The 114780-nt window shown below is 42.5% G+C and overlaps 2 protein-coding genes, 1 non-coding gene and 1 pseudogene across 3 annotated transcripts; all 4 read right to left on the reverse strand.

Moving 5' to 3' along the window:
- Window positions 1-6780: 6780 nt before the first annotated feature.
- LOC127216139 (uncharacterized) lies at window positions 6781-47989 on the reverse strand. Its single transcript, XM_051176684.1, has 10 exons — window positions 47863-47989; window positions 42176-43115; window positions 39320-39403; window positions 27009-27079; window positions 25349-25443; window positions 15869-15967; window positions 11415-11525; window positions 10081-10224; window positions 7621-7796; window positions 6781-6875 (listed from the first exon to the last, which is right to left on the reverse strand). The coding sequence occupies exons 1-9, from the start codon at window positions 47987-47989 to the stop codon at window positions 7644-7646; spliced, it is 1824 nt and encodes a 607-aa protein (XP_051032641.1). The 3' UTR covers window positions 6781-6875; window positions 7621-7643.
- A 1396-nt stretch (window positions 47990-49385) lies between these two features.
- LOC127216137 (protein FMC1 homolog) lies at window positions 49386-51846 on the reverse strand. Its single transcript, XM_051176683.1, has 2 exons — window positions 51703-51846; window positions 49386-49674 (listed from the first exon to the last, which is right to left on the reverse strand). The coding sequence occupies exons 1-2, from the start codon at window positions 51838-51840 to the stop codon at window positions 49471-49473; spliced, it is 342 nt and encodes a 113-aa protein (XP_051032640.1). The 5' UTR covers window positions 51841-51846; the 3' UTR covers window positions 49386-49470.
- Window positions 51847-52277: 431 nt separating this feature from the next.
- Window positions 52278-52350, reverse strand: Trnar-ccu (transfer RNA arginine (anticodon CCU)). Its single transcript has one exon. It is a non-coding gene; the product is annotated as a tRNA-Arg (tRNA).
- Window positions 52351-80335: 27985 nt separating this feature from the next.
- LOC127216138 (ubinuclein-2-like) lies at window positions 80336-114464 on the reverse strand (annotated as a pseudogene).
- Window positions 114465-114780: the final 316 nt, after the last annotated feature.

Raw genomic sequence — 114780 nt, forward strand, 5'->3', positions numbered from 1 at the left:
CAGTCTAAAAAACAAAACCAAACAAAACCCATACAATAACAACAAAATCTTCAGCTAGCTGGCCAACCCCGTCTTATTCCCAACAAATATATTAGGACATTGTTTTTCAAAATGGACCACGCCAAATTTTTTTCTTCTTTCAAACTGCCTTTAAAGAAAAAAACAAGAAAAAAAAATTTTTAAATTCCTGGGCTGGTTAAGACTCGGGTTTAATTCCTAGCACCCATATGGCAGGGTCATACTATCTGTAACTCCAAAAATCTGACACCCTCAAACAGACATACGTACAGGTAAAAACACCAATGCACATAAAAAATGAAAATTAAATAAAAAATATTCTTTCCTATTTAGTGAATTTCTAGAAGATTTTTAAAGAAATGGATCAAACCTGAACTAACAGTTAGTAATAATTTGTTTTTCGAGTACAGTTTTCTCTGTGTAGCTCTGGCTGTCCTGCAACTCACTCCTTAGATCAGGCTGGCCTCCAACTCACAGAGATCCACCTGCCTCTGCCTCCAAAGTGTTGGAATTAAATAAATTTTGTGTACCACCACTGCGAGGCTCAGCTGAACCAGTAATAATTTATTAATTCTCCATTGAAATCTAAAAAGATCACGTAATCTTAAAAAAAAAATTTTTTTTTTTTTTTTTTTTTTTTGAAAAATACAGCTTCACTATTTTAAGCATCTTCTATGTACCTACTTTTGGGATTCTTGCTATGTGAGCGGGACCCTAAAAAAAGAATATCTACTTTTAGAAAAGTGACTATATAAATGTAAACTGGCACAATGTTGCTAAATGACACTTCTTCCCGCCAGTTCTGACTTTCATCTTACTTCTACAAAACAAGTCATATACTTATGCGGTTAAGTCTCCCAAAAGGGAGTTTAAAAGTTCTATAGAATTCTCCACCTTTTCACAGAAGTTCCTTCAACTAGACAGCAGACTTAGAAAAGAATATACTTCTGAAGACCGAAATTGTGTGCTCATTACAAAAACAATCCTCCAGAAAACATTTCCCTAGACTAAAAACAACAACAGAAACAAACACCTATTTTGTTCTATGTTTCAAACTGTGCTTTGTCTCTTGGGAACAAAGAAAAATGTCTCAAGATCTAAAATGTCTATTTTTAACCTACATCCTCATACTTTAGTACCAGAAAAACTGAACTCAACTTTGTATCTTTGTCCATCTACAAGAATTATATTCTTTAAAGAAGGAAATTAGTGCGTGTATACGCGTACATGTGAACATGTGTGTGCACAACTCATTATAAGGCTTGAAGCATTGGATGCCCTGGAGCTGGAGTCACAGGAAATTGTAACCTGCCCAATGTGTATGCTGGCAACTGTACTCAGGTCATACGGAAGAGCAGTGCATGTTCTGAATCACTAAGGCAACTTTCTCCAATTATCTATAGTGGCATCCTGCCTTGCCAGTGAACTTGTGGTGGTGGCCACACCCTCTGATGCAGATGTGACCCATTAAAAGGTAGAGAAGATGCTACCCTTCAGATGTTCTACCAGAGAGCTCGAGCCAGTGCTCCCCTACATTATAATGGGCTACCTGAAACCATGCTCAAAGGGTGTGGCCACCACACAAGTTCACTGGTAAGGCAAGATGCCACTACAATTATCTTCCGTCAATTATTAAAGTGTGTATGTCTGAATATATGTATGTTAGCCATGTACATGTTTGAGGTTAAAATAGGCTAGATCCCATGTAGGTGCTGTTCTTAACCTGTGAGCCATCTCTCTAACCTCCAAGTAACACAACTCTACATTTCCCAGGACTCTAAACAAACAATTCCATGATTAGTACAACATTTATGTATATACTCACACAAATACATATATGCAAAAACATATACGTATATAATGGCAAGCATGTTTTACAGTATGCTTTGGGCTGCATTAATTATGGTTTTATCTATTTATCTGTGCAACCAGAGGAACGGTATATATCCTCCTTTAGTTTAATCTATCAATTTTAAGACAGGAATAGCAATATAAATGTCATTAGGTATGAAATGTCACAACAACTGGTATATCTAATCATCCAGAGCTAATTGGATCATAAGGGCTCTTGCCCAACCAATGGATAAATTAATCTACTTTAAAAAAAAAAAAAATGTGTGCATGTATACTCCATGCATGTGGATACCTGTGGAACCCTGGTGTTGGATCCCATGGAGTTGGGTGTTACAAGCAATTGTGAACCGCTCAATGTAGCTACTGGGTACTGAACTCAGTTTCCTGAAAGAGCAGCAAGCACCCTTAGCCATTCATTTCTCCAGCCCTAAAACCAGATCCTTAACTTGATGGTACTGTTGCTGGTTATAGAAATCAGACAGCGAGACCTACTTCAAAGAAGTAGGTTCTTTGAAGGAAGCATCTTATGACTAGACGTATCCTGTCAACTTACCACGCTTGCCAACCTTGCAGAAAGCAGCCTTTCTCTACCATGACCCTTTGCATCTTTCAGTCACCATGATGTTGTTCTGCCTCAACCACAGGCCCACAGTAATGGAACCAGGAAGCCAGGTGCTGAAACTTGCGACTCCATGAGTCAAAATAAACCTTTCTTCTTTTAAACTGCTTTCTCAAGTATTTTTCCCCCCTCAAGTATTTTCTAACACCAGAAAAACATAAACTAAGGCAAATTTCTTAACACAGAGCTTGACATAGAAATAACTTAGTTGATTATATCAGGAGCAATTAAAAACTACCTTGTATAATTTGATACCATTTTATGAACTTATCTTATGAACATATTTATAGTACTTCCTCAATTTCATAGCACTTAAAAGAAGAAACTGTTTCAACTTTTGAGGCAGTCTTACACAGCAGGCCAGGTTGGTTTTGAACTAGGTATTCATTCTACTGAGTGCTAAGGTTATAATAAATATGAACCTGGCATTGTTTTTGGGGGATGAAGATTCACTATGTAGGTTGGCTCCAAACTCTACACTAGCCTACGCTAGCCTCAAGGCTACAGGTCCTCTAGCTTCAGAATCCTATGTGCTGGGATTATAGGAATGCATCACCATGCCCACCTAATTTCTCCGAAAGAGTTACACTTGCAATCAAAAGGAGTAAGAGGTAATCGACTTTCTCACCATGTCAAATATTATAGTCCTATTTAAAAAAATGTGAGGTAGTAGGCGGTGGTGTCCCATGCCTGTAATCCCAGCACTTAGGAGGCAGAAGCAGGTGGATCTCTGTGGAGTTAGAAGCCAGCCTGTTCTACAGAGCAGGTGCAGGACAGCCAGGGCTACACAGAGAAACCCTGCCTGCCTCAAAACACAAATAAAAATAAAAAGAGAGGTCATTTGACTATCTCACTTAAATCTTAAATTGAGAATTCCAACACTATGTAAAAGGCTTATCTACACTATTTTAAATAATGCAATACTGAGTAATATCTCTGTTAAAACACACCCTAGGACTGAGCATAGTTACATGAAATCTCTGCACTCAGGCAGTTGGCCTAGTAAGCTACATACGGTGATACACATGATTCTAAGAGTTGGGGGTACAAGGTCGGTGCTGGCTGGAGAGATGGCTTAGAGGTTAAGAGCACTGGCTGCTTTTCCAGAGGACCTGAGTTTAATTCCCAGCAACCACATGGTAGCTCACAACCATCTATAATGAAATCTGGTGCCCTCTTCTGGTGTTCAATCAGGCATTCATGCATGCAGATTAAAAAAAAAAAGAAGAAGTGGATCTCTGTGAGCTCAAGGCCAGTCTGCTCAGGACAGCTAGCTATGCATACACAGAGACCTGATGATGACAACAGCGACGGCGACGACAATGATGGTGATGATGCAACAAGAGACCTTGCCTAATAAGGTGAAAGACAAGAACCAATTCCAGAAAACGTCCTTTGACTTACACAAAGATACTGACACCACCCCCAACACACACACAAAAAGAAAAAACTGGGGTGGGAGGGGACACACACTCTCAGCATACACTACAAAGAAGGTAAGTCCTGAAATAAAATTTATTCAATGAAAAAAAACAGGTTAAGAGAATTGGGGCCAAGAGAAAGAAAGCAGATCTCTCAAAACAGATGACTGCACTGTTTGTCCTTAAAATGAAAAAGACTGCCGCCAGTGAAAAGGCCTTGCCATGAAAGCCTGGTGGCCTCAGTTCAGTCCCATGGTCAGGGTCCTGGCCTCCACTTGAGCAGCGTGAGACACATGTGCCTGCCATGTGTGAACAAGTGCATTCTCTCACACCCTTGCATCTTACAGCACGTACATGTATGCACACGCATGCGCGCACACACACACACAGAGCTATGTAACACCAAATAAAGTTCACCTAAACTAAGAATAATATGCTCAGAGCTTTTGAGTTAGCACGACCAATAATTATCTTAGAGACTTACATTATCTCTAAAGAAGGTTTTTAAATCCCAAAGATATATTTGATGACTGTGATAACATAGAGGGTTGATGACAGACTGTAAGAATGCAGTCAGGGGCTTCCTCTACTTCGGGAAAACACCAAATAGCAGATGACGCCGGTGCAGCGGGCGGGCCCAGAGGACCCGGGGACCCCGGGGCCCAGGATTAGGAGGCCGCGGAGGCTTCGGCAGCGGTCTCAGGGGCCGCGGTCGTGGTCGAGGCCGTGGGGCTCATGGAAGTGAAGCCGAAGACAAGGAGTGGGTCCCTGTCACCAAGCTGGGCCGCCTGGTTAAGGACATGAAGATCAAGTCCCTGGAGGAGATCTACCTTTTCTCTCTGCCCATTAAGGAATCCAAGATTATTGACTTTTCTTGGGGGCATCTCTTAAGGATGAGGTTCTAAGGATCATGCCAGTACAGAAACAGACAAGGGCTGGCCAGCACACCAGGTTCAAGGCTTTTGTCGCTATTGGGGACTACAACGGTCATGTTGGTCTTGGTGTTAAATGCTCCAAGGAGGTAGCCACAGCTATCGGAGGGGCCATCATCTTGGCCAAGCTTTCCACTGTCCCTGTGAGGAGAAGCTCCTGGGGGATTGGCAAGCCCCACACTGTTCCATGCAAAGTGACAAGCCACTGTGGCTCTGTGTTGGTGCATCTCATCCCTGCCCCCAGAGGCACTGGCATCGTCTCTGCTCCTGTGCCCAAGAAGCTACTGATGATGGCCGGTATTGATGACTGCTACACATCAGCCAGGGGCTGCACTGCCACCCTGGGCAACTTTGTCAAGGCCACCTTTGATGCCATCTCTAAGACCTACAGCTACCTGACCCCTGACCTCTGGAAAGAGACTGTGTTCACCAAGTCTCCTTATCAGGAATTCACTGACCATCTTGTGAAAGCCCAAACCAGAGTCTCTGTTCAGAGGACCCAGGCTCCAGCTGTTGCCACCACAGAAGGGTTTTATACAAGAAAAATAAAGTGAATTAAGTCGGAAAAAAAAAAAAAAAATGCAGTCAGGGAAACACTATGAATCAAAAGAGATAAATTTCTTTGTGGCATGACTGACTGTCCATTGAAAGTGCTTAAACATGTTGCCAATGGGCAACAATGATTTATAAGGATGTTTAATCACTCTAAATATAAGAATACTAAATTTACCAATTAATAAGTTAATATAAGCAGATTTGCTTTGTCAAGTGAATGAATTTTTGTAATTTATGGCAAAACTGGGTGTGGGGGAACAGGGGAGGAAGAGGTCAGTCTGGGTCTACAAAGCAAATGGCAGGCCAGCCAGGACTACAATTGAGGAAATAATAATAGCGTAATATAAAAACAAAAACTCCCAAATAATTCCTCAAAAAGTATAAAAGGTGACATATTAGAGTGCTTGCCTAGCATTCACCAAGCCTGAGCTCAAGGCCCAAGACCACCAAAGAGAGAAAAGGTTACACACAGTTCTGTGCTAAGCTACAATGAAATACCCAATGAAAATACCAATGGGTAGCAAGAGGTTTTATTGTAATTCATTCAACATAAAGTCGTGAGACAGCCATTACCCACTTTCACACAATCTTTATACAGAAGTCACATCAGTTCAGTAGACTGCCTACAAGCTGTTAAAGGCTGAACACCCGTAACATGAAAATGTGAAATCTAGACACAATACTCAAAAACTATGACTTCTAAATCATTTTAGATTTTAGAAATATTGATAAGGATTATTTACTCATAGACTCCCCTATTCAGAAACTGCAATTTTTGAAACTTTTCTGATTTAAAGCTATTGAATCTGCATTATTACCATCAAAATGATCTTGCTTTTTTTTTGGGGGGGGGGAGGGGAGGGATGGAAGGTAGGGTCCAAGACAGGGTCTTTCTTTATAGCTCTGTAGCCCTGGCTGTCCTAAAACACACTGTGTGGGCCAGGGTGGCCTCAAATTCATAGAGATTTGCCTGCCTGTTTCCTGAATGCTTGGATTAAAGGCATGCATCAACACAGTCCAGCCCTACAACTCTTTTGATTAGCTTTCTCTGAAACTCTGACTGTCTCATTCTATCTTCATGCAACTTAATATCTAATTAGTATTTTTAATCACACACTCTCTCTCTCTCACACACACAGTATTACATTATATATGCATGATATGCTCTTAGAGATCAGAGAACAACTTTTGGGAACTGGTTTTTTATCTTCCACCTTGTGGGTCTCTGGGATTGAGTGCCAACATGCCCAGCTTGCATGGAAACATTTTTGAAATGAAAACATTTCAAAATCTCTATGCCCAGAACCAGTTTAATAGCATCTTGAAGACATGTCTCCCTGGGCTGAAGGCTGAGCTCGAGCGCGGGCGCCGCCCCTGTACGTACCTCCTCAGTTTCTCCCGCTCTTCTCTCTCCCTCTCCTCTCTTCGTTTCAGACGCTCCTGGTTTCTTTTCTCCTGCTTCTCAGCCACAACTCTCTTTAAAATGAAATAATTTAAAAAACCAGTTGAAAACTTACTTGGCAAATCCTTAATTATCTTTACCTTAAACTGTATTTGATTTCCCATATAGTAAAAATAATATAATTTAAATTTTTGTCAGGTACAATTATTAGATTTCAAGTTGGCTTTCCCGAATTGTGAAAAACATGTAAACTTCTTGTTTCACTATGATTTATTTTTTCCAAGCATGACAGGCAAGCATGTAGCTTCAGCCCTGCCCCCATCATTCCTTAATGACATTAAAAAACAAAAACCAAAAAATACAGGCTGGGGAAATAGCTCAGAGGTTAAGAGCATTAACTGTTCTTCTAGAGGCTCTGAGTTCAACACCCAACAACCACATGGTAGCTCACAAACATCTGTAATAAGATCTGATGCCTTCTGGCACGGAGGCAAACAATCAAACAGAACTTCTACTACATAATAAATAAAAGAATCATTAAAAAAAAAAAATCACATCCTGTTTCCTGACCTTTCCTGTTTCTCAACATTATCACACATTTTAAACGGTCTGATATTGCTGAATCGGAATGAACCACACTATTCAAAAAGCTAACTGTCATACTGTACTTACACTAGTAATAGGGGAGCTGAGACAAGAGAGCAGCCAGTAGCAGTTACATAGTGAGACCTTGCCAATAAAACCAGAGAAAAATGCTAACCGAGTAACAGAACCAGGTTAACGAGGATAAGGTGAGAAATACTAATTTACACAAGGTACCTTTAATTCTTCGAGTTTTTCTCTTATTTCAATAAATCCCAGGTGCAGTTTACCCCAAAATGGTCAGCAAGCCGCCTGTCATTATCGTGAAGACCTAGATATGCAGAGCAGACTTCACAGACTCGAAGTTTCTGCTGCTGGAAACTGGAGGCCGGCATAGAATTGCGATAAACTTCCTAAAGTGAGGGAAAAAATGATCTCACAAATGACCTTAAAAATTCTGTAAGAAAATAAACTATATATGCATAGAATATTTTTAATAAATTCTTTGAGAGAGTGGTCTGGTGAAGGCCAAAACTTCACCTATCCTTTACTCTCCCAGTCCTCAAGACAACTAAGGAAAGAAAGGTCAATCCGCATCGGGACTCTTGATGACTTCCCAAACATTTTCATCAAGGAACAATACACACTGGTAAACTTGCCAATACACTATCTTCTTTCCTGTACTAATTATGTTTTTTTGTTTAAGGCAGTTAAAAAAATTTTTTCCAACACTCTAGGTAGCTTTAGCTAGGATGACACTGATTTAAAAAAAAAAAAAAAAGCTGGATAGAATGTACAGAGAAGTTCTTCAAAAAAGACCTGAAACAGAAATCAAAGAAGGGGGGCTGAAGAACTCAATTCTAAGTGCTTATCCTACAAGCTTGAAGCTCTGAGCTTGATCCCCATAACCAAGTTAAAATCAACAACAAAACAGCCAAAGCTGGAAAGATGGATTAGTGGGTAAAGACACTGTTTGCCAAGCCTGATGACAGAAGTACAATTCATAAGACCCACATTATAAAAGGAAACCCAAGGTAGAAAAAACTCTTACAAGTTGTCTGCTGATCGACACACCAGTGCCATGGCATGTCCTCCCCTCAGAAGGCTGGCATGGTGATGGGTGGTTGTAATTTTAGCAACCAGGAGACTAAGGCCAAGTGGATGGATCTCAGGGACTGACTGGCTAATTAACAGTTGCCTAATTGACAAATTGGGTCATTGAGAGACTATGTCTCAAAATAAAAAGGCAGACAGACAGTTCCTAGGGCTATATTCTGTTTTCCACACACATGTATACGCATGAATGTGGACCCACATGGGAGAGCATATATTTATATAAACACACTAGTGTGGACAATGGAATGCACACACATTCAAATCAATGGACACTATAATCTATGAATTTAAAAACATAAAGGGGCTGCAGAGATGGCTTAGTGGTTAAGAGCACACTGTGTTTACTCTTCCAGAGGAATTGGACAAATGACAGCTTACAATTATTATAAATCCAAGCCCAAGTCTGCCTTCTTCCAGACTCTGGGCACAAGGTAAGTAAGTACAAAGTAGAGATATATACGTCTAGGCAAAACACCCATACATATAAAAAAGCCTGCCCCCCCCCCTTAAAGGAGAGGGGAAATTTCAAAAATATAATATAAATAAGGTACTAGTCAAAAAAGGAAAACACTTCAGTGGGAAACTGTTACTACCATCAGAAATTACAAAGCCACAGGACAAGGGGACCACAAGCTCAAGGCTAAGCTGAGCAGCCCCACGGCCCTATTTTTCTCAAAAGGGCCTTTTTAATTAATGGGGGTAAACCAGGCAGTGGTGGCACACACCTTTAATCCCAGCGCTTGGGAGGTACAAGCAGGCAAATCTCTGAGTTTGAGACCTGGTTGTTACAGAACAACCAGGGCTACACAGAAAAACCCTGTCTCAAAAAAAGAAAAGGAAGGGGGTAGGATAATAAGCTCAGTGATTGAGCTTTTTGCCTTGATTACTTGCATGAAACAGGTTGGCTACAAAGCTATGATCATTCTTACAATTCCAGCTCTCAAACTGCTGGAATTGTCGGTGTAAAGAAAGAAAAAAGGAATACTGCCCAGAGCTAAAAAGACAAGAGATCATCATGAAAACAATCCAGATGTCGTCAGTTGAGGCAAAAAGACACCACAGCAAAAGACTACATCATAATCTCTACCAAATATACTTGAGTTTCTACACATCAAGGGCTATACCAATCAAAACAGACTTTGTTCACATGTTGTTAGATTTTTGAATTGTGTCATAAACTGAAAATGAGAGAAGGCGTCCAAGGTCATAGCAGTTTGTACTGCTATGATAAGTAAAAATGCTGAGAAAAAAGGGTAGACAGGCACAGTGTAAATAGGTTGTGTTTGTTTTATGTGGGTAATTGGTTAAATTACATTTGTGAAGGTGTAAGTTTCAATATAGCTATGACTCCAATTTTCCAAAAACTACTTTAAAACAACCCAACATCGTAACATCTATTACTTATTTCTAAATTGAGTTAATTTCCTTTCATTACATTTTGAACAATTTCCAGTTAAATGTCTATTTTACAAAAAGTACAGACGCTAACATCTTACCACTATTAAGAACTTATCTCTTTCCAAGATTGTTGGTCTCACAGTAAGACCTTGCCCCCAAACAGAAGAAAGCCAGGAATTTTACCTCTGCTTCTCTTTTCTTTGCCCGTGCCTTTTCTACTTCATCCATGACTTTCTGAGACTCTTCCACGTTTCCTTCAGCTCCTAGTTGTTCCACTTTGGCCAACAATTTACCTATTTCTTCGTTTAACTCATGAACACGCTCTGCCTAGGAAAACAAAAACAAAAAACAAAAAAAAAAAAAAAAAAGAAGATCATGAATGAAAAATAGCATGAAGGGCTGAAAAGGTAACAGTTAAGATCACCTCCTATTATGGTGACCCCAATGATAAAATGATTTATGTTGCTATTTCAGCACCTAAACTGTGGCGGCAGCTACACAAGCTTATGTTTGTCAAAATCAAAAGAAAGCCAGGGACGGGAGAGATAGTTCAGTGGTTACGAGCAGTTGCTACACTTACAGAGGATCCAGTTTCAGTACTCAGCAACCCTATCAGGTGGTTCACAACCGTAACGCCAGTTTCAGGGATTCTGATTCACTCACTTAGCCTGCATGGATACCAAGTATGCACATGTGTACACATACACAGAAGCAAAATACTCATGCACATAAAAAATAAGTCTTAATTTAAAAAAAAAAAAAAAAAAAAAGGCAGGTGGTGGTGGCACACACCTTAAATCCCTGCACTCAGGAAACAGAGGCAGGGGTTTTTCTCTGTTGAGGTCAAGGCCTGCCTGGTGTACAGGGTTGAGCTAGTTCCAGGACAGCTGGGAATACACTGAGAAACCCTATCTCAAAAAAAAAAAAAAAAAAAAACAAAAAAAAAAAAAAAAAAAAAAAAACAAAGAACTATACATACTATATGTAGCCGATGCATACACCACTGGCAAGTTCTAAATAAAATATAATGTTACATGGTTGTATTAGTTAACATTTGGGTACACAATTCCACAGAATTCTCTACTTAGGTTAACAGTCTAATTATTGAAAAATCAAAACGCTGGAATGAGTCTGGCATGGTAGCTCATTAATCCTAACACTCAAGAGGCAGAGGCAAATGCACTTCTGTGAGTTCACGACCAGGCTGGCCTATATAGTTCCAAGCCAGCCAGGGGCTACACAGTTGAGACCATGTCTCAAAAACACCCCCCCCAAAAAAAAATTGGAGTGAATGAAATGCGTTAAAAATATACTTTACAATCCCAGCAATTGGGAGGAAGAGGTAGAAGCATGCAGGACTCTGTAAGTTGGAAGATAGTCTGGTCTATAGAGTGAGCTCCAGAACAGCCACAGCTATAAAGGCAGACCCTATCTCAAGCAGTAACAACAAAAACAAAACAAACTCAAAAACAAACAAAACCCCTATGCTTTGAACTAATAAAATGACTAATTGTTACCTTTGCTGCCACCTCAGCACTTATCTCTTCTTGAGTCTCTGCTAATCTTTTCTTAGACACTTCTGTCCTTCGATCACAATCTGCAATGAAGGACTGCAGATGATCCATGGCCTGGAAAAGGTTAACATAAAATGATTACTTACACAAAAGTATCTCTACTGAACACTGTGTTTTGGGTAAGGGGTGCAGCCCACATGCAGAAGTGCTTTCCTTCTACGTAGGGAAGCACTAGTTGAATCTTACTCTTCAATGGCCCACCCCTAAAACAAGAAAAGCACAAGGCTGAGAAATTGTTCGTGACAGAACATTTGCCTAGCATGTGTCAGGTTCTAGGTTTAAAGTAATTCTAAAAGTAAAAGAAAACACAGAAAAAGAACCTTTAAACCCCTCAAAACTGTAAGAAAAATAACTTTGTTCTTATAAATGTTATCATATTGCCAGGGGGTAGTGGCACATGCCTATAGTCCCAGCGCTAGGGAGGTGGAGGCAGACAGGTGGATCTCTGTGAGTTCAAGGCCAGATTAGTCTACAGTTGCAGGACAGCCAGGGCTACACTGAGAAAACCAAAAACCAAACAACAAGCACCCCGTAATGACATAGCAGTGCCCCGCTGTAATCTCTGCACTTGGAAGGCTCAAACCAGCTTGGGTGAGATAGCATGTGTTAAGTCAACCAAAGCAACACAGCCAAGACCATGTCTCAAAAATAAACCCAACCAAAGACAAGTAGTTTTGGGGTGTGAATAACTCAACTGCAACTAAGCCTCATGACCTGAGTTCCATCTCCAGGGTGCACATGATAGGAGAACCAATTCCTGAAAGCTAATCTTTGACCACAGATAGACACAAACACAGCCCACATATGGAAGACCATTATAATATCTACAGGAGTTGTTTCTGAATATTTAGATAATTGTTTGCATTCTGTGGTTTTCAAAGTTTTACAAAAAATGATGAAATAAGCCATTAACAAATTTAACAGAAAAAAAGTCTAACAAAGTTGTATTTTGAGGTATATGTAATGCTTATAACTAAATAATAATTCACTTAAAAAGTAAACTTTAAAGCTAAGCATGGTAGTGCACGCCCGTAACCCTCAGCACTTGGGAGACAAAGGCAGGTAGATCTCTGAGTTTACGTCCAGGTTGGTCTACAGAGTAAGTTCCAAGACAACCAGGGCTACACAGAGAAACTCGTTTCTCCAAAAATCAAAGGGGGGAAGGGGAAAGGACCAACTGCAGTGATCTGAATGAGACATTCCACACAGTCAAGCACTGAAGACTTTGTCCCCATGCCCCCAGTCTTTCACCCCATAGAGACAGGGTTAAGAAGTATGGCCTCAGCCTGGTGGTGGTGCTGCATGCCTTTAGTCCCAGCACTCGGGAGGTAGAGGCAGGCAGATCTCCGTGAGTTCAAGGTCAGCCTGGTCTACAGTGGTCTACAGGGTTCCAGGATAGCCAGGGATTTTTACACAGAGAAACCCTGCCTTGAAAACCAACCAACCGAACAAACAAACCCAAGCAAGCAAAAACAAACAACAAAAAGAAGTGTGCCTTTGGGACTGGAGATGGCTCATCGGTTAGAGCACTGGCTGCTCTTCCAGAGGACAGGGGTTCAATCCCCAGCACCCCATGGCAGCTCACAGCTGTCTGTAACTACAGTTCAAGGGGATCCCGCTACTCACACAGACATATGTAAACAAAACACCAATGTACATAAACTAAAAATAAATTTAAAAAGTGTGGCCTTGCTGCTAGGGTCAGGCTTTGAGGTATCAAAAGCCATTTCTAGTTCTCTTTGCTTCTTGCTTGCCTTTTAAGATGTAAGCTCACAGGCTGCACCAGCTGCCAGTCCACTCAGCACCTGCAACCCCACACCCACCCCACCATTATGATGATGGACTCTTACTCCTTTGGAACTTCACATTCAAATAAGTTACCTTGATCATGATGACTTTTATCACAGCAACAGAAAAGCTACTAGTATAACGTTTATCAGCTAAAAATAGAAATTCATCCTGCACACACTGACTGAACTTAACCGGCCAAATAAGCCAAGAATTCTCACAAAGTTAACACGGAGTGACTATTACCTTTTAAATCACAACACAAATCTGCTTTCATTTCCTTATGTGAAGTCAAAGATAATATCCTAAAGTAGCGAAAATAACAGTGAAATATCAAGAAATACAGTTGGTTCTATGGAGGAGGTATTTTGGCTACCTGTTTCTTACAGAATAAATCCAAGATGTATAAAGAATTTAACTGAACAAAATGAATAGATTGCTCATGGGTCTGGAGAGATAGATCAGCAATTAAAAACACTTGCTTTTCTTGTAGAAGACAAGACTTTGGTTCCCAGTATCCACATGTGGCTCACAACTATAACTCCAATCCCAGAAAATCTGATGATGTCTTCTGGTCTCCATGGATACCAGGTAACACCTGGTAAACACAGACACACATGTACATATGCACAACATTCATATACATAAAATGAATATAAAATTAAAAATATATAGAAGAAACCACAGGTGAGAACTATTTTCTGGTCAAAACAGAAAAGATCTTTCAAGCTGACAAAATAGGTATTAAAAGCACTAATTAGACAGTATAACTAAAAATACTATTTAAAGATAAAAGTCATCCAAAGAAAAATAAAATAGGATTTTTAGAGCATACATGAGTGAAAGGACCAATTTTCATAATCTGCATAAAGTTAATGAGTCACCAAGAAAACCAACAACACTCAAGTTTAGCCAACTCAGAAAACAGCTGCCAATACACATGACCTTAAATACAATCACAACATTCACTCGCAAAAAAAGCAAATTCACACTCTACTCACACTCATCATTTTATTTATCAACAGTAACTAAAACATCTTAACAACACTATGTAGCCCACAAGGGGAGAGCTCAAAGTATTAATTAAAAATATAAGCCAATACTTTTATGAAGAGCATTTAAGCATTAGCTATTGAATTCCTTTTGGCTCAGCTACTTTACACCACAGAGCAGAAAGACCAAAAATAACCTCAATCCCAACCACAATGTTCAATGGTAACATTCACTTTTATCTTATGCCCAACCAGTATCAAATGTACTTTTGTACATTTTAGACAATTTTATTTACATAAACAAAAGTTTTTAGACATTCAGAAGTCAGGAGCTATTTATTGCTATATTCAACTAAGTAAAATTTCCTAATTTCAATGATAAAAACCACCATAAGACTTTTATTGATTATTATGTCTTATGTATATTTCATAAAAGTGCAAAAGGTTTGACAGGTGGTATATTCTTTAAAACATTTTGTATACTTTCTTTATTTTTATTTTTTATTTATTTTGTTTTTCAAGACAGGATTTCTCTGTGTGGCTTTGTAGCCTGTCCTGAAACTCACTTGGTAGACCAGGCTGGCCTTGAACTCACACAGATCCACCAGCCTCTGCCTCCCTGAGTGCTGGGATTAAAGGCGTGCGCCACCACTGACCGGCCCTATTTATTTCACATGAACCTCTGCCTACATGTAACTGTGAGCACCATGTGTATGCATGGGGCCTGCAAGCATCATCAAGAGGGACCCAGATCTCTTAGAATTGGAATCATGTTTGTTGGGCCAAAATGTGAGTGATGGGAGTTGAACTGTGGTTCCCTGAAAAAACAAGTACCCTTAACCACTGAGCCATCTTTCTTCCGCCTCACGTGTCTCTATTTTCATACAAGAAATTCTTCTATATAAGGACAGTATTAAATCACATTTGTAACTCTGACACCTAAACAGTATCTTCTATTTCTTTTCTTTTATTATTTAAAAAACATGGTCCCAAGATATATGGTGTATTTCATCCCAGAACTGGAGAGGTCTGGCTAGTGATTACCAATACAGTAAAAGTATTAATGGGAAAATTCAGTGGATTGTGTCTTTAATAAAAGCTTTAAATGAAAGAAAAACTGGTGGTGTACATTTGTTGAAACGGCTACTTTCATTTTTACTTCTGGTGGGAAAAATAAGCTTGACTTTTTTTAAACAGAACCTTTTTTTAACCTAGGCATAGTGTTTATAATTCCAGCACTTGGGAGGCAGAGGCAGTTAGATCTAAATCTGAGACCAGTCTGGAGTTCCAGAACAGTCAGAGCTAAGGAACAGAGAGACCCTGTCTCAAAAAAAAAAAAAAAAAAAAAAAAAAAAAACCTTTTTTCAATTTAACAAAACAGCAAAAACAAATCTTTTATACATTTTCATAAATATCCAATCACTTATATAAAGAAAATTGGGAGTCAGGGCTAAGTTGGAGGCTGTCTATGCATAAGGTCTTGGCTTTCATAATACTTAGTACTACACACTGGGGGGGGGGGGGGGGGGGTGTATACTATCTTCCCCATGCATTAACCAATATACAAACTATTTTTACTGTAAGAGACAAATGTAAAATAAAAGGAAAGTCACATACATCAAGTTCAAAGAAAAAGTCCTGTTCTTTGGATGCAATTTCATAGTCTGCTCTTAAAGCCAGGTCATGGACTTTCAGGCATTCTCCAAGATCCATTCTCTAGGAAAGAAAGAAAGACATTATGCTGAAAACATTTATTATAAAACTCATCAAACTCACAGTTTTCTTCAGAGTGTATCTTAAGTCATAGAGATAAACCAGACAATTAGAGCTGGGAGTATTATCTGGTATGCTAAAAGTCCCAGGTTCAATCCCTTAGCTGGGAGGCAAGGAAATACGTATGAAAAACAGTTATGAGTCTTAACAAATTATTAATACTACCAATGTTCTACATGAAATGTTTTGTGGAATGAGGTGGCCAAAATAAAAACACTTGCCATGATGCACATGTAGAGGGTAGAGAATAACACATGGGAATTAGTCCCTCCTTCCACCAATCATGGGGACTGAAACCAGATTGACACTGAGCCATCTGTCAGTCAGCCCCCAGCCTCAAAAAGAGTTTCTCATGAGAATGCATTTAAACTGGACCTAAAGAGTGGAAAGCAAAGTATCTGTAATTCTAGAGATGACACAGGGGGGGTTAAGAACACTGGCTGCTCTTCCTCAGGACTTGGGTTCCATTCCCCAGGGTCTACATGGCAGCTAACAATCACCTGCAACTCCAATCCCAAGGGTTTTGATGCCCTCTTCTGGCTTCTTGGGCACAAACCATTGCAGACAAACACACACAAAATACATTAGACTTTCTCCTTGTGGGCTACACAGTGTTGTCAATTTTAAAAATTAAAGACTCGGGGGCTGGAGAGATGGCTCAGTGGTTCAGAGCACTGGCTGCTCTTCCAGAGGACCTGGGCTCAATTCCCAGCACCCACATGGCAACTCATAAATGTCTGTAATTTTAGTTCCAGGGGACCCAACACACATGGCAAAACACCAATATATATACAATAAAAATAAAAAGTAAAAGACTCAGGCTGGAGGATCTCGCCACCAACTGATTAGATGATAAATAATCGATAGGTGATAAATACATGATATACATAGATGATAGATGACAAGGTGACTATAGATGATAGATACATACATAGATGATAGATATATAGATGGTTGGTTGGTTGGTAGATAAGACAGACAGGAAAAATTGGGTGAGGGAGGAGGAAAGAGACAGGGAATGAGGTGACAGAATCGTAGTAGTATTACAATCTCAGAGTGGAACATTCCTGCAATTATAGCATTTCTTGAAATGCTGAGATAGATTCAAGTTTGAAGCCAGTGAATCAGTCAGTGTCTGATCCCCACCACCATATATATATATATATATATATATGGCATTATAGCAAATCTATGTGATCTACAACTAATTGTAAAACTGTAATTTTGGAGCCTGTCATGAACTCCCTCTGTAGACCAGGCTGACCTCTAACTCACAGAGACCCGCCTGCCTCTGCCTCCCAGTACTGAGATTAAAGGAGTGTGCCACCAATGCCAGGTGCTCTAGAATCTCTTAACAAATCTATTTTTGGTTTTTAATGAGTTCTTTATTTGACTGATAATTAACTTCTTGATTTTTCTTTTCTGCCTGCCTTCTCATGCTCTCAAAACTCATCTCTCAAAATGTGCTTACTTCTTAGGTCAGGATTTGCTCTAAAGTAAATTTTTAAAAATTTATTTCTTTGTGCTGGGTGGTGGTGGTGCACGCCTTTAATCCCAGCACTCAGGTGACAGAGTCAGGTGGATCTCTGTGAATTTGAGGCCACCCTGGTCTATAGAGAGTGTTCCAGGAATATGCTTATAAAGCTATATGGCAAGCATGTGTGTGGTAGGGGGTGTCACAGGATACCCATGGAGGTCAAAGAACAACCATGTGGAATGTTTCCTCCCTCCTGAGGGTGGAAGTCTGGCTACCAAGCTTGCATAGCAAGTACTTTTTTACTCATAGCCACCTTTGCCAGACCATGGTTTGTTTTTAATGTCTGCCTTCTGGAACTGGGAATTGAGCTCACTGATAGAGCACTTAACAGATGCACTGTCCTGAGTTTAGTTCTCAGTCTAAAACAAACAACAAAAACCCAAGGCAGCTAAACTAGTCTTAAGAGATTTCCACTTTATTTATGTTATTTTAAATTACGAGGTATACCTCCACCCCAGTATCTTCCTTCAGTGTCAACCTCATCTCTCCAGTGACTTAGCAACACAAAGGTTTTATAGTCTGAATTCTAGAAACCAGCCATCTGTTTTCTTTCTCCATCACCATGACTAAATACCTGCTTTAATATGGTATCAGGCATGGCATGAAAAAAAGCAAACAAGCCCAAAAAGAAATACCAACAACTACCTGCCATTGTAAACATCAATCCAAGGGAAATCAAAACATGGCTAACAATTTCCATGAACCTAGTCTCATAACTAGTAAGAAGAGGAAAAAGCACGGTAGAAACACAAGGAATATGAGTCAATTCTCCAGAGCTCCTGGTAAAACCCATCCTGACACCACACAGTAACAAAGCACCAACGCTTCCAACAAACAGCAAGTGATCCAACACTGAGTGCTGCTGGTGGTATTGCTCTTTATAAGTAATGAAAAAATAAATAAAGTGTTGGTTTGCTGATTTCAAAAGGCTATTATAAGGAAGAATTTCTTTTAAAAATTAACAAATTTACTTCTTCCTTAAATGTCCCTCGTATTTATTCCACATATTGTAATTAATAGACATTCAAGTTGTAAGTGGCAAGAATTGAACTCTACACTTTTTTATACTCCAAGAATAACTTTAATGACTAACAGCAACACAAAACACAGAGCTGGAGGGGTGTTTGTAACGAGTAGTTTTTCCGCCTGCCGCCGGCAGTATGCCGCCGGCTCCCTGGTAAGAGAAATACATAGATCAGCAGAAATGGGTTAATACTTAAGACAAAGCTAGCCAATAAGAAACTAGTACCTGGCCAACAGTATAATACCAAATACAAAGTCTCTGTGTATTATTTGGGGCTGGCGGCATGGCGGCGGGACAAGACTAGTGGCAGCGGGCAGAAAAACCGTACTCGTTACAGGTGGTGGTGGCACAAGCCTTTCATCCCAACCAGGTGGATCTCTGTGAACTGAGCGCTACATTTTCTCATTTCAAACTCACTTCTCCAAGAAGCCTGACCAAATCTCTGATCCTAATAACTCTTTTTAAAATTCTACAATATTATACAGTTTTTTTTCTGTTTAGCAAAATAGCTTCTGTTATTTTAATTTTTTAATTTCTGAGAATCAATGTTATAATTCCAAAGAGACTATAAGCTTCCTAAGAAAAATGATGCATTTCTATTTTACTCTCTAGAGACCATGTTTTGCACTACTCATATTGCCCAAACCATGACTACTTAATAAACTTGGTTTGAATAAGCAATTCCAAGAACTTAAGGAATAAAACATGCATAAAAAGTACATGTACGTAAGCTTTAATAGCATTTTCTGGCTTAGAAAATAGAAATTTTTATTTAGCTGGGCGGTGGTGGTGCACGCCTTTAGTCCCAGCACTCTGGAGGCAGAGGCACGTAGATGTCTGTGAGATGGAGACCAGCCTGGTCTCCAAGAGCTAGTTCCAGGACAGACTCTAAAACCACAGAGAAACCCTGTCTCGAAAGACCAAAGAAAAGAAAAGAAATGGTAGTATTCCTTTAATCCCAGCACTCGGGAGGCAGAGACAAACATGGCTCTCTGAATTCAAGACCAGCCTGGTTTACAGCATAAGTTCCAGGACAACCAGGTCTAAGCAAAGAAACCCTGCCTTGAAAAACAAAATTTTAAGTGTCTCTCTATAGAAGATCAACAGTCTGTATAAGCATTAAAAACCATAATCTGGGGCTTGAGAGGTAGCTCAGGGGTTAAGAGAACTGACAGTTCTTCTAGGACCCAGGTTCAATTCCCAGGACCCAAACAAAAGGTGGTTATCAGCAGTCTGCATGTAACTCCAGTTCCAGGGTATCCCAATGCCCTCTTCTAGGTTCCAAGAGCATTCATCATGCACGTATACATGAAAGTATGTAGGCAAAACACCCAAATACATAAAACTTAGAAATAGTAAATTAAAAAAGAAATCAAAGCCTAGTGATCCAAAGCCTGTAAAGTCAGTATTAAGGAGAATCAGACAGGAAGATAAAAGAGGTCAAGTCAACCCAGGCTACAAGTTGATACTATCTCTTACACTCTTGCTCGGTGTGGTGGCACACACATTTAATTGAAGCATTTGGAAGGCAGAGGCAAGTGGATCTCCTACTTCTAAGGCCAGCCTGGCTCTAGAGTTATTGGGGGCGGGTTGGGGGGGGGGAAGATCAAAACAAAATACTCCATTAACAAATGCTTCAGGAAAAGTACACACCCAACACAAATTTCACACATCCTTGACAAATGGGAAAAGAGAGGTTGCAAAAAGACATATTAATATAATATTTTCTTTATGAATATGATATAGACACATTACTCAACTCGTGATATAATGGCCCAGCCTGGCTGTACCACTTTAAGGCAGGCAATGGCTGAGTGAAGACTGGTCAGTAAAGAAGGGGTGGGGTGGGGTGTTAGGGACATCGTTATGAGATTATTTGAACTCTTTGGTGTGATTTTTCTTGTTTATTTTTTAGTTTTTTAGAGATAAGGATTCTCTGTGCAGCCCTGGCTGACCTCAAACTCAGAGTAGTGTAATGCTAATGAATATATATACCACTGCTACAAACAAGGCACAGAAACAATTATAACTACAGATATACTCAAACATGTAAGGATTTTACTGACATGCCAAATACCAAAAGTAAAAACAAATGAAACAATAAATGAGAAAGAGAGAGCCCACATAGAAACTCAGCTTACTGAGCATCAGGCATGTATGTCATGCAAAAAAATCCTCTCACACACAATAAAAAAAATCTAAATAACAACAAAATTAAGTTTAAAAAAGAAACAGCTAAATTATAGACGTGGCACCCAGAGTGCTAGAGAAAAGAGAAAGCACACGGGAGCACACACCTATATCTTAGTTGTGTTGTTGCTGCTTCTTTGTTTTTTTGGGGGTGGGTGTCGACAGGGTTTCTCTTTGTAGCCAGCACTGGCTATCCTGGAACTTGCTCTGTAGACCATGCTGGCCTCAAATTCACGGAGATCCTTCTATCTCGCTACCCAAGTGCTGGAATTAAAGCCATGGGCCACCACTGCCTAGATAATCTTTATAATGTTTATTAATTTAAAATAATTCTACTTGTGTTTATTTTTTATACTATTCTAAGTCTCAAAAGGAAGAATAAAAGACACTAAAATGTGAGTAATAATAGTTTAAGTAAAGTACGAACATAACAATCTAAAAGTAAGTAACAGTGGCAAGACAGTGTAAAGCGGACAAAACACAGAAAACATTCTGTAGGGTAAGCAAGCATAGCTCCACCCACCACTCTGTTACCCAACACTATTTCCTAAGGCAGGGACCACAAGCATCTTGCCCCTTGACTTTTGAACCTTCAGTCCCTTCCTTTGTTATATTTGGAAAAATGACTTGCCATCCAAATTCAATGCTTGCTTCAAAACTCAAACTTTAAGGGCTGGAGAGATGGCTCAGAGGTTAAGAGCACTGGCTGCTCTTCCAGAGGACCTGAGTTTCATTCCCAGCAACCAAGCCAGGCCAGAAGTGGTGCTGCACGCCTTTAATCCCAGCACTAGGGAGGCAGAGGCAGGCGGATCTCTGTGAGTTTGAGGCCAGCCTGCCTGGTCCACAGAGCATGTTCCAGGACAGGTTCCAAAGCCACACAGAAAAAAAGTCTCAAAAACCCAAGGGGTGGGGGGTGGGGGAGGAGAGAAAGCCTAATATGACATTCAATATCACTACTACTTAAAATATTTTCACCTTAATTCTCTGTGAGTTCAAGACCAACCTAGTCTACAGAGCCAGTTTGAGGACTGCCAAGGCAAGAAACCTTGTCTTGAAAAACCAAAACCTGTTTTGTAGGGCAATAAAACCTGGAGAGATAGCCAAGTGATTAAGAACACTGGTTGCTCTTCCAGAGTACCCAAGTTAGATTCCTAGCACCCACAATGGAAGGCAGCTCCTAACTGTAATAGATGTGGTAGAAGAAAAAACTGACTCCTGCAAATTGTTCTCTGATCTCTATACATCTGCAGTGACATAAACACATATATCAAGCAAACACACACAACGATGAATTTAAATTTTTTCAGGCTTAGGACATTCAAGAATGTTTAAAAGGGTGTGTGTGGCTGGATAGATGGTTCAGTGGTTAAGAGCACACCCACATTAGGTATGGTGGCCTACAACTACCTGAAACTCCAGTTCCTTTTCCTGACTTCCACTGGCACCAGACTCACACAAGGTGCACAAATGTACATGCATGCAGGCAAAGCACTCACACATAAAATATATCTAATATACATAAAAATTTAAAGGGAGGTGTGGTAGGATACAATCTGTAACCCCAGCACTTGGTGGGTGAAGGCAGGAAGATCTGAAGTTCAAGGTCATCCATGGCTATAGAACCAGTTCAAAGTAGGCAATGTTACATGATCTCCCATTTCAAAAAAGGAAGGAGGGAAGAAGTAACAATGAATCTGGTGCTCTTGTTTTGTATATTTATGAAGTCATAATTTATCCATTAAATAAAGCCATTTTGGTGACTGCAATTTCAGTTGGTAAAGTGCTTCTTTTATAAGCACAAGAACCTAAGCATGAGCCCCATTATCTAAGGGTTACTATTGCTGTGATGAAGAGCCATGGCCCAAAACAACTTGGAGGACAGGATTCACTTCAATCACATTCCCATTTAAGAGTTCACCCTCAACAACAACGAGGCAGGAACTCAAGGGCAGGATCCTGGACGCAGGAACTGTCACAGAGGTCATAGAGAAGTGCTATTTTACTGGCTTGCTCCTCATGACTTGCTCAGCCTGCTTTTACATAGAATCCAGGACCACCAGCCCAGGGATGGCACAATCCACAATCAATCAGTGCCCTACACTTGCCTAGAGTCCTATCTTGTTTATAGAGGCCTTTCCTCAAGTGAGACTTTCTCCTCTTCCAATGACCTCAAGCTGTGTCAAACTGACATAAAACTAGCCCAGCACCCATGTAAAATGAGAGACATGGTGTAATCTCAGTGCTGAGGACATGAAAGTACAAGGATTCTTGGAACTCACTAGCCAGTAAATTTAGCCTTATCAGTAAGCTCCAGGCCAGGGTTCTATCACAGAGAGGGTGAGGGGTGTTTCTGAGGAGGACACCCAATGTTCTCTTTGTCTTGCACACTCGAGCAGGCACGTGTACAAACACACCCCAAAACATATGCATGCACTCACAAAAATAAAATTACAAAACAAAAAATCTAATCATCTCATTTCCTACAACACTAAATGCGGGAAACCTCTGGTTGCTCTTCCATAGAACCAGGGTTTTGACTTCCAGAACCTACATGACCGTTCACAAACATTTAGAACTCCAATCCCAGAGTATCCAATACCCTCTTCTGGCTTCCCATGTACCAGGCACACACAGAGTTAACAGATACAATGCAGGCAAAACACTCCTACACATAAGTAGATGAGTGAAATGTGGAAAATAACAGTATTCTACAGAAGAGAGATTTATTATACATTACAAATGGATTAATCCAGGAGAAAATGTTTTAAGATATGCAGTAGTACATGCCTATAATCCCTGCAATCAGGATCATAAACAAAATAAAATTTAAAATGGAAGTATTTACAGAAACACTAAAGAACTAGTTTATTACCTATTAATAGTTGTCACATTCCTAATTCAAATGTTGGACTTGCCCACAAACTAAGTTTCTTACTATGTTTTATTATACATAGAAAAATTTTCAAGCTCTTTTATTTAAGACAAGGTCTCAATAAGTAGGTCAAGCTGGCTTCAAACTTCAGAGTCTGTCTTCAAGCAGATGTACTGGCAGTGTACGGAATTCCACATTTTGTCACCACACTAGGCTTATGCACTTAATATAGTTTCAACTGCATTTCTCACTAGGAAATGACAAAGATGTTTCCTATTCCATATGTCTTGATACTTTTGTTTGGGTATGTACGGCTAAAAGCACTCACTGCTTATAAAAAAGTAATCTGAAAACCCTTTTTCATCTAGATATTTCTGGCAAATGAGAGATAAAATGAAGTCAAGATTTAGCCCCTAAGAGTTCCCCCATCAACAAATGCATCTGTGAAGGGAAATTACTCATAGTTTCAATTAGATCAAATGTTCTGTGTCATTTAGAGGCCAGGGACTGAGAGGGCTTTCCAAGGACCAGTAACCACCTCACTGATGACCACCTCCCAGTGAGAGCATGCCTCTTGTAAAAGATTTCCTTCATCCCTCTTCAGGAGGAAATAAGAAAAGGCACCTGGTGAGAGCCCCAATTACTACTTAATGGGTGTGAATTACCCAGGATGCTGTGAAATCACCCTGGCCTTCAGGCATGCACAAACAACCGTTTTGTGTGTTTTGTGTGTTGGCTGCTGCGCTGTCCTCACTCCCAGCTTATAGGAAAATGTCCCTTTAAGAGGAAGTGGCAGTAAAAGCACCCTGAATCCCAAATCTGTGGGGTACTATCCCAATATACATCTTTTGGATAAAGAATAAAGGGGGAAGAAAAGAACAAAAACAAACAAACAGCACTCTTGGTCCAGCTTCCTGAATCGTATCCATGATCCCAGAACTTGGGAAGGTACAAGCCAAAAGGATCTTGAGTTCAGGGTTACCAAACTAGAACATCAAACACTTCCTCAAAAACAAAATCAGCCAAGCAGTGGTGCCACACCTTTAATCCCAGCCCCCAGGAGGGCAGCCTGGTCTACAGAGAGTTCTAGGACAGCCAGGAATATATGGAGAAACCCTGTCTCCCAAGCAAACAAACAAAAAAAAAAAACAAACTCAAAAATCAACTACCTCCACCACCACCCACATACACAAAGTAGAGATCCTGGGATCTGCCTCAGTGCTTAAGTATGTGCTTAGTATGTACAAGGTTCTATGTTCATCTCCAGGACTAGAAGAGAAAAAAGCAGCATAACAAAACCCACAGAAGAATGGTGAAAAAATATGAAAACAAGACAACTACTTCTGAAAGGAAATCCAGTATTGAAAATTTAAATCATCACTGGACGTTGGTGGCACACGCCTTTAATCCCAACACTTCGGAGGCAGAAGCAGGCAGATCTCTGTAAGTTCGAGACCAGTCTGGTCTACAGACTGAGTGCCTACAGACTGAGTGCCAGGACAGCCTCCAAAGCTTCACAAAGAAACCCTGTCTCAAAAACAAAACAAAACAAAAAACAAAAATTTTTTAAATTATCAGTGGGAATGAACAAGCAATGAAAGGGATACAAGTCTTTGCTAATGCTGTTAACAATAACAAGACTTTACCAAGAATTTCATTTTTGTAGCACACTAGTAATAAAACAACTTAATAACCACGTACAGTTCCAGAAAGGACATCATGGGGACAACAGTTGAGAAGGTGGCTCTTGCATACTCTGTCATCGCTGAATTTGATTCGTTGTCGAGTAGTATCTCCTGTAATATAGAAAAGTTAACAATATTCAAGGTTAGACAACTAGACAGTGTTTACATTTTGAAAGTCCTAGTTATCACTAGCTTCTGGTGTTTGACATCTTACAGACACTTATAAATCAACCCAGGAGGGATTAGTTTTTTATATATCATCCTATAGAAAAACTATTTTAGACAACATGCAGTTGCAGTTTATGTACTGCAAATGTAATTCAAATAAATAGTCAAAGTGGGAAAGCAAAGCATTCTGTTAAATAAATAAAAGTACTTCAGAAAAGCAAAGGATTTTAGAGCAGGAATGGACTTTATGGGTTATCAAGTCCAACTCCTTCACATTGCAGATGAGGAAAATGAGGCCCCCAAAGAGGTTAAGCAACTTGCAGCAGGACCCACCAAGTTTCTAATGGTGTACAATGGTCTCTTGACAGTAAGCACTAATTCATTTCATAATTATTTACATTAATTGAAAACATAAAAAAGTAATCTTGCAAACATTGCATACACACTGCGAGTCCCCACTGAACCCCAGACGCCATTTCTTCCACTATTTTGTTCCAGATGAAGTGTCTCCCTTTTGCTGCTGGGAGGAGTTTAGAGGGTAGAATAAGATGCTTAAGAGCGTACAAACCTGGAAGAAGGACTTACACACCAGTCAGACAAAGGCACATTGCCTAAATAAAATGTTAACTTTAATACCTCCAAAGATTCCATACTTCCAACTTTTATGTGTTCTGTGCTATGTTGCCAAACAAGGCAAAATAAAATACATTCTGTACTCGTATAAAAAACACAACTCCTAAACAGAAGCAACCAACCTGCTTATCAAATATAGCTATTTACTCAAAAGCTTAAAGAGTCTAAGGAAAGATAACTAGCTACAGTAACAAAATACAAATGTTAGTTGCAATTTTTTTTTGGGGGGGGGGGGCTTTGAATCTCTGAAGAAATAAAAGAAGAACTCACAGGGTTGTTTCCTCTATGCAGAATGATAAGCCCTAAAAAATGTGGCTTAACCTTAAAATGATTATCACCAATAAATGAAAATCTACTGGTGAATTACTGGAGCGAAAACTGTTGAAATAAACCAAAAGATTGTAAATACCTCTGCAGTTCACATGACACCTACAGCACTCCAAACATTTCAACTAGGAAGCAATTCTTAAATTAAATTCTGTATTTTCACATGTGAATAACAAACGAAGAAAAAAACCATTCAAACTTTACCCCTATTGAAGAGCTTAACTTAAAGTCAACTAAACACTATGGGGTAAGATTTTGTTCAAATTGTTTTAACTTGGTTAAGAAGATGTAAAGAACATTCTGATTTGCAACTAGGACACATACATTTTTAAGAAAGATAATTTGCTAAAAATCATAGCTTCAGAGCAGTTCAACAATAGGTTTTCTGAGGCTAATCTCTAGTAGGTTATTTGTGACATAATTTGGAATAATCCATTTAATGTTCAAGCCTGCTACTATGTTACTTTGATGGTCTTTTATTTCCTTTTAAACACGACTGCTTCTGTTCCACATTCATTAACACATCTGAAAAGTTAGTGATAACTCACGGCTCGGCGAATGCGGGGCCTTTCTGAAACTCCCTTGCAGATTGAAGTAGGCAGGCATAGATACATTGAACCTTTACAAATAAAACAAGGGGCCAGATTGTTCAGTTTGTATAGAATAGACTCTGCCAGCAATTTCAATACAGCACCTACAAGTACATGTTGACTGTAAAGATTCTTGTATATGAAAACAAAAGTGAACAAAATCAGAGTGTTCGTTTTTTTGTTTTGTTTTTACAATATGACTTAACAAGTATAAGCCCAGAGAAAAATATGGCTGAAGATAACTAAATCCCAAGACTGGAACTCTACAAATGGCCCTTGGGCTACGTGAGAAATGTTTCTTTAAAAGTATGTTTCAATGAAGACTAGTGCGTGCCTCAAACTCGTATGAGAACCAAGCTACCATAAGCCCACATCAGAAAGCTAAAGCCATAGAAGCTCTTTGATCTTAGAAAGACTTTGCTTAAAACTCTACTATAATTGTGTTAATGTAGAAAGTGATCAATTTCTAGGGGATGAGGGGTATTTACAAACCTAGCAATTAATTACCTGTTACAACTATCTAAACTTTCTGGTAATGAAACAGCAGTGTCAGTTCAGTCTATTGTAAAACATGGCTCACGGGTAGATGGGGTCTAAGTGAGATCTCAGAATAAAGTTAAAATAAACACGTTTTATTAATCAAACATCTCCTCTAATAGGATGCCCATTTTTTGCTTAAGAAATCACACTAAGTGTATTAACAAGGGATACATGCCCTGAAGACACTATCAGATAAAACATGAATAATTACAAATATAAACACAGTAACAGTAGCCCTGGTGAGCTTTAAAATAATGAAGCAATCAATTTCTATAAATGCCAAAAAAGGCATCTAAAATACTTCACTACAAATAGGCAAGTATTCCATAAACATTTGATAACTGCAGCAAAAATATCAAACATAGCTTTCAAATATTAGCCATTATAAAAATCCTTTTACTAAAATAATAAAAACTGGATCCAGATGAAACAATACTCTGAGAAGGATGTGTAAGTGAGGATATGTCTATCAATATTTTAAAAGTTCTACTTAGGGGAATTTTATGGCTCATATTTTAAAGTAATTTGGCTACAGTATTACAAAATCATGCAGCATTTGAGTAAATTTGGGCTTAAGACATAATAAGTATGACTTAACTTCATAATTTTAAAACAGAAATGCTTTAATTTTTCTCTCTGTCACATCTGGCCCAAACCATGTTTTTCAAAAGAAACCAGGTAAAATAGAACCCTATTAGGAGAAAAGATTATTAGGGGATAGATATGAACAAATATCCTTATAATAGAGGGTTTTATCAATTCGACATGCTTTATATATTTTTGTTACCCAGTAACTGAATCAGACACACACAAAAATCAGAGTTAATTCCCTTAATAAATTCTCACATGCGTTTAAAAACTAAATTATGAGGGAAACTGCCCTGTCACAGTGATACTAGATCCTAATCATAGAATCAAACCTATTAGTGATGCCTGCCTCTGTGCTACAAAATGGAGTTACAGAGCTCAAAACAAATGTTCTGCTCCCAAGGAGCCCATTTTCACTAGAGAAATAGGAAAAATAAAGAATAGTAACACAAAATAACATGACCCAAGTGTCAAAGGGATGTTTTTTAACATACTAGAACTATCACCAAAAGGTTGGGAAAGGCCTCATGGACTAAGTAGAAGCCAAAATCTGAACACTCCAGTCAAGACTTAGAAAAAGACAAACATTTCAGACCAGAATATTATCTTTGACAAAGTTTACAAAAGGTTTGAAGGTTTGGGGAACAGTAAGTGAACTTATAGTCAGCTTTGACAAATGGCTGAGTATGTCTGGGAATAGAGGATGGAGCCAAGGGTACAATTTTTGGATGGTGAAATTTAGTTAAGAGCTTTCTTCAACCCATATTTATATACGAACTTTTAGGAAATTTTTGAGATGGTCAGTGGTGGCACATGCCTTTAATCTAGCACTCAAGAGACCTCCAAAGGCAGGCGAATCTCTGCAAGGCCAACCTAGTATACAGAGCAAGTTCCAATATGGCCAGGGCTATACAGAGAAACCCTATCAACAAAAAAAGAAAAAAAAAAAAATCTTAAATGAGGCAATAGATTAGACCAAGTTTAGTCAACAACAAAAACAAATTATCCTACCTATAAAAACATGTTTCTCTGCCCTATGACAGAATTAATTAAACTTTATGTATAATCACAATGCAAGATTTTTAGAATAAGGAACTGGATTTTTTTTTTTTTTTTTAAAGGCTGGGTCTCATGTAGTTAAGAGTTGTCCTTAAACTCATTATACAGATAAAAATTACCACAATTCTGATGCTCCTGCCTCTCCCTCCCAAGTTCTGGGATTACATAGAGGCCCATACCACCAGGTCCAGTGAGGAAACTGATTTCCAATTTTGGGTGGCCACAAACCAGACACTTTTCATTTGAAGAGAAGCACAAAAAGTGTCTATTAATCATGTCCACCAAACAACTATCTTCAGAATGACAACTTCAATGCCTTCTTTTGTTCAATACTTTCTTGGGTGTCATCAGTTGTAACACTTAAGAACATTTGGGCCACAAGTATACAATAAAAACTGGAATGCATAATGTATCTCTCCAGTAAATGAACCTAAGGTGGTACTGAGGCATCCGTCTCACTGGGAGGATGAAAAGGTCTATTCTAAAACCAGGGTTCCCATCCAAATTGCACTCAACACTGCTCTCAAAAGTCCCTACAATCTGCTATTAAAAAAAAAAAAAAAAAAAAGAACCCCACTGTAATACCCAATACAAAATTACGATATAAGCTTTATTAGTAGCACATAAAAATTTGTGGTCTAAGTGGTATCTGACTTTGTACACAGTGCATGCTATTTTCCCAAAGCCCACCCCTCCCCCTCAGTTTCTCCCACCCACTCCCCCCCTTACAAATAATAAACCAAATCAACTTTCATAAATTTAGGTGCTATTTTAAAAACATCAAAATTTTACTTTACCCATTCTCTCCGATGCTCCCTGTATTTTTTTAAGCTGTGAGTGGATGACCATGCTATGTGATCAACAACTGTGAAGTTAGCAAAAGTGAACTGAGTTTAGTATGGTAATTTTGAAAAAAAAAAAAAAAAACCTTAAAGTTTGTAATAGTTGACATTTAATGGTATGCAGACATTTAATGGTATGCAGAATCCTATCTTACTTTATATCATCAGGCATTAATGGCAAGCAACTTATAAAAGCAGTCAATATTTCTTTGTACAAGAGCTCAGCTTAGGGAAAACAGAGTAGAGCAGTGGAAATATCCCATGTCTATTAATGAAGGCAGAGACAAGAAAGCTCTTTCACGTTTTCTAGAATGATAAGCAACGTGTCCACCACCATCTGTAGATGAGTTTAGGATCTTTTATCCCTCAGTTGACTTGGGACACACAGGTTCCTTCCCTCTGAAATAAGACCTACACCCCTTCAGTAATAGGAAAGGTAGAGCTAGGAAGAGGTATAGAAATGAAAACGAGTTGAATCCTCCAAAAAAGACAAGCTATTAATACCCTTCCTTCCAACATAAGCTGTACACCCACATAAACTGTAGGAACTACATAAAAACCTATGGCCAGTTTCTTGTCTATCCCAGGGCAAGGAGATAATTTAAGAAGTGTCTTCACATGAGCCAAGGTGACTCCTATACTGAGGGGCCAGCCAACCTGGTCATTCTTCTAACACAGCCCTCCCTGCACCTTACTTATCTGACCTACCGTTTTAAGTCCTGTAACATTCATCTATTAAAACCTTTTTGCAACTAGTTTTTGCTTGACAAAGGGAAGCTGGCTAGTGTCTCAAATGCTAGCTTGTGATCCTTCTGCCTCAGCCTCTCCAAGTGTTGGGGTTATAGGTGTACAGCACCACACCCAGCTTTTGCTTTTACTTTTATGTGTATGAGTTTTGCCTACATACTGTATCATATTTGTGCCTGGCGCTCTCAGAGCTGAGAAGAGGACACAGAATTCCCTGGAACTGAAGTAAGACAGTTGTGAGCTGTCATGTGAGTACTGGAAACGGATGCAAGAGCTGCTCCAAGTGCTAAGTGCTCAAGACCACTCAGTCACCCTTCCAGCCCCTAATTACTTTTTCGTGGGGGGGGGGGGGGAGGACAAGACAGCCTCTTATAGCCTAGGATGCCTAGAGCTCATTATGCAGCCCGATGACTGCACTTCTGCTCTTCCTGCTTTCACCTGGCAAGTGTTGGGGTTAGTGTGCATCAATCACCACACCCACTTTTGTAAAAATACTTATTACCCCCTTTTATTCTACCTTAATAAATGTATTAAGTTTGATCTATTGCATATTTAAGCAATTTACATTGTTTTATTAACAATATAATCAAATACTTTCATACAAAAGCAAATAGTTATGAGCCTTCCAGTGGAATGCCAAGATATCTGATTCTGAATCCATACATTCACACTTAGTAGCCAGGCAGTGGTGGTGCACACCTTTAATCCCAGCGCTTGGGAGGCAGAGGCAGGAGGATCTCAGTGAATTTGAGGCCTGCCTGATCTGCAAACTGAGATCTAGGACATCCAGTACTGTTTCACAGAAAAACACTGTCTCGAAAAACAAAATCAAAAACAAAAAAAATTCAAATACATGCTTGTTTTAGGAAGAAAAAAAATTCCAAAGTAAGTATTTGGGGAGAGCAGAGGAGGAATAGGGGTTGGAAACACAGTTTAACCATGCAGCCCTGGCTGGTCTCACTCAGCTCTTTCTGTCCCGGTCCTTCAACTTTTGGAATTACAAGCACACACCCCACCTAGCTAGTAACTTCAGTGCTGCTGTATATGATCAAAGACCATTGCTGTTTTACAAACTTTTAAACTCTAAATCACTTGCATATGAAAACCCATACAACAAAATTATTTTTAAAAAATGGAGCCAGAGAAAATGTTTACATCAACTTTAAGATGCTAATAGATAGTAATGATGAAAATACAAGAACAGAAATTCTGAAGAACTACATTCCAAGGCTACATGTCACCTACTGCCCCAACCTAGTCTTTCATCATACAAAGGGTCCTGACAAATAACAAAAATTAGTGCCACTATATTCGTGGGGACATCTACTTTAGGAGTTTGTCAGCATACTTCTCTCTGATTTAAGAGAGACGTTACCAAGAATTAAACTACCAAGTAGGTTAACACAAGGCCGGGCAAAGTGTGGCATGCCTGCAGCCTCAAAATGTGGGTTGCTGAGGCAGTAGGACTGCCATTAACTTGCACACAGTGATACTATATAGTAAGTTCTACAGTAGACTGAGTAGGTACAGAGCGAGACCTTGCCTCCCAAAAAAAAAAAAAAAAAAAAAAATTTTTTTTTTTTAGACAGGATTTCTCTGTGGCTTTGGAGCCTGTCCTTGAACTCGCTCTGTAGGCCAGGCTGGCCTCGAACTCACAGAGATGCACCTGCCTCTGCCTCCCCAGAGCTGGGATTAAAGGTGTGTGCCACCAACACCCAGCCTCAAAATATTTTTTAATATGGTTATACAGAATCCAGCACATGTCAAAAGTAGCAGCCTACTAAACTTTATTTTGACCAGAGTTGCGGTTCATCTCTGATACAGTTACACTTGTACTATGATTACTTGGTGCCTTGTAGCTTAGAATTTTCTACAAACAAAATTAGAAGCAATGGAAGCTATCTTCCCCACCCTAGCACGGGTTTTGTTTTGTAGACCAGGTTACCTAGAACTTTTGATTCTTCTGTCTCAGCTGCTTCCCAGCTGCTGGAATTACAGATGTGTAGTACCACATCCAGATAAAAGCTGCTTTAAATAGCTGAAAAGAACCGAAGATGATGTGATTGGCTGTTTTATCCACTAAAAAGATGCCCAAAGAGTTGGATATGGTGGGGCTCACCTCTAATCCCAGGGCTTCTGAGGCTGTTCCAGGCTATCAGGGCTACACTTTAGTCCCTGTTTCAAAAAACAATCAAGTCTCCAATTGTTTGAAACAGCTATAAAATATCAAGAAAAACATTCCCAAATCAAAAATCAACAAAGGAAAAAAAAAAAAGAGTACTAAAAAACAAGCGAACACCTAATGATGATTGAAAATGAAAAAACATAGTAGCATTAGGAAGGAGAGGTGAGCCTTGGAGTTACAAAACAGCACAGCAGAAAAACTGTTGAACATACATCACATGGGTTGCCTCTGGGGACTCTGCCATTCTTTTTAAAATATGACCAAAATATATAAAGTAGTACTTGTTTTTTTCAAAATTGAATAACCATAATCAGTATTAAAAGCATCACTTAAACATAGTGTTTGTAAATGTTTACATATTAGATTGTTGGTCTCTCTAGGATTACTAGTAGCTCATGTCTATATCCAAGCACTCAGGAGGTTGAGGCAGGAGGATTACCTAAATTCAAGGCAGTTTTTATGGGAGAGAAACAAACTAAGAAATGAAGCAAAATACACCCCAAATTTCTAAGAATAAGAATAGTCTTCTAATAGTCTAATAATAGTCTAAGAATAAGGCAAGTCTTCGTGAATTTGAGGAATTTCCAGAGCAGCCAAGACTTCATAAAGAGACCCTATCTCAAAACAAAACAAAGACTAAAGCAAACTGGGAGATCCAAAGGAAAGTGGTTGAGATTCTACTGCTATCAATGAATTATACGCTGAAGCTGGTCAGCCAACAATCAGTTAAAACACTTGGGTGGGGCTGGAAACTCCTGCAGAGGACCTAGGCTTCATTTCCCACATCCATATCAGGTCACAACTGCCTATGATTCCAGTTCCCAGGGACCCAATGACCTTTCCCGCCTTCCTCTGGCACTGTACACATGATACACATACAAGCAGGCATATATACGTAAATTTAAAAACGAACAAAAATCAAAAATCCACCAGTCGTAAATATTCCCTCTAATACTACAAATTAAATTGTGACAAAAATTTATCATACTATTAAGTTTCTGATGTCTGAGATAAATCATCTTTTTCCTAACAAGTATGCTCCCCTGTGTCCCCTTATATAAATCAGAATCATGCTATCCTCAGCATTTCTGTTGCTGTGTTCCCATTTCACATTGCCACTGTGTTAGGAACATATTGTAGAACTAGTAACTCTCATGAAACAAAACACCAAAGAAAAAAATTAGAAGCCAAGCTAAATGAAGCAATTTCATTCTGCAGGTCTAGATGACTTCCCTAGAGATGACTGAGAACATTCCATTTCACAAGTTTGCTATTTCTGGTCAGCCACTTCTACTCACGGGCCTGGATATATACTGGCAAATAACTTTACATCTTATCTAACCACCTACAACAGTCATTCAGTTTCATAATAAGATACTTACCACACAGTAACAAACATCAGCTCAAGTTTCTACTTGGCAATAGTCTATTTAATATACCTGACAAATTCTAACATTTAGCATATAAAATTCTAAGTGACAAGAGTCTAACAAAGCTCGGCATGGTGATCTATCTCCTTAACCCTAGAACTTGGGAGGCAGCAGTTGGCAGGTCTCTGTGTTGAAGACAGCCTGGTCTATACTGATAGTTCAGGCCAGCCAGGGCTACACAGAGAAAGCCTGCCACAAAAAAACCAAAAAGAAAAAAATATAATAATAAACAGTTTAAAAACAAAACAAAAACAGTAAGGTCAGAAAATTTATCTACAATAGGGTTTCTTAAATGTTTAGTTGAATCAAAACTGTAATCTCAGTACTCAGGACACAGGGAGAGCTGGATCTCTGTTCAAAATCAGCCTAGTTTACATAAGGAATTTCAAGGCCATACAGATTTAGTATAAAAAAAAAAAAAAAATAAAACTTATTAAGCATAACTGCTGGCCTCCACCTCAAGAACAAGAATTTGAGCTGGGCGTGGTGGTATTCATCTTCAATCCCAGAAGGCATTCCAGGACAGGAGAACCAGGGCTACCCAGAGAAGCCTGGGTGTGGGGGTTGTCTCTACAGAGAGGGCAGGAGTCCAACAGGGAAACACACTGTGAGAACAGTAGCCAACAAAGAGTTTGATTGGGGGTTTGGAACCTGAGACACTCTCATTCTGTAGCCCAGGCTGGCCTCAAACAACGAAATTCTCCTGTTCAGCCCCCACTGGGCAGGGTTACAGATATGAGTTACTATTTCTGGTCAAATGAGTATTTATTTGTAAAATGCTTGCCGAGAATGCATGAAGCCCTCAGTTTGATACCTAGCACCACATAAAACTGGATGCGATAGTCCATGTCTATAATTCCAGCATCCTCATGACATAGCAAAAGGTCATCCTAGGTTATAAGAACTCCTACTTCTAAAAATAAATGAGTTAATAAAAAGCAGGAAGCCATAGAACTAAACCTTTATTAAAACATCTTCAAGCACTAACTGTAAACGGCATAATACATAGAGAACAGGATAAAATACAACACAAAACGTGGTACAGTGTGCACCCTCCATAAATATCCACCCTCCCTACTGAAAAGCAAAGCTTTGGATAGTTTAAAATATGAAATTGAGGCCTACAGAAATCCGAGGTCTCAAGAAAATAAAAACAAGCAATTTACCATATTCTTGAGACAGGACAAAAGATTCAGCAAGAGCAGCTGGTTAAATTCTTTTCACGATGAGTCAAATAGGTCAAACATCAGTTGTACATGGTTCACAACTAAATTAGAACATATGGGTCAATAGAGTGTTTTCTATAAGAAAAGAAATTAAATTCTTTTCTGACCAATGTTAAGAAACAAAATTTGACATTTAATCAACTGTATGTTACTTTGTGATGCTTTTGACTGACTTGTTAAGTTATTCAGCTATATCAAAAGGATGATGTAAACTTTAATTTTTAAAAATATACTTTCCTCTATATCCTCAATAATCCTACAAAATGAATCTATTTTAGCCTTGCCTTCCCATTTCTACCCAAGCAGCTGCTAGTTGCTAGTAAATGATCATTTAAACCCAAAAGAACAAGAGCAGAGCCGGGCAGTGGTGGCACACACCTTTAGTCCCAGCACTCAGGAGGCACAGGCAGAGGCAGAGGCAGGTGGATCTCTGAGTTCGAGGCCAGCCTGGTCTACAAGAGCCAAGTGCCAGGACAGGTTCCAAAGCCACAGAGAAACCCTGTCTTGAAAAACCACAAAGCTCAAGAACAGGAGAAGAACAGTGGCACCTGCCTGTAGTCCCAGCTGTTTGGGGAGCTAAGGTTAGAGGACTGCCTGAGTATGTATAGGAGTTCCAAGACCAGTGTAAGACAAACAGCTACAGCAACAACTTCATTGCTTATCTTAAAAGGCCTGGAGTTTGATCCCTAGAAACCATGTAAAAACAAGTTATCCACAGTGGTACACACTTGTAAATAAATGGCTGGAGACACACACACACAGAGGCAGATCTCAGGTCAGTGTGACATCAGAAGCTGTTCTCTAACCTCTACACGCACACACCTGCACACACAATTGCATGCAGAGACACATGCCCATCCTCACCCAAAGAACAGATTTGTGGGGGATGGGACCTTGCTAAAGCCATAAGATTCCTGTCAGAAACTTACCCTGTTTCTTTCTCCCCCTCATTTTTTTTCTCCAACAAGATGTTGCAACTTCATTCATCTTCATAGTCTACAATTTCTTTGTAGACTGATTGGGGTGTGTAGAACTGTTTGTTTCCTCAAAAGCAGCAGCACAGACACGCTTCACTAGGCTCACCTCAAACTCACCATCTTCCTGCTTCAGCCTCCCAAGTGGTAAAGGGCTACAGATGTACTCCTTCAGGATAACAATTTCACCCTTTCTTCTGGAGGGGGGTGTTTGTGACAGGCTCTCACTCCGCAGCACAGCATGGATGGAATTCTAGGTACTCTCCCTTCAGCCTCTCAAGCGATGGGATGGAGGACAGCTATGTGTCACTCCGTCCAGCTGGCTCATCTACCTCATTTACCGAGTCCTGCCACACTTACTGACCTCCATTTAGGTTAAACCTTCTACATACATGTTAAGTCCCCCTAATTGTCTGAACCATCAACAACTTCAAGTTCCCAGTAAGAAGCACGTTACTGAACCTGAGCATGACCATAACACGTACTTGCATTCTTAATCCTTAGCTGACATCCTTCTTTACCAAGAAACACACCTGCCACTTAGGGTCTGCACATACACAAAACATTTTTTTTAACCTATATACTGTCTCAGAAACATAGGCTTACTTGAGGAGTGCTAAACAATTGCAGAGATTCCAAGACAACAGGGTTCTATGAGGTGAGATTTTTATTGTTTTCTGGGCTGCTCTGTAGATAGAAATATTTAAAGTTCAAAATGCAAAATGGAGGAGGAGGCCCTTTAACTGATTCACTTTCTTTCTAAGTGCTAACAGAGCTTAGAATGTTTTGGAGATTCCTGAACACTGACAAAATCAAATAGTTACAGACATAAGGAAACTGGCCTTAGGTTTGCTAAAATTTTCTTATTTAAAGAATGCACATGCTCTAGACTAAGAAATAGTTTATTTTTGCGTTTTTTCAAAATGTGTACTTATGCATAAAAAGCTATTCCTCTTTTACTTAAAGCGAAATGAACCAAGTATGATAAAAGGATGGCTTACAACTGACCAAGATAAGATCATTAAGATGAGGAAAAAATTAAGAGACTATATGTGTTGATGACAAGAGAAACACAGATTACAATAATGTTTTTACAGATAATCCATGAGAAAAAAAACACTACAAATCTCTGATACAATAATTTTGCAGAAAAGCTGTTATGTTCTACACAGATGTAGGTGTATTATTATTAAACTTGTGTTAGAACAGATAAATTAATTTCTGAACTGCATTTTCTAAGGTGTAGTACCTAGATAATTATCCTATCAGTTTTATGTTATCACACATTATATAATTAGCAGTTAAGATTAGCATCCTGTATTAACTAATGAAGTATTACCATACAGCTCAGTAAAATTACTACCCCAAGTAGCAAAACTTATCTAAAGATTGTTTTTGGTGTTTTGATTCAGCTTTTTAAGATGGTGTCTCAGGAAGCCTAGGGTGGCCTCAAACTAACTATGTAGCTGAGTCTGGGACACTCCGGATTTTCTTGCTTCCACCTTCCATATGCTAGGATGATGAGAGCCCCATGCGCAGCAATAATGGTCTACTAGTGCAGGGCGCTGACTGACAGCCCTCACAGGAAAGCAGAGCCCTGTGGAGATACTGAGCCAGGAGAGAGGAGCACAAGGAAGGCTGTGGCACTCAAGATTGAATCTATGGGTTGGTGTACATGCTAAGAAAGTGCTCTACCACGGAGATACATCCCCAGCTATGGGCAACTCTACTCTAACCAAAACAACCCATCATTACAGGTGATGCCACCATACAAGTTTATTTCTGTGACCTATTCTTTGGGTCTATAGTTTGGCTTCCAAAGCATTTCTGAAAATACACCATCACTCCTGGTTTATTTTAACCTTTCAGAAATGGTTTGTGCTCCCACTTAAAGCAATTTGAAAACATGGTACGTTCAGAACAACCTTCTGTAACTAACTTCACACTTCTCTATTTAGGATGTGATCCAGAGCTTCCCTAGCATATGCAAGACCCAGAGTTTGATCCCTACCACTGCATTGGGGATGATGTTACAGCCCACACCTATTTTGTTTAATTCACATTAGTTGTACCTTCCTAAGTCTTTCTGGACTCACGGCCAGAGACTTATAACCAAACTATGTGCTCACAAAGAGGCTGTATGCCAAGGACATTCTTACGATTAATCCACTCTAGTCAAAATGACCATGGTCTGTCTGAGGGCACAGTACTGCTTTCTCTTAACTGCCACAAAAACAATTCTCAAAATGCTTCTTTAAATTTTCTATGTGATCCTTCCTCTATCATCTGGGATATGTTCAGGAAAAACAAATTATCTCTCTTTTCTAATACAGAGATTTTTAAAATATAATTAATCTTTAAATATGAGATTAAAATACTAGTAATTTTTTAAAAAAAAAACTATATTCAACATTATTTAGTGTTAACATAGGAAATTATATGGCTTCCCATATAACAAATTATAGATTTAACTTGAAGCAAAAAGGTTATCCGACTTACCCAAGCTTCTAATTAAAAACCAGGTCTCCTGAGTCTCAGCCCAGTGTTCTTTTCCTTAATTTATGATGTTTTATTAGAAAATTCCAAATATAGACAGACCCCCCCTCAGTTACATGGGTTTGAGTTACACTGATTCACATATACAAACTTTATATAGTGTGACCAATGTTTCAACTCACGCGGTACCCTGCTTCCATTTATGCAGTATGCCAGGCATCGGCACGATTTTCAGTGGCACACAGGCGGTTGCCACCACCAGGGCCCTAGGCAAAATTGCAAAGAAGGCAAAGTTTGTCTTTGGCCCTCCCGTCTCCCTTAGTCATTTCTCTCCTCCCACCTCGTGGTCACCCCCTGCCCGACCTCCCAATGCCACCATGCTGCCCTTCTGACTATCCAGATCCCACCCCCCAAGCCAGGCACTATCCTTTCTTGGAGCCCAGTAAGCTGAGTTACCTATTTTCCTACCACCTTAACTCCTATTCCTAAGGATTCTAATGAGGTTTGAGTCACCTAAGTGATCAGCTGATTAAAGAACTGAAGATACAGTTAACCAAGAGTCTTAGATTTCCAAGCAATTTAAAGAGGAATTAAAAACTCGTTTAGATAAGGGAAGAGATCTTTTAGATAAGGGGAGCAACATTTTCCCAATTGCCACAGTATGCACCACTACCCAAAATTATCTACAGTCTATAGGGACAAACAAAAACCAAAACTTCTATAATACACATCCTCACCTACCTTCCCATCTCCCACTTTCTGGGTCCCCATTTCCAACTCTTAAAGCCAAACACACAACAGCGGTTTTGTGATAAGCTGTCCATGTGTGTAACACAAGGTTTTCCATTATATGGTTCAAATTACATGGTACTATTCAGGGATAGGCCTATGCTTCCCATCTTTAGATAACTTTAAACTTACTGTATGCCAAAAAAAAAAAAAAAAAAAAAAAACTGAAAATTCCGATTTTATTTCAAGGCCCTGAATTACAAATTCATTATACGTGACAAGACAATGTGTTACATTATCCTGAATATATGAAAGAATAAGGATGTCTAAAAAAAAGTTTTTCTCTTATGTTTTATTGAGCTAAGGTCTCACTGCACTACTACACCTGGGTTTCTTTCCACTTTTCCATACATGTAGTTACTCCTGTTTTGTTGCTGCTGAGGAAGGGTCTTGTCCTAATTCAGCCTAGGCTATCCTTGAAATCACTGAAATCCTCCTGCCTCAGCTTCCCACCAGGCCAGAACTGATGCTTCTTCTGAATCAATACAGCACTGAAAATTGAATCATTTCAACTAATTACTATGTTTACTCATAAGCATGAGTTCATCCTTAAATTCAATTGGTCTGGAGGGAAAAAAAAAAAACAATGAATTTTAAGAACCCAGCTTCCTGCTGGAACTAACAGAGAGAAATTTATACACATACATACATATTGTAACAGCTAAAAGGGCTGTTATCAGAGAATTGTTACCTTGATAGGTCAGTTACCCTGATCAACTACCCTCTGAAGTAATATAAGGGAATTCTATCTATGCAAAAGATACCAGGAAGGGCATCAATCCAAAAGAAAAAGGCTGCATAAAGTCAGCCTCAAAGTTTCTAAAATGTTATTCAAAGATGACCTGTTAAGGATCTGTATGAAACCCCTTCTAAATACCCTCACTTACGATGGAAAAGGAACATGTTAATATGTAAAGACATGGTGCAATAATAAACATTCATACCCAAATATGAAGTTAGATTATTCCAGTGACATTCTTAGTTAACATTAACTTTCAAGGGAGTGCTTACTACACGTGAATCAATCTTAATTTCTTTCCAATTTTCCCTCCTCTCTACAAAATAAGTCTGACCCACCCTAGCTATTAAAACTTAACCATTCATTGAAAGCTGTATAAGTACTGCTAAAAGCATTTGAAATAAGTTTTATCTTCTCCCGAATTTTTCGACAAAACACTCAAGCTAATCAACAGGATATGTTTATGTTTGCCCTTTCAAAAAAATTTTAATCGCTAAGAAACTTGCCTAAACGAGTTTTTACAAGTCAGGATTTGGGTTGGTTTTTAAGAAAGTGCTGAACCTTATATTGAAAGTACAATACTAATTATCACCCAAAAGCAACATTTCATCACTTTAGAAATTACCCAGAACAAAGGATAATCCAACACGCAGATAATTCTGTCTGAGGATTCTAACTGAATTTCTCTAAGGACAGGCTCCAAAGCTACAGAGAAACACTGTCTCCAAAAATCAACAAGAGAGCCCTTCTGTTTCCTTCAATTCTACTTCAGTGGACATCCAATTTCCAACACAGTTCTGTTTAGGGCACATACAAAACTTGTCATTATTTACTAAGAAAGCCTCTATTAAGTTATCCAGGAAAACGGAGGTCTCCCAGGAAAAGAAAAAAAAATTGGCCTGAACACTTTTCTACTTACAAAATGGGATCAAACATACCCACTTTAAGAAACCATGGTTTGGGTCAGATTTCCCATTTAAAAAAAAAAAAAAAAAAAAAAAAAGTTTGATTCTGTAGGGCTCGACGAAGCGTCCCTGGAACTGGGGGTTTCGAGGGCCTGGGAGGGGAAGGGGATTGCTTCTCTCAGCATTCTTAGAGGACGGCGGCGAGGGGCGAGGGTAAATACAGGAGCTAGCTGGGGGCTGGGAGCGGGGGGCTCAGCGCCCCGCGCGGGTCAAGGGTGCACACCGCCCGCCCCGCTCGGCAGGGCACCAGCCCGGGGCACGAACTCTCCTTTCTGCCTCCAGGCCCCGCCCCGCCGCGCACCATTGGCGGCCTTTCCCGCCAATCCGCACAGTCACCGCCCCCAAGCCCGCCCGCCAAGCGCTGATTGGACTGGCTGGGAGCCGGGCCCTCGTCGTCACCAATGTGGGGGCCCCTCGCTCTCACCCCGCCGCTCGCGCGCGCCCGCGCCCAGGCGCTGCCCCGAGGCCTCCCCGGCGCGGGCCGCGGCCCGTCCCCTCCCCCCGGCCCCGCCACCCCCACCCCCGGGGCTCTGGCAGCCACTTACCGTCCCGGGAGGTGCCCATCAGCTGGTCCAGCATCGCGCGCATCTGGGCCTGCGCCGACATGGCGGCGGCGGCGGCGGAGCGGGCGGGCGGGCGGGCGGGCGGGCGGGGGTGGGGCGCCGACTGGGCCCGGGCGGGGGGCGAGGGGAGGGGTGGGGGAGGAGCGGCGCTGTCGCGGTGGCCGCCGCGGCCGCGAGGCCTGCGAGCGGGGAGCGGGGGGCGGCGGCGGCGGGCGGGCCCGGGCCGCGGCGCTGCTCCCGGCGGCGTGGACGTGGAAGGCGGCGGCGGCCCCGCGCCCCCGTCGGCGAGGGCGAGCCCGCGTGTCCTCACTCTCCGCCGGCTTCCCGAGACAGACGCGGCACACGGGCCGGGCCGACGCTCGCCTCCTCTCGACGCCGACACCGACGCCCGCCAGGAGCCGCCAACCCCCCCAGCGAGCTCTGACGCCGCTCGCCACCGCCGCCACCGCGACGGCAGGGGAGCGCGCACGCCGCTCGCGCCGAGTCGTTTCCCGTCGCGCGTCGGCCAATCGGCGCCCGGCCGGCCTGGCCCCGCCCCGCCCCTCCCGCCGCAGGCCCCACCCTAACGGCCGCTGGGCGCGTGCCCGCGCGCTGGCCCCGCCCCTCCCGGCCGCAGGTCTCGCGAGAACGCCGGCCCCCCCCTCGGCCCACGCCGGGCGCCGGCGCGTGCGCTCTGGATGCCGGTCACCCCGGGCCGTCCCTGCCGGCGACCCCGGCCCGAGCTCCCGGGGCTGGCGCCGCACGAGCCGGGGACGGGAGGGCCGCGTGCGTCCCTGCGCCTGGGACAGCTGGGAGCCTGGCGGCGGCCCCGCCGCGATGCCGGGCCGCTCTAACCTCAGTGCTGGCGGGGTCACACAATGAGTCATCCGAGTGAGCCAGCTAGGAAATACCCAGGCCTCGGCCGCACGACCGCCTTCCCACACTGGCGAAAAGAAGGGAGAAAGACAAAAAATGGAGGTCCTCTTACGCCGACGGCTTTCTCCTCGGAAGGGAAACGGCTTTTTGTTTTCTCTTTACAACTGCACGCACACTGGAGCAGTGAAATTGCAGTCATGATATCTGAGTAATAGGCAAAAGGAATTCTATTTGCAGAGCTGTTTCTGAGGTGGGGTGTGAGGAAGATGGCCCTCGTTAAACAAGGGAGAAAGGGATGAGACATTATGTTATAGTTTTGCAGGAAGCTGGGTGTCACCCTGGCAGAACAGTTGATGTGCCAACTCGACATAAAACTTTTGTTTTCGGTTCTTGTTTAATTCCCTAGTTGAATGTCTCTCCACCCTTTAGTTTTCATTGGCTGAATTATTTAGGGATATGAAAGTGTTCCCAAATTCTAATATTGACCCCTCCCCAAATCCCTCACCCTTTTGTTTTCAAGACACAAAGCATCCAGTGAATGTTTTGGGGGCCCAAGATTCCCTCTTCTGATTTGTAAGCCCGTTCAGGTAGCGCAGTCTAACTTTTCAGCCCCAGGATCACCCGAGAAGGCCTAGACAGGGAGTTCAGGGGCCTGGTGGCCCGTGCTTACCCCTGGTTCAATAAAGCTCTAAGTGCGGCTGGCTCGTACTGACAGTGGGTCAAATGATTTAGCCCTTGCACTGATAGTCCAGTCAAGCTGCCCTGGAACTTGCCATCCAAGCTCAGCTATGTTTTGGAATGGACTTTCATTTATTGATACAATTTAAGGTCAATGTTGTGATAAGTATATTTCTCTTCTTGTTTATGGGCCACAATGTCTGATTCAAAACTAAGTTCTAAACAACTCCAAACACTTGCAGATCTCCCTTGAAATCTGTTGTATAGCCGGGCGGTGGTGGCCCACGCCGTTAGTTCCAGCTCTCGGGAACAGGCAGGCAGATCCTGTGAGTGGGAGCCTGGTCTACACGAGCTAGTTACAGGACAGCCTCCAAAGCCACAGAGAAACCCTGTCTGGAAAAAAGAAAGAAAAGAAAAAATGTTGTACAAGAAAGAGCCTTAGAGGTTAAAAGCACTGGCTGCAGAAGACCCAAGTTCTCAGCCCCCATCACCCACATGGCCCTCATAGCCCTCTATCTCCAATGCCGGAGGATCTGATGTTCTCTCTCTTACATTCATGTCCCAGGGCACCATGAGCACATTTGCACATATCATACTAACACTGAGGTAAAACACTCGTGTGTATGAAAACGTTTTTTCAAAAAGAAAATTGATGTACGATAGTAGAAAACTGTACAAATAGTATGTTCTAGAGAAATGCACTATCATAAAAACAGTATTGGCTGGGCAGTGGTGGCACACGCCTTTAATCCCAGCACTGTGGGGGAGCAGGAGGCAGAGGCAGGCAACTCTCCACAAGTTCAAGGCCACCCTGGTCTACTGAGTGAGTTCCAGGACAGCCAGAGCTATACAGAGAAACCCTGTCTCTCCCAAAAAAAAAAAAAAATACATTAAAATACCAAGTAAATGCCAAGTAACTGAGGGCCCTTTTTTTTTTTTTTTTTTTTTTTTTTTTTTTCCTTTTTGGTGGGTTTCTCGGTTTGAGGCGGCCTCACCATGGAACTGACTACTCTGGGACTGACTTAGACTAAGCGAGCCTATAACTCAAGAGATCCGCCTGCCTGCGCCTTGTTACCGGGTGTTTTGGTTTGTGTGCTGCAGTGTGAGTGTAGGAAATAGAGGACACCTTTCAGAGCTGCCCCTCTGCTACCCTGTGAGTCCCAGGGATCACAGGTAGGTTGTCAGGTTTGGTGGCAAGTGTCTTCACCTGCTTACTGCCCCGAATCGTATAATCAGTGTCCATATATTCACTTATTTTACTTTTCCTTCCTTCTGACACCTCTGCCTTCCCATTGGGGATCATTTGTTTTCTTTGAAGTTTTGTTTAGATTGGTATAAACTGCAGCCCAGAAACTGAATCCACACCACTCTGGTTTGGGGGGTGGGGGGTACTGCTCTTTTTTTTGCTTGTTTGGTTGGTTGGCTGGTTAGTTCAAAACAGGGTTTCACTGTGTAGCCCTGGCTGGCCTGGAACACACTATGTACAGCCGGCTTCCCTCAAACTCATAGAGAGCCACCTGCCTTCGCTTCCCTGGTGCTGGGATTAAAGGCGTTCAATACTACGCCCAACTGTTTTTTGACTTTTGTAAAATAGGGTCAAGGCTGGCCTTAATCTTGCTATATATCTGAAGATAACCTTGAAATGATCATCTTGCCTCCATCTTTCAAGTTCCAAGGTTACAGCTCGGCAGTGCTGTGTTTAATCAAGTTTCGCTGGAGTGTGTCCAGGCTCTCTCGTACCCCTGCTATCTACACTTGGTTGCTTTTCCCTTTAACCAAGAGTTGTAAGGTTATAAAACTATACTATATGACCTGCAAGAGTTATTCTTAATAGAAATTTAGCTCCCCTACTTCAGAGTTCGCCTTTTTTTTAGCCTGCTAGTAAATTCCATTTTCTGTTCGTCTGGCAAGAATTTTATTTTGTTGCAGTATTACATAATTTTTCATCCCACTACTCCCTAAGTCAGTGTTCAGTTTGTCCTCATTCCTTGATTTTAGTTACTTAAGCTTTGGGTTTTTGGTTTTGTTGTTGCTGATTTTGGTTTTTCAAGACAGGGTTTCTCTGTGTAAAAGCCCTGGCTGTCCTGAAACTCACTTTGTAGACCAAGCTGGCCTTGAACTCACAGAGATACACCTGCCTCTGCCTCCTGAGTACTGGGATTAAAGACATGTGCCACCAAAGTCCCACAATTTTGGGGGTTTTGAAGTATACATTTTTCTTCATTGTCCCAGGGGCTCAATGAAAATAGTTGAGAATCCATGAACAACAACAACAACAACAACAAAAAAGCAGCAAACAGCCAATCCTGGTGAAAATGTCTGCAACACTTGAGAAGAGGAAGCATGAAGATCAGAGGCTCAAAGCCAGCCTTGGCTTCATAGTGAGCCAACCCAGGCTATATGTGAACTTGCCTCAAAAAAAAAAAAAAAAAAAAAAAAAAAAATCTGTGTGATACCCTCCTGTAATCCAAGCTACCTGGGAGACTGGGGCATGATGAACAAAAATCCAAAGTGCTCTATTATCTCACCGAGTTAAAGGCCAGCCTGATTGACAGAAGCCTGTGTTGAGGTGGGTAAAGTGGGTTAGTGGGTAAAAGTGCTTGCCCTGCAAGCCTACCAGTCTGAGTTCAATTCCCCGAACCCACAGAGGGAGGAAAGAATCAACTCAGAAGTGGCCAATGACCCCACAGGTGCCCACACTCACATACACAAACATGAATACAATTAAAGCTGATGGTGGTGATGCATGCCTCTAGTCCCAGCACTCGGGAGGCGGAGGCAGGCGGATCTCTGTGAATTCAAGGTCAGCCCGGTCTACAGAGCGAGCGCCAGGACAGGTTCCAAAGCCACAGAGAAATCCTGTCTCAAAAAAAAAAAAAAAAAGACAGAAAGAAAGGAAAACGCTTTTTCAGTGGTTGTGCTGTTCTGACTATAACTCTACAGAGTAAAGTAGAGGAGCATGCAGTCAATGACACCAACTCAACTCAGTAGCGCTCTGTGTGTAGAAAGTGCTTTAAGGAATACGAAGATGGTGAGACATGGTCTGTGGTCTAACACTTTGTCTACTTTCTTGGCGTTGGGGAAGCACCCCTCCCAATAAAGGGAAGGCACAGCACAAAGGCCAGGGAGAGTCGGTGGTTTACCAAAAATAAATTTCTTTATAGAATTAAGGACGTTTGAAGTAAAAGGATCACTTAGGATAGTTTAAAAGTTCAACCAAATGATGATTGGTAGGGTTCGTTTCTGCAGCACTCACACTAAAATTCACTGAAATTGAACAACACAGAGGGTTAGCATGAAAAAAATCATAATTTTAGTGGTATGTATTCTACACTTTTGACTAAAGTAAAATATTTCTTTTCTTTTTGGGAGAGGTCCCTTTTTTTTTTTTTGAAGGTTTTCAATGATGTGGACAGTGTTCTGCCTGCATGTATGTCTGTAGGCCAGAAGAGGGCACCAGATCTCATTACAGATGGTTGTGAGCCACCATGTGATTGCTGGGAATTGAACTCGGACATCTGAAGAACATCCGGTGCTCTTAACCTCTGAGGCATCTCTAGAGCCCAAGTAAAAAAATATTTTTTGGCAGGGGGGAGGGGGGATTGTTCTCGAGACAACTTCATGTGGCATCTAAAAACTGGTAACACATAAGAACTTGTACCCAGTAACATTAAATTTGTATGTTCCTGTTACTGGCTGTTTACTGTTCTCTTTATTCTCCTGGTATATGGATCTCTGAAAATTCTATATTGTATATCTTCAGTATTGGAGTAAAGAATTGTTGGTAAATAATTTTTGTTTTGCTTTGTTTTAAGCCAGGGTTTCTCTGTAACAATCCTGGGTCCTGGCTGTCCTGGAACTCGATTTGTAGACCACACTGGCCTCAAACTGAGTGAGATCCGGCTGCCTCTGCCTCCCAAGTGCTGGGATTAAAGGCAAAGGCCACCAAGGCCTGGTGTAGAAGATTACCAGGGCTTGCGTTGGGACAGACAAGGTGAAGCTGGAGGAGTAGGAAGCAATTAGAAAATGCAGAAGCAGTTGTGGCAGATTAAATATGGAAAGCAAGGAGGCCACGCCACACAAAGGCCGAGTTTTATACTGGGTTAGCTAAATGCAGGGGAAGCATTCCTTCAAACGCAGTTGGAAAGGAAGAGCAAGCTGATAGTAGGGGGCAGATGTGAACATGCTCCTTCTGTCCCCTCTTCCGGGACACCCTCTGCGCTGGGGTTCGGCTGTGGCTGTCAGCCTTAGGCGCCATCGCATATCCGGCATAAGGATCTACTAGCTCCCACTGTTTTTAGCTTACTTGTTTCACATTACCCAATCCATCCTACACCTTCTTGTATCTCTTTAACTCTCCTTGTCCTTATTCATCTATTTCTGGACACATCACAGTTGTGTGTACCTTTTTTTTTTACAGACAGAAACACGGCACAATCTAGGAGGTAAAATCACTTGGAACACAGGACTAAGAACCTGAGTTCAAGTCCCTGGATCCCACTGTGGAAGGAGAGGACTCCCTGAAATTGACCTCTGACCTCTCTACCTGCACGGTGGCACGCAAACACCCACACTCATACATATACAATAAGAAAATAAAAACTTTAGGAAGATACACACCCATATGTTTAGTTCTGTGTTTGTGTAGGCATTGGAAATATATAGAAAGAGGCATAGTAAACTTAGTAATGCTTACCACAGATCACAGAAATGTGAGAAGAGACAAAGGACAAATATGGGTACCACATTTATGACGTTAGAATTCCTTAACACACTAGGCTTACATTACTTACTATTTTTATAATTTAAAATATTTACGTTCAGAGCTTGGCATGCTGGTACTTTAATTCCAGAACTCTGGAGGCAGAGACAGGCAGATATCTGAGTTCAAGGTCAGCCTGGCCTATAAAGCAAATTCCAGGCCTATATACGAAATGAGACCCTATCTTAAAAGTAAACAAAAGTGGGCTGGAGAGATGGCTCAGAGGTTAAGAGCACTGGCTGCTCTTCCAGAGGACCTGAGTTTAGTTCCCAGCAACCACATGGTGGCTCACAACCACCTGTAATGAGATCTGGTGCCCTCTGCTGGAGTGCAGGCATTCATGCAGGCAGAACACTATACATAATAAATGTCTTTAAAACGTAAGAGCAAACATAAGTTTATTTCTACTGGTGTGTAGACATGTGAGTGTGTGCACTCGAGTACCAATGTCTGTACTAAGCAGACTGCTAGGCCCCTTGACGCCACTAAGTCATCTCTCCATTTATTATTTAAAAAGAACAAAGAGAAAGAAGACCCTAGGTTATACGATTAGACCAGGCACACCAGGGCTCGCTGGTTAGTTTGCCCAGATCCCTAGCACCCTCATAAATAGTCCCGTCAGTGCATGCTTCTACCACCGCGCTGCAGAGCAGAGACAGATGATCCTGGGGATTTGCTGCTCAGCCACTAAGCCCAAAATTGTGAGCCCTAAGTTCAGTGAGAGACAGCGTCTCTCACTGGTGGAGAGGAACTTGAGGAAGGCACCCCTTTGTCAGCTTGCGGCCTCCACGTGAGCTTGCATGTAAAAGAACACTGACACACACGAGAACATCCATGAATCCAGCGTAAGAACCAGCAAAACAGCAGCAACAAAAAAAGAAAAAAAAAAAAAAACCCTACACTTTAAAAAAGATTTAATGATAAATACATATGAGTAGAAATGGTTAAACTCTTGAATGAAGGGCCATCCGAGGACTCTCCATCACGGCTCCCAGCCCTTCCCTCCAGGCTGACGGGGCAGCTGGAGGCCCACCAAACCAGCAGACTCCTCCACTGAACGCTCGCCCTTGCCATGAAATTCCTGGTGAAGGGCTACGTGCTGTCGGACACTCCGCAAGAGGCAGAGATAGGTAGCAGCTTGGAAGTGAAGCTCATGCTGGGCCCTGCACAACTCCTCACTGGTGACCTAAAAAGGGTAATTAACAGTCAGTCCGTGTTTTTAACCTATGTAGAGGTTTAAAAAAAAAAAAAAAAGAATACATGCATCCATGCATCGCCTCCTTTTAAACAAATTAAAGCTGCTTTGTGTTTCTGTGACCTGAACATAGCATATACCTTTTGTATAGGGATCCATTAAAGAATCTGCTAAAATGGCCACTCCAATATGTGGTTTTTGGCTTGGGTTTTTTTGTTGTTCTTTTGTTTTTGTTTTTTTTTTTTTCCCCCAAGACAGGGTTTCTCCATGGCCCCAATGGGCGTGGTCAGTGCAACAGGTGCGGGCAGGGTAGGTATGTCACTACACCTGGCTGTCTTGGAACTCACTCTGTAAACCAGGCCTGGCCTTGGCCTGACAGGCTTACCTCTGCAGGTGTGCACCATCAACAGTGGCTTTTCATAAGAGACAGAATATCCAGAGGCATCCGGAAGAGTCCAGAGCAGAGAGGAAGAGATGCAGTGGACTGAACGTGGCCAGGGCCGTGAAAGATCCGGAAATAGTGAATTTTAAGGACCACGATAGCCAAGGGCAAGGGACAGAGTGAGCTGGGACAGACCTGTGGGTTGGGGGCGGGGCAGGGCTGGGGGTGGTTAGCGGGGCCACGGTGCTAGTGTAGGGGCTTTTAAATGTACCAGTATTACGAGTAGGGATGGTGAGAGCCCAGAGGCTAGCATGGGCTTTGATGTTCAACAGTCCAATGGTGAGCCAAGTTCCTTCCGCTGGGAGCAAGAGAAACTCCTTCCGGTTCACTAAGGAGCTCTGGCTGTCCTGGAATTAAACTCCAGACCAGGCTGGCCTCAAACTCAGAAATCTGAGTGCTGGGGTGAAAGGCATTTGCCACCACCGCTGGGTGCACCTTATTCTTGATATTTGGCCCAATTTTGTAGTACAGTCCCTAACATTGTGCCTTTTAAAAGCCAAGTGAATTTTAGGTCTAAGGCTTTGCATCGCACAAATTCAGCGGTTAATATGATTGCTCAAAGACATCAGCTTTCCTTCTCCCAACTCCTAGTTCTGCTTATTGTTGCTTAGGTAGCTCCTCTTGAATTTGACCTTGTCCAAAACGTAGAGAATTAGTCACTACCCCATTGCCGTCTGATACTGAGGGTATGGAGTGTGGATTTCACAGTGGTACCTCCTAAGGATAGCATTCTGTGTGTTTGTTACATCAGTAAACCATGAAACCTGTGGCTGGATATGGCTCAGAGGTTAAGGCACTGGCTGTTCTAGAAGTCCTGAGCTCAATTCCCAGCACCCACATGGTGGCTCAGAACCCTCTATAATGAGACCCGAGGCCCTCTTCTGGCCTGCAGGGACACATGACGACAGAAACACTATACATAATAAATAAATCTTATTAAAAAATGTATCCTGTTATACACCAAGCTAATGATGTGGCTGGCAGTGCGATCATTTTATAGAATACAAGTCATTGCTTTTCTCAATGGTAAACAATATATTACACAATTAAAAAGCAGTACCTACACTTGAACTGTCCAATATTCCCCACCTCAGTATCTTAAAAACTGCTTTTGTCTGGCCTATGCCTTTAATCCTTGAGCTCAGCTGATATCTGAGTTCAAGGTCAATCTGGTCTACATGGCAAGTTCCAGGTCGTTCAGCCTAATAGAGAAATCCTGTGTCCTCCCTCGCCCACACACTGCTGCCGCACAAAAACATTGCTTCCTACAAAAACTTGAGTGCGGGAAGCGTGGGGGCGGGTGCCTGTGCCCTCCTTGTGCTCTAACTGTACCGACGCGGGGTCAGCTCCGTACAGAGCCCGCCCTTATCCCATTGCACACCGGGGGGGTGGCAGGCATGGAGTCCCCGTGGACAGTGGGCGGCAGCGGCCTTGGGGGCGCAGGCTAGGCCGGGGCTGGCGGGGGTTCGGGGTGAGAGTCGCGGCTGGAAGGCAGGTGCGAGAGCCCGCGAGCACCGCGCCGCCCGGCCCCGCCCCGTCCCTCCCGCCCCGGAGCCGTTTGCACGCGGCTTCCGTACCCGGTGCGCCTGGAAAGCCTTCACCAGGTACCGGTAGGCCGCCGTGTCGCGGTACGGTCGCCCGGTGGCCGCGCTCAGGTAGCGCAGCTCCCGCAGGAGGCCTCTGAGAGTGCGCGCCGGGCTCCCCAACGCCGCCATCGCTGCGTCCTCCCTCCCGGGCGCGGGGCTCGTTGGTCCGGCCCCGCCCCGTGCGCTGCACAGCGCCGCCTACCGACGGCCCCGAGAGGGCACCGCGGGGCAGCGCAGCTCTGAATCCCCAGCTGCAGTGCGGCTCCCCTGGCCACCGCGACGCGGGGCGCACCGCTGCGGGCACGGGCCATGCGCAAAGGATCTGCCCATTTCTGCCCGGGATGCCAGAATGTGATTCCCGCAGCGCAGGGGAAGGGGAAGCAGGGACTCGCTTCCCGGTGTGGCGGGCAGACCGCAGCCTCGACCCGCAAAGGCTCACGCCAGCTTTAAGTTTGTTCCAAGACGGCCAGAACCCGTCTCAAAAATAAACACGTACGACAACAACAAAATGAATAGTAGATCAAGCTCGGTGATCTACTTTGGAAAAGATCAAGAAAAGAAAGCTCCACCCCAGATGGGACTCGAACCCACAATCCCTGGCTTAGGAGGCCAATGCCTTATCCATTAGGCCACTGGGGCTCTGCGTGCTGAGACGCTCAAACATTATAATCAAGTCATTTCCTCTTTCTCACGTCATCACTTAACCTTTGTTTCATCCTATCCCGGGGACCCAGACCTAGAATCTGCCTGGAAGGGATGCCTGCTGGGAAATGTAGTTTAGAAACCGAGAGCCAACGATTTTTTTTTTTCCCCCTTCTTCCTGCAAACAGCTGGGGGCTTTGAAAGCCGGACGGGCTCCATCTTTTGCTGAGTTGCTCTGGCCCCTGAGCGTGGTAGATCTGCGCCCGAGCAAAGAGGGCCTGCGGGGACGCAGAGCCAAACCTGCTGGAGAAATTGCCGTGTCCTTCCTCGCTCTGACTCTATTCCCCGTCGCGTTTCTCCCTGCCTTTGCTCCAGCTGGCAGTGTTCCGTTTCTGCTCCCGGTTGCTGTGCCACTTCAGCAGTCACCGGTGTGTGAGAATGGTTGCCTCCATTTTCTAACAGAAGAGACAGTACAGCCCACTTAAGCTGCCAGACTAGACCGTACCTCGTTAGCATCTTACATCTTAACCTGTGCTAGCACCGGCCACTTCCTGTCACCCTCTGTCACCCCCAGCCCAGCAGCCTTCGGGTTCCCTCTTTCACATGCTGCAGTGTATTTTAGAGCAGCTCTAGGCCCTTACGCTTTACGTGTCAAGGTTCAAGTCGCTTTTGTTGCGACTTCAGAGATTGAGGCAGGAGGATCCCTTAGAGTTGAAAGCAATCCTGAGCAACATAGTTCCGGCGTGAGACTCTGTCCCAAATAACATAACATTTAAAAAATAAAAACTAAAAAGGTTATTCGCTTCTATTAGAACCCAGACCAAATTCTTAATCCATACTCATTTGCAACTGTCTGACTCTAACTCCTGGCGGCTGGTTCTGTGTACAGGACTCAACCTGTGTGTCAGGACTCCCTTCGGGGGGGTGTTGAATGACCCTTTCACAGGGGTCGTCTAAGACTATTGGGAAACACAAATGTTTACATTGTGTTTAATTGCTACAAAGTAGCAATTAAAACAGCTTCCTTGCTGGGGTATTAAAGGGTTGCAGCATTAGGAGGGTGGAGAACCGTTGTTCTAAGCTATGAGGCACACTGTGTGAGGGACGCGCATTAACTAAAGGGACTCCTCCCAGCTTTCCTGCACACTCAAGATCACACTTTCCTTCCGGGAAATGAATGCGAGTCTCCCTCCTCTCGACGACGTCAACCAAGAGTGAGCTGTGGAGCACTCAAGAGTTCTTGACATGGAACCTCACCACCGTCTTCCCTGAAACCTATAGAAAGGGATAAATAACCACTCTGACATTTGGGTGTCCCTTCTCATTTTTACTATGAAAGCAAGCAAAGCACGAGGCGGTGCTTACCGCTAGCTCAAGCACAATGTGGGACACACCTGGTGTTGCATCCTATCCTCTTTGGTCATGTGAAAGAGCCAAGAATATTCCAGCCAGGCCTTTGCCTTTCCCACAGAGATGACATGGACACTCCAGGGCATCAGTCCCTTCTTGTCCTTGCTTTCAAGTACATTCACTTATCATAGTTCATGAAATTTGGCTCGTTTTAATGTCATCAAGAATGTGCTCCCAGTATTACCGGAACTTCTGGTTTTCAAGGGGAAGCCGTGAATAAAAAAAATAATAATAAGGGGCTGGAGAGATGGCTCAGAGGTTAAGAGCACTCACTGACTGCTCTTCCAGAGGTCCTGAGTTCAGTCCCCAGCAACCACATGGTGGCTTGCAGGCAAATATACAGACAGAATATTGTGTATGTAATAAAAATAAGTAAATTAAATAATAATAATAATTTAAGTGCCCACTCTTCTTTCATTTCCCCGGGTGGTGGTGCACACGCCGTTAATCTCAGCACTCAGGAGGCAGAGACTGGCAGAGCTCTGAGCTTGAGGCCAGCCTGCTCTACAGAGCAAGTTTCAGGGCAGCCAAGCTTAGGCAGTGAAAGACAGAAAGTTTGTGAAGAGGTGATTGAACAGGGGCCCTGTTCCCGCTCCAGCAAGAGCAGAACTTGGCTTCTTTGACCATGTGGTCTAGCTTTAGAGTTAAGGATAGAAGGAGTGGAGTTATGGCATGAAGCTGCTGTGGCCAGGCATGTGCAGGTGTGTCCCTGAATGGAGGACTAATAGAGAGGCCATTCCATGAAGGCTGAAACCCAGATGGCCTTGGAAAACCGCTGAACAATGTTGGGGGAGGAAGAAGGCCCACCCTGGGTCCCCTGGGCCTGTGCAGGTAGATTCCAAACTCTAAGAGGTTAAGAAATGCCAGAGTCGTGGGACACCTGCTGAGGAAGGCGGATAACAGGGAGCAGAACCAGCCCGAGAGAAAGAAGTGTGCTGCTGACAGGAGTTGGGGTCTGAAGAGCTTTGACATCAGACCTGGAGTCGCAGAGTTTGGAGTCTGCCCAGCTGGTTTTCCATCTTGCTTTGGTCCAGCATTTCCTTACTACACTCCCTTCCCTATGCTTTGGAATGATGATGTATATATGTTGGAAGTATGTGATCTGCTTTTTGACTTTGATTTTTACAGAGGATTACAGGACTGAATCTCAGGAGACTTTGAACTTTGGACTTTTAAACATTGTTGAGACTGTTATAGACTATGGAGACTTCTGAAGTTGGGCTGGATGAATTTTGCATTATGATAAACTTATGGGGCTAGGGAATGGAATGTGGCAGTTTGAATGTAATTGACCCCAATAATCTCATAGGGAGTGGGACTATTAGGAGGTATGGCTTTTGTTGGAGGAAGTGTGTCACTCTTATACACAGGATACTGCCCAGTGTATCAGTCAACTTCCTGTTGCCTGCAAGATGTAGGACTCTCAGCTTCCTCTCCAACTCCACACCTGCCTGCTCCTCATGATGATAGTAGACTGAATCTCTGAAACTGTAAGTGAACCACCCCAATTAAATGTTTCCTTTGTAAGAGTTGCCGTGGTCATGGTGTGTTTTCATAGCAATAGAAATCCTAAGACACAAGGCTAGTCTCGAACTCATAGTGCCTGCCTCTGCCTCCTGAGCACTGGGATTAAAGGTGTGCACCACCATTGCCCAGCTTCCCTTCAGTCTTCAAAGTGCTGGGATTGCTTGTGCAAGGGACCACACCCAGCCAGAAATTTCTGATAATATTAGAGATCAAGCTTAGAAGCTACACACCCAACAATGTGATCTAATGCAGTGAAAACATTCTAGGTTTAGTCATGGTAGCTCACAGTGCTAGCAAAGGGCACTGGAGGGCACTGGTCACCTGCTGCCTTAGGGTTTCCATTGTGCTGATAAAACACCTGGGGAGGAGAGGGTTTATCTCATCTTGCAGGTTGTAGTCCATCACCCAGGGAAGTTGGGACAGGGACTGGAGGTAGGACCTGTAGCAGAAATACGGCTTGCTCAGCCTGCTTTCTTAAGTTATCTAGAGCCACCAGTCCAGGGTGAACTTGGGCCCTCCCCATCAATCATCAGTCAAGAAAATACACTCAGGCCAGTCTTACTGGGAGACGTTTTTCAATTGAGTCCCTTTCCCCAAATGACACAGGCTGCGTCGTTACATGAAACTAGCCCATGCACCCGTCAGATACTCAGGGACAATGGCTGAAATTGGCTTTCTCTCGGAGTGAAGTCCTTACCCTGAGGTCACATCCTGTGATGGCTGCTTTAGCTGCACTGACCTGAGTCACATGCCCACATCTTGGTCGTGGGGGGGGGGCGAGAAAGCAAATGTTGTCTCGTTTGATGGATCTTATTAAGCACCTGCGTGGGTCCCGTTCCTTTTTTCTAGGTGCTAGGGAAAGAGAAGAAAGCAAAGTACCCAGCGGCTGTATTCATAAGCTCCTGCTCTAGCCAAGCAAAGGGTAAAACCGACAGTGACCACATTTCTGTTGTGGAGATACAGCTGGGTTGTTGGGATCTGGGGCTTTGCCAGATGTTCAGGGTCTGTATTGACAATGTGATGTTGAGTAGAGAGACAAGCTTTCCTGTGTGACACACCCTACTAATGAGACCCTTTAGGGTCCAGCCCCCAAGACTCTCTCAGGGTTTAAGAAGGGATTCAACAGCAAGCCACCCTTATTCTGAGGGTGGACGATCTCTCTCACCCGAGCTTCTCCAAATCTGTCTCTATTGTTCCTCTGCCTCTGTTCTAATTCTCCTATCCTAACTCCTCCTTCTTTTCTAAAAGCTCCTCTCCTTACAAGCAGCCCTGAAGTGATTAAAAAAAAAAAAAAAATTACAAGAGTTACATCTCATTGGTCAAAAGCACATTCCTAGGGTAAGCGATAGGGAGCTGAGCCATTGCCATGGCAACACAAGGCTCCAAGGCCATAGAAGCAAGACTTGGAGACCAGCGACCAGACTGGGGTGGCCGGGGGTGCAGGTGCATAGTGCCCAGTGACAAACCCTGAGACACAGGTTCATTGTTAACAGACTTGGCAAGCCCTGAGCCGGCACACCCTTCCTAGGGTGCTCTGCGGCAGCCTGGCCAGGGCCTCTGCGACTCTGACCTTATGCCCAGCTGTAAAGTTTTAAACTAGTTACAAAAAGCTTTTAGTGTAGTTTGAACTTGCTATGACAAGGCCCTGTAGTCCTCGCTAGACAAGATTACCTCCTTCAGAGCCTGCTGGGTTGACACCTGAATTACCAGTTGCCATATGCTATGCTTCCCTGGCCCCTGACATGCTCCATGCTGTTTTCAGGTGTGTATGTGTGTCAAAGAAAATGTGTATAATTGAAGTTGCTTTTTAAAAAATTATATAATCACGCCATTTCCCCCTCCCCCTTCTTCCCTCCAATCCTCCCAAAAACCGCTTTCAAATTCATGGCCTCTGTTTTCATCATAGGCGTGCGTGCGTGCGTGCGTGCGTGCGTGCGTGTGTGTGTGTGTGTGTGTGTGTGTTGCAGGGGGCGGGAGGGGGAAAGGGGGCACTGGAAAACCAGAGAAGCAGAGAAGCAAAGCAGCGGTCCACTATCTCAGACCACATGGGCAACCCTGTCTCCACGAATCCTGACTGAATGCTCAGACTGCCCTGAGCTCCTGACACCTCCCAGCCCTATCCCTCTCTGTCTCAACCTCCTTAGTGCTGGGGTCACAGGCGTGTCCTCCATCTACAGCTAACTAGAGTGACTGCTGGGGTTAAAGGTGTGTGCCACCACTGCCTGGCCTCTACGGCTAACTAGTGTGGCTGACTTAGCACTCTGATCTTCAGGCAAGCCTTATCTGTTAGACATAAATAAAATATCACCACACACTCATGTTCTCCACCCAGCTCTGGATAATAGTGTTCTGGAATGTCAGCTTGGAACTAGGGAAATAGGTCACCATAGGTGCCATCTTTACGGTGTGCAACTGTGGCAGCCATTGGCTACCTGTCCATGGGGGGGGGGGGATCGTATACAAGAGTGTGAGACTAGAGAGACACAGCTCAGTTTCTGCTCTTCCAAAGACTCCGATTTGGTCCCCCGTGTTCACACTGAGTGGCTCACAGCTGCAGGCAAGTTCAGTTCCAGGGGACTTTGCCATCCTCTCTGGCCTCTGTGGACATGTCCATGTGTCACACACACACACACACACACACACACACACACAGGAAACATTTAAGAGTGTAAACTTAAGAGTAGACACACGTACACATATGCTTACAGGCAGCCTACAGGAGGGAGTTCTAGACTTTCTGGATTGTGTGTTCCAAGTCTCATATCTTCTTCTGTAGGGTACTGGCTGTATTTTTAAATCACAGACATGTAATAAGAACTGGACCAGCACAGTATGGATATTCTAAAGCATTCGCAAAGCAAAAAATGAGGGCTACTTTAAAAAGTAAACAATATTTAGAAAATACTTTTTATTTATTACTAACAGTAAAAAGTCCTAATTTCTCTCAGTAAAGATTATTTTATTGAAAACAATGTAATTCAATATGTTCAGTATTTTGAAAAATCATTCTTTAGCACATTATCTTGGACAACAAAAATCACATAGTGATGAACATTTCTAAACATCCACTGTCAAGTTCTCTTCATAGCATATTTCTTTTAAATGTCAGTTAATATCTCTTATACCTTTACAAAGAATCACCTTTAGGGCTGGAGAGTTGGCTCAGAAGTGCATTGGCTGCTCTTCCAGAGGTCCTGACTTCAATTCCCAGAAACCACCTGTAATGGGATCTGATGCCCTCTTCTGGCATAAAGGTGTACATGCACTCATAAACATAAAAATCACCTTTAACTTAGAGACCCATGAAATTCATCTCTTTGTGTGTACCAGCTAAGAGGCTGGATCAGGCAAGGTCCAACGAGAAAATAAGAAACCAATGCAGGGCTCTGAAGCAGGGGGGGCTGAGTGCAGGCCATCAGAGGGCTGCAGGGCTAGGGGCTAGGACTGTTTGCAGCCAGACAGCATCTCAGAGTATAGGAGCAGGGTTGTCCTGGGGCGGAAGCGTGCAGGGACCCCTGTGTGGCTGACCTCAGTGACTCGGGTGATGTGAAGTGGGATGGAAAGGCGGCCTGGAGGCTGGGAGAGAACGCCAGGTCTATCACAGCCCCATTCTCACTGAGTGCTGCTGGCCAGTGACATCAGCTTGCCCTCTTACCTGAGGCTTGGCTTGAGTGCACTGGCAGGAAGAAACCACACCCGCAACCTAGAGGGCAGCGTTTGGCGAGTTTCTGCAGTTTCTATGGGGATGGAGACTGATACCCAAACTACAGGACTGCACTGCAGCACCCAGTGAGGCTGGGCAGGGAGCAGTCTATGTCAAGACAGGTCACTTACACTCTTGCAAGCTCTCTGGAGGAGAGGCTCATTCTACTCCATCATACTGTGGTTTCTGCAATTACTTAAGGGCCTAAATTCTAATTAGTTTTTATTTTTTCCAGACACGCTGGCCTGGAACTCACTTTGTAGGCCAGGCTGGCCTCAGACTTCTGGGATTTTCCTGCCTCAGCCTCCGTGTTACAGGGGCGTGCCACCATGCCCAGGTAAGGTCTTATAACTTTTAATCAAATCCACTCTATTGATAGCAACCTGTAGCATGTAAAGTGCAGGACATTATAATCAGGAGGAAACATGACATGCTACGTTTACCAAGCAGGAGCAAGCCATTCTTTTCGCCAGTCACAGGGACCTCCAAGGTGATTCCTTCCTCTCCTGTACGAATGATCTGGAGGTGGTTCACACAGCTTTCCTGGAAACGCCAGACCATCTTTGGTTCTGAAAAAGTCCAGTCTGTACCACACCAATGCTAACTGGATGAAATGCTTCCCGCGGCCTGCTGAGATGCCCGGGGTTGCACTGTGGCCAGGAGCTCTGAACTCAGCCAAGCTGGTCTGCTGAGCTAGCTTCTCAGACAAGAGTCTCTGCTGAATAAGCCCATGGCCAGCAGGGGGCACTGTTCGTTCCTCACGAGTGCTCCCATAAATCTGCTGCCACGGTACGCTTTTTCTACACCTGGATCGAATTTATAGCTTTAACAGGCTATTCCGGGTAACAAACAGGTACCTAAGTTTTGTGATTTTTTTTCTTATTCTCATCATTATTTTGTCTCTTCCTCTAGGTATCAAGTCTCACCTACTCTACTGTCAAATGAAAACATCAAGTGTCGTGTCACTGAAAACTCTGCTGTGCCAGCTGGGAGGTGTGTGGCGGAAGCGCGTGGGTCCGCATCCTGTTCCTCACACTCCCCTCCTCCCCATTTGCTAGCTTCTGTGCCCAAGACTTAGGGGCTTGGTCCCCCTTGATTATTAGGGCCGGGCACTGTGTGAGCGTCATTTCGTGTGACAGATTGGGAGCGCTGCATCTTTTCCTGCAACCCTGTTTTCACGGGTTCCCCGTGGGGGTCCCCCTAGTTGCCCCAATCCTTCACTTGCCACCGTTGTCCTGTCCATTGGGCCACCCTACCCCTCCCAGGACTCCCTTCAGCTGGGTTCCTCCTGCACCCACACCCAGCAGTATGGGGACTGGGGCCAGGGCCTCATACGGATTTCTCCTTGAAAAGGGTCAAACTGGCCTCCCTTCCTCGGTGAGGCGTGAACGCGGAGACTGGCGATGCCAATGATTCCACGAGCTGCTCCGTCTTCCGGAGGCGCTGCCCACCAACCTGGAGACTTTCAGGACCGCGTCTGTTACCAATCTCCAAGACCCTCAAACTCTAGCAGGTGTGCGCATTGCCAAGGTCCTCTTGAAGGCCCCTCACCGGGTTTGAAGTGAGGTTGAGCCGCTGCCAGAGAAATGCTCTCCTGGTCCATGGTACAGCCCAGAGGTAGACAGATGCTCGTGGTCCTTCCCGGACGGAGCTAAGGGTTGCGTGGTCTCTGAGCGCCGGCCGCACGGGTAATCCAGCTCTTCCTCCTCGTAGAACTCGGAAGGAAACCTAGTCCTGTTCTCAGCCCCATTTTAGTAAGTGGTGTTACCATGGTTAATCTCTTCTTTATAAACGCCTGCTCTTGAAGCATGTTATCTGACGGACCAGGGTTGTCACACAACAGTTTGCCTTATAAACCGGGCTGTGTGGAGATAGTTGAACAGAGCTATTAACTATTTTTATATTGTATTCTCACCTGGTATATCAATAAAAAGTATAGAGGACATAGTGTCCATGTTATGTACAATTAGATGTGCAGAGATTTCTGTCAAAATAGAACATCTGAAAGTATTAATGAAAACTTAAAATAGAAAACACTTTTCTGGCCATTTGGTAGTGGTGCACACCTTTAATCCCAGCACTCAGGAGGCAGAGGCAGGTGGATCTCTGAGTTCGAGGCCAGCCTGGTCTACAGAGCGAGTTCCAGCACAGCTTAGGCTACCCAGAGGAACCCTGTCTCAAAAGAACCAAACCACTTTTCTGATGCCTGATCCAGCTGAAACAAGTGGGAAGGTCAGAACACTCAGGTCAGAGGGAGGGGGCAAAGACCCTGCCACGGCGTTTCCCCACCCTGCCACGGCGTTCCCCACCCTGCCACGGCGTTCCCCACCCCGCCACGGCGGTCCCCACCCCGCCACGGCGGTCCCCACCCTGCCACGGCGTTCCCCCCCCCCCACCCTGCCACGGCGTTTCCCCACGGCGGTCCCCACCCTGCCACGGCGGTCCCCCACAGCGTGCACAGACAGGAAAGGGAGGGCCAACTGCACTTCAACTCGCCTCTGTAAGTGAAAGGGAAGACAGCCTCAGCCAGGCACTGGAATGAAATAACAAAACAACCAAACCAGGCCCCCCTGAATGTGGGCGTCAGCTAGTACTGAGCAGTCTATGGGGCCTCTGGCCGTGGAACCGACTAACTTCTCAGCCTAGGCACACAGGGGAGGGCCTGGGCCCTGCCCCAAATGGCTTGACAGACTTCCTGGGGAGTGGATAGAGGGTGGGGTGGGGGGTTTGAGGGGGGCATGGGAGGGTGGGAGGGAGAGAGAACTAGGGTTAATATGAAAAATAAGATTGTTTATAATTTAAATAAAATTTATTATATAACCCCCCCCCAAAAAAAACCCTAGTCATCTGTGGTTTATTTGCTAGGATTTTACTGTCACTTGAAACTCTCGATGAATGACAATGATTAAAATTCATTCTATGTGGTACCTAAATCCTGAGCTAAAAACTTAGTTTGGAGTGGTGGTTTTGGGTTAGTAATGGTCCCAAAGCCTGGAAGATGGAAGCTCAGATACTCTTTTTAAAATAACATTCTTTAGCCAGGCATGGTGGTGCATGTCTTTAATCCTAGCAGAGGCGGGAGAACCTCTGTTGAGTTCAAGGCCAACCTGGTTTAGATAATAAGTTCCAGGCCACAGAGAGACACTGCCTCCAAAAATAATTATAACAATAACATACTTTAGGGTTGATGAGATGGTTCAGTGGTTAAGAGCACTCACTGACTGTTCTTTCAATTCCCAGCAGCCGCATGATGGCTCTGAACCATGTGTAATTCCAGTGCCATAGGCTCTGACGCACAATCATACAAGACAAGTGGTACACAAACATACATGTAAGTAAAAAAAACACTTATATGTATATACATAAAAAAAAAACCCAAAGAACAAAACACACTTTAGATCCAGGACTCAAAGGAATCGTAGCTAAAATTCCAAAATGTAGAGATGTGTGTAGAACGACACAGGAGTATAGAAATGCACACTGTAATCAAGTTACAGAGTACAGTGAGCAGAAAAAGCAGACTCTGGGGTCTGCGCTTTGCTCTGGGACAGGTCTGATGCTCCCAACTGACTTGCTGGTCTCAGGATCATATCACCATCTGAGAAAGTTGATAAATCCAGGGAAACACAGACACACAGGTTAAACAACCAGTTATATCAGTCAGTGGTGGCGCACGCCTTTAATCCCAGCACTCAGGAGTCTGAGGTGGGTGGACCTCTCTGTGAGTTTGAGGCCAGCCTGGTCTACAATAGCTAGTTCCAGGACAGGCTCCAAAGTTACAGAGAAACCCAATCTTGGGGGGGTGGGGGATCAAACAAATAAAACAAAAAACAAATAAAGAAAAACAAACAAACAAAAACCCGAGCAGTTACTAAGAGTATAGTTAAAACAAGAAAGTAAATGAGCAGGCCACTGGATAAACCAAGGGGAGCGGCGGGTTAGGAATGGGCTGGGAATACAGCTAGCTCCGTCAGGAGTGTTTGCCTAGCTGGCCAGGTGGTGTACGCCTGTGATCTCTGTGGCCCTAGCACTAAGATGGTGAACACAACGGGTAAGAGAAGAAGATCAAAGCCAGTCTCCAGTTCAAAGACAGCCTGGCTACATGAGACCCTATCTCAAAAACCCCAAATGAAGAAAATGACACGAGGAATAGGAAAGTAAAAAACAGACAACACAAAGGCTCAGCAAAACAGAACACGGATGCAGTTAGAATAAAGAACTCATGAAGGAGACTGTTTAAAAACTAACAATAAATCACCCACTCAAAGGTCTCCTGGAGCACCAAAAGAACAGAGGAAAACCTAAACTTGGACACAAAACAGAAAAACTGCACAGCACCAAAACAGATCATTAGAATGACATTAGTTTTGCAAATAGAGAGGAAAAGAGAGCAATGAAATTATACTTTTAAGTGATAAATGAAAAATAGTAATGATATTCAGTTCAACTGCTATTTAAACATTAGACTTGGAAAGCTTAGTCCACAAAAACCCATCTGGAAGCCTTCCCTGAAAAACATCATTTTAAGGTAAGTTGGGAATATACTAATATTTTATACTGAATGCATGACTTACCTGGCACACAGAAAGGGAAGGGGCGGAACATGAATAATGAGATGTGAGACAGGTTAGATGTAATTTAAGAACTGGACGGACACGAGGGGCTGGAGACGTGGCTCATCACACAGTGCTCGCAGAGGACCTGAGCTCAGTTCCCAGTGCTCATGCCTCTTGTATGTGCTGTCTTCTGGCTACATACACATGCAATCAGGAAAAGCACTCAGATACATACAAATAAAGATTTTAAGAAATTACAGCCGCAATGAGTGTGTACCCAGTGACATTCAGAGTCCTTTGGAAAAACACTGGCGAGGAATGACAAGGCTGCGAGAGAGGGGAAGACGAGCGTAAGCAAAGTGGAGTGTGAAGGCTGAGGGAAAGATGAGAATATCCCACAAAGGGGACTGTGAGCGCGCTTCTGAGAACTTTCTGTGAGTGTTGCTCGCATGTCAATACCATGGGAAGTACTTGAATAATTCAACTTGTGCATATGATCTACATTCCCAAGCAACTTTAACGTCATGAATAGTATTCATCAAAACTATAAGCTGGCATGATGGCACAAGTCTGTGATCCCTGGGCTGGGAGGCGAAGGCGGCTGAGTTCCAGGCCAGCCTGAGCCAGCCTCGTAGAACACAATTGAGATTAGGAGAAGCAGCACACTTAGTAAAGTCATGACAGACAAAAGTCAAAGACCCGGAGGAGGGAACGAGGCGTCACTGTCGTGACAGATGTCTTCCGCGGGGCTAGAGACGCCGTTCAGCGGCACAGTGCTTGCTGAGTCTGTCCCATACGCCGCGCTCAATACACAGAACCCCAGTTCTGAATCCAACACTTAGATTTTATTCCATTTTACTGGAAATCTAGTGAAATAATAGCAGGAATTACTAGACTACGAAAGATTAGTGCCGGGGTGTAGTTTGGGTGTCAATCCCATGCTCTCCGTGTCCGAGGTTCTGGGTTCAATCCCCAATACCTCTAACGCCAAAACTTATGTTTGGTAAAGGGACTGGGTATACCATCAAATCCGAAACATTAGTGGGCATCTGGGTGTGGCAGTGCAAACTGTAATCCAGCACTCAGGAAGCTGAATCAGAAGAATCAGAAGGGCTTTCTGTTCAAGGCCAGATCCTGCCTCAAAAACAGCAGTGAGGGAGGAGAGGGGGAGGGGGAGGAATAGATCTCAAGGACTGGGGTGCTGGCTTAGTGGTAGAGTGTCTGAGCCCTATTGTAGCACAGCAAAAAAGAAAACATGAGAGGGAAAAGGGGAAAGCAGAGAGGACAAGGAGGAAGGGGAGGACAGGACAGTTAACCGTAAATAAGGCGCCTTGTTGCACACTTGCGGCATTCAGAAGAGGAAGAAAGGGAAGGAGGGCAGGAAGACGGTGAACACAGACGGTCAGCAGGGACAAGGAGAGGGCGGTGAACACAGACGGTCAGCAGCGACAAGGACGGTGAACACAGACGGTCAGCAGGGACAAGGACGGTGAACACAGACGGTCAGCAGCGACAAGGACGGTGAATACAGACGGTCAGCAGGGACAAGGACGGTGAACACAGACGGTCAGCAGGGACAAGGAGAGGGGCGGTGAACACAGACGGTCAGCAGGGACAAGGAGAGGGCGGTGAACACAGACGGTCAGCAGCGACAAGGACGGTGAACACAGACGGTCAGCAGCGACAAGGACAGTGAATACAGACGGTCAGCAGGGACAAGGAGAGGACGGTGAACACAGACGGTCAGCAGCGACAAGGACAGTGAATACAGACGGAGTCAGCAGCGACAAGGAGAGGATGGTGAACACAGACGGTCAGCAGCGACAAGGACGGTGAACACAGTCAGCAGCGACAAGGACGGTGAACACAGACGGTCAGCAGGGACAAGGAGAGGATGGTGAACACAGACGGTCAGCAGGGACAAGGAGAGGACGGTGAACACAGACGGTCAGCAGGGACAAGGAGAGGGCGGTGAACACAGACGGTCAGCAGCGACAAGGACGGTGAACACAGACGGTCACTGGAACAAGGACACAGGAAGACAGTGCAATACAGTCAGTAGTACACTGGGCGAGGTAGCACGCAGTCTCTCCGCAATCGGGGTTGACAGAGACATCATTTAAATACCACACAGCCCAACTCTTTCTCTTCATCTTTCCTAGGGCTTTTTCCATTAAAATAATTCTACCCTGCCACCCTCAAATCTAGCGCTACTTTAAAAGCAGAAATAATCAGAGGCCTTTATTATTTTCAGTGTACGTATGTTTTGCCTGCATGTATGTCTGTGCGCCATGTGAGCTGCTGTGTGGGTGCTGGCGATGGAACCTGGGTCCTCTGGAGGGGCAGCTGGTGATGTGCAGTGCTGAGCCCTCCCTCCAGCTACTTCCTTCCTTCACTTACCATTTCTCTGCCCGGCCCCCACCCCTACCCCCTGCTTTGACACTGACAGTCTGTCTCTCTGTGTGGACAAGGCTAATCTCAAACTCAACATCTCTTCCTCGGCTTTTTTAGTGAGAGGGTTACAGAAGTGTGTGGCCATGCCTGACTAATAGCATTCTTTAACACAAGTAACAAAAATCAGGTAATAGAGACAGGATATCTTCATGAACTATATACACCACCAAATCCCTAAATTATAGTAAGACCTCCACAGAGAAAAGCATAGAGCACAGATCATCTGAAAAGATGACCAAATCGATATACCATGAATATTTTCTTTTTCTTTTCTTCCTTTTTTCATTTTTCAAGACAGGGTTTCTCTGTGTAACTTTGGAGGCTGTCCTGGAACTATCTCTGCAGACCAGGCTGGTCTTGAACTCAGAGATTTGCCTGCCTCTGCTTCCCGAGGGCTGGGACTAAAGGTGTGCACCACCACTGCCCTATTCTTAAACCACTCTGCAAATTTAATTCTGTCTGAATAAAAAATCCAGCTTTGTGATTTGAAGGAGAATGGCGTTCATATGCTCACACATTTGAATACCGAGTCCCTCGCTGGGGGAACACTTTTGGGAACGATTAGAAGAGTTGTGTCAGTGCTCGCCACCCCCCCACCCCCCATGACTGCAGTCAGATGTGAGCTCTCAGTTACGGCTCCAGCGCGTGTCTGCTGTGAGCTGCTATGCTCCCCATCATGATGATAATGGACTAATCCTCTGAAATTATAAGTGAGTCCCCAATTAAGAGCTTTAAAAGATTGCCTTGGTCACTCTGTCTCTTCACAGCAATAGAAAAATAATTAACACAAGCTTCAAAACTTTTATGTGTATGGGTGTTTTGCTTGCATGTTTATCTGTGCACCATGTGTGCCATGCCTGATTCCCCAAGGTCAGAGGACATCGAATCCCCAGGGGCTGGAGTTACAGATGGTTACGAGCTGCCGAGTGGCTGCTGGAAATCCCATCCAGGTCCTTTGGAGGACCAGCCAGTGCTCTAACTCCTAAGGCGACTCTCTAACCCCCTTCAGTTTAATTCTTTATTTCAATGTGATTCCCCCCCCTTTCTTTGAGAAAGGGTCTCACACTGCATACCTCTTACTATTTTGGAACTTGGTATTTAGATCAGGTTGGTCTTGAACTCCAAGTGCCTGTCTCTAGAGTGCTGGGGTTAAAGGCACGTGCTATTATACCTTTATGGGTATGAGGTTTTGCTTGCACGTGTGTCTGTATAGGGTGCGTACGCCTGGTGCCCACCAGGGTAAGAAGGGCACTGTGTCCCTTGGAGCTGGAGTTTCTGGTGGCTGTGAGCTGCCACTCACGTGGGTACAGCTGGGTCCCACAGTGCTCATAAGTATGGAGTCACTTCTCCAGCCCTGCACTGTGAAATTTATATGACACCAATCTACAATTGGCTCACTCAACACAGGTGGGCAGAGGACAACTGGGGACGATGTAAAGCATCGTCTAAACCCACAGGGGTGATGAGCAGTACAGCGTGGATGTAGAGTACAAAGTTCTGTGGAAGCCCATGCTCTCAGAGTTCAGAAGCAGGGCCCTTTGCAGGTGACAACTGGACAGAGGACAAACCTGAGGGTGCGCTAGTGGCCTGGGGGAAATGCCTCCGCGAATGAAACAGCGGGCGGGCGAGTGACATGAGGAGGACCTGTGGTCTGGGACACCTAAGTATTCTCACGCCGCCCCCAACCACTCCGTGACCAGGCCTCCTTGTGTAGCTTAGGCTGGTCTCAAACTCTGAATCCTCCTGCTTCGCTCTCCTCTCATGAGTGTGTGCTGCCATGCTTGCTCAATTTGACTGTTAAAAAGCAAGGATTTCTGTTCAGTAAAGGATGCCATACAGGGGATCAGAAAGAATGACATCCAAGACTGAAGAGAGAGTTTGTCTCCAATGAAGACAGAAAATACAACTGAAAAGCAGCAAAGATGAACAAGTCATTCCCAGAGCGGGAGCCTTTTTTGTCGTTTAATTTCTCCCCTGGTAATAAGGAATTAAGGATAACCTAGGGTACCTACCTCTAGGGAATGAGCAGCTTAGGGTGGGCAGGGTACACACTTAGGAAAAACGATGCAACAGACGACAGAAGCACACAAGTACATGGAGCAATGCAGATTAACCCAACAGAAAAGGCAGGACACATTTATAGCAGAGTATCAATTGTAAACATTAAATCTGTACGTATGCAAAGTAACGCTACTTACCAAGATGCACGCACAAGGGAACATATGGAGCGGGACTAAGGACAGACAGAAAGGTAGCGTATGATCTGGGAAGAGAATGCTTTTAAACTGACACATTATAAACCATACATGCTTACATATGGTTTGGAATTGCAGTAGCCAACTGCCCAGAAGCAGTTGGCTACCTGTGGAGAGACGGACCCCTGCACCAGGGGTAAGTTGACAGGCTGCTCAGGGACACAAGGTTCCCCTTCCTTTTAAGTCAGGAGTGTCTGACTCCTGTGATGAGAGCATTCTAGCTGGGTTTTTATCCAGTGATCACAGAGCATTTTCACAAGACCATTTCACCTTTGTGTTTTGGAGAAACGGGGAAGAGCGAGCATGCACTGAGAAGCAAAGACAGGGAAAAGAATGGCCGTGGTCCCGTCAGCGTGCGCTGGGGCTTCTGCCAGGTGCTCTCACAGTCTAACTCTCACAGTGGGGACACTTCTGCAGTGACGGTTCCCCTTCACAGACGCCACCCTACTACCAAAAACCCCAGCGGGGTACAGTGAAGGGACACATGCCAGGACACAGCAGCACATAGGCATAGGAGGGGCAAGCCATGTCAAGGCACATGTGGATGACACAGCAGACTCTGAGATGGCAAGATGTACTAGTGTATATATACCTGGAGAGGCGGCGACTGCCACTGTCCTTTGGAAAGCACAGGCTTTCCCTTCAATGCAACACCACCGTTGCTACGTTGCAGGGTCTCATCTCAAACTCAGTATGCAGCTGAGGATGACTCTGAACTCCTATCTTATCTCCTGAAAGATGAGATTATAGGTATGCAGTGTCATGCTCGGTTTTTGACCATTTTACGACGTTATCAAGTGTTAATTTTATTGACCCAGCCAATCTTATCATGGTGCTAGACTATATACTGTTACTGTAATGTTAGGAACATACACATTCAACCCTGGAGTTTGTAGAAGCAAAGTGCCCTTGTCAACAGTTTGTTAAATCTGGCTTGAGACTCCATCTAGGCCCTTTCCTAAACCACTTTCCATTTTGCCGCCTTCAGGTTGAAAAATAAAGCCTGCTTCCTCTTTGACAGATTTTCTTTCTTTCGAGACAGGGCCACACAACCTAGCCCAGGCAGGCCTGAAACTTCACGTGCAGATCAGGGTGGCCCCAGACTTTTATGTATGTCTCCAGTCTAGGAACACTTCCTTCTGGACCCCTGACCCCCATTCAGGTCTACAGGACAGGACTGGTCTGACACACTTATTTCTCAGCTCTCTAAACCATTAGCGTATTCAGAAAACCTTTACTTCTCTGGATGACTTTCTTCAAGAAGTCCTCTAAGATCCATTTCATACAGAATAAATGGTGAAAGCAGGCTATACCAGTAACGGTGGCACACAGATGTAACCTAGCATTCAGAAGTTTGAGGTAGGGACTGCAAGTTCAAGGTTGGTATAGGCCACAAAAAGAAACCCTGCCTCAAAAAAAAAAAAAAAAAAATTTTTTTTTTTAGTACATGTGCATAGTAAAGCTACTATTTATTTACTGCTTTGTGTAAGACAGTGTGCCAAAAAGTCACTTTATTTAGAGAGGGAGTGCGTGTGTGAACACAGGAATATGTAAGGTTCAGAGGGTAACTGTAAGGAGTTGGTTCTCACCTTCCATCACTTGGGTGAAGGCTCAAACTTGACAATCAGGCTTGGCAGCAGGAGTCTTTATTCACTGAGCCATCTGGCTGACCCAGTAACAGATCTTTTAAATGCTTTGGCTGATGACAATGGCATCTTTCAGGGCCTGGAGAGATGGCTGAGTGCTTAAGAGCACATTCATTCCTCTCCTATAGGACCCAAATCAGATGGCTGAAAACTGCCTATGACTTTGGCTACAAGGGTACTCACATGCACACTCAAATACCCACATGTGGGCACACACGTTTACATGTAAGCAAAAATAAAAATTTCTAAAAAAATACAACAGTGCACTAAATACATCAATGTGTGTGTGTGTGTGTGTGTGTGTGTGTGTGTGTGTGTATATATATATATATTTATATATATATACTGACAAACGGATGACGGTCACTGAGTAATTACGATTACGCCATTTTTTTTTTTTTCTTTCTTTCCCAAGACAGGGTTTCTCTGTGTAACAATCCTGGCTATTCTGGAATTTGCTCAACTCAGAGACCCACCTGCCTCTATCTCCAAGTGTTGCAACACCACAGTCTGGCATGTCGAATTCTTTAACTCAGGTGTTTTGGGGAGGCATTAAGAGCTTCCAAGGCCAATCAGAATTAACAGACCAGGACACAGACACAGCTGACGTCATCTGAAAGCCTTAGTAGTACTTTTCATATTCAAGACATCGAGAAACTAAACAATGTAAAAGGAAAACATGAGAACAAGCATTCAAACCACTGTTCATACTTTGGGAGTTCCTGTCTCTATTTTCTATGCACAGATACATATTCAACACACACACGCCATTGCCTACAGGAAGGACCTAGTGAGCCTGCATTCTAGAACTCTACCAGTTGCCTCCACCAGCCACTCAAATGCACATCTCCCAGCAAATCTTTTTGCCATTTACTCCTGACTGCCAATCCCTGACCTGTCCTCAGAGGCCCGCCCACCTAAAGCTTTCTCCACCACGTGGAGCCTTCCTTTTTTGGCAAAGGAGCACATTTTTATACACAAAGTTTGAACAATTATATCTTGTCAAGTGATTGCAAATGTTTAGGAACACAGTGAGCAGGCCGTACCCTTTCTTTCAATGCCTGTGGTGCCTTGGTACAGCACAATACAGACTCTCAACCCTGCTGACAGTGGAGACTTTAAACTCAAGTTAGCGAAATAACACAGGAGACACGAGAGTAATATTTACAGTCCTCTTTATTTAATACAACAAACACGTAACATACACAAAAAAGAAAGAGAAAACAGTCATGTAAAAGGTCCTGTCACAAAGGACAGACAGGAGACATCTATTCCAAATCAAGTAAGACTCTTATTTCAAAGTGGGTCTGCTAGTTATACCTGGAATATGAACAAAGCTGCTGCTAAGTAAAAAGAACAGAAATCCCTGCACTGGAGGAGTGCATCATGGGACCAGCACACGTTCACATTTAGGAGTGTTTATGTTTTCACATATCCAAAATTCATCTGAGGCCTTATGAAACATGAGGCTCTTTTGTTGTTAGTTTTTCCGTTTTGTTTCTTGTTTTTTTCCTAAACCTGCCCTTTTTTTTTTTTCTGAGGAAAGCTATGAGTTCTAAAACCAGGAACTGGTGAAGTGTAGAAGACTTAGTGCTAGGTTATGGAACTAGACCCAGATGTTAACAGCAAGATGGCTGTGGAGCAGGCGTAGGTTCTAACACACTGCCCATTTGCTAGTGCTGCACAGACCACTAAAGGCAGGTGAAGGGCTCCTCCTCGCTCAGTTTAGGGGCAGTAGCAGCAGTTTGTTCATATTCCTGCCAAGCTTAACTAGAAATTCAACAAGCACCAGTTTGTCTTAAAAGACACACACACACACACACACACACACACACACACACACACACACACACGTCATCACCACCCCCTTTTATTAAATTTATTTATTTATTTACTAAAATAATACAAAAAAAGGGAGACAGGTATATTTACAAAACTCCATGGCTGGTACAGTACATAATTTTTAAGACACACTAAATGCTACAATCTTTCAGGTCCTGAGATTATTACAAATACCAACTCAAAGCTTGTGTTCAGGTCCAGTTTTTAGAGGAAAAAAGAAATCCCAAAGTATTAAGTCACACACTTATCTGAAATACAGCATATATTCCTTCAAGTTAGCAAAAACACACCTTGCTACAAGCAGATGCAGTACAGTAACGGGGGCCTGTCCCTAAGGACCATCAACATCTCAAGCTCTTGTTAGAGACTGGCTTGCAAGCACGCTAGCATCTGTGTAGGGTGGGGCTGACTGCAGAGGAGGAACTGTTTCCTAAGTGGGAGCAGCTCTGCAGAGCAGACACTCAGGGATAAGTAACTTCCTTTCTTCCTTTTGCTATTCAATAAGTCTCCCCCTAATCTACACTTTAATGGAGGGCTGGAAATACACGCTTCGGCAGACTAAACTCAGTCTACTATCTTCCAGTTACAGCAAGAGGGTCTGCAGGTCCATGGTGATTCTTAAAATTATAACCCTTGCTCACAAGCAGAGAGAGAAAACACCCATCTCTTATCACCTAGGTTAGGCTTAACTTCATTATTTGGGGAGCAAAATTCTCACCAGCCAGAGATTTCTTTTCCTCTCCTTAAAGTCTGATACTATTTAAGCAGAGAAACCTTGGGGAGGCTCAAATTAACATGCTGCCCCCCAAGAACAGTTTAGCACTCAAATATTTCCTAAAGTAAGGTAGTTTTTTTCAATGACAGTTGACAACAGATCCTACAAAGCTTGGCTCTCTTCTCTGAATGCTGAATCAGAGGAAGCTGTGTGGGAGGGACACACCACCTCTACTGGGAGAAGGCCCTGGGTGTTCACATGTCAAAGAAGATATATAATTTATTATGGAGGAATAGCTGAAATGTCAAGAAAGCCGACCAAAGATGGATCAACTTTCTAACTATTTAAAACAAACACTATTGTCAACTGACATTTATTTTCCTTTTTATGTTTCTAGCTAAAATTGGGCAAATACTTGGTAATCTTGCCAGTGTGTGTGTGCACAAGGTTTTTGCAAACAGTAGAGGTAAGCAAGAAAGGAAGAAAGTTTATGGTTATAAGTACAGAAAATACAATATGGTTGTATGTAAAATTTGAGCACAGGTTGTTAGGCAGGCAATGGTTTGTCTCGGTTGCCGTCGCTTCCTAAATGTACTCTGAGATAGAAGATGTTATGTCAGGTAAGCCATCTTATCTGATGTCAGCCAGAGCTCTACCACCAAGCATCCACCAGCCAGACTCAGGGAACTTAAAATTGGGGCTAAGGATTCAGTGGTCTGCTTGGCTCAGACAGACCTTAGCAAGCCGGACCATTATGAGTCCCTAATGAAGACTGTATTTCTTTTGCCAAATCTTGAAAAGTACTGGTATTATTTATTGTTACTCTGCTCTGCTGGGTAGGGACCTCCATCCAGGCTTTGCACATGCTGGGTAAGAGCTCTACTACTGAGCTACACCCTCAGCCTATGAGATCTATTTTTTTTTTTTTTTTTAACATAAACGAGAAGAGAAAATACCCCAATCATCAGTAATCTGCAAACTCTGGACTATGTACAGAACCTTAATTGTATTACTGAGACTTCCAAAATGTGTTCCTGACTAGTCTGGGTAGCAGTGTAAAAACTACACTAAGTTTGAATAGCAACTACTATGAAATGGGAATACACAGGAAACAGAGAAGTAGAAACCTTACAACACAAGGAGATCACAAACAATCCCTTTAAAGTAAATGGGAAGAGTGTACAAGAGGAAGTGTCATTTGGCATCAGGCTAGTCAGAGGTATTTCCACTAACTAAACCCTAACGATGACCCATGCCTGTGTCCTGAGCTAAGATGTAAACTGTCCCCTACACGACTGTTGTCGTGGAAAAGTGAGGAGAGGAGGGACGTGGAAACAATTTACCTTTTCTCCTTAGATCTAACAACAAACAACTAACTTATACTGTAGAGGAGCAATTGCTAATTTCAGAGCTCCACCGCAAAGGCAAGGATGAAGACTAAAAGAAATGAAGAATTAAACACTAACATTTGAAGCTGTTTTCAGTGAGAGCCTGAGCCAGCATTTCAGCTCTGTCAGCCAAAACACTAAACTTCTCAGAGTTACACCGGGTGACTTCATAAAAGTGCAAGCATGATCCACGACACTAACTCTAGGTCTGCACAGGCAAAGGGATTTTCAGCGAGGTTGTTATATAAAGTTCACATTTTAGGGCAGATGAACACAGACAATATATCTATTTTAGGCTGCTGTTACTCTTCCCCCAGAAGAAATACACACACACTCAACAAATCCCTAACTTTATTACTTTGGGTTGAAATCTTAACATTTGTATTGAAGAATGGAACAAGAAGAAAATGTGGGAAACGGAGAGTATGCTTATGTGCACAGCTGATTCTGAAAGGCTATGAACTAAGGCCTAATCTGGAGGAGGGGGGAAAAAAAAATCAACAAAAATCCCAAAAATGATTTTAGGAAAACAACAAACACCAAAAAATCCCCTAGGACTAGAGAATGACCAGGTCTGAGTCAGTTCTGGGGTCAGCCCAGACGTGCTGGCTGCTTATTAGGCCTAGGGCTTTCTCCTAACTCACTTGAGCTGAGTAAATGTTCCTCAACACCCTGCACTCTCTTTGCTGACCCTGAATATGTGCTGTAATTTAAACTCACTCATACTCTTTCTCACACACTACTTAGCTCTAACAAAAACTGCAGCATCCATTTGTTCCTGTTGTTTTAAAGAAAAACATTTTATGCATTATTACTTAGTATGCATGAATGGAAGGTGAGATACAATGATCTTAATCTCCTCCCAGGAGCTAAGGAAATCATGTTTCCTTGTACCCTGACCGTCCCCTTTGCCACAGCTAGCAAGTGAACCCTGTCATCTTCTCCTATTTTCCTACCGCCTGAGCAGCTGATCGCTCTGACTCACTCATGGACTGAAGAAGCATGAACTTCAAAGTGAAAAGTGTACACAGCTGCCTAGGTGTAGACATGCCCCATCTCCCAGGGCAAAGGTGGATCAACCCAGAGACAGGAACAATGTGCAGGGTCTGATTTACTCATCAAGCAAGTACTACAAGGAAATTAGATTCAGAAGGAAGAAGAGGGAGGATACAACCTTTCAGGTCACTTATCAGCAATCCAAACTTTCTCTAACTTTACTTTGACAACCTTCAAAAACATCACGTAAGTAATAACATCATAAAAGCTTAGAAAAAAAAAAAACTATTGGTAGTTAAGAAACTTAGTGTCATCCCCTTTGATTTAATCTGAAACTAATAATTCTACTACACTACAAATATGGTATGTTTCAATATCAAACATGTATCTAAATTAAATCCAGTGATTTTTTCAAACATAAAGACCAGAGGGTACTCTTTATATCCACTATAAGGAAAACATTTGTTTTCAACCTCTGCAGGAAGATAATACTATAATTATATAGGATGTTCTAGGAAAACTCAAAATATTTTTGAAATAGTAAAGTCTCTGATATCCCTGGGAGGTAGGCGATTATTATTATACCCAATTGTCTCATGGGTAATCTGAGGCACGAAGGTTAAATGACATCCCCCCTAGATGAAGCATTTTAGGAATTAACACTCAATACTGATCCCAGCTGCCTGATGACAGCTCTGCTACTAGGAGCTTCTTTTTGTAGCCACAAGTGTCCTTTTCCAATTAAAATTTTACTAAAGTGAGGTCCTTTGCACATGTATTTGTACTGTTTAGAGAATTGGTTCGTCTTAGTCTCTTTCAACATGTTATATCAAAAAGAAAAAAGAAAAAATCCTAGAAAGTTAGGTTACTTTGCTCAAGAAAGATGTCTAAATGATCATGAAATCAGAGCAAAATCTAATCATCTAGAAAATAAAGAGATTGAAAATCTCTCAAGTATGTTGTAGATGAGTGTTTCCTCATTATCTAAAATCTAAGTTTATTGAAGTTTTAAAAGGTATTCAGCTCTATAATTTCTTAAAGATAATTTTCCAGAAGAAAACACTTTTTAATAATGACATGGGTGCTAACTCCCTTCAAAGTGTATTCGGATACCACTGCATGGTTCTAGCTCTAGCCCTCCGTGTGTTTAGTCTTGTCTGCATAGGCCCCACATCAGATTGACCCACAAGATGCTCTTGTTATCCTGATGCCTAACACACTACTGCTGCGAAATTTGAAGGGTAGAGAGAAGTGGATTGTATCCAGAAATAATCAATGAGTCCACCAAGTTTATTATGCTTGCAATAACCAACACATGTATGTTTTATATATATATGTGTGTATATATATATATACACACATATATATATATATACACACACACACACACACATATATATTAACTTTTACAGATACTCAGAAGGGGAAGCCAGCATCATGTGTAAAGACAACTTCCCGATCTGCCCGTCTGAATCGACCCAAAGCAATGAGATAAACAAGGTAGGAACTCTGCAATGTCAAAAGGGCAGTGCTTAGAAAGATTGCCATGGAACAGCTGTTCCTGGCTTTACACACACTGTGCATCTCGTTGTGTTCACACATACAAAGCAGAAGGAAGAGTATTATTAAAACATGACATGATTTTGGCAAGTCTGAGATTCTTTCTCCTGAATCCCCTGACTTAATCAGTATGTACTCTAGGGTGTTTGAAAAGTTTCTAAAGAGGGGAGAAAAGAAAGAAATAAAAGGCACTTAACAAAGACAAAGGCCTGAATTGAGCATGGTTTAGAGGAGTAATATAAGCATTTTACCAGAGATAAGAAATTATTTACAAGGAGTTAAACTTTTCCTTTAAAGTTTTATAAAATAAAATTGCATAACATGTCTGTGATCATTTCTCTACTACTGCACTTGTTTCCGCTTCGCTTTTACAAAACCAAAAGCACCCAGAGCTAACACAAAGTCACACATGTACAACGAAAAGTCAAAGTGCCCTTCGGAGCAGGATGGGTCGGCAGAGCAGCCACGCTGAAGCACAGCACAGCTCTCAAGTTTGGCCTGGAGTAGAGTTTTGCCATTATTCTATTTTTCAATTTGAAAAATAAAACAAAGACCAACAAACAAAGGAAACAAATTCAAAACCTAGGTAATAATAACAATACAAGGACCAGTGTGCTTTCATAGTACACTCCTAAAATAAAGTACCCTAGTTCTACACAGGGGTCAAAGTACATGACAAAATCTCCTATAAATAGAGAAGTTAACCAACACAGGCAAAGTCATTTTCCAAATGTAGCAGCAAGTAGGACAGATAACGAGTTCTAGAGACGATCCCAAAGGACAGAGTTCTCAAAACCAATGGCAGTTGCAATAACAGCAGAATTCTCATTTCAGAAAGTCTTGAACCAAGTAGAGGTGGAAAGGGCTGTGGGGGAGGGCAACTAGAGGAGAGAGAATAAGGGTGCCTGTCCTTTCCGTCTCTGCATAGTAAACAATTTAGATCTGCTTTGGGAAAAATATCCTGGGTTAAGATCAGTCCCAATAAGCTGTTTCCAAGCTTAGGTGTCAAACCCACAGTCTTCAAACAGTGTGTGTCCAGTTCTTCCCCAGCGTTGGGGCCCAAACAAGCCTTATTCGGTGTCTATGACACAAAACAATATAATTTGGGCTAATAATATCCATCAAAGGGGTGGTGGGCATGAAAGAATGTACTAATCGAATCTTCTTGATTTCTTCAAAGTGTAAGGACTTTTGTTATTATAAAAAAAACTTGGCTTCTTTTCTCCAAATCTTTTCTCCAGAATGTTTTAAAATCATGATTTCTCACTCTGTTCTCAGAAGCATGAGAAGAATTATAATTTAATTTTAATAGAAATTATTGCTTGCATTTATCTCGGAGGCTCTCAATGAGCTTGACACTTTGCTCCCAAACAGTCTCCAACTGAGGTCCAGCACCACTGTCTGAGGACAGCTCTGCTGACTGTTATTGCTTGTGAATACTGAGGATCACCTTGTATGTACAGTAACAGCTTATACATCAGTGAAGGCAATTTTAAATGTAAGACAGTTGGAAACAAATAGCTTAATCTTCCTGAATCAAGTATCCCATGAGTGGGATCTAAGTGTGCTGATTTACTTCTGCATTTGGATGTTGCTAACGTTCTTTAGCGATACACATTGCTCTACAGATATCCTTTCCAGTTATTCACCATTTGAAAAATAACATAATTTGACTTTAAGTGCAAAAATACAGTATGAGTTGCAAGTCTCTTGTTTAAAAATAACCAACTTATATGCTTGTTCTTAGTAATAAAAACTGTAAAGACAGGTAGCCATAAAGTATGGACACCACTTTCAATGTTATGATATAGAAAGAAATATATTTACATGTAGAAAGGACTCTGAATATTCTGTATAACATGTAAGGTTGCTGAAGTGGGGATTCTTACAGCAGTCCTTAGGGAAATCAAGACTGATAGGAACAGAAGATACTTTACGTCTTATATTCTCAGATAATTTTATAAAATGACACAGGAAAGAGAGTTACTAATCTTGTTCTTTTCTAATGACGGCAAGGAACCACCAGGGCCTTCATATAGCATGGTTCAGAATGGATGGGTTTAAGAAACACACAAACACAGGTATCAGCAGGAAGAGAGACTAATTAATATCACTGACTTCTCCCTGGGAAGAGGAAATGAAGCTCAAGGCCACCTTCCGAAGCACACTCCCAGAACATCAGCCCAGGCAGTATTAGCAGGCATGTTTGAAAACAAGTCATCTGGGACTGGAGTAAGCCAAGAACTGAGTAAGCTTCTCTGAGAGACCTTTCAATGAAACCTAACATGTTCAATTCAAGTTCAAACTCTCAGCTACACCCCTGTATCTTTCCAATTATCTACCAGGGCTCATATAGCATCCATAGTTGCTTTATTCATTAACTAAATTACTACGGTCAAGAAATTATAGCAATGATTCCTTTCTTCCTTCCTTCCTGACCTTTTTATTTAATTTTATTTATTTATTTATCTATTTATTTATCTATTTATTTTTTGAGGCCGGGGTCTCACTGTCAGCCCAGTGCAGACTGGCCTGGGTCTCACTGTCACATATTCCAGGCTAGCCTCAAACCTGAGATCTTCCTGCCTCAGCCTCCTGAGTACTGGGATTACAAGCATGAGCCAGTATACCCAGCTTCAATGGTTCTCCTGAACAATCCTTTCCCCTTACTGTAACAGGTTCTTGGAACTAAAGTTCTCAGTCACTGACTTTTTGCTATGAGGCATGTCAATGTGACTCTGAAGTCACATTATAGGCATAGAAATCCAAGCAGACCTGTGGTTGGTTATTACAGTCATACGGGCTTCTCAGGGCTTTTGCCTGTCAAAGGAAAAATGTGGTATGGCTAACACTCTCGTCTGTATGAACTGAATGATACATGGTAATATGTAATGAGAATATGAAAGCAATGTTGCTATTTTTACCAGGCTAGCCTGTCATACATAAACTAAACTTATATCACTTAGAGTTTATGCTATCCTTGGATAATTTGAAAATACTCAAAATTTTAAAATTCAGGGGACACCATAATGTAGCCGAGGCAAAATAGAATGTATCCAAAGAGAATTGTGTATTTATCCCTTCACATCCTTCGTTGCCTCTATTCACATATAGAAACCAGAATTAAAGAACCTTAATTATCTGTACCTATAGGCTTACTTGAACATCAACACTGAGTAAATTCTGTTAAAAGTTTCAGATTCCAAATGGTGCAAACATTTTTACTGCAAAGGATATGGGGCATAAAGCTTCATTGTGACAGTTATAAAGGGTGGTCCCTTGTATACAGTATTCCTACTGGAGTTCATCCCTTTAAAATGGTATGCTGTTATGTATATACCATTTGGTTGACCCACAAAGATACAGATGCTGTGCATGCTCTTTATATCAACAGCTCTAGTCACCTAAGGTACCACTAGTTAAGAGTCCTGTGCAGTGAGGGAGCTGGGCACCTGCAGTTCTTGGCAGGCTACAAGGCAGGCGAGCAGCAGAGATACAAAGACCCCATGTATCAAGAGAAAACGTGAGACTCACTCCTGCACATCGGGACTAGAAATAAATACTAACCAGTCAATACCGGATGACAAGTCAGCTTTAGAAAGGGGTTCAGTACCTACTTCTGAATGGAGGAAATAGACCCTTTTACAAAAAGGGGATTATCGACATTTTGTCCGTTAAGAGCAACAGGCTCACTTTCCTGACTTTAAAAAAAATCTAGAAGATATAGTGATATTTATCACTGTGCTACAGCATCTTTGCCGACACATCTTCAGTCTTACACTGGGAACTGCTACACTCTGGAGAAGATTCAAGTTTGCTCAGGACACTTGAGTACAGTACTCTTCAGCTACTGTATGGAGAACATCGTGTGACTGACTGTGGCAAACCTGTCCACTACACACACATGACTGATTCTCCTCCAAACTGGGCTAATTCTACTTTTAGTTGCTTTTATTATGCACTTATATGTAGACTGTTCAGATCCAACCCCCAGGATGGATGACCATTTACCCAAATCCTCTCAACTTCCTTCTTTCTCCCCCAGGTTAAAAAAAAAAAAAATCAAATTGATACTTCTGTGGGTTTGACAGCTGAGTCTCTTTGAAGCAGGTTAACATGGGAACTTTAAGAGACCAAAGGTCACTAATTTTGCACAAAAGCATTTCTTCCTCCTGCACCTGGTTTTTCTCAAGTAACATTTTCTTTCCTTTTCCTCCTCACCACAGTGCTCGGGACGAGAATGTAAACATCGACAGAAACAGCAGCCCTGTGACCACATAAGACTTTCCCATCAGGTAGGTCCCATCAGCCAGTCAAATGATTCCTCTCTTGATCGCTAGGAAGTCACTGAGATTTCCGTGGTAACTTAGTATCCCCTTTACTTTGGCCTCCATCTGAGAAAAGAAATGTTAAATTGATATGGGTTGGCATGTTGTAAAAAAGAAAAAGAAAGAAAAGAAAAAGAAGGATCAGTTTATCGTGAATTACATTTCTAAAAAGATAACCTTTATTTCACATGGAGATAGCATTACAGAAGGTGATTAAACCTAAGACATAGAAGCCCAGTTACTGAAAACTATATGAAAACTACTCCAGCTGGTGTTTACTAATTTTTTACCTCATAACCATGTCCAATGCTGGGTTACAGAGGAAACAAATCACACAACGGCTACATCTTTTGATTCATTTTGGAAGACTAGGTCAATTTTATTTTCTTGTAAGTGGAATTAAATACTTTGCCATAATATGACATGTGATAATCCCCAAGCATTATGAACACATCACATTGGTAGTGAAGAAAGTCCAACTAGATCTTTGTTTAGGTCCTAGCCTTGTGGTACAGGATATAACGTTACTGCTGGGCAGCTAAGTTTCTGTATCTACTATGCTGGTGCCCTTCACTATTTACAAAAAATATGTAACCACTCTATGTGATCCTCAGCCAAATACTTCTAAAATGACTGGAAGGAGGAGAGAAAGGGGGTACCCAATGACCCAGAGGGCCAACAGAACATAAAATCCTTGTAATTTCAGAGCCCTACTAAGGAAAATGAAGACCCAATGACAAGCCAGGTCTGAGAGAAAATGACAAGGGAGGAAACTCTTCAAGGAAGAGGAATGAATGGGAACCCTAAGTCACATGGCCAGACTCATGTCATAGCCAAGTATCTTGGAAAACAAAAAACAAAAACAAAAAAAAAAAAAAAAAAAAAAAAAAGTTCTATTAAATAACCAGGGCCCTTTTCACTCATAGTAAGATATGTATCTATACATATATGTATTGTAGAGAGAAATGAATTGATTAATGGAATAACCTAATTTATAAAATGGTACTATTAAAATAAGATTTTGTTCAAAGTAACTTTGGTTAATTATCAAAATAAAACAATTCGATTCCCTAGACTGTGACATTCTTTACACCAGAGTGTAGTGTAGCATGGCCCATGGACAAATCTGGTCCACCATTTGTTTTTGTCATATAGTGTTATTGGAAGTCTGTTTTACGCACTTGTTTATAAATCATTTGTGGCTATTTTACATTATATTATAATGATAAAGTTGGGTAGCTGTAAAAGATTATTATAGGGACTGTAGAGCCCAAAATACAAAATACTCAGGCTTGGTGGCACACAGCACACAATGAGTTCATAGGTCAGTATGGCCTATAAAGTAAGTTCCTGGCCAGCCAGGTCTACACAGTGAGACCCTGTCTCTGGAAATAAAAACAAAGAAAACTTCTGATCTCTGTTTTAGATCAGATTAAGAGAATAAACACTAGCGGGTGACAGTGGCTATGCCTTTAATTCGAGCACTTGGGAGGCAGACAGGAATATCTCTGTGAGTTCGAGGCCAGCCTGGTCTACAGAGTGAGTTCCAGGACAGCTAGGGCTACACAGAGAAACTCTGACTCAAAAAACAAAAATAAAAGAAAAAAAGAATAAACATTAATGGGCTCTTACTATCAACTATTTTACCAGATGAGGCTCTTTCAATCAGCTATTTATTAGATTCCCAACATTATCTATTCAGTATAATGGACAGGGAAAACATTACATATTACATACACATGCTTCAGTGTGAGGTAAGAGAATTAATGGTGGAGCTTTTCAAACTGGCAATCCTACCATTTAAACTCCAAACTCAAGTTCAGTGCTTTATACTGTATTTTTAAATGAAAAGTTTTAAAATTTAAACTTTAGTACTCTTTCTCTTGTTCTAGAAGAGGGTGTAAGCCTAGAGCTGAGCACCAGGGTCTTTTGAGCATCAGGAATTGTTTGTCTACTTCCTTGGTGGTCACACTGATGCCAAATATGAGCTCACGTCTCCACTGAATCACAGAACAGGGATATGTTCAAGCCAAAGAGCAACAAAGTTGGGGGGTTTATGTCCCTTCTCTCAAGGGAGAGTCCTGGCAGCTGACCACACGAATGGCCATGGGAAGAATGACAGTCGATTGCCTCTAGACTGATGCATAGCTCCAATTTCTACCCTATGCTCAAGAGTAACCCAGTTACTACATAGACAGTTTATTCTAGTTCTAATTGTATGTGCATCATGTATGTGTCTGCTGGTGTCCGTGAAGGCCACAGAGGGCATCTTGTTCCCTAAAGTGGGACTGAGCTCAGGCGTCTGTCAGAGCATTACTAACTGCTGAGAACTTGTGTGTGAGCATGATGTGTAGGGGCATCCGCACCGCACCGCAGTGTTCACGGGAAGTGAGAGGGCACTTTTGTGGACTTGGCCCCTTCCCTCTTTCTGTGTGCTCTGGGGACAGAATTCAAGTACTTTTGCCTGCTGAGCCCTCTTGTCAACTTCTGTCTATGACTTTGGTTAATTAGTTTGTGAATCCATGCATAGGTAATGTGGATAAAATAAAATCTTTTCCCTTCGTCTCGTTTATCCCTTTTCTCTTAAAAGTATTTGTTACCACTGAGGATCCAGTCAAATGAAAATTTCCCCACCGACATTTTGATCAGTCATACTGTTTGAAGAACATTTAATCAGCATCTATACACATTCGTAAACCACAGAAACAAGCAGCTTGCTTACCATTAAATGCTTGCTGTACGTGTGCAGGCAGAGGTGAGTGGGAAAGTGTTGCTGCATGCTGAGTTCCTGGCTGTAAACTCTTTAGTAAATCTCAGAGGAAAACAGACTTGTCAGTTATCTTTAAGGCATGACCCCCCTTAGCTCAAACTCAGAATCTGTTTTATGTAATGCCAGCATAAGCCTCAGCTCCTAGAGCTTTCTTAACCCACCTAAGTTGACTACGTAAAATACAGTCATGAGCATGCTAATCCCCCCCCACCACACACACACACTGACTTTCTCCTACATACTTCATTTCAACAGAAATGTGGTGTGGACAGTCCGTTTGTTCATCTGCAACAGAGCCCCACTTACTCTGAGTTAGGCTGTGATGGAAGCGGCTGAGGTAGATCCCGAGGTGGTTGTCACTCCAGCTGTGTCCGTTCCAAAGCCAAGTAGCTCCAAGGGAAACTGGAAGGGCATGGTCACGGGAACAAGGCCACCCAGCATCCCAAAAGGAGTCACAGTTTGATTTGTTACAGACAAAGGTGATGTCATGAGAGTCAGAGGTGAGGCATTAGCCAATAATGATGCTCCTGCTGTGGACTGTGTAGAAACCAGGGGTCAAAATAGATAAGAAATAAAGCATTGTACCTAAACCGATTTAACATCTTCATGGACACGAGACTGTCTTTATCTGTTCTAACAAATGAGAGAAAAATCAACACGGAGGTGAAAGATAAAACCTAGTGAGTTACCACTAATGGTTCTGAAAATCTGCAAATACTATTTGAAAATTTTTTGAAAACATCTTTCAGCTGTTCAATACCCATTCTTGCATGTAAGCCTCAAAGTCTAAAACGTCTCTTCTCCTTCCAAAGCCATGGACATGAGTCCTTGGGACTCTGCAGGCTCTGTCCTGGAACAAAGCCTGTGGCCACTGTTCCCATCTCCTGCCCTGACATCTCCGCACCTGCAGCAGGAGAGGCCCTGGAAGCCAGCTCTTCATCCTCAGAGCTGGTAACTGCCAACCTCTACCACAAAAGGCTCCAACTGTGACCTAACACTGCACCTCCTCCGTTCTTCCCATAATTCCACTGTTACTTCTGGATCTTTCCCGTCTCTCGGGAATACTCGAGTATTACTTGTATCCCTTTTTAAAACTCAAGCTGTGGACGACCAATCAGAAATCTGCTAATGCTGGTTGAGCTTCATGGGAAACTACTTACTTAAATATACTCTCTGAGCTAATTCTTCCCAATGATTTCCTACGCAACAATTAAGTGATTTTTTCCCCCCACTTCTGACATTTCTTCACGGTGGGCACTTACCATCAACTTTCTTAGAAGCAAACATTACACACTACAGTCCTGCCACTAGGAGTTTTCTTTTATACATGTAATGCTTCCTTAGCTAAAAATCTTTTTAGCTAAGGAAGTTTTAACTGTGGTCAAGAAAAATTATTATTATTATTATTATTATTATTTTTAGAATTTGAAAGATTGGAGAGATGGCCAGTGATGGTGTCATGTGTCTTTAATCCCAGCACTTGGGAGGCAGAGGCTAGCATCTCTCTCAGGAATTCAAGGCCAGCCTGGTCTACAAAGCAAGTTTCAGGCCAGCTAGAACTTCCAAAAAAAGTCTTTAAAGTTAAAAATATACATTATTGTTGGTTTTGTGCTATTTTTATCATAATACCTCATTAATTAAGGGTTGATGTTTTATCTTTGTTTTTCAAACAGTGTCTAATTATGTAGCTCAGGCTGCTCTGGAATTTTAACACAAGCAAACCCTGAAAACTGAATCTCCCAGCCTCAGCTCCTAAGTACGTGATTACAGACATGCCTCAGATGCCACCAAGTATGGTGAGAACTAAAGGTTTTATTTCTTAGCATGTAAGAAAATATATGTCACTTCACCACACATATGCGGCACGTTCCATACCACACCGGAACAAACAGTGAGGTTACTCTGCAGAAGCCATCTTTTCCATTTCCTCCTTTGCTCGTCTCCCGTGTTACCACTGATATCTGTAAGCTCAGTCCTGACCTGTCACCTCAATTTTAACTTGTGAATCACAGTTTAGTGGGTAACACCACTTGGATTCCCAACACCCAACTAACCTGACACTTCCAAAGCTGGAACCACCCCGCCCCCAACACATCTTGCCATCAACAAGCACATCTTTTCCAGGACCTTGGGACTACAGCCTTGGTCTGCAGGCCTCATAAACTAAAGGAGTTTCTTCTTCATCCAACTTTCTCATGACGCCTAAGCAGCAACCCTCAACACTTGGTGTTAAAAGACACTTTGAAGAGCTGCCAGTGTTTTCTTTACTACGGCACTTATGACACACAGCGGGCACATGTAAGAAAAACTACCTAGTTAGAAACAATACTGTCTTCAAGTGGCTAGGATAAAGGACCCTGTGTCAGTTTAAAAAGTAAGCAGGGATGGAGGATGGAGAAGTGGCTCAGTGATGAAGAGCACTAGCTGCTCTTCCTAGAGGTCTTCAGTTCAATGGCTACAACCATCCCTAGTGGAGAATGACGCCCCTCTCCTGGCATAGAGTTGATAGAGCACTCATGTACATTAAATAAATAAACACACCTTTTAAAAAGGTTAAGCAAGAATGGTTCCTCCCTTTTAAACTTAAGTCTGCTGTAGTCTCAAGACAGTCTCCAAGGCTGTGTCTTGAATGGACTCCTCAGTGAAAACCAGTAAATAACACAAAAGAGGTCTTTCTGCAAGAGTCTAACTGAAGCACCACGACAGAGAAGATAAATTAGGCCAAGTTCCAATTTTTAAAAAAACTTGAATACCAGAAATTTAAAAACATGCTATAACTAATATTATGAATTTTCCAAATCCAATTTTGTTTATGACTAAATTAGAATGCCAAGTGACCTCCAATGTCATTTGGAGATTAAGAGACACTTTCAGAAATAGAAAATCCCACTGTTTTATAACTGTGGAAGCACAGAAAAGTTGTCAATATTAGCTAGATAATCAGAATATGTAATGTCCATAATCAGATATGTTTTCTATGTCTTCTCAGTCTTGAGAAGAATTATTAGGCAGGCACTTGATCCTGTTTGGTGAGATAGTTGTTTCCCATTCACCTAGAATAATATTCTAAATTGGACCCATACCATCCACCTGGTTAAGACCTCCCAACAGCTTCCCTTCTTCACAAACTAAACCCTAGATCCTCACTATCGCCTATCAAGTCCACTCAACCCGATGTAGGTCTATCCCCAGTTTGGTCACAGAGCACAAGGGGTTTCATTCTCAGGCTCTTTAACTCGTCGTTTGTAGATTGCTGTTTCCTCTAGCCCATACCAATTTCCTGTCTGCTCTATACATGGCTGTACCCTGTTCTTTCAACTCTCAGCTCCAACTCAAACACTATTTCCTTTAATAGGCCTTCTGTGGTCACTTACGTTAGCAATAATCAATTTTTAACATTTTTTTCACAGCACATTCTTTATTTCTCTTCTTTCTTTCTTTCTTTCTTTCTTTCCATTTTTTTTTTTTTTTAAATAAAACTGTCATTTAGCTTATTTAGAAGATATGCTCCACAGGGGCAGGTACAGTATGTTATTCATCCCGGTTCCCCAGCACACAGAAGAGAGCCTGGAACACAGTGCCCCGTTTGCTTACTGAATGATGGCTTTTAGAATCATAAAGTGGCAAACACAGGGTAGTAAAGTTGAAGGGCAAGAAAGAGGAAGAAAGTTCTAGAAGGAAAGTAGATAACGTTAATAATCTGGACTCAGGAATATTTTAACTTTCAGCCTTTGTTAAATGACCCATCTTTCCCACTGTGCTGTGGGTAGCACCGCTGATGCCTTGTAGACAGACAGGAGGCACAGGCTTCACAAGAATGGACCCAAAAGGTATTCCCTCATAGGGGAAATCTGCTTTAAGCGCCTGGGTTCAACAGGATCTAGATTTCAGAGACGCTACGCCATGAAAACCAATACCCAATGACAGAGGCGATATGACATTAATCAACTGTTGGCCTTTCCTTAAGTCAGACCAGTAAGACAGAGAAAAACAGATCAAAGAAGGCAGGGACCTTGGAGCTTCCAAGTCAAACAGCATCCTGGGAATAGAAGAGTACCAGGCAGGAGCTTGTCTGGAATAACAATCATTCTTCCAGACAATGAATGGCTTCTTTTAGGATAAATGATAATCAAATTCAAGATGGCCAGGTAGAGTTTAGAGGTGAAAAAATGCAATGGACAATTTAATCAGACACTTTAAGTCAATGAAGTAAAAAAAAAAAAGCAAAACATAAAACTAATTTTTAAGTAGAGAAAACTCCCCTAAGATTTTATAATAAGAAAGTAAATCAAGTCATAGCTCTGATAGTGAACAAAGAAAGACAAGAGTTGTTATCGTGGGAGAGTTAACCAAAAATCTGATTACTATTTCAGCAAAATGGTACAGCTACATGACAACTATAATTCTTATTTTTATAATGAAAGTCACAAGATAACATAATGGTAACATTCATAAAATTAAGAGTTTATAATTCCCAATTCCCTCTTTGAGACAAGGTCTCACTGGTATGGAATACACTGTGAAGACCAGGCTGGACTCAAACTCACAGACATCCACCTGCTCTTGCCTGGGATTAAAGGTGAGGCACACCACACCTGGCTGTCATCATTTTTGCTAGCTGGACATCGTAGTGCATGCTGATGCCCCCAGCACATGAAAGGGTGACCTTGTTCAGGGCCTTGTCTCAGAAACAACACGAGCAGGGATAGTAAGGAAGGGATGGATGGGGCCAGGCCAGGAACTACCTACCACCTTTGTTAGAATACCACTGTTTTCCTTTGATCAAATTAAAGGTGAATTTTAGAAAGGATCACCTTTTTAGCGAATATGAATAGTAATGAAGACTAATTCCCAGACTTTATAATGAACAATTTTAACAGATAATTCCCATTATCCGTGTTTGAGCTTTGTTGTTTGCTTCTCCCCATTTGTCTTCCCCCCTCTCTCTAGGGTCTCACTAGGCTGGACTTGAACTTATGGGCTCAGGTGATTCTCTTGCCTTGGTGCTGAGCTGCAGGTGAAGAACATCCACGTATTTCCTGACGATGAAAAAAGTTGTTTCTTTCTTTTTTTTTTTTTCTTTAAAAACAGAGACCAAACATCAATATGGATTTCAACCACTGAAGTGCTAGTAAATTTAATTTGTTCTACATCAGTATACAACCCTGGACCCATGTGAATGGAAGAATAACTTGGTATTATTAAATATGTATTCAATACCAAGTCTTACAAAACACTGAACTGCAGGAAGTCTCTACAAATAGCAAGGGGAAGGCTTTTCACTAAATTCCTACTCCACAAAAATAGGAGCAGCACAAAGTTAAAGCATTGCCTTAGACAACTCATTTCACAGGTCAGAGTCATGTTCTCAAAGATTTAGGACTCAAGAACTCGTACATCATAAAATACTTATTTTTAAGGTATTTATAACATAACATTGTGTAAGGCAGTTTCAGCCTTAAAGCACCCTACCTGTGAAAGGTGATGTGCACAGGCGCTTTTATTTTCCTGTCTCTAAATCTGTTCACAGTGAATATATTAATATTAAAAAAGCCACATCAGTAATGTGAAGGGCAAGCCTCTGAAAGCCTCGAAATACAGTGAAGGTAGAGAAATGAACACAATACAAGGTGACATATAAGTCAAGAAATAGATGAACAACCCATCTGGTGTGGTGGTCCAAGGCTGGCACCCAGCAGTTGTGAGGCTGCAGCAGGAGAACCGCTTAAGTCTGAAGCTAGCCGGGGCTACAGAGTGAGACCCTGTCTTTACAGAAAAGTTTTAAAGTAACCCTAAGCTAAGTGGGGTTTGGCAGCACATGCTAGGGCCTCAGCATCAGGGTCAGGCAGGGGTGCAGCAGGGTCCCAGCCAGCCCGGCCTATGTACAAATGCCCAGTGTCTAAGCAAAGCATGGGATCAGAAACAACTACCAAACAGAGAGTAACATAGTCTTTGTTTTTTATTTTAAAAAAATTAATTAATTTATTCTTGGGTGGGAAAACTGTGCATGTGTAGGCCAGAGGAAAACTTTTGGGAGTCTGTTCTCCTTCTATGTGCGTCCCAGGGATCAAACGCAAGTCATTAGGCTTAGCAGCAAACACCTTTACCTATGCAGTCACCTCACTGGCCAAGAGTAAAATATTCTTGAGCTGAAAAATTAGCCAGGTCAGAGGTTCATCATGTCCTAAGTACAAAATTAATGACAATTAGATAAACAGAGCATTAGCTAAGAATACTGGGATGTAAAGGTAAATTTTATAGCCATTTCAGCAGACAAAATATATTACTTATAAGGAGAATAAAATAATCAGCTTAGTCTCACACTTTTGAATAATAGCACATATTAAGTAAGGGATTTGGAGTAGAAGTTAGTAAGCCAGAAGTCTACCCTCTTGTAAGTCCTTACAACACAGGAGGCAGTGATTATGTGTGCAAAAGTAATGGTAAAGTAAATACCATTCATGTCCCTTCTAGCAAAGAGTCCGTGGCTAATTGAGAGGCAAATTTAAACTACAAACTGACAAATTGGGAAAATGGCATATAGGCATTCCAACATTAAATAGAATAGAATTATACAAGAGTAACTAAAAGTTAATGTAAAAAAATAAAATTTGGAAAGGATAAACACTTAAAGAAATAATGCAAGTGTATACATCTGATTAAATAAACTAAAAAGTTTGCTCAGAGGGTTGAGAGCACTTGCTGCTCTTTCCAAAGGAGGACCATAGGAGGTGGCTCCCTAGCAGCGAGTCAAGGGCTGACATCTGCTGGTGACTCCAACTCCAGGGAATTGGTTGCCCTCTTCAGGCACTTCACCCAACATGCAAAGCATGCCCCCCAAACACATTTATAGGCAGGAGAACAGGTAGAGAACCAACTGCGTATATGTTAGATTTTTGCACTGATACCCTGTTCTTGCTTTTAGTAGAGAGAGCTTTTGGGATTTTTTTCAACAGGTTGTCACACAGCCTATGCTGGCCTTAAACTTGCTGTATAACAAAGGTTAGCTCTGAACTTCTGATCATCAGGGACACACCTCTTAAGATCTGGGATTGTAGGGGTACACCAGCATGTCTGGCTAAGATAAAAGTTTTAAATATATCCTCAAGTTTTGTTTTCCAAACAAATGTTAAGGTAAAATAGGTCTGTTCCTGATGTTGGGATTGAACCTGGGGTTTTTTTCATGTGCTTGGGTCAGCTAACTCCCTCACCTTCCCATCCTACCTTGTAAAGTTTTACTGTTTTTTTTTAGTGAGACTTTGTTATGCAGCCCAGGTTAGCTTACAATTCCCTGTGTGTAGGCCAGGCTGGCCTTCAACTTGAGTTCTTCCTACTCCACTCCTCCATGTTCTGGGATTCAGGCGTTGTGGCACCTCACACACCCTAGCATGTCACTTGGTTGACAAATAAAAATGCACATCCATGGAAACCCTCACCCAGCACTATGATGGCAGCATTGAAAACACTCCATGGCCACAGCTGCTATCAGCCTAGTATAAACACCGTCTATATGTTGTATATGTCACAAGGGAAGTCACTAAGGTGACTCAGAACGCTTGTTCAATCTCACATTTCTCCCATGAATCACAGTACATACTTACCTGCACACTGGCTGCTACCATTGAAGGCCCTGAGGCAGAGGCTGGTCTATGTGGAGTAGACAACGTTTTAGTAGCACCCTGTGTTCCACCTCCTGCTCCCCCAGATAGACTAGTCCTATTAGCTCCACTCGAGTTAAGGTTGCTACCTCTGCTGGCAGGTACATTCATTGGAATTCCACTCCAGCTGCTCTTCCCAGCAGCAGTCCCAGTGGGTGCGAGTTTGTTGGTTTAGAAGGGGCCGGAGAGTTTTTGTAGATGGAAGGCCAGGAGTGCGATTTGAGGCAACAAATTCAGAGTAGGAGACTGTCTGCTGTGTTCACTCCACTGGGCTGTTTGTGGACGGGGTTGTTACTAGTGGAGTGGCTGCTCTGGGCTACTAGGTGTTTGGGCTGGAGGAAGTCGGGCACACAGCAGGCTTGGGGGGTTGGGTTGGATTTAGAAATAGGTTTAGTTGATATGAAGGCTTAGCTGACAGAGAGGGCTTGGGTGAGGCAGAAGGCTTAGGTGAGGGCAAAGGTTTGGGAGATGTGGCAGGTTGGGGAGATGCGCAAGTTTGGGAGATGCAGTCATTGAGGGGGAGGTTTGAAACCCTGCGTGGAAATTTGTGATCCTAGCCTTGGCTAAATAGTTACTGGAGGTAGTGGTACTTCATGCTGTCCTAGAAACCAGAGGTGAGGCCCCTGTGAACCATTCAGGTGATGGGGTAGACAAAGGGAGGCGATACATCAGTGGCTTATCTAAAGTCTTGAGTAGTTGGGACGAACAGGAAAGTTGGGGGTTATTACTCAATTTCACCACTGGGTTGGTCTGTGATTTACTAATGGTGGCTTGTAATGGAGCACATAGTTCTGGTGGACAGCTGAGTGCTGGTGCACCTTTGTTGCTTGTTTACGGAGAAGCATCTTGGGCCCTCTGATGTTCCCAGAGCTGAGAGGAGGCAGCAACTAGGCTGGAGGAGACATGAGTCTGAAGGGAAGAAGCATTATTGGCTGGACCTTTCCAGTCCTTGCTGGGTGCCCTGGCTGGCAAGGTTCTAAGGAAGCTTTAGGGTTCTGAATTGAAGAACCAGCAATAGGGCCTGAAGAAATGCCAGTATGAGCTAAATCCTGGGGTTTCTTTGGTACTACCCCTGTGTGACCGGCAATAAGACTTGACGAGTGTGCAGTCTGATAGAATCTAGTTTTTGGGAGTAGCCAGTGGTAACTTACTCATGATACTTGCTAGTTTTTCTTCTCTCAGTCCTGGACGGGTTTTGTAGTTGGCACGGTTAGCCTTGGCCAACTGAGGGGCCTTTGTTCCCATTGTTGATGACAGCTAAGCTTCCAGATACAAGATCCAGTGAGGCGAGTGGAAAGAAAGGTCTTCATCCAGGGAGTCATCGAGGCAGATGGTTTCTTGGGCTGGTGCTGAGCTCGCGCTGGCCGAAGCAATGGTGGATGTGTTGGAGCTTATGGAAGGACCGCCGACTGAAGCCAAGGATACCGGGGCCTTTGGGTCTTTTTTGGGGCTACATTCCTCGCTAAGTAGCATTACATTGGAAAAAATACAGAGAGTTAATTACAAATTTTAAACTTAGTTTTTACAAAGATTAAGAAACTCTTATGACTAGAATTATTTTTTGGATGTTTTCATATAGGTCTGTTTACAGCTCTGTCTGTCCTGGAACTCCTTATGTAAACCAGGCTGGACTTGAATCCACAAAGATCCATCTGCCCTCTGCCTCCACAGTGCTGGTTTAAAAGCATGTGACACTGTACTAGACCTTGCTTTTGTTTATTTTTAAGCAACAAATCTTGATAAGACTGCCAAAACCAAATCATGGTGAGAACCAGCTCTCTTCAGAACACATTTGTGACACATTACATTACCATGTCCTTCCAAGTCATATTAGCAGGACCTGAAAATGGGGTGCAGGGCATTGACTGGGGGAGCCATCACTCGTGAACTAGACTTCTATCACACATTCAGGGTCTACTTCCCAACCCCAGTGTCTCGAAGCTTTATTCTCCTGGTGCTTGGAAGGGACACTCCTTTTATCAAGTTACAACTCTGTCTACTAAGGTTTACTGGGACGCTGACTCTGGCTCCCTGTTTCCTTGCATTTCTACCACTACCCATCACCAGAACATAGGTAAAGTAGTGAATTATTCAACAAAACTTAAATCATATTTCTACTCATTATGGTGGGCATTACTTGTAATTTATCCAGCATGTGTTTAGTGTCTCTTATGAGTAGGCTCTGTCCTAGGAAAACAAAGGGATTAGTAATTAAAGTGCTAAACATCTAGGTGAATATTGTCTGTTAAATTAATTTTCTTAAAATTCAAGGAAGAGTGAAGAGAATTATAGTTTAAAATATTCAAAGAGTAAAAAAGAAAAACATTAGCAGGTAAGAGCAACCATTTATTTGTTGGGAGAAATATAAAGTACTAGACTAACTTCATTTTTAATGTAAAGACACAGATTAAGACATCATTTCAAAGGCTTGATTAGTTCCTTAGAAAAGGTCCCAACCCAGAGTCTTAAGTACTGATGTATGCAGCCACATCACTTACCTTCGGCATAGTGGGGAAAGAACGGCCAGGAAGGTCTTTACCATCACCTCCTACGGTGTTACAGTAAGTAAGCTGTTAAGAATGCTGTCACACTCTAACTTCCATAGCGCTTGTCCTAAACTTTCATTTTAAGAACTCCATCTTGAAAATCTCACTACCTATAGAAGCATGGGTAGAATCCCAGTAGGGTCACACTGTTGGCTAAGATGAGAGGGTAACACATGACATGTATGCTCCACATGTTGACAATCCAAGTACAGGTTGCTAAAACTCCATCACCGAGAGTGTCAGGCTGAAGCGGGGACAGGCGGTAGCACCAGCACAAAGTCTCTACTTAACTGTTGGGGGAGGCAGAGTCTCCGCATTCCAGGTTAATGCTGACCAATCTTTGCTTGCAGCCCTGGTCCTCCTGCCTCTACCTCCTGGGTTACAGTCCCTACATTACCATGACTGCTTCATGTGATGTGAGGGCTTCAAGGGTGCTAGGGAAGAACTTACCAAAGGAGCTACACTCAACCCAACTACACTTTTTAAGGGATGTTTTGAGTACCTTTCCCACATCAAATATTAATTTTAGCAGTAAAAGAAGACTTGTTCTAGGCTAAAGAATACAAGAATAGAGGAAGGCTCATAATCCAGCTTCTCGTAAGCAGTGCTAAAATTATTTTATGTTCCTTTTCTTACAGGTAGGAACAGGTTGAGACAGGGTCTGTAATCCCTGAGTGGCCTGGAGTTATGTTTTAGCCTGGCCTCAAACTTGGAGATTCTTCTGCCTTTGGCTCCAGAGTACTGAAATTATATGTATGTATCACCACACAAGCCCAGGTACTTATGTTCTGAACTAGCAAATCACTACCTATGTGTGGTGGATTTAATTGTTTGTGATGTCCACTGACTCTAACCTGTACTAATAAATCCTCTTACACATTCTGTATTTCAGGAGTAGATAGCATGCGTTTGTTGTTTTTTGTCTGCTGTTTTGGGGGCTTTTTTGTGGTACTGGGATTATGCCCAGGGCCTCTGGCATGCTGAGTATATGCTCAGTTTAAGATAAACCTACAGCTTGCATGTTTGACTTGTACTATAAATAGGTAAGATTCAGATGTGGGACATTATATGGTGTAGAATCTGTTTTTGCCTGCTGCCCTGGGTCACTGCTAAATCAGTAAATTACTCAGTCATCTTATGCAAGTCATGCAAATTAAACCCCTAACAAAGGGGCATTTTCAGGTAGGACTGTCTTTCTCCAATCTAGAAACCATGGCCAAGACAGACTTCTCTCTGCTCCTTTCCCTGTCATTAACTAAAGAGGCTATTCTTTCAGGGCCTTTTCTCTTTCTGATGTACTAACCCCCAAGAAACCCACTATTCTGAGAAGACATTGAAAAGAAAGCATAATGTGACGGGTAGTCTCTCCAAGGACAATGAAGGCTCAGCAATAGACCATCAACAAGGTAGTTCCTCGCTGACTTTGGAATTTCATCTTTGTATGTACAATTCTAGCTATTTTCTTGGTGGTGGTGGTGAGGGGCAGAGTTTATCTGTGTAGCCCTGGCTGACCTTGAACTTAGAGATCTGCTGGCTTCTGCCTCACGGGAGTCAGGTATGTAACCATGCCCAACTATTCAATTATGTATTTAAAAAATATTGGCTACATTTTATCCAATATTTCTATGTGAACTTATGAGTGCAAAACCCCACAGCTCCAGAACAATCTACTTCTCAAATGGGCTTTTATGAAGTTGAAAACAAGCAACTTAGCATAACACCTATTAATCTTCGATAAACATCACATGCTCTTTTCTCCAAAAACTCTGCCAACACTCACCATCAGGGCCAACTACAAATGTGCTGGACTCTTACCTTGACTTTGGGTTTTGATGCAGGAATCACCTTTTTCTTTGCCCTAAGATAAAAGATTAAAATGAAGGTCATTTCAGAAACAGTTATATGTTAGGAATTAAAGCAGGCTACCCTAATTGTTTTCATTATCTGGAAAACTCTTTGAAGGAACAAACTACTCAGCTCTCATGGGGAGTCAGCAATATTTTTCTAGTTTAGATTGACTAAAAAGGCCAAATAATTACTAAAATAATATAGATAGGAAAAAAAATAAAAACCATATATAAAACAAAAAATTACTCAAAACAGGTTAGCCTAAGGAAATTCATTTCAACAGATTGATTTGTAGAAACAGCTTCAAGGTCTGCCATGCTCAAATCAGGGCAATGGGTTATTAATGACATTTTGCTGAAGAAAAAACTTAAAAGGTTTTGTTGAAAATTATTTTTAATTGCAAAAAATCAAAAATTGTTAGAATGATAACAAATTACCTAATTTAATTTAGTAAAAGGCAAGAAGGAAGCTTTTGTAAGTTTGAGGTCATCCTGACCTACATTTATGAACCAGCATGAAACACCTGGCAACATGGAGTTTGGGGAAGGCAACAGTAATTTTCTATGCCTTTTTTGGGAGGAAGCCATTAGAGCATTAAGACAACCATATTTACCTGTCCTATTTTCTGATAAGGAACAAAACAAGAGAAAACAAGAACCCTAATAATAACAAAACAAAACACAAAGGTAGTAGTGCCAATGGAACTATTTTTAAAAAGCCAAAGAGAGGACAAGGATGTAGCTCAATGGCAGAACACTTGTCTGGCATGTAAACCCTGGGCTCAATGCCCAGCACCGGGGAGTCAAAGACAGTGGCATGTACTCATGACCCGAGCACACTTGAGAAGCAGAGGTAGGGTCACTCGGAGGTCCTTTCACCATGGTTCCAGGGCCCCGATTCAGACATATATGGCAAATGCTTTTATCTACTGAACCATCCCGCAGATCTAGAGACCTGCTTTACATTTTCCTATAGCCAGTTGTGTAGAGAAGGAAGACTGTAAGCTTGAGCAAGGCAGGGGAGGAACATATATGGAAGTATGGAAGTGCCCTGTGAGCTCAGCTCACCCAAGGCAGGTACCCATGCAGACGGTAGGAACAAAGGGGCACGACTGAGCTCCCAGCTGCATGGCCCCTACAGCAGAAACCCAATGACTTCCAAAGTCAGCAGTCAAAACAACAGAAAAACAAATCAAACACAAAAAGAGGGTGGCAGCCTTTTAGAGATGACCTAAAAAGTCTTACCTAGGTCAATGAGCAATTTAGCAAGATTTTGTTTCTTAAAACCAAAACATAAGCCAGGCAGTGGTGGCGCACACCTTGTAATCCCAGAACCTGGGAGGCAGAGGCAGGTGGATCTCTTGAGTTTCAGGACAGCCATGGTTAAAAAAAAAAAAAAAAAAAACCCAAAATAAAAATCAAAAAACAAAACAAAAACCTCCTAACATGAATAACAACACATAGAAGAAATCTGGAGTCAGTATTTACTCACGGAGCAGAAGTAAGATGATTATGTACACTCCGGCTTTCCTTAAAGAGCATTCTGGAAGAATGAGAAAAACAAAAGTTCTTTTTGTAGGTAACATGGTTAAGTGCATGCAGGGTTTTGCTGTGTGGCTCAAACTAGCCTCAAACTAAGTATTATAGCTCAGGCTGACCTTGAATTCAAGATCATTCATAATTTGATTTTTGTTTTACCAAGCAAAAGTAGTTAACAACTTTATCCAATGAAGTATTTCATGAAAAGGTTTATATCATTTCTATGCATTTACAACTTTTAACAAATCAACAGAAAAGGTTGTTTCTGTTACTTTATGGATGATAGGTTGATAGAGAAGGTTTTTTTGGTGGGGTTGGTTTTTTTTAAATTCTCTTAAAATTCCTCTAGCCAGGCATGGTGGCACATGACTTTAATCCCAGTACTCAAGAAGCGGAGACAAGTAGATCTGAGTTAAGGCTCCATGGTCTAGGTAAACCTGGCTGGCTTTGAATTCACAAAGATCTGCTTGCCTCTGCTGCCCATGCACTGAGATTAGAGGCATGCACCACCATGACCAGAAATTTTGTTTCTGAAGATGGATTTTACAACACAGGCCAAGCTGACCTGGAATTCTCTAGTACACGCTGGCCTCAAACCTGCAACCCTGCGGATATTCACAGCAGTGCTAGAGTGCTAGTCACAAGCGTGTGCCCCCACATCTAGTTTCTGTTCTACATTAACCATGGGCTTCCTTTCTATCTGCTAAAAAGCCCTCAAGTTTATAACCATCATCTCCCATCTCTTTCCCTAGCACTAACCTCAGAAGCAAAAAGAGAGAAAAAAAAAAAAAAAAAAGGGCAAAGGAAAGTAAGTTTGAATTAAAAACAAACACAAGAGCGGGGGTGTTGGTGGCGCACGCTTTAATTCCAGCTCTTGGGAGGCAGAGGCAGGCAGATCTCTGTGAGTTCAAGACCAGCCTTGTCTACAAGACCTAGTTCCAGGACAGCCTCCAAAGTTACAGGGAAGCCCTGTCTCAAAAAACCACCAAGCCCCCCCCCCCACCAAAACCCAAAAACATCGTTATACCTATCTTATTTCTGGCTCCACAAGGCTTGTTTTGTTAAATGTTGATCTGAAATACTCTACATGCAGGCACGCGCACACACGTTTTTATTATTTATTTTAGTTAGTTTAAGGTCTCTTAATTTATTAATAGAATACTGAACATGTAAGTTCATATTTTAAATAATTTTTCCTTCCCCCAAACCCTCCCATGTAACACCTCCCAACACATAAGTTCTTAGCAGAATCAATGTGATGTGTGTTTGTGTGCAAACACATCTTTAGTGACAGCAAACAAGCAAACACAGTAAGTCTAGGAAGGAATAAAGTCTAGGAAGGCCCGTGTCTCACCTGGCCTGCATCCAGCCTTTAGGCCACAGTGGCCTCCACTTCTGTCTCCATGAAGGACTTGGGAGATAATCCTCAGCAGACTGGCTTTTAGTTGGCTCTAATTCATAGCATCCACAATTTGATCTCAACCAGGTTACATAACAAAGTTCTGAACAAATTAAAAATAAGATTGACACAGAAATGTGGAATTGTAAAACTATTTTAGAGTAAGACTGTGAGGCAAACAAATTGGTGGGAATAAAGAATAATAACTAAATTATTCAGACAATGATAAGAGAAGTAAATTCTAACATTGGTAATTTACTGCATTACAATCAACCCTTACCATGAAACAATGGCCTTTGGTACCTTTACGTGAGCAAAGATTGAAAGGGATAGTTGTCTCCCTGGGGTACCATAAGCAGACAATTGCCCTTATGCAACCAGAATGACATCACTCCACTATTAGCACAGCTGACAAACTGTGTTATATGGAAGACCGAGCACCAACACCTGAGGCCATTTCAACCCAGTACATGTCTTGAATATGTTTTCGTAGACACTAATCTTTGGTTGCTTCTGATCTAATCCTCCACTTCTGTGGATTTTCTTATATCTTTGCCTAAAAATGAAGAATGACTAACAACGCTTACCTAATGGTATCATCCCAGTGGAATTTCTTTCGTGGGGCCTATGATTCAGCTTCCCCTGGCTTCTCATCATCATCATCTTCAGATCCATTTTTTCCCATTCTTCATCTGCTTGCAACCTAAAAAACGAGTAACACTTTATGAAGCCAAGTTTTAACCCAGAATTCACAACCATATGGTCCTTAAATTTGTCAGTTGCTCAGCCAAATATTTACTCAAAACAGAATAAACAGGGAGCTGTATTTCCACATAATATGGTAAATCTCAAACCAGATGAGTAAATAAGGCCTCTGAACTGTAATACAGAGGTACAAATGCTCATCCTTTAGATCAATTTCTTTGTCCTCAGCCCAGCTTAGTCATATTTGTCCATGTGAAATGCCCTAACCAGCAGTAGGGTCTCGGTGTGAAGCCCTCGGCTGGCCTGCAACCTGGGTCACTCTGCTGAAACAGCCCAGCCCCGCTGCTATTAGGACACACCCCATTAGGCTGCTGTGGCTCTCATGTTCACATCCATACACTAACCAAACAAAGCTGCTGAGTGTGAGTGACACATCACTTAAAATGTTCAGTCACATCATTTCAATGGTAAGCGTGGTTTCTAGAGAATGACGACTACTTAAGGACATTAACTAAGCCGGCGGTGGTCGTCCACATCTTTAATCCTGGTACTGGGGAGGCAGAGGCTGGTGGATTTGTGAGCTTGAGGCCAGGCTGCCCTAACAGAACTGACCCCTGAGACAGAGCAGACGTACATACTTGGCCCACTTGGCCGACTGCGAGCCTGGCAGTCCTCCTGGTATTTGAACAGCTGTTCAGGCATGACACTGCTTACAGCCAGCTTCAATTTGCGAGGTTCTCTTAAACGATCATCCTTGGGGGGGAAAATATATTTGAAGGTTTTTTCTTTACCAAATATCCTAACAAAATCTTCCTCCTACAACCAGAACTTCAGTGGGTGGAAATCTCACATATTAATATAAACCTGAAATATTGTCTAACATGGTATTTCCAGGACAGCCGGGGCTGTTAGACAGAGAAACCCTGTTGGGGGTGGGGTGGAGGTAGGGACAACAACCCACAAACAAAAATAGGTAAGATGGTGAAGGTCTACAATCCCAGCACCCAAATGTAAAAACTGCTGTATTTGGGCTAGTCTAGAACAGAATACCTTCTCAAAAAGGAAAAAAAAAAGTGTTTTTACTACACAAAATGGTGTTTTTCTGGGATATGGTGGATCTCTGTGAGTTTGACATCAACCTGCTGTATGTACATAGTGAACTCAAGGCCAGCCAAGACCGCACAGTGAGGCCTGCCCTCCCCCCCCCCAAAAAAAACAAACCAAAACTAAAAAGTGTCTTTACTTGTAGTTCCATTTTATCAGTTACCCATGTCTGTATTGGGAATTTTGGGTTCAACTGCCCAATGTCTGAAGTTGCAAATCAACAAAACATGAGACAGGTTTTGTTCATTAACCTGCTTTGAATCAGAAGAACTATAACTTTTCAACTCAAAAAGACGTGTTTGTTAACAGATATTGGTGCCTTAATTAAGCAATACTTAGAAATCAATACTTTTCATCTAAACCTATCACCTGTTTAAGTAAATATTCTTTAATCTGTGCATGCCCATCCATGTTCACGCTGTGATATATTTGTGAAATTCGGATGACAATTTTGCCAGGCTGAGCCATCTCCACAGCCCTAAAGGAGGGCTCTTAATCACCTTTAGTAACATCCTATGGTTACTAAACATAGGCAATAGAACTATGAAGCTATGCATGTGCAGACTGAGCAAACATTTCCTTGTTTGCTGGTTGCAAAAGCTAAGATGAGGATGTTGTTCTCCCACTTACCTGGACATTAGAGATGTAACTTCTTTGAGGCATTTTACCAGTGTTTCCTTATTGCATGGCACAAACCCGCTTCAAGATGGGCGTAGGCGCCACTGCGAATGACGGGTCCCACTTCTTGTAGCTGTAACTCGATGCTGACCAAAAACAAAACAAAACAAAACAACACGCAACAGTAAACAACATAAAACCCTTTCATATATTACCACATGAGCCAGAACATAGCCAGGTGGTGGTGCCCATCTTAAATCATAATATTTGGGAGGCAGAGGCAAGTGAACCTCTGGTTTTGAGGCCAGCCTAGTGTACCAAAGTGAGTTGTTCCAGGACAGCCAGAACCACACAGAGAAGCGCAGTCTTGAAAAAACAAAAGCAGAAAGAAAGGGAAGCAAGCAAGCGCAGATGTTTCTGGAACTACAATCCCCCACAGTAGTATTCCAGCCGTGTGCATATACCACTTACTCATTTCTGTTTGCCTTATTATACCTGTGACACAGCTGTGTAACATTTACTGGTTACTCAATTCATTGTGCGTGATTATTTCTCACTCCTCTTTCGGGGGAGAAAACTAATAGTCAAATCTTTATTGTGCCTAGTAGCTATTTTTTTGCATAGATCTGCTTTAACTCCTGTCTTTAAGTTTTAGAAGCCGTCTTGTTACAAGGTCAAGTAAGTTTTTCTAAAACTTAAAATTTGAGCATGTCTTCCACCTCCATTCTCTGGATTTGGCATATGTCCACCTATAACCTGATTTGCACCCTGACAGAGAGGTTCTGACAAGTAATTTCAAAACATTCCACCAAGTTCCCCATGCAACCAAAAACTAGATCCACCCCTAGCCTTGCAGTTTGAGCAGTATTTCTTCTATTCTGCTCAATGCTATTTTTCTCAAAACCTGTCTTTGGGGAGATACCTCTGACTCACAGGAAAAAAAAAAAAAAAAAAAAAAAAAAAGCTTGTTAACTTGACCAAAGTTTGGTTTGTTGGCCTTTATTCTCATTTAGTTGGATTATTATCTTTTAAAAATAGAGCAGGACCATTTGCAATAACTGCCATATTTCAGCAGAGAGCACCTACTTATAAGGTATCTATCAAAATGGAAGATGTATTTGGTAGCTGCTACTGAAAAAATAACAAATTGGGGCTCTTAGTTGGGCTTGGTGGTGAACATTATTAATCCTACTTAGAAAGAAGAGACAGGTTGCTCTAGATTCCAGGCTAACCTGATCTTTTTAGAAACTCCCAGGTCAGCAGAGGATGCATTGTAACCTGTATCAAAACAAAAACAAAATAAAGTAAAACAAATTGGCACTCTTAGCAATAAATCATATCCCAAATCATTACAGATAATCATAGAAAACTATCCAGGGACATTTTAAAATCCTCCCATATCAAATCACTTCTAAGCTATGTTGTTAATTTCAGCTGGGCAGTGGTGGTATATAACATTTAATCCCAGCACTCAAAGAACCAGAGGCAGGTGGATCTCTGTGAGTTGGAGACCAGCTTGAGGTCTACACAGTGACAGCCAAGGCTACACAGAGAAACACAGTCTTGAATCACCTATACCCACCCCCAAAAAAAAGAAAATAAAAATAAAGATATAATTTCAGGGGGGGGGGCAAGACAAAAATCTAAATCATTAGAATTTTTAAGAGGGCTGGGTGGTGGTGGCACACGCCTTTAGTCCAAGCTCTCGGGAGGCAGAGGCAGGAGGATCTCTATGAGTTCGAAGCTAGCCTGGTCTACAGAGCAAGTGCCAGATAGGCTCCAAAGCCACTGAAAAACCCTGTCTCCCAGGAAAAAAAAATTATGTATGATTGTGCATGTATGTGTGTGCACATATATGGTACCATGGAGTACCTAAGGAGGTCCAAAGGACACATTGAAGACTTGGTTCTCTCTTCCAACTGTGTGGGTCCCAGGGATCAAACTCAAAGTCATCAGATTTGGTCAGATCTGTTGGTAAGAACCTTATCCATTTGGCCACTGATTTTCATAGGTCAACTGTGTGCATGTAGATAGCTTTTTTCCTTTTTTTTTTCTTTTGAGAAAAAGTCTCATATAGCCAAAGGCTAATCTGTAACTCCATACCTTAATTATTATTTGCTAGGATGACCTTACTTTCCTGGTCTTCCTCCCACTCTATGCAGTGCTGGGAAAAATAGGTATGAAGCACCTCACCCAGTTTTATGTAAGACTGAGAAATGTGATCCACATCTTTGTAAATTAAAGGCAAAACTATACTAGCTAAACATTAGTCTTTACCACTTTATTATTATTATTATTTGTATGATGTCACAGGTGTGGGTAAATGCATGCCACAGTGTGTGGAGCTCGGAATAATTTTGGGGGTGGATTCTCTTCTTCTATTTGGGTTCTAGGGTTCAAACAAAGATCAGGCTTGCACTAGCAAGTATTTTCCACCTGCGGCAACTTATCAGCCCTCAACTATATCCCAAGATAGCCTCAAACTTGTAGTTCTCTTCCCTCAGCCTCTTGGTGCTGGGATTAGAGATACACATAATCACTCGATGCAAGTTTTCTATTAATTCATTAGTCTCTTTCATTGCTTAAGACAGAATATCAGTAGCCCAGGCTGGCCTTAAACTCACAAGGTAGCTGACGATGACCTTCAACTGTTCATTCCTTCACCTCCAAAATGCCGGGATTACAGGAGGTGAACCATACCCACACCAGGTTTATGCAAACGCAGGCCTCCAGCCAAGCACTCTACCAACTTAACTAACTACCAGACTCCTCAACCTGCAAGGCTTTTTGTTTGTTCTCTTTTCTTTCAGTTAGGCATTAAATTTAGGACCTCAGAAATGCTTAGCAAGCATACCACTGAGGATTATTTCCAGTCCAGGTTTAGAAAGAAAAAGATAAAATCACTTACTCCAGAAGAATATTATTCATTTCTTGTGTGAAGAATTTTTTTCTTCCTTCTTCATCAAAAGTTTGGCAGCCCTAAAGAAACTATAAGACAGACAATATAATTCACAATAAACAATTACTGATATGAATTATATACTACTACTACTAACAAACTTCATTATCAGTAAAATACCACAAATTTTGGTATAGAGTTAGGCAAAGACATTTGAGATACAAGTCAAACAGGCTATCATATGTCGGCTGCAGTGGCTATAATAATACACAGTGGCTTAAAAAGCAGAGGCTTTTCTCTCACTTGGACATTCAAAATCAGTGCCGCTGGGCTAAAATCAAAGTGACAGCAGGGCTAAGCTGTCTTTCAAAGACCGAAAAAAAAAAAAAAAAAAAAAAAGCTAGACCCTTCAAGCAGTTAAAGCACAGCACACAGTGAATGAGTATGACATAGGGGACTGATAGTAGACTTGAAATTAACAACTTACCCAGGAGCCATTAACTAAGAACCACAGGGAGACACTCACAAAAAGAAGAAACATGAAAATGCATTGCCCTGCCTATTTTTAGACTTAATCATTATCAAAGGTCACGAAAAGTCTGGAACTGAAAACTGAGTGTTAACCTTGTGACAGATAAAAGTACTTGTCAAAATGCCAAAAGTACAGGACAGACATTGCATTTGGTGAAAACAACACAAAGATTCTCTCCTCTTCCTTCCTGTCCCCCCCCCCCTCCCTACACACCCCAACTAGCCCTATGTGGCCCAGACTAGTCTTCGAGTTTGGCAACTCTACTGGATCAGATTCCAGAGTATCACCCAGCATCCCCATCTGAGGACTTCAGCAGGATCTGTAATTATGCCCACTTTAAATTTTGTAATCTTTTGGTTTGTTTTGTTTTTTGAGACACGGTTTCTCTGCAGCTTTGGAACCTGTCCTGTAACTCACTGTGTAGTCCAGGCTGGCCTGGAACTCCAGAGATCAGCTTGCCTTTGCCTCCCTAGTGCTGGGATTAAAGACATATACACACCTACCACCCATCTTAAACTTTATAATCTTTTTTGTTGTTGTTGTTTGTTTTTTTTTCAAGACAGGGTTTCTCTGTATTGTTTTGGAGGCTGTCCTAGCACTCCTCTGTAGACCAGCCTGGCCTCGAACTCACAGAGATCTGCCTGCCTCTGCCTCCCGAGTGCTGGCATTAAAGGCATGCTCCACCAACACCCAGCTAAACTTTATAATCTTAAATGTGAAATGTGATTAAATATTAGACTTAGCCAAAACTCAATATTAGTATTCAATGTCACAAACATCTATCTAAACAAAAATGCCAGGCAATAGCACTTCTGCTCCTGTATTTGATGTGTTAGGACTTCTATTTTATTTCATTATTTAAACTGCTGGACTTACCTACTGATATGTCCACCCACATTACCTTTTTCCTGTGCTGGTGAGATCAGGACCCTGTACACTGTCTAAGTAACAAAGTCTCCAAACACTGAGTAAACTCCCAGCCTCAAAAGACAATTTTTAAAAACATTATTTCTGTTTCCTATTTTTAAAAAGTCCTTAATGGTGGGTCTATGAACTTTTAAACTTTGTATTCTTCTACTCAATTATACACTTTATGCTCGTTATCACATAGAATTTTCCTAAACAGCCAGAGGCTGGTAGTATACCCTGCCCTAATCTTACCCCAAAATGCCCCCTAATCAAATTGCTAGGAAGTTATGCAGCCAAGATTTGGACTAAGGCCTTTGTAAACTGCAAAACGGCCACACAGTACAGACCCTGGAGGACTGCAGTAGCCTGCCTTCTGCATAACTAAGAGCAATAAAACAATTATCAAGGGATAGCACAAACTATAAGCTTGAGAATAACATTGCCATACTTTATTCCCTCTTACCCTGATGACCAGAAGCAAAGAGTTTTTAACTTGGAAACTCTGCCAATAATCACTTATGGTAAATAGGCTGAGGAAGTCAAAGGCACAGTTAGCGTCAGGAGTCATTCGATGCACACTGACTGACTGGACAGAGATGATACAAGAACTTAAGCAAACCAGGGCCACCTCTACTAAGTTTCTGAAGTGTCTGACAACTTCACAAGCTTTACAAAGAAAAGGCAAATTTCTTAGACATGCTTCTTAGGAAGAAGATCAGGCATGCGAAGGGAACAGAGACATACAAAGCTTCTTATCGGTCAGACACAAATGTGTGCGCTCAGGATAAATTTTTAACCTTAAGAAAAGCACCACCTTTTATCTCAAAGAACTCATGGGTATTGCAACAGGCTTTCTTTTGAGTGACCAACCAGCTCCCAAATCATGACATGGAAACTTATTATTAATTATGAATGCTTGGCCTTATACTATTTCCAGCTAGCTCTTCTAACTCAATTTAACCTGTCTCTCTTTATCTACTTTTCTGCTTTGGGGCTTTTTACCTCTCACTTGGTCTGTCCTACTCTGGCTGTCTGGCGGGTGTCTCCTACTCTTTCTCTCCTCACTTTTTTTTCCATTTTAAAATTTAAATTAGAAACAATCTTATTTTACTTATCAATCCCAGTTTCCTCTCCCTCCCATTCTCCCAAGCCCCCTAGGATCCCCATCCCATCGCTCCTCTGCTCCATGAAGTGTGTGAGAAGGCCTTTCATGGGGATCATCAAAGTCCTGTCCCCGTCATCGGGTCTAGAGCTGTCTCCTTGCTTTCTGAACCTAGATTCTCTACTTGTTCCTTCTCCCAGCTCCACCCATTCTTCTCCTACCTGGCCATTGGGTGCCCAGCTTTTTATTAGACCATTCAGGTGCCCCAGGCAAGAAGTTTCTAAAAAAAAAAAAAAAAAAAAAAAAAAAAAACTAATGTAACACAGCTGGGCGTGGTGGCACACACCTTTGTTCCCAGCACTCAGGAGGCAGAGCCAGGCAGATCTCCTGCTGAGTTCAAGGTTGGCATAGTCTACAAATCAAGTTCCAAGACAGCTAGAGCTATTACACAGAGAAACCATGTCTTGAAAAAAAAAAAAAACCAGAACCAAAAAAAAAAAAAAGAGTAACACGCCTTTGCTTACAGGGTAACTGTAGAGTGGATCTTCTTCTTATTGGTCATTTCTTACCAGGGGCTTAGGCAAAGGCTATAGGCCTCTGTCATGGGCACTATAGAGACCGGTGTCTTGATTAAGCATGCCCATGGCTGCCTCATAAGCGTGTGAAAAAGAACAAGCGGTTATATGGGTGACAGTGTGCACACTAGGGCAGGGCTCCTCACGTGACTTCAACTTAAAAATGAGAAGGCTTAAGAAAAAAAGAATTAGATGGCTTTGAGAATACCATTCAACCACGCTGCACCTTAATTTCCTTCACACTATGTGGTGTGGGAAGCTCTCTCACGCAGATAATCTGAATCACATCATTAGTGTTCTTACAACCTAGAAAAACCCACGGATGAGGGCTGGGGCAAAGGGGGTGAAGAGCGTGAGAGAGAGCTTTTGTTACTGCAGACACGGCCCCTGCAGTTTACCACTCTCCTCAGTCTCCAGGGAACAATGCTGTCACACACACACACACTGACAAGAGAAACAAGCCTGGCACTCAGAGCTGTGGCTGCACTAATAGTGCACTGCTTGCCTGGCACCCAGCACCCCACCTGAGGACTTCCGTGGGATCCTGTGTGCCCTCTCCAGACAGGTCCCCACTATGACCCCCCAGCCCCTGCCGCCCACTGTCTGCCTGCAGAGCCCTGTGGGGATCTGCCGCAGGCACCTGTAACTCTGGGGACCTTGAACTTGGCTCAGAAGTGCAACAAGCCCTAGACGAGCCAGGACCACGTCCAGTCCCATCAGCAACACCATCACTGAGTGGCCAAGACCAAAACCTGACAAGCTGGGGTAACAGCAACCAAGATCCAAACACTCAACTCAAAATTGACCTGTGATGTCTAAGTCCCATGACAAACATTATTGAAAAACCAAAATAATGGCTTCCTCTAAAATCTAGGATCCCATAGCAAGATTTTTTTGAGAAAACACACAATCATTTCAAAGTAAAATTATGAACATGTCCAAGGCAGCATGGGAACCAGCATAGGACCAAATCAATTGCCCTGAACACAGGTATCAGTTGGGGGCGGGACAGTCTATGGGGCCTCTGGCAGTGGGACCAGTATTTATCCCTAGTACACAAATGGACTTTGCGAGCCCCATTCCCCATGGAGGACACTCTCTCAGTCTAGAGACATGGGGGGAGGGGCCTAGGCCCTGCCCCAAATGACCTGACAGACCCCGATGATCCCCCATGGGAGGCCACCCCTCCCCTGAGAGTGGATGGGGGGGAGGGGGGGGGGTTGGGGGGGGGCAGGAGAGGACAGGAGGAAGAGGGAACTGGGATTGGTATGGAAAGTAAGATTGTTCTTAACTTAAATAAAAATGTATTTAAAAAAAAATAAACATGCCCAAGGAACTAAAAGTAATAAATGCTGGACCTGAAGACTGGAAAACACAAATAGCCAAATGAAATGAAGAAATTCACGATGAAAATAAAATTTAGTAGAGATTAAGACTTCTAAAGAAACCCAAACCAAAATAAAATTTAGTAAGTCAAATAAAAACCTAAATGGAGAGCTTTTTAAAAAAATTGATCAAATGGAAGAACATTGTAACAAGGGAGATGAACTGGATTGCTCGAAAGAAATGGTAAATCTAAAAGAAACACAAAAGCACATGCAGAATTCTGCTACCCTATGAAAGACCAAACCTGGAGCTGGAGATGGCTGAGCAGTACAGAGCACACTGGCGCTGTAGAGGACCGGTCTGATCCACCCCCCGGGTGCTCAGAGCACCTGCACAGGGCTCAATGAGAACTGCTCGCGTGTTCCAGCATTTGGTCCACAGGTGGGGGAAGTGCCCAGGAAGATGAGGAAGTGTGGCCTTGCACGGGGACGTGTCACAGGTGGGTGGCAGGCTCCCAGCCACTGCCCCAGTGTCATACAGTCTGCCTGCTGCTATGATGACCGTGGACTCTACACTCTCTGGGACTGTGAGCCCCGAGTTACATATTTTATAAGTTGCCTTGGTCATGGTATTTTATCACACCAATAGAAAGCAACATATGGTGGGGCACCACACACACACACACACACACCACATATATACACACACATACACACACACCACATATATACACACACACATACACACACACATACAAACACACCACATATATATATACACACACATACACACACTCACACACACACCATACACACACACACCACACACACGCACGCACACACACACACACACACACACACACACACACACACACACACACACACACACACAAAAAGGGGGGGGGAGCCTTTAATCCCAGAAACGAGGAACACAAGGGACAAATCTCAACATAATAAAGGCAAAAGACAACAAATCCACAGCAACATATGTTAAACAGACACAGACTTGAAGTAGTTCCACATTTAAAATTAAGAATTATTCTCTCTCGATAACAAGACAAGAAAGGGAGATAACAGGGACACAGGACCAAATAAAAGTCTCCGATTTGCAGATGACATAATTCTCTATACATAAAGATCTTAGAGCTTCACCACAAAACTCCTACAGGTGATAACACACTGAGCAACAGTAGCAGGGTACAAAATTAACACAAAAAGTCTTCCTATATACCAAAGACAAACAAGCCAAGGGGGGGGGGTAAAAAAAAAAAAAATAAGCGAAACAATTCCATTCACAACAATTTCAAAAAACAAAACTCCCTGACTAAATGTAACCAAGGATATAAAACACTTGTGCATGAGTCACACTGGAGGGGACTTTGTAAGTAGAACTCTGGTAGTGCAGGAATTAAGATTATCAACAAGTAGAACCTTGTGGAACAGCCAAGGGCACCATCATTTACAAAGGCAGAATGGGAAAGACCTTTACCTTTGCATCTGACTCTGACAGAGAGATGGTATCTAGAATATACAAAAACCTCAAAAAAAATTAATCAGAAAAACAAACCCATTATGGTGCTCTTCATAATAGCCAGTAAACAGCCTAGATGTCAATCAACAATGAATAAAGAATGAAAATGTGGTACATTTAATCCAATGTAATATTATTATTCAGTTGTAATGAGAAATGAAATTATGAAATTTGGAGGTAAATGGATAAAGCTGGGCTGCGTTGTTCTATTTTATACTGGATCAATTTCATGTAGCCCAGGGTGGCCTTGCAATAACAGATATCTGTCTGCCTCTGTCCCCCAAGCGCTGGGATTACAGGTATGTATCACCACTGCCTGGCCTCTATGGTTAACTAGTGTGGCTAGCTTTGCACTTTGATCTTCAGGCAAGCTTTATTTGTTAGATCATAAGTAAAATGTCATCACAGGTATACACCTGGTACACAGACATACATGCAAGCAAAACACTTGATACACATATAATAAACCTAAAAAACTGTATTATGAGACCCATGTAAATGTTATTTGTAAGGTAGGGGTTGGGCAAGATGGATCAGTGGTAAAGGCAACTGCTACTAAGCCTGACAACCAGGGGTTTGACTTCCAAACCCACATGTTGGAAGAAGAATGAATTCCTGCAAGTTGTCCTCTGACCGCCACCTGTGCACTGTGAACTTATGGGTGCAGGTGCATGTGTGCACTCACACACTCACGGGTATACACACATACACATCCCGCAACCAAATATGAAGAAAACTTTATAAGGTAAATTGAAACAAAGCAGTGAATAGAAACCAAGAGCATCATTACACTTACTACCGAAAGGTCCTCAATGCGTTTCTCCCAAGATGCACAGGTAGACCATCTGGAAGTGTAGGTACCACCTTAGGCTGGCATAACCTAGGAGGTGAAGGTGGGCTGGGTGGTGTTTCCATTTTCTCCCCCAGTGACTCAGAGAGGGCTGCCATCAGAAATAGCATCAGTAACCTGTCAAAGTCAAAGTCATCTAGCATCTCTAGGGCATTTCCGCTTCCTCCAAACAATTCATGCTCATTTGTGCCTAACAAAAATAGGAGAGGTCTGGATCAGCACTGTTCAAACTGAAGTCCGGGATGTCGTCCCCCATGGCTGAGGCAGCACGGGAGGACTTAGTCAGAGAGGAAGTTAGCAGGTAGGGTCACTGGGACCTTAGGGTTAGATTCCTTCTTTAGTGCATCCTTCTCTTTTTGAAATTTTCGTATCATAGCAACCAAAAAAAGGAATCTTTATATAGCTATTCTTTTTTCAGACTTGTGTGAGAATTAAGAGCCACAACTCTGTGAAGGAAAAAAAAGACTGGTTGAAGCTGTGTCTCATTTTAAGGGTGTGAATGAAATGCTTATGTGGGAGAGAGTAACAACAAGGTGGACAAGTTGTCACTGTATACTGACATAGCTTCATCTCCCAATTCCTACACGCCACAGATTTGTGCCACCATATCTGGCTTGAACTAGTTCATTACCAAATTAGACAACAACAGTAGAGGTGAATATATGCACTTCTAAAGGGCACCATAATACTGTCAGGTGTTACCTTTCCCCCCAGACTTAAGTCAGCATACCCGAGTTGTTTTGGGCACTTTTCTTGGCTTCTTCTCCTTTTCCCCTTCCTCTTTCCGCTTCCTCTTCTTACTATAATATCATCTTCATACAACTTTTATTCTGGAATTTTAAAATGATGAGAGAATATATCTATGTATCAAGTGTCAATATCTTCCCTCTTTGATGTTAGTAATAAAGCATCTCAGGTAGTGGTCTTTTAAAGTGTCTGTTGGAATTATTTGCTGAGAGTATAGGTCTTTAGGGTCAATAACCAGACTTGCCTAAGTTTTTATTGCTTATTATTGTGTACATGATTGTGTGTGAGTGTACCAAGGTGCATGTGAACCAGAGGAGGCACTGGATGCACGCCTTCTTCATTATTTTCAAATCTTATTTCAAATATGGCTATAACTCATTACACTAGACTGGATGCACGCAGCTACTTCATTTATTTTCCGTCTTATTTCAATATGGCTACCAACTCATTACACTAGACTGGATGCACGCCTTCTTTATTATTTTCCATCTTATTTCAAATATGGTTACCAACTCATAACACTAGACTGGATGCACCTTCTTCTTCATTATTTTCCATCTTATTTCAAATATGGCTACCAACTCATTACACTAGACTGGATGCAACGCCTTCTTCATTATTTTAAGTGCTTATTTCAAATATGGCTACCAACTCATTACACTGAACTGGATACACGCCTTCTTCATTATTTTCCGTCTTATTTCAAATATGGCTACCAACTCATTACACACTATGAACTGGATGCACGCCTTCTTCATTATTTTCCATCTTATTTCAAATATGGCTACCAACTCATTACACTAGACTGGATGCACGCCTTCTTCATTATTTTCCGTCTTATTTCAAATGTGGCTACCAACTCATTACACTAGACTGGATGCATGCCTTCTTCATTATTTTCCGTCTTATTTCAAATATGGCTACCAACTCATTACACTAGACTGGATGCCCGCCTTCTTATTATTTTCCGTCTTATTTCAAATATGGCTACCAACTCATTACACTGCTACAGAACTGAATTACCACGCCTTCTTCATTATTTTCCATCTTGTTCAAATATGGCTACCAACTCATTACACTAGACTGGATGCCGCCTTCTTCATTATTTTCCATCTTATTTCAAATATGGTTCACCAACTCATTACACTAGACTGGATGCACGCCTTCTTCATTATTTTTGTCTTATTTCAAATATGGTTACCAACTCATTACACTAGACCTGGCCTGTGGACAAGCGCACACCCTTCTGTCTCCTGTCTGTGTCTCTGCAGTGCCTGTGGACAAGCGCAACCCTTCTGTCTCTGTCTGTGTCTCTCCAGTGCCTGTGGACAAGCGCACCGCTCTATCTGTGTCTCTGCAGTGTCTGTGGACAAGCGCACACACTTCTATCTGTGTCTCTGCAGTGCCTGTGGACAAGCGCACACTTCTATCTGTGTCTCTCCAGTGCCTGTGGACAAGCACACACTTCTATCTGTGTCTCTCCAGTGCCTGTGGACAAGCGCACACCCTTCTATCTGTGTCTCCTCAGTGTCTGTGGACAAGCGCACACACTTCTATCTGTGTCTCTCCAGTGTCTGTGGACAAGCGCACACTTCTATCTGCAGCGCTCTCTCCAGTGTCTGTTGGACAAGCACACACTTCTATCTGTGTCTCTCCAGTGTCTGTGGACAAGCGCACACACTTCTGTCTCTATCTGTGTCTCTCCAGTGCCTGTGGACAAGCGCACCTTCCCTCTGTGTCTCTCCAGTGCCTGTGGACAAGCGCACACCCCTTCTATCTGTGTCTCTCCAGTGCCTGTGGACAAGCGCACACTTCTATCTGTGTCTCTCCAGTGCCTGTGGACAGGCCCACCCACCTATCTGTGTCTCTCCAGTGCCTGTGGACAGCGCACACTTCTATCTGTCTGTCTCTGCAGTGCCTGTGGACAAGCGCACACTTCTATCTGTGTCTCTCCAGTGCCTGTGGACAAGCGCACACTTCTATCTGTGTCTCTCCAGTGCCTGTGGGCAGCGATCCCACTTCTATCTGTGTCTCTCCAGTGCCTGTGGACAAGCGCACACTTCTATCTGTGTCTCTCCAGTGTCTGGTTTACAGGTGTGTGCCACCACGCGAGGCTTTTGGGCAGGGCAACCGAATCCAAATTCAGTTTCTCATGCAATGGTGCAAGCTCCTATCAATTGAGCCAACTCATCCAGCCTTTCAGCTTCGTGGCTTTGATTCAAGCTCACTGCAGCCTTAGAGTTTACATTTTAAATAAGGATTTTGAAGTGATTCTGCTACAAATAAAGTCTTGCACACAGGAGGAAAACACCTATATGGACAATATTCATTTCTGAATTTAGTACAACAAAAGTTGGTACAAATTAGATCTAGGAAGCTAATGCTCTGAACAGTTCTTGTATATTTTCTTGCTTGCCTGTTTGTTGTTTTAATTTTTGGGGACAGGGTCTTACACTATAGTCCTAGCTGGATATGTTAAGACCAGGTAGGCCTTCAACTCACTAAGATCTTAACCTTGCCTCTGCCTCAAAAATGCTAGGATTAAAGACTGTTGTCTGGGGTTTCCTGTCTTTTAAATAGTGTGGCAACTAAACTCAAGGCCGTGTACATAGGAAGTAAGCACTTTATCATTAAGCTATATTGCAACTGAACTAACACTAGTTTTTAAACACAAAATTAAGTAAAATTTCACTAAACAATAGTATTTTGCCTTTTCTTGTGGCATTCATAGTTGTGGCACTAATATGTTAGAACTCTAACCTGGTGCAAGTGTGGCTGCTTTGTGCTGCTTGCCCAGCAGCACTAAGAGAAGACAGAAGAAGGTGGATCTGCAGTTTGTTTGAGGACAGCCTGAATTCCACAGCAAGTAAAGTATCTATCTTCTGGGGCTAGCAGGATGGCTCAGCAGGTAAAAACGCTCTCCATGTCCCTGTGATGTCCATGGACTCACCTTGGGCGGCTTGTGCTTTGGGGACATGTAATATCATCTTCTTCAGTGTCCCAAGAGCTTTAGGAACTAGGAGTACCAGTGTTGATGTAGAAGCCTCCATGTTTTGTTGTTAGAGGAAACAGGGACTAATTACGACATTCTTTCCTACAAATAAAGAAAGTTCAAATATATTCCAGTTACTATAATTCTGTAAACATGCCAAGGCCCAGCATTTATTTGACAGTTGCTTAAATACTAACTGCAAATGTATGAAATCCTACTACTGGGCATTTCCACCACTCCCAAAGCAGCATGGGGTCAGTGTGCCAGGAAAATCTGAAACCCCTATGCTTGCAGCAGTGTTCTTGCCAAAGCGTAAGACACTGAAACATTTCAAAGTGCCCATCAGTGGGTGAATGGATGCCAGAATGTGGGTGTCATTTGTTACAACAAAAAACATTA

Source organism: Phodopus roborovskii, unplaced genomic scaffold (assembly GCF_943737965.1).
Source record: "Phodopus roborovskii unplaced genomic scaffold, PHOROB, whole genome shotgun sequence".
NCBI lineage: Eukaryota > Metazoa > Chordata > Mammalia > Rodentia > Cricetidae > Phodopus > Phodopus roborovskii.

Bases quoted from the DNA above. Each gene is read 5' to 3' on its own strand.
- LOC127216139 (XM_051176684.1), bottom strand. From the start codon at position 47,989: ATGCGATGGCGCCTAAGGCTGACAGCCACAGCCGAACCCCAGCGCAGA. The intron at 43,116-47,862 runs GTTTGAAGGAAT...TCTTTTCGCCAG, and splicing joins TGCTCTTCCTTTCCAACTGC to TGTGGGAAGGCGGTCGTGCG. The intron at 25,444-27,008 runs GTGAGTTATCAC...TCTATATTACAG, and splicing joins GGCCCCGCATTCGCCGAGCC to GAGATACTACTCGACAACGA.
- LOC127216137 (XM_051176683.1), bottom strand. From the start codon at position 51,840: ATGGCGGCGTTGGGGAGCCCGGCGCGCACTCTCAGAGGCCTCCTGCGG. The intron at 49,675-51,702 runs GTACGGAAGCCG...TACCCTTTTTAG, and splicing joins AGGCTTTCCAGGCGCACCGG to GTCACCAGTGAGGAGTTGTG.